We start from the raw sequence: 137,810 nt of genomic DNA on the forward strand, positions 1-137,810 counted from the left end.
GAAGCAGACGGGAATCCCCCATTAACTCCAGAGGCCAGAGGTTGTGTTTTGGCCTGGGACTTTGGGGGTTGGTGTTCTTCTCCTTCCTAGAAGCAACACTCCAGTTATATGTGATGCACACCATGTAGGACAGGCAGACCTGTACCCTCTGTGCTGGCCCCAAAGCCCACCTTTCTTGTCACCTCCTGCCCCATGCAGGGTTCTTGTGAAAGGAAGGGCTGGGCTGCCAGTGTGGGCACTGTGTCTCAGCCAGGCAGAGAGAGCCAGGTTGCTAAACGTGTCCTTGAGCAGCTTCCTGCTCATCTGCCCCAGCTCCTCATTAGCAAACCTGAACAAGCAGCCACAGCACCAGCAGCTCCTCCAGAGATGGGAAAGCCCTCTCAGAAGGGACAGCAGGAGCAGGCAGCAGCACCAGAGCAAATCCCTGGCATCATTCATTCATTCCTCAGCTTCTGCAAGCACCACATGAGGGCAGCTGCCCGATCCCTTCTCCTGTCCAGAGTGCCAACACATCCCTGGCAGGTGTCACCCCAGAAATGTGGCTTTGAGAGGCCGTGCCAGCCTGGAGAGCCAGGGTGCATGGGAAACCAGTGGCACAGCCCCAAAGCAGGGCACCCTGTCCCTCAGTGGCCACTGGTGGTCACAGGGACTCTGGCTCTGCAAGGCTAAAGGGAGGAGAGCAGGGGACCCTCGGGTGCTGATAAAACCTGACACACTGCCCTGACACACGGCCCTGACACGCAGCTGCTGACACTGCTCCCATGGCAGCACGTGCTGCCGTGCCAGGCTTGCTGCTCTGCCTCAGGGGCTGCAGCACAGGCACTGGGACAGCCTTTGGCTGCCAGCAGGGTCAGCTCTCATCCTGGTGGTCCCATAGTGCTGCAGCAGTTTCCACAGAAGGGGATTCTGCAGGCTCAGACGGCAATGACCAGCTTAATGGGTCTGGGTGCATTGGGGGCCTCTGGAGAATTAAAGGCTCTCACATCCACAGGATTATTCCCCAGCTACAGCACTCCAACAGCTCCTTCAGTGGGAGCAGCACCAAGAGCAGACGCCCCGAAGCTCCCGTTATGCAAGGCCACCACTGATGTCCCCAGGTGGTTCCAATGTCCACAGCTTCACACTGACAGGTGACAGATGTGGCAGCAGGCTGGGTGACCAGCCTCAAAGTGCCCATAGCAGCTCTGCCATGGTGTTCAGTGGCACCATCACCTCCCGAAGTGCCCTCGCCTGGCAGTGCCCAGAGCCCACCAGGATTACCTGCACAGCACCACCGGGTCCAGGCTCACTCCTGCACAAGGCACATTAATAGGATCACTCCAATTTACAGCTTATCCCAGATAAACCCACTGCCAGCCCCACACGCTGCAAGGACAAGGGCACCTGCTCCTCAGGGAGCAACTTTCTCCCTATCACAGCCATCCCTCGGCACCAAAAATCCTCCACTCACCCTGCAGAGGATGCCTGTTCCTTCAGGCCATGGTGCCCACGCCAGTGACCAGTCCAGCTGAAGCCCCAAGCACTTCACCAGCTCAGCACCGTTTCTATTTCCAGCAGCACTGTTGCCAGTCCCCACACCAGCACAGAGGAGGCAGAGCCCTGCTTCCAGCTCCCCTTCCTGCCTGGCACCGTCCAGCACAGCCAGGCCAGGTGGTGGTCACAGAAATGCCCTCAGGATGTGGGCCACCCCTGAGGGCCAGCCTGACATCCCCTGTCCCACCCCCAGCTCCACTGCTCCCTGCACCCCCTCTGCAGCTCCTAATGCCCTCCCAGCCTTGCTGCTTCCCGGCATCCCTCCACAGCCCCCATGGATCCTACCAACCCCAGGGCCCATCATCACACCAGCATTCCCCCCACCAGCCCCAGTGACCCCACAGCTGCAATGAGCTCAACACCCCATCAGCTCCAATATCCCCAGCATCTCCAAGCCCTACAAATCTTCAATATCCTTCCCAACCCTAATAACATCCAGAACCCTTGCCAAGGTCTACTGCCCTGCAGCACCCCCCAGCCCCACTGCCCTGCAGCATCCCCCCACACCATCAGCTCCCAGTATTCCTACTGCCCCCCTGAACTCTCGCACACTGATGAGCCTGGCATTCCTCCCCCAGCATCTCTCCAGCCCAAATAATCTCAGCATCCCCTGCAGCAACCCCAACATCCCCCGTGCCTTGATGCCACACCGCACCCCCACAGCCCCATTAACCCCCACCAGCCCTAATGAACCCCCAACCCTCAGCCCTAAAGAGCATCCCTCAGCCTTAAAGAGCCCAGCATGCGCCCCCACCCTCCTGCCCCCCAAGCCCGCAGCCCCATCATCTCCCCAGCAGCCCTGCTGCCCACTGACATCCCCCGAGCCCTGATGTGGTTCAGCAGCCCTGCAGCCGTACCCCCCTCCAGCAGTCCCGCTGCCCCTCTGCATCTCCCGGCGCTCACCCTACCCAATGTCCTGCGCTGCATCCTCAGCACCACCCTCCCGCCGGATCCCCAATGCTGCCCCGCACACCTCCGGCCCCAACCCTCCCAACCACCCCCCGAATCCTGCTGCCCCCCGCATCCTGCACCCCCAGCCCCACCGCTCCCCCATCGCACCGCGCACCCCCAGCGCCCCCGCCGCGGCTCCCCGCACAGGGCCGTGCCTGGGGGTGGAGAGGGGACCCGTCAAGAGCGGAGGGGAGGCCAAAACTTTTCCTTACCGCGGGCGGTTGGGGCGCGGCGCCGCTGCCTCCCCCGGCGAGGCTGCGCGGGAGCGGCGGGAGCGGCGGGAGCGGCGGGAGCGGCGGGAGCGGCGGGAGCGGCGGGAGCGGCGGGGGCGGGCGGGCGGGGGCCGGGATGGAGCCGCCTCCCGCCGCCTCCCGCCGCTTCCCGGGCGGAGCCGGTACAACCCGACAGGGGCCTACAGGAATGAAAAGAAGCCGAGAGAGGGTTTTTTGTTTTTTCGGTTTTTTTTTTTTTTCCCTCTCCCCCCCCCCCCTCAAATCGGGCAGGGAGAGCAGTTCTTTGTTCTGTAATCCCAGTAAAAGTGCCAGCCATTCGCCCCGCCGCTAATCCCAACCCCGCGCAACGGCCGCATCCATTGGCTGCCCTTTCCACACGGGATTAACCAGCCCGAAATCGGGGAGGGGGGGCCGTGAAGGCCGGGGGAGCTCTGGAAGTCCTTTCACGCCGCGCCGGGGACGCGCACAGACCGTACCGGGCCACGCGGGCGCGTCCCCGGCGCGGCCCCGGCGCGCCCCCGGCTCTGAGGTGCCGCGGGTGCGTGTCGCCACCTGTTGGTGCTGGCACGGCTGGGCTGGACCGGGTGTCGTGTGGATTGGCACCTCTTGGCACGGCTTGATCCGTGGGGACATGGCATGGTATAGAGTCACAGCACCGCATCATGGTTTGGGTTGGAAGGGACCTCAATGATCATCTTGTTGCAAGCTCCTTGCCATGGGCAGGGACACCTTCCACTGTCGCAGGTTGCTCCAAGCCCCGTCCAACTTGGCATTGAACACTTCTAGGGATGGGGCAGCCACAGCTGCTCTGGGCAACCTGAGCCAGCAAGAAATTCTTCCCTGCCCTCTGGCAGTGTGAAGCCATTCCCCTTTGTCCGTTCTCTCAAGCCCTTGTTCAAAATCCCTCTCCAGCTCTCATGGAGCCCCTTTAGGCACTGGAAGGGTCTCTAAGTTCTCTAGGATCTCCCCAGAGCCTTCTCTTCTCCAGGCTGAACAACCCCAGCTCTTCAGCTTGTTTTCATTAGCAGAGCTGCTTCAGAGACATGGCACAGTTCAGCTCAGCTCAGCCTGGCCCTGCACAGGTCGGTTCAGCACAGTCTGGCTCTGCAAGGCTCAGTTCAGCACAGTCTGGCCCTGCACAGCCCAGCTCAGCACAGCCTGGCCCTGCACAGCCCAGTTCAGCACAGTCTGGCCGTGCACAGCCCAGTTCAGCACAGCCTGGCCCTGCACAGCTCAGTTCAGCACAGTCTGGTCCTGCACAGCCCAGTTCAGCACAGTCTGGCCCTGTACAGCTCAGTTCAGCACAGTCTGGCCCTGCACAGCTCAGTTCAGCACAGTCTGGCCCTGCACAGCTCAGTTCAGCACAGTCTGGCCCTGCACAGCTCAGTTCAGCACAGTCTGGCCCTGCACAGCTCAGTTCAGCATGCCTTGGCTCAGCATAGCTTGGCACAGGGAGAGGAACCCACCAGGAGTGAGCAATGCTTCTCTGATTTCCTTGCTGCATGTTGACGAATGGCAAATTAAAATGAATGAAAAACTACTAAAAATAACTTGACACTATTTTAACCTCTGAAGTTTTAGAAGTACTTTTCCCTGGAAGTATGTGTTAGGCAGCTGCTCCATTATCTGCCCTCTCCAGGGCCATGGGGAGAAGAAAACATTTTAAGAGGAAACACTCTTTTTCCAGTTTCTGGAGGAGCATAGAAGGGGGTTTTTCTGTGCTGTTGAGCAACATGCAAGCACCCAGCACCTCATGTGTCACTCCCCATGTCATCAAGTCACAAACTCATTGCATTTGTAGCCATACCCACAAGAGCCCAGCAAATCCCAGTAGGTTTCCAGTAGAATATTCAGGGCAAGACAAATCCCACTGGGGTGGTCAGAGCTGGTCCCTAATTCATACCTGTGGTGCCTGGGACCATGAATGTGAGAACACACTTGCTGACAAATTAAACGACAGATCTTGCTGTGAAGAAAGAAATCAGGGCATCTTTTGGCTAATTAACTTTAAGCCAGCACCTCACCAGAAAAACAACCACCCAGCAAAATTAATTTAACTGGGTCACCAAGAACAGTATGTGGGAGCTGCCTGCACAGAACAGGCAGATTTCCATGTCCTGCTTTTGCTGGTGCCCTCCAACACTTTCCCCAGTATACTGCCTACCCAAGCCTGTGGCCCTGAGTGATGACATCTGCATAATTAATAAAAAGAGGGTGGAAAAAAAGTGTTCTTTGATGCAACATCCCTGTGCACGTCCCTTGCTCTGTGCCCTCAAAGCACTGTGGCCCCACAGTGCCCATGGCAGCAGAGGTTTGGGGAGCTTGGAGCTCCTGCCTGCAGCCACACTTGAGTCAGGGTAATGCCAGCATTTATAGGGAGCATTTACAGATCAGTCAAAGGAACATGATTGATGTCTCTATTGGGAGAATTTAGCATCCCCCAGCATGTGTTCAACTGCAAACAGGCTGCAAACAGGCTGCAGCAACACTTTTCAGATCCTTTGAAAGGGTGCTGCCCCTCAGACCTTGGCAAAGAGAGAGCCCAAGGTTCTTTGGCTAAAGACAAGCAGCTGGCTTGCTCTGACGTCCCAGGGAACCTTTTTGCCCTTTCCCTTCTTACAGCAGGGCTGGTCTCAAGTCTGGGACCCAAATGCTGAGCATTGGGATATGGCTCTGTAACATCTGGCTTTGGGGTCTCATTTTTCTCCTCACCATTGGAGACCATGAGCTGAAATGAGGTTGGAGACCCACAGGTACCACCCTTGGTCACCAGTGTATGAACAGGGAGCTCCATCTCTGTTCATACTCCTTCCTGAGCAGGGGTATGAGAGCTTGGGACAGGGAGAGGCCAAAATAATCCTGAAATTTAGAGAAGAAGCCTTGGAAGATGGTGGGAGGGAGAGCAGGGTCGTTTGAGGAGATCTTCTGGGGTTGTGGACTTCAGGGAGGAGGTGGGAGTACAAATCCTACACCTGGTGGGAGTACAAATGTTCCAGAGGTGTTCCACTGAAACTGAATCCACTCAGGTTAGCTCAGCCCCCCACACTCTGGGGATGCTCATGGTGAAAAGGAGACCTGGTCCAGCTGGGGGACAGATGCTGTGGCTCAAATGTACTTTTGCATCTCTTTCCCACCAAGGAAGAAACCTGTCACAACAGGGTAAAAGTGGGGGCAGGATGTTTTATTTGGGGGCCAAAAGAGCCCCACAAAGCCATCCAGTGTGAGAGGGACGGTTTAATCTCCTCTATCTCAGCAATAAAAGACTTCCTTGTCACAGTGCCAACAAAAGAAAAGGCAACATCACCAGGAAACAATCCTATCTGCAGAACTCTTTTTTTATATAATTTGTTAATTAATGACTGCTGGGCATCACAAGGATTGTTGTTTTCTCTGATATGCTGATTTCTTCTGTCTCGGTGGAATTGGAGATCACAAAAATAAAATTAAAAAAGGAGAAAAGCTGCTTCTTCAGAAGCAGGAACAGGGGAAAAGTTTTAGTAAAGTCAGGAGAAATTTAATTGAAAGAATAAGTCTATTTCTTCTTCCTGAAGGGGTATTGTGTTCTTTTGCTATAGCAAATTGCTGGTTAAAGCGACCAAGACAAAACAAAATGGTTTTTAAATTATAGATCAAAGAGCAGGAAGTTTCTGGAAGCCTACCCCCACCTCATCTTCCCAGGCAGGTCTCTGGTGAGCAGTGTGGCTGCAGGGGGCTGGCATCACCCAGCGTAGGGCTGGGAGATGCAAAAACCACATGAGGAAAAACCTAGAGGAGAAAATACTGGGATCTGCATAACTGGGTGGGAGGCATTGAGGTTTGTGGAGGGGGAAAGAGCTTCTCCAGCCATCGTTTTCACTTGGAAGAGCAAGATTTTGCACTCAGGAATTGACCACCAGGTTTGGGGCTGTATTTGTAACAATTCCATCCTGTCCCAAGCCAGGTCCTACAAGGAGAGCCATGCTTCAAGCAGCCCAGTGTAGAGTTAATTCTTTTGCAGGGTATATACTACTGAGTAAAAATCAGCAAGGATTCCCTGCAAAACCCAAGCTGATATTTGTAGGTCCCAAATATATTTGTAGAAAGACCAGGAAAATGATTATCCTCTCTCTATTCCCTGCCCACTGGGGCTCAGTGATGGCTTACACTATTTGCTCTGCCTTCCTGCACCTCACACACCTCATTGCCCACCAGGTGCCCACAGCCCTGCTGCTTTTTCAACCTGTACTGCTCAAAGGGTTTGCTACACTGCAACAACAAAAAGCCTTTTCTAGCTGTCTTGTGGTCCATTGAATTATTTCCATGCTATGGAGAGGCAGTGAAGTGCTACTGAACCAGAGCCTCTGTACAGTGTCCTGGAGAGCAGAGCAGGGAGATTTCCCCACTCTGATTTCCCCCATCCTTCTGACCCTCATGTCACCGGGCAGGAGTAAAGGGTCCTTGCCCAAGCTGATGCCACTGGGGTTGGTTTTGGCTCAGGGGATGGAGAATCCTGCACACACCCACCCAAGTACCAGCAAAATCCCAAGGGGACCCAACAACCCAGCCCTTGGTTCTGGGTTCCCCTCTGCAGACCTCAGGCATTGTAAAGGGACAGGTGAGGCCCAACTCATGGGAATCCCACTCTGCCAGGCATCAGGGTTATGCACACACCCTGTTTTGGCTGAGAGCATCACCTCCTCCTGACAGCAAGGGTCTAGGGGCTGTGCCTGCCTGCGCCCTGCCCAAGGTCAGGCTGTTCTTCATCCATTTTTAATCAAATCCGCAGCTGAGGTTACAGCCTCAGCCTTCGAAATCATTGCAGAATTTCGCAGTGTGGCTCCAGCTTTGCCTCTTGTCACCTTTCCCGTGGGACTGCAGCCCCAGCAAAGCTCCTTGCTCTCCCCTTCAAGGCTGCTTTCAGCCCTGGATTGCACCCCCCTGGCACTCTACCTGGCTAAGCCATCACACTGAAGGCCCACACCCCTTTCCATGCAGGGAATGAGCTAAGGGTGTCAGTTCTCTGCAGCCCTGGGGTGTTGGTGCTGGTGCCCCAGGGGTGCTGCTGGCCTGGCACAGCCCCCCAGATTGGGGCTCCCACCCACTGGTGCCCTTGGAGCGCTGATGCCAAGGGCAGGAGGCATTGACATTCCCCCAGGGTTCTCACAGTGCAAAAGTAAACTTAACGATGTTATCCACTGATGTGGTAATTAATACCCTGGATTCCTTTTATTGGAATGAGCAAGGGCCAGGACATGCTGGGGGTTTTAATTAAGAGATGGGCTGGAGAAGCACTTGCTCCCAGTTTTCCCTGGAAGGGGCTGTGCTGGGTGGGGGGTTGAGGTCTGGTGTGCATGGGGCGTCCAGTGCCCCATGTTGGGTGCCTCTGGAGTGGCCCCAGCCCTGCACCCTCCATACCAACCCATACACCTGCTCTACATCTATGTGCCATGCCAGACCCCACTGGGTCTTTTTTTTAAGTGAAATGCTCTCAAGATCTTTAAATATTAGGCACAAAATGTTTTCCCTGTGCTGTGCTGTGCTCTGCAGCACCCATCCAGGGCAGGGAGCAGGCAGGAACGCTCTGCTCGGCAGAACCAAGGATGCCAGGGTCGTTTTGCTCCAAAACTGCTGTATCTGTAGTTGATCCCGCTGCTATTTTTAATACAGATGCCTTATTGAGATTCAAATGAATGTTTCAAATCCTTGCTCCTTTGCATAATTCTTTTTAATTAACACTTCAAAGGTTTGAACACAAGATCCATACTATTTCCCTAACGAAGTTGACTGAGCCTCCTTTCCCCCTAAGCTTCCTCGACACATTTCTGAGGGAGAAAGTCAGGGTTGGGGCTCTCTCCTGTGTCCCCTCTGCAGGGGCATGATGGCATTTGGGACCAGCCCCTGCAGAAACAGGAGCTAAAGGAGTAGAGGGGATCAGTGGCTGCAGTGGCTGCCATCACTCACCCCTGCCACCAGCTTGACATACACTGGCAGCCTGAGCTTGGCACAGAAATCGTGGTGTTTGAAGTGAAAATGGTCAAGCTCACTGCTCCACCATGCCCTGCCCCAGCCCCAACTGCTGCTCTAAAACATTTTCACCCCACATCAAATAAATCTCCCCAAAAGGAGCATCCATCTCCAGGGTCACCATTTGGTCACATTTTCAACCATCCTGGCACTCAAAAGACCCAGAGGCACCTTTCTTGCTTCTTAAATTGTACTTTGAAAATAAAACCTGGCATTGTCATACAATTGCATTCACTAGGAAGAGCTGTAGCTTTTCCTCAGTTATCCCAAGAGCTGGGAATGATAAAAGGTCCCAAGTGTGTAACAGAGACATAGGCACAAAAGAAAGAGCCCAGGTTCCATTCCCACCTTTTCCCCCATTGCTGTACCCACAGGGTCTCCCTTTCTTGAGTGGGAGCATCCTCACTTTGCAGGATTGAGACTCCAAGGAACAGCATGGTTTAACACATAGGAAAATAAGCTTCAGCTTTAATTTCTGCAAGTGCAGAAATGATTAGACACAACAAATGGTATAATTAGCAGGATTTAATAAGAGACTGTCCCTGACATGCAAAGGAAGTGGGCCTTTGTTCATCTACAAAAGACATTAATTTGCAAATACTCTCAATAATAATTTTTTGTTATTTAGACTGATATTTTGAAAGTCTCGAATAAAATGAGAAATCTGGACTAAGCATTCCAGTTGCCTTTCCAAGTGCAGGAATCCAGCTTTGATGTTCTTCTTGATAACATCTTTTTAGAGCCTTGACTGCATCAAATTAAATTCTGATTACTCTGATAGTGCAATACAACTTCCAAATGTATTCAGGTAACTTTGTTCTGGAATGAAATAAGCTATTTTGACAAGGATGCTTGCTAGGCAGCAAAGAGATGGAGAGGAAAGAGCCCTGTCAAGGATGCAGCACATCCCCAGCCTCAATTTCAGCTCTGGGGCTGCTGGGCTGTGGTGCCCCAGCAAGCCAGGTCATTGGCACTGGGGGTTGTAGCAGGGAGGGGGGACACAGGCAGACTCTGCAAAAGACAAATTACACCTTTGGTGTTCACAAATCTCCCAGCACCAGAGCCCAGGGCTATTTGGCCCTTCCAGAGGGGACATCCCGAAGGGACATGCCCTCAGGTGATGCTCCTCAGAGCATGGACCATGGCTGGCCACAGGAAATGTGTTAGTCCAGGACAGACACATGCATGCAAAGATATCACCTCCACATGCAGAAAGGCCATTTCATGTCTCTTGCTTACCTCAGTCCTGGTAAACTCAGCCTTAAATCACTGGTCCAGCAGTGGGCACAGGCACAGCATCCCAAGGATGTCCAAGGTGCAGGCTGGATCCCTGTGCAATCCTCACCCAGTCCATTAGCAGTAGTGCTGCTCCCTGGCCCAAGCTTCACTCCATGGCTGGATGTTAGGATGAGAATAAAGTGCAAATATTATTGTTGGCAGAGATTATTAGCTCCCCCACTGTGATTTCGGCATCTTTAAACTTCATGTTTTATTAATCCTCACTATACAATTATCGGCATCAAAATGTGATGTCTGCAAACAAAGGGATGCACTGCAGCATTATCTCTGTAAAATGCAGGGCTTGGCCACTTGATTGTAAATATTAAGGCATTATATAGTGGGGTTACACAAAAGATGGAGCTGGAGCCACCTGCCATGAGCAGGGATGTGGTTCTGGTGGCCTTTGCTTCCTGCCCGTGCATATTCCCCCCAGGGGAGGGCTGACTCCATGGAAAACTCACTGTTTTCTTCCAGCTGTACTGGATAACACCTCCTGTCCCCAAAACCTGTCTTTTCAGATTGAGTGTTCCTGAAGGAGTTTTGGCTGCAAAAGGGGAATTTCTTGTTGACCTGGAAGCTGATGTGGAGACAGCTCAGCAGCTGCTGCTGGAGCTATCCCCTCCCTCAGCAGCCAATATGGGATGATGGAGTGGAGGGTCTCAAACCTCCTTGAAGCCACTGTTCAGGGATGGGCTTTGTCAAGATCTGATAAGTGCCAGATGCCTCTGCCCAAACTGAGCTGCAAATGAGACCATATGTGAAAGTCATGAATATTGATTTTATTTAACAATAATTGTGAGGTAAAGAAACAGAAAAGAGGGGAAGAAAAGAAAGGGGAGAGTGAGACATCAAGTGGAAGACAGTCACCACACATGGATCTTGCAGCATCTCTTGGTCCTTCTTCACCCTGGGCTTCACTGCCCATCTGCAGCACCTCATGTGACTGGGTAGCAGCCACCTCTGAAAAACAAAACAATGAATGTAACACCTTCATCAATCCCTGCCCTACACTAGCATTGCCTGAGCCCCGTGGACTTTCTGCAGCTGGAGATTGCTTCCAAGCAAACTTCAAATGAATTATTCTCCTTCCAGCTGCTGGAGGACAGTGAAACCCTTGGGAGCAGCCAGTGCCTTCAGCACCCACTGTAGAAATAAGCCACACAGTGCCCCAGGGACCAGCCATTTTTGCACAGATATTTTAGATGCTGAGACCTTGCACTGCACAGGGCGCAAAAACTGCTGGAGAAATGGAAAGTCTCAAGTTTTTTATTCTTGGCAGAAATTTCTGCCCATCTTGAAAAAAGAAAACAGGAGGATATCACAGATCACACACTGCACAGACCCTGTTACAGCTTTGGAATAAGGCTGCAGTGGCCAATTTTCAGGGTGTTATTGTTAGTCACATGTAAATTTCTTGGGGTCTCACTCTGGAATTAATCCATCACCTGCAAACCTCACCAGCTATTAGAAAATAGTTTAAAACGTCCAGGTAATTCTGATAATGGAGAATTTTATTTGAAGCCCAGAAAAAGGAGGAGCCAGGAAACAAGGAAGAAAGCATCCCAGTTTTTTCCCTATGTCCTCAGACAGCTGGCAGTGCATTTCTGTAAAGGATTTACAACCCATGGACACAAAAAACACAGCAGGAGGAGATGGGTGTTTTGTTGCTGTGTGAGTGCTGCTGAGCAAGAGCATGGGCCACAGACAGCGAAGCACATTCCCAACTGAGAGAGGCTTTAGCATGGAAAAATCACCAAGTGCCAACAGTGCTGCATATTTAATTCAGAGTAGTTCTACAGATCTTATAAAGACTCAGAAGTTATGACATGGGGTCCTACTCATGCTCTCAGCTGAGAGGCATTTTCCTGGCTGGCAAGAAGAAGGAGCTAGAACTAGCATGGGCTTCTGCCACTGCCTTTCCATGCCTGCACAGGAGCTTGAAGTGAAGGGAAAAATTCAAGCAAAGCCATCTTGGTCGTGTTTCTCAAGTCCTGACCCTGCAGCAGAAAGCCTGGAAGCTTCACGATCCCCCCTTCTGCTCTGCATTTTGGCATGGGAGGTGGAATTAACCCCATCAGAGATGGCATTCTGATTTCTTCACAACCTGAAACACCTCGTGGGGCAGGAGATATGCCAGGAAGGAATCCCACTCCTCTGGCCCCAAAGCAGAGGTGTTCCTGGGGATCTCAGCAGCCTGGCATTTAGGGAACACCGTGGCCTCTGCCCACAGAACCCTCACAGCCAGTGAGGGATGAGGGAATGGGATCCCAGCATTCAGCCAGTCTCACTTGCTGCAGTGTAACCATACCTGGATTGGGGTTTGTAACCTTGTCTTCAGCTGTATTTATATCAACACCATTATGTGTGACAGTCCCTCCATCTGTCATGCTACCATGATTGGTCACAGTGTCACCTGCTGTGTCTGATTGTGACTGTGTAAAGGGAAATGTATCTGTGAATGTACGTGTGTCACAAGGAAATTGTGATGAAAAGTCATTGATATGGAGCTGACTAAAAGCATTTTATTAATGACCAAATGATGATCTAATGGTAATTAATCAATGACTGAATGAAAATGAGAGAGTAATCAAATCGTGAGCAATCAAGAATTGAATATTTGTTATACAGGGATTTGACCATGGTTTGAAGATTACTTAAATGATAGTGTAGACAATGGTTTAAATTATTATTTATTTGAAAATTTAGACAATGATTTAGTGCTCAAACACTCTGCTACCTACTCCACTTGTCATAATTAAGCTGTAGCTGGTTATATAGAAGGTGCTGGCCCTGACAGCTGTGAAGGCTTGCTCTTGTGGTGAGACAGCCCTAGAGACTCTCTGGTTGCCAGATGCATGGAAAAAACCACAGGACATCACTGAGGAGCAGGGCCCTCCATCCCACCTCACCTCTGAATCCCAGTGGGTGTGGCAGATGCACAGCAGCCAAAGCTGGCCCAGCCAGAGCTCCCAGCACCTCCTCTGTCCCCTCCTGGGCTGCCCAGGTGGCCCAAAGGGAAGGCAGAGGGAAGGGCTGGCGTTGCAGCACCACCTGGGTTTGTCAAGGCTGGACTGGGCACGACCCAGCGCTAAGCCAGCCCTGCTGAGGGAGCACTCAGCACTGCCACGGTCTGCAGTGCTCTCTGGAGGAGATGTTCTCCATGCCTGGGCTTGGCAGCACCTTGGACGAGATGATCCACATTGCTCCAGGACTGGTAGCTGCACAGGGTACTCAGGTCTGCTGTGGAGGATGTCTGCATTGATCCCTTGCTTTGAGTGAGGAGACCAGACCTTGACCCTCAGGACTATGCCTGCCTGCCCAGGACAACAGGCACGGTGTCCTCCCTGCCCTGACAGGTGGGGAAATAAAGGCACAGAATAGACAGAGAGGGAGGAAAAAGAATATCACCAGTCTGTAGATCTTGTGTTGGTCCTGCCACATGGTGTGTCCAGATCTGGGGTTGGGAGACAAAGAAAAGACACAGAAGGAGAGGAAGGAGCAAGACAGGGTGGGGAGGGGGAAGGAGAGGAGATCCACTTCCTTTTATAATTCACCTGGGTGCAAACTAGATTTTTCACCTGTTTCGTTGGTGCATGCACAGCCATTCTCCAGGGAGTGACTTGGGGTGGGGACTGAGCATGACTATCAAGGCAGAGCAGGAAGCTGGCTCAGAACAGCGCTGCCCCACCTCTTCAGGAGCCTCACTTTCCATCAGAACTTTCCTGTTTTAACAAGAAATATTTGAGATAAAACATGTTCAGGCCTGGTTGTCCACATTGCATCCAGATAGTTCTGGAATATTTCCAGTGAGGGACACTCCACATCCTCTTCTGAGCAGCCTGTTCAGTGCTTGGTGGCTCACACAGTGAAGTTGTGCCTCATGTGCAGGTGTAACTTCATGTGCATTGCCCATTGCCTGTTTGCTTATTGCTCAGCACCACCGAGCAGAGGCACACTCCATTCATCCTCTTTCCTTATCAAGAAAAATTTGCTCAAGATGAATTTCCTCCTCACTAATTTTTTTTTATAGCGGCTGTTTTCCAATGCCATTTGTGATAAATTCCTGTTGTCAATTCACAGATTTCAGTGGAAGAGTCTATTTCACAGCAGTAAAGTAACTGAATTAAAACAGAAAGGAATGAAAAAAACCCAAAAGCTACCACTACTGCAGTAGTATGAGGTGCCCTCATGCAGTTTTGTTTCTAATATCAAATAGCTTTGAAAAAACTAATCTCAAAAGCTTTTAAAGTTTTTATAGAGGGGGAAAGGGCTTGCTTCTGACACCATTTCTTTATGTTTGCAAGTCAGACTAATTAAAGGCTACTCACAGAAGGGACAATTTCTTAAGGAACAAAAGGATGCAAACAGCAAGGAAAACATGAATGGGACTGCAGTGGGACAGGAATATTTGATACTGGGAAATACAAACATGTATATTCCTGACCCATGAAGCTTCAACACAAAGACAAAAAGGTGTATAGATTTTATTGCTAACATCTTTTGACAGATATTAGTTTTAACTGTCTGATATTAAATAGTATTAATTTTATACAGCTGGTGCACATGGATAACTTCTTACGCCTCAGTGTGCTTGGTGGAAATCACTTTGCACCCTGCAGAGAAGAAATAATGTCTTCTTTCTTAAAACAGACTGTGTCTGTGTTTACAGAGCTCCTAAAATTGGCATGAGGGTACTGTTGGTGCCCATGAAGATGCAGGGACAGACTAGGAAGGGGGTCAGAAATACCCCAGTGAGGGGCAGGTTCAGGTGGCTCCTTACACACAGGTGTGGGCCTGGGAGCTTGGATTGCTGAGGTCCCTCAGCATTTCTCTGGGGCTGTTGGTATGGGGGGCTTTGTTCTGGGGCCTCCTTGGAGAGATGTGGCAGAGCCCCCCTCATAGACAGGCTGTGTGTCCCTCACATGGAGGGATGCGGGAGACCCTTCCCTGGAGGCCCTGGGACACCCTGAGGGGCTGTGGGGACCCGCACACAGAAGGACATGGAGACCTCCCTATGGGGGTCGTGAGGACACCCATATAGAGTGTCCTCACCGGGGGCCGGGAACCCTCACATGGAGGGGTGTGTGGGACCCTTCATTACCCAGAGTAATGTGTGGGACCCTCCCTCACAATGGAGGGGTGTGTGGGACAGTCCCTCAGACAGAGTGATGTGTGGGACCCTCCTTCACACAGAGTGATGTGTGGGACCCTCCCTCACACATGGGGGTGTGTGGGACCCTCCATTACCCAGAGTGATGCGTGGGACCCTCCTTCACACGGAGGGGTGTGTGGGACCCCCCTCTCACAGAGGCTATGGAGAATCCCCCCAGGGGCCGGGAACCCTCACACGGAGAGGTACGTGGGACCCTCCCTCACCTGGAGGGTTGTGTGGGACTCTCCCTCACACAGAGGCTCTGGGGCGCCTCCCAGGCGGAGCTTTGCGGAGCGGGCCCGGCTGTGAGGGAGGCTCCGGCCGCGCGGGGGCGCTGCCCGCCCGTGTACTCCGGTTTCCCGGAGCGCGGCCATGGCGGGCGCGGCGCGGAGCGGGGGTAACGCCGTGTGCCGCTCCCGGGACCCCGCCGTGTACCGCTCCCGGGACCCCGTCCGCAACCTGCGTCTACGGTGAGCGCCTGCCCGGCCCCAGCCCGGCTTCGCCAGCCCGCACAGCCCTGACGCTCCGCTCCTTCCCCGCAGGGTCCGTATCCAGCGGGTCGCGCCCGCCGGGCCTCTCCTGCCGCGGGTGCCGCCGCTCGCCGGCCCCGAGCGGCCGGACCGGGCCGACGGCGCCGGCGATGCGGGAGCGGTGCCGCTGCGGGTGATCGCGGCCTCTCGCGCAGGCGCCCAGAGACCCCCGGAGGACGAGGAGGAGGAGGTGGAGGTGGGGTGGCAGGAGAAGCTCTTCAGCCAGGTGGGTGCACGGACAGGGGGGCGGGAGGGACTTCGCGGAACGGGTCAGATCGGACGGGATCATTGAAGTCATCCAGTCCGACTCCCCTGCTCAGGCAGGGACCCCACAGCACGCTGCTCAGGCTTGTGTCCTGAGCTGTGGCTTTTATATACCTCCCTGTAAGGGAGGCTCCACGCCCTCTCTGGGCAGCCTGGTCAGGGCTTGGTGATGGCACAGGGAAGAAGTTCTTCCTTGTGTTCAGGTGGAACTTTCTGGGCATCAGTTCCCGCCCGTTCCACTTGTCCCATTGCTGGTCCCCAAGGAGCAGAGCCTCATCCATGCTCTGACCCCTCCTTGCAGACACTGACAGGGATGAGATACCCTCTCAATGTCTCTTCTCGAGGCTGAACAGCCCCAGCTCCCTCAGCTTTTCATCGTAAGAAAGGTGTTCCTTGATGAGCTTTGTCACCCTCTGCTGAACCTGCTCCAGGAGCTCCATGTGTCTCCTGTCCTGCCCAGAACTGGACAGACTTGGGGGAGCTTCCTGACACCCCTTTTTGTGCGCCTCATTGTGGGGTTCCTTGTTTCAGGGTGAGGTACTGTGCCCAAAGCTTTCCAGGTGGGCATCAGGAATGCTGCTGCTGGCTGCCGCATGCCTGAGCAGTGTTGGAGCTGCTCTGGAGCTTGGGTTATTTGCTGGGATTCCCAAAGGGTCTTGTCTCTGGTGTGGCTTTGGAAAAAAGCTGGAAAATATTTGTGGCTTTGCCAAAGCTGGTGAAAGGCAGCTGTTTGTGCTTTACCTGTGGTGCTGTCAGTTTGAGGTGGATCTGTACCTGAATGAGTCAGCCTGCCAGACTCCCCTGGACTGGCAGTACCATGAGGAGATCCGGAAGCTGGAGAAGGCTGGAGGTCGGAAGAACTCTCGCATCTTCACCTACACCGACCACGACCGATTCACCAACCTGGAGGAGGTACCAGCTCTTACTCGGTGTCTGTCACAACTTCCAGTCCTATTGCAGAGGGAGCATTTCTTGGTTCTCAGCTGGGCAGATACCCTGAGTGCAGGAGAACACACTGCTGCAAAGCAATTTCCCCTGGTGCCCCAGACCTGGGGTGGGATGTCCTTGGTTCAGAGGGATGGTCAGGATAGCCAGAGGGACTTGGCTCTGTAGGAGCACTGCTCTATAGGAAGCTTGCTGGGTGGAGTGAGCTGTATTTTGTCACCAGAACAGTGAAGGAATTCTGCAGTCATTTAGCAAGTTGTCCTTGCACATGGTTGTGTGTTCCCTCCTCTATTGGGAAAGATGTCCAGTTCAGCTGGTTCCTGTCTGTTCTTCCAGCTCTGCCAGAAGGTAACTGACTTGGATCATGAAGAGCCATCGTATCTGGTCGAGAGGATGGCCAATGTGAGGAGGAGAAGACAGGACCGTAGGCCTGTGTAAGTTCAAAATTGGGCTTGAAACTTGTTCATGCAGGTTTCGTTGTGCCTGGTCCGTGGGAGCTGGTGATTTGTGCTGTGTCACACATGCATCACACTGTGACCCCTCGTCATGGTGGGTTTGAGGTGAGCTGTGACTGGTGCTGTTCTCTCGTTGACAGAGAAGCAAGTTCTCTGAAGTCAAAAATCATCACCTGGGAACCTTCAGAAGAATTTATAAAGAACAATCATGTAATTAACACACCTGTCCAGACCATGTACATCATGGGGGACTTGGGACCTTATGGGAAGTAAGTAAAATCCTGATCATGATTTTCCAGAAGAAAATCCATTTTTCCTCCTTACTCAAAACTGCTGTTTCTTTCATTAGTTAAGGGGGGAGAATTCCAAGAGCTCAGTTACATGGGCTGCAATTTCTTTCTCCCTCTTTCTTCACTTGGGAGGTAGCTGTGGGTACATCCAAAAGGCTTCTAAACCAATGTAGGAAAGTGTGCATGTGTTCCCTTCTGTACCCCCAAGTTCCTTTACCAGCTCTGGTGTTCCAGAGCAAGAGAGTGTCCATGTTCTCTGTTCAGACTGTGTTTTCCTGCTGTCCCCCTTCAGGCTTGGTCAGAGGGAGTACGAAAATGTGCTTTGCACAATCAAGGTGGATGGCAATGGGGTGATCACAGTGAAGCCTGACTTCACTGGCACCAAAGGAGCCTACAGGTGAGTTGGGCAGGGCTGGGACCTCTCCTGAGACTGGGGGCTGAAATGGCTGTTTCTTGGTCACCCTTCAGGCAGGGGATCAGCACTTAAATTGAGAAATATTTCATTTATTTCAAGGATTTCTAGGGAAATATTATTGTGTGCTTACGCTCAGTATCACTCTTGAGTGTGCTGTGTGGGGCTTTGGGGCAAACCTCTGGGGATGCAGGTTATCATGGAATGGTTTGGGTTGGATGGGGTCTCAAAGCCCATCTCATTCCACCCCCTGCCATGGGCAAGGACACCTTCCCTTAGCCCAGGCTGCTCCAAGCCCTGTCCAACCTGGCCTTGGGCATTTGCAAGGATGGGGCAGCCACAGCTGCTCTGTGCCAGGGCCTCCCCACCCACAGAGGGAAGAATTTCTTCCTAATACCCATCTAACCCTGCCCTCTGTCAGTTTGAAGCCATTCCCCCTTGTTCTATCACTGCATCCCTCGTAAAATTACATTATGCATGTGATGGATGCAAGCAACTCTTCCATTTTGAGGGAATGATGCCAGCAGGTACCTGGGAGTGAGGAGAGGGCTGTGAGTGCCCTTGTGTCACTGCACAGGCTGGGTAGAGGGGACACTGCTGGGTCAGGAGGGCCCCATTGATACCTGTGCCTATTCTCTGCATAATGGGGGAGTTTTTCCCATGTGTTTTGGGGCTCTGCAGGATCGAGGTGGATGGAGAGAAGCGGGAGGTGTGGGAATACACCATTGAGAATGCATCTGCCCAGGTGCAGCCAGAGGAGGAGGAGCGTGAGCAGCGTGTGTTCAGAGAGGTAAGTACTGCCCACGGAGCATATCCACTAGTTCTGACAAACAGAAGCAGCTCAGATCGTCATGGAGATGGAACTGCTGCTGCTCTGCACACCTGAAGGGACAAAAATGTCACTGCCCTGAGCCTCATCATCTCAGGGAGCTGAGGACTGCAGCAAATACTCTCTGCTTCATCCCTTAAAGAGACCTTGTCTGTGGTTGTCCTGCCTCTGGCTGCAGTGATTTGGGAGTGAGAACTGATGTAAGAGCCCACCCAACTCCATGCCTTCTGTCACCTGCCAGTGTTTTTCCTTCCCTTTTGAGCAGTGGGCAAACCCTTTCCTTAATCTTCCTCTTGCTGCCTGTATATTTATTAAATGATGTCTTGTTATCTGTAATGTCCCAGGATATTGGGATCCCGTTTCACATCTTGATTTTTCTGAATTGCCTTTTTGTCTCTTGACAGTTTATGAAAGTACTTTTTGCTTTAGATTTTTATTTGTGCATTTCTTTTCTGGTTTTGTGGTCACCAAGGAAATCATTATTTCACTACACTGATCTCTGCCTGGCCATTTCCTTGGAATAGTCTGTACTTGTATTTTTCAGATATCATTTAAGATCTGATTCTTCAGAGCTTCTTTTCCCTTAAAACTGACCTTGGAGAACCCAAGCTGAAGTTCTGTGCAGTGTTAGCAGTTATGCATCAGTGCTCTATTAGATATTTATATCTCCGTGTTTGTTGTAACAACCCCACATAAGCTAAGCCTGGTAATGACTTGAGTTTAAATGGTATACAGTTTAAGTTTTGCAGTACATAACAGCAGATATAATCAAAATGTCACTTTTGTTGTTGTTGTTGTTTTGTGTGTTCCCAGCTGTACGGGCGGCACAGGGATTACCTCAATGGGCTTGTGGGCTCAGACTTTGAAATGGTGAGTTCAGAAGCACTGCCAGGGACTGCAGCTCTGTTGTCTTTGGGGTCTGGTAACCTGGCTCACACAGTTTGCACTTGCAGCACAGTCTCCAAAGAATGTTTTGGTCTTTTGTGGCTTCAAGCAGAAAATTGGGTCAGAAGGGACAAGTGGCAGAGGATTTGGGGTCTGCAGAGATCCATCCTGCCTGTTCAGGTCCTGCTGGACACTGCAGTCTCTGTGAGGCTGTGTGCAGTGCCTCAAGGCCTGTGATTGTAGTACTTTGAGAAGGAAGGAGAGTTTGTGTCTTCAGGGACAGTGATTGCTGTTAACTTCTTCAGTGTCAAACAGCTCTTTGTGCATATAAACAGCCCCTCAGATTCTGACTCATGCAGTTTCCATTCTCACTGAATTATCTAAACTGCAATCTTTTTTTTGCTCAAATATTGCTGACAATACAGTGAATACAAATCAGTGAAATACACTACAAAACAGGGAAAGTTGTAATTTCCAGTGCTTTGATAGTGTCTCAGTGCTTCCCCCTGCTCTTGGTCAAATGCAGGAACATGACCGAAGCAGGACTGTGACTTCTGCAAGTGACTTCTCACTGTGTGTTTTATCAAGCTTGACATCTGTAAGAGATCTGTAAGAGACAGTAAATTCCTGTGGGGGGCTTTGGGGGGTTTGGTCTCTTTAGAGCCTCTTTCCAGAGGGACTGTTCACTTCTGGAAGGGATAGGACAAATCATGCCTCCTCCCTGGCCAGAGCAGTAAATCATTCATGTCCAAAAACCTGTGAAATACCTGTGTGAGGTGTGAGATGCTGTTGGGAAGGAATTGTTGAGGTTTCACCAGTGGTTGGTTAGCTCTTTATCTTGTTTATCTGCTAATTTTTCCAGCCTCTTCCTGGTACTCTGAGACTTTTCGTGAATGGAGAAATAGGTGAGTCCTTATTCTAAACAGTAATGTGGGTGTGCTAGGATGGCTGAGGGTGTGATCCAAGGATTTTGGGATCCCTACATTCAAGAGGTCCTAGAATCCTTTACTTCCTCCTTCTCCCTGTTTCCTGCAGACTAATCCCTTGAGAGGCATTTACAGGTTGGAGGTTACAAATGCTGTAGCTGTTCTAAGAAGGCATAGATCTCAAAAAAGGAGAGCAGATTGCTATAATATCTATTAATTTCCCAAAGAAACCAATTAAATGTGTGAACTCCCTCATCTGGTTAGTGAAACAGAGACAGGGCTAGTCTGGAGGAGGAATCTTCTCTGTGGGTTATCTCCTGTTACTTTGAAGGCTTTTCCCAGCTTCCAGCAGTAACTGATTTTCCTTGAGGTTATTGGTGGTGGCTCTCCCAAAAATCTACAGTGAATGTTGGAAGGATTTGTATGGAATCAAACAGCTGAAGTTCATTCTCTCTCCTCAGTTTCAGCTCAAGGCTATGAGTATGACAACCTTTATGTGCATTTCTTCCTGGAGCTGCCTGACCGTGAGTATTCACATTCCCAGCCACATCACAGCAGCTGAAGAGGTGAAACAGGCATCAGAGCAGCTCTGCTGGGAGTCAGCAAAAATTAATGTTGAGGCTGGGATCTAGTCAGAGATTCAGAGCTAAAATGGCAGAACTCAGCTCAGGCTGGGATGTAGAGGTGGTGGTGACCACTCTGTCCAAACTTCATTCCTTATCTTGCAGAGAACATTCCTTCCTTCATTCCTTATCTTCCTGTGCTCCCCACCTCAGTGATCTTGTCTGATTTCAGTGCTTGCCATCATGCTTTGTGCTGATATTAGCATATTAAATTTTGATGGATAAATAAGGCTCCCAGCACTTACATGCATGTCCTGCTGCATGTTTAATTCTCCTAAAGCTATGGCTCTGCCTCCCCTCTCTGGGTATATCTGTCAAGATCCACTTCTGCTATTCAGTACATTTAGATAAGGCTCTGCTTTTCTCTTCAACTGAGTTGGTAATTTTCGTGTTCAGGGTGTTCTAAAGAGCAGTGCCTGGAACAGGACAGGGAAAAGACATTTGAGGAACAGCTGAGAGAGCTGGGGGGGGCTCAGCCTGGAGAAGAGGAGGCTCAGGGGGGACCTTCTCACTCTACAACTCCCTGACAGGAGAGTGGAGCCAGCCACATGTTTGTTAGTGGGATATAATTGATCTTTTTGGGCAGCATCACCTGCTTTCTCCCGGACAAGTAACCAGGATAAGAGGAAACAGCCTCAAGTTGCACCAGGGGAGGTTCAGGCTGGACATGAGGAAGAATTTCTCTATGGAAAGGGTAGTCAGGCATTGGAAGGAGCTGCCCAGGGCAGTTCCATCCCTGGAGGTGTCCAAGGAATGAGTGGATGTGGCACTCAATGCTCTGGCCTGGTAGACAAGGTGGGGATCAGTCACAGGTTGGATTTGATGCTATTGGAGAGCTTCTCCAACCTTAATGATTCTGTGAATGTCAGAGTGGGTGACCTTACCTTTTACCCCAGTCATCAGGGACTGACATTCCCCTTTGAGCTGCTCTGGTTTGTGAGTTTGGCCTCACCCCAAGCCTTCACCTTCTCCTCTCCCTTGCAGAGTGGTCAAGCTCCCCGTTCCAGCAGCTCTCAGGAGTGACACAGACCTGTGCCACCAAGGCAGTGGGCTGGGTAAGGACACTTTCACACCTGCAGAGCAATTTGAACAGGCACTCTCTGGAGTGGAACATGTGTAACAAACTACAGATATATTCAGCAAATGTTCTGAGTTGGGGGGCTCCTTTCAAGACCAGAGCATGTTTGGGATTCTCTTTATTCTAATTATACTTGTCATTTTTTCAAGGGTCCAAATAATTTTTTTCACTGTCTCCAAATAAAACTGAACCAAATAAAACTACTCCCAAGCATTTTCTGGAATCCCACTTTTTTGTTAATTCTTGCACACTGATTGCCTTTGGAGCTTTGAGTTTTGTGTTCTCCAATGCTCTGAGTTAACCAAGCATTGTTCCATCTTGCCTGGGGCAGGAATGTGCAGAGACTCTACGTTGATTTTGAATTTTATCAGCTTTTTAATGTATTTTATATGTTTTCTACTACAAAAATAATTATACAACATTTTAGTAATACCATTGTTTGAGGTACTGTGCTTGGCTCAGCTCCTGTAAAGTTTGAGGCTGCCCTGTAGTTATGCAATTGACTGAGTTTGCATTTGAGGTGTGTCACTCCCCTTTTCCATGATTTTCAACATCCTGGCCATCAAGCATGGCACTAGGGAGTGTATGCAGCTCCATCCTGCAGTCACATGTTTGTTAGTGGGATGTAATTGATCTTTTTGGGCAACATCACCTGCTTTCTACCATTAGTTCCTTTCTCCCAGCTCTCTATGCCCTCTGCAGTGCTGATGATGAATTCTCCAGGAATCTGATCTCCTCCCTGTTCTTTCTCTAGGATAATGTGGCATACTTCTGCTACCCCTTCACTGTGGAGATGTTTTACACCCAAGAAGATGAAGGTGTGTTTCCTTGTTACTCTGAAATCCTTTGGTCCCACTGTAGCTGTCATGCTGTCTGTCCTGTTGGAGATGAAAGGATAGAGGGAGATGTTTCTGGTTCAACAAAAGTTCAGCCTGTCACCACACAGCCCCTGGACACATCCTGAGTTTGCCCAGGAATCCATTAGCATTTTTATGGATTCATTGATGTTGCCCTGTTCCTAGGCTGTAGGCAGCTTCATCCAGTTGGAAAACTGCTTGGATCTTGGTTTGTCTCTTTAAACCTGGAGTGCAGGGCTGTGGTGCTGTGCCTGCACAGAGCCCTGGGATGCTGCAGCTGGAGAACCAGGCAGCTTTTTTATACACAGCTAAAACTCTGTGCTGAGTCTTACATTTGTAGACGTGCTCAGTGACCTGTATAATCCCTAGATAGTTCATGTCACTTTGAAACTTCAGCTCTATTTTAAGCTGAGCTTCTGCCTGCTCCTGCTGCTTCTTCACCAATCCTATTGCTCTGTGGATGCAATTGCTGGGGACAGCACTGTGGCATGCCTTGCCACTTGAATCCAATGTACACTTTGGATCTGGGTATTCAACCAACACTAATGAATTTTCAGACTAGAAGAAACAAAATGAGTTTGTTTCATTGTGGAAAAAAAGAAATGCTTGGAGAGATGGAGGAGAATCTAAGTTAATATTCCCCCAATAACAGTGGGAAAGGTCAGAGATAAACAGGTTCTGCTGTTTGGCTTCAGATCATTCACAAAAGATTGTCTTGACTCTCAAAGATAATTGACAGCCCAGTCAAGAGTTGCTCTTAAAGAATTTTCCCTAATTTTTATCTTCAATACTTCTGTTTTCAGCCTCAAATCTGAGGGTTTGGCTTTTACAAGAGAAACTAATCAACCATAAATCTTTGTTAGTCATTGTAGAAGAAATACAGAAAGGACTGTGGTGGAAGGGTGCTGGAGTGTGTTCAGAGAGGGAGCAGAACTGGGGGAAGGGTCTGGAGCACAAGGAATAGCTGAGGGAGCTGGGCAGACTCAGCCTGAAGAAAAGGTGGCTTGAGGAGGATCTTTTCATTCGCTACAATTCCCTGACAGGAGGGTAGAGCCACCTGGGGGTTGGGCTCTACTCCCAGAGAGCAAGGGGCAGAGCAAGAGGAAACCTCAGGTTGCTCCAGGGGAGGTTCAGGCAGGACACTAGGAGGGATTTCTTCCCATAATGGGTGTCAGGCTCTAAAAGGGGCTGCTCAGGGAGGTGATGGAGTCCCTGTCTCTGGAGGTGTCCTAGGAACAACTGGAGGTGGCACTCAGTGCTCTTGTCTGAGTGACAAAGTGGGGATTGGTCACAGGTTGGGCTCAATGATTTTGGAGGTCTTTTCCAAGCTAAATGATTCTCTGACTCTTTGGCTTCCTACTAGTGGGGTTGGGCATTTAGCATTCTTTTTCTCACTGATAGTCTCCTTCCCAAAGCTGTGACCTGCTCCCCATCTTGCAGACAGTCTCCCTCAGTGGCCTGTTCTCTACTTTGAGGTCCTCTCCCTGGATTTCTGGCAGAGGTATCGTGTGGAAGGATATGGCTCCTTGGTGCTGCCAACATCTCCAGGTAACTTGAGATGGGACACTGTGTTAATTGTCTGGGAGAATGAGCTGAGTGCTTCCTCTTGGGGAGTGATTCAGTCCCAGGGACTTGGTGTACTCAAGGGAGCAGTCAGCTGTCTGGGGTGCAGCAAGGAAGGATGTGAGGCACATCTGGAGCTGCTGCCCTTCATCTTTGATACTGCCATCTCAACATCTGGTGTGATAAAGCTCTGGGGTGATGCTGTGCATCCACCTGCACAATGGCAGTAACCCTCTGTGTCCCACGTGGGATCTGGAGTGACCCCTGTGTGTTATGGGGAGATGCTGTTGGGCACAGGGTGCTTTCAGCACTGGCTGTGTGACTAGAATGGGCTGACTCAATGGGAACATGCTTTTAGAACATTTCTGATCCTGTGCAGTGTTTCCATTTCTAGACAGCTCTGGGTTGGCTCACCAGGTATCCAGCTGCCTTTGTGTCCTCTGTGACTGAATAAATCACAGGTCACAGCTGCTAAGCTGTCCTCTTGTCCTGGCCAGGTGTCCACATGCTCACCATCCCTACGTGGCGTCCCGTGGGTCTGGGACCTGTGGCTGAAATGAGGAGGTTTTTCATTGGGGGCTCTCCTGAGCTGGAGGACTTGACCTACATCCGGATACCATCGACCTTCAAGGTGGGCTCAGCTGTAGAGGAGCCTCTTGCCAGGGTGGTGCATTTTGTTCTTGTGTTCAGGTGTCCCATGGTCAGCCTGGACCAGATTTGAGCAAAGAAGAGTTGCTGGTCCTGTGCCTCTCACTAAAGAAATGTCTCTTCTGTGAGTCTTGTAATCCTGAACAGAGGAATGAGCAAACACTGAGGCAGAGCTGTGCCTTCTGAGGGGTGAGCAGCTTAGAGAAGTGGGGGAGCATGGGCCAAAGCCTTGGCTTGCCCTGCTTATACAGTGTTTGTCAGGTCAGCATTTGGTACCAGCTGTAGACTGCTCCTGGGTTTCTGTGAGGAATTTGGGCTGTGTTATGCCTGGAACAGCTTCCTGAAGCAAGAAGCTGATGGGTGTGAGGCAGGTAGAAGCTTCATGTTCTTGAGTAAGTTGCAGAGGTGGCTGCTCGTGAATGAGCAGGGTGATATTAGTGGCACCTTTATGTGGGAACAAGCCCTGAAGTGTGACAGTGGTCACAGGGGTTCTTGGATGAGGGAAGAGACGAAAATGTTGACTCCATGTTCGAAGGCTTGATTTATTATTTAATGATATATATATATTACATTATAACTATACTAAAAAGAAATGGAAGGAAAAGATTCACCTCTGAAGGCTAAAAATAGAATAGAAAAGAATGATAACAAAAGGCAGCTCACTCGGACTCTGTCTGAGATAGCTCGCCTTGTTTGGCCATTAATTATAAACATCTAAGATGGACCAATCAAAAATCCACCTGATGCATTCCACAGCAGCAGATAATAATTATTTACCTTTTGTTTCTGAGGCCTCAGCTTCTCAGAGTGAAAAAAAATCCTAAGAAAAGATTTCCACTAAAAGATGTCTACGACACTGAAGCAGTTGTTGAAACCCTGCCCCAGCACTGCACTGTCAGCTTGCATGTGTTTAGGTCCTGCCCTCAACACAGCCTGGAACTGTGTGCCCTTCTTTGCAGCCTTGCAGGGAAGGGAGGACTGAGCCCACAGGAGTTTGTGCTGTGGTGGAACAGGCTTGTTTTCACTCTGGGGTTGCTCTAACCTGTGCCATCTCTGCAGGGAAAGCGCTTGAGCCGCTTTGGTTTCCGGACAGAGACCACAGGGAGCGTCACCTTCCGCCTCTGCTGCCTGCAGCAGTCCAGGTGAGTGCAGCACAGGGAGTGTGAGCTCCATCAGCTCCATTAACTCCATCAGCTCCATCTCCTGTGCTGCTTTTGGCAGCCCTGAGCTGCTGGTGTGCTTCTGTGCAGAGCCTTCCTGGAGAACAGTGCCCTGAGACAGCGCATGCAGAGTGTCCTGGACCGACTGGGAGGCTTCAGCCAGCAGAGCTCTGTCTACAATGTTTTGGGTGAGGCCTTCAGTGTCATTGTGTCTTGGTGAGCTTTGGCTCCCTTTTTACAGAGTGGGCAGGGTATTTCAGGATAATCCATTACTGTGGGAGTGATAAAGTCCATGGCAGAGGTTTCTGAGCTGGAAACTTCAGGAGGCATCAGCTCTGAGCGGGCAGGAGGGATAACCACTGTGTGAGGGATAACCACTGTGTGATAACCACTGTGTGAGGGATAACCACTGTGTGATAACCACTGTGTGAGGGCACAGCCTGGACTGGGCAGAGCTGGTGGCACCAAGGCACAGGCTCTCTCTGATTCCAGTGTGTACAGAAATCAGAGAGCAGCAGGTGGAGCAGCACAGGTGCTTTGGTGGTGTAACCTATTCATAGAAAGTAGGATCCTGCAGCAGGAGAGATGATGTTCACTGAAAGGACACATCCCTCCCGTTCCCTGAGGCTGTCTCATGCATTGTGGCCTGCTGTCACCTCTGTGTTGCAGAGGCTTTCCAGCGGGCACGGCGCCGGATGCAGGAGGCACGGGAGAGCCTTCCCCAGGACCTCATCAGCACCTCTGCCTCTGCTCTGCCCCAGCCACTGGAGCCATGAGCCTCACCTCTGCTGCTGCTTGGAGCACCTGGCATCCTCCCTCCAGCACCAGCTCCCAGCCCTCAGCAGGAGTCCCAGTGCTGGTGCCTGGAAGCTTCAGAAGCCCTTCCTTTGTTGCTTTGCTTGGATAGGGGAGAGAGCTTCTAACACCTCCAGACCCAGAATCTGCATTTCCACAGGTATCTGTGGAAGGAGCCCTGTTTTTCAAGGCCCTTTGTTACCAGGCTCTAACATACAGCCAGTTTTTCACATTTCTTCTGAAATACTGGCATGGAACCTGTGAACCCTGTAACACCTTTTCAGGGATTGAAAAGGAAATAATGAGAAAAATTGTAAATTTAGTTTTCTTCTTAGAGAAGAGGGTGATGTTGAAGGCCAAGGCATGGATGCTTTTTGAGATTAATGGAATGACTAGATAACTTTTTGAGAAATGCTGATAATTGTTGTTAGCTGTTTTGTACTGGACAATCAATAGTAAAATTAATCCATCCACCTCTACCTTAAGACTGATTTATTCCTAGAGAGAGAGCTCTCTGCCACATGTAATACATGAAATTCAAGCAAAGGAGACAGATGGAGAACTGGACAAAAGGATTACATTCTGGATTTTCTTGTGTGCTCATAAGGTCTGGCTCTGTAGTGGTGAGCAGGAGGTTTCTTTGTTCAGGAACACAACTGAAAACACACCTTCCCCTTAGCTCACCACACAGCTTTGGGGGTTAGAAGGTTTGCAGACAGTGAGAGCAGTTGATAACATTTGCACAGCAGCTGAACTTTGAACTGTTCAAGCTGTTCATTTGAGGTTGATATTTGTTGGTGGTTCATTGTTGCATCTCTGATTGCAGAACACTGTGGTGCTTCCTGGGAAGGCTTGTGTTTACCCACTCCTTACCAGTTTCTTCTGTTATTTTCTCTTTTTCTTTCCCTTATTTTCATTTCTGTCTCAAGTTCAGAGGAACATAGCTCCCTGCAGACTGACAGTGCTGTGCTGGTTTGTGCACAAGCCATATTTCCATGTGTTTTCTGTTCCAAACAAAGAATGGGAAGAGAAATCTCAAGCTCAGACCATGCAGGTTTGAATGTGTCTGTGAATTTAGGATTCAGAGGCAGGATATGAAATATGAATTGGCCATCCTTCTTTTGCTCTGCATGTTCCTCCTTCACAGGGAGCATGAGACTCATGGTTGCAGCCACGTGTGTGGTTATTGGAACATCCCCTTATTTCCTGGTGCTCCATTATTTTCCTCACTCCCTTCTTGCCATTTTGAGGTTGTCCCAGTCTTCAGTGAGAAAACAAACTCCAAAAAGGAATCAGCATCTCTCAGAGTTTGTTCTTGCTTGACCTTTGCTGTAATTCCTAGATCTGTCTGGCAGCTTGAATCTATCTGGCAATTGCAATTATAAGTGGACTTTTGTTCACTTTTCTTGCCTGTTGCCCCTCATTTTGATGGAGGAGGCTGCCAGGATGTGTTGGATGATGCTGGCCTGTGCAGCAGAGCAGTGTCCTTGGCCTGGTGATGTGCCTGGTGCTGGTGTGAGCACTCTGCAGGTACCACATGTGGGGCTGGAACAGCAGAACTGATCTCTGTGTTCTGTCATGGTCTGTGATGGCTGACCCAGGAGGAAAAGCATTCAGTGAGTATGCAGCACTTCTTATCTCTTTATTTTAATCATTATTCACATTGTGGCCTTGTGTGTTTATCACACTCTTCTGGGTGTTTTTGTGGTGCTGATCACCAACAGCTGAACTGCATTTCTCTGAAATGCTTCTCAGGATGGAGTTAAAATGTTACAAGAGTAATTTTTTTATCAATAAAGTAACAAAACACCTTTTTAATCAAGATGATGCCAATGGCAGATCCTGTTAGAATGGAGTTTTCTGATGAGGTCAGGTTCCTGACTCATTGATCAATTATTATGGCAGGATTTAGTGTCCTGAGAGTGAGATGCACTAAGATGTACATAATTATATTACTTTGCTACTTAAAATTTTCCTCGTGAGTTTCTCTCTCCAGAGTTCTAAAATTCAAAATTACTAGAACCAAGCAAGCAATTCTTCCAAAATAAGAGACTGCAGTTCTTGATTGTCATGCTTGCAGCCTCCTTGGCCTGGCAGAATAAAGTGGTGCTGGTAAAAGCTGGTTTGAAGAGTCCCCTCAGCAAATGCCCTTTGAATTTGCACTTTTATAAATTAAACTAGCAAATTTCCATATACATGTACACATAGGAAAATGTCACTGATCTTTTAGTCACAGCTGGCATTTGTGCTCTGAGCCTGCCAAGGAATCTGGCTTGGAGAGGAGGGGTGCACAGCTGGAACTGGAGGTCACCAAATTGATTAGAGTGATGGATGGAACACCTCTCCTATGAGGAGAGGCTATGAGAATTGGGATTGTTCAGCCTGGAAAAGACAAGAGTTTTGTTTCTTTAATTGGTGTTACCTAATTGTGGCCTTCCAGTTCCTGAGTGGAGTGACAAGAAGATGGGGAGAAACCATTTACAAGGGCCTGGAATGACAGGACAAAGGGAAATGGCTTCCCACCAACAGAGGGCAGGGTTAGGTGGGATATTGGGAAGAAATTCTTCCCTGTGAGGGTGGGGAGACCCTGGCACAGGGTGCCCAGAGCAGCTGTGGCTGCCCCATCCCTGCAAGTGTCCAAGGACAGGTTGGACAGGACTTGGAGCAACCTGGTTTAGGGGAAGGTGTCCCTGCCATGGCAGGGGATTGGAGTGAAGTGAATTTTAGTATCTCTTCCAACCCAAACTGTTCCATGAATCTATGATTCTGTGACTGGAGTGGGGTTATGCATTTTCCAGGTGTGCATAGGGAGATTGAAGAGGAGATGGGCCCTGGGGACAGGCAGGAGGGGACACCAGTGTCCTCCCTGGAGTCATGAGGAGGTCACTGCTGGAACTGTCCCTACAGCTCTCACCAGAGGGGTGCCCATACAGGGAAACTCAACAGGAGAAGTGAAAGGAAGGACTGTTGTGGGGGCACAAGAGCTGGGGATGGGTGGGCACGAGTCAATGAGACAGGAGAGACCTCAACTGAAAGGGGATGGCAGGAGGAGCCTGCAGCAGGCACAGGCCAGGAATTGCTGCAGATTCTTGGGGGTCCCAGAGTGGGTCTGGCAGTGAGACTCGGGGGTCTGTGCATGGCTGGCAGCCCCCCAACTCTGGCTACACCAGCTGCAGCAGCATAGCTGGGTTCTCTGAGGCTTTGTCTGCTTCTTCCTTTGAGCAGACTGGAGCTAGGATGGGTTTTTGAGAGCCAACTGAACTTCCAGCTGAATGGGCATCTGTCCAAGGCTGAATCCAGCAGCCTCACCGGTGCTTTGGGCTGCTGGGGGCAGGACTCAGCCCAAATGCCCTCAGGGCCTTCCAGGGTTGAATTGAATGAGCTGTGCAAACAAAAGGGAATGGCAGGAATGGTAGCTTGGTGAAGGAAAAGGATGTGGGCAGTTCACAGAGCCTGGGTGATGCAAATCAACATCCATTAGAAATTCCAGTGTAAATGTAACAGGAAAAAAAAATCCTAGAGATGAGTCATTCACATGACTGGAACAGCTTCCCACCAAAGTCAGACTGCAGGAATGAGTTTTGGTCTCAGTGGAGGAAGGTTTGGGCTGTGAAAACTCAAATCTGGGGACTTGCCAGGAAATCTCAAATGGTGCATTAGGCTTGGCCCCATTCCAGCACTGGGGATGTGCACCAGGAGTTGCATCCTTCCTTTGTGAAGGACACTGGGATGTGGGGATGTGCACCAGGAGGGTGTTTGAGAAGGACACTGGGATGTGCACAAGGAATGTTGGAGAAGGCTGTTGGGGTGTGCACCAGGAGGGGATTTTGGGGACATCACTGGAATGTGCACCAAGAGGGGTGCTTGGGAAGGACCTGGGGTTGTGCATCAAGAGGGATGTTTGGGAAGGATGGTGGGATGTGCACCAAGATGAGGGGTTTGGGATGTGTGTAACTGCAGCAGGACCATGTGCTACAGAGATCTGTCCTGCCCCTGGCTGGTGTGGGGAGGGGAGGAGCATTTTATTTGCACCACAGGGTTTAAGTGGTCGTTATTAACTCCCTACTGGAGGTTGATTGTTGGATCAATATGTTTTAATTTTAGCCACGGGGTTGGAGTAGCAGAGGAAGGCTTCCAGCAGCAAAGGGAAGTTCTGGGCTGGTTTGCCTCTCACCCCCTGCTGCTGTTTTATTCATGCTCACTGTTCTCCCAAGGTGCAGCCCACGTTCTCTGCAGTTAATGCCAATATTTCAATGCACGGCAGAGTAAAGCTGACCTGAGCAAAATCCCACTTCATTGGATCAGTCAAGAAATAAATGTCCATGTGCCCTGGTCCTGCACTGAAATGATTGCTTTGGTTTGATTGAATATCCCTCATTGCTTTGGTTCGAGCAGGTTTTTAAGTGAACCCTAGTGCCGTGCAGGCTGGAGATGATTCCCTTTCTCTCTCCTCTGTCAAAATCATTTTCTAGAGTAACACAGAATATCAGAAGGGACTGACAGAATCAGACTTCTCTATAATTTATTCACAAGTTCTTGTACTAAAAATCATCTGACTTTCACAACAGTTGGCAGGATTTCTACAATGCGCGAAAGTGAAACTTGTCTTGGAGGTGTGTGATTCCAGGTTGTTTCAAGATTTCCAGATCTGAGATTGAGATAATCAGCTTTTGGGAAGGTGGGGAAGGTGAGCTTCCCATGGCTTAATGTGACCTTAGAAATCCAGAAAGGTCAGGCTGAACTATCAGGGTATAATGCACGAATTTCTTCAGGCAGTGTAACAGATGACAGATGCTCATCTGTGAAAAACCTGAGAAATGTTTTTCAACTTGTTCCTTACATAAAGGCAGAGAATACAGATCATCCCTATCACATGTTTTCTTTTTTCTGTAGGAAATTTTCCTGTGCAGGGCACTGGCAGTGGCAGCTTGCACCTGAGTGTGTTGTCAGGCTGCTGCTGGAGGCATGAGGAGGTGGAGGGAGCCTGTGATTCCTTTTAGGTGATTCTTGTTTCTCTGGGGTATTCCTGTCCCACTCTGCCACTCCCTGGGAAATCTTGTTCCGTCTGCTCATGTTCTTGTGAACGCCATGATGCTCTTACAGCTCTGGACATGGGATTGGGAATGAGAGATGAGACAAGCTGTAGAGAAGGGAATGTCCACTTTTCCTATTGCTGCTGGAAATAATGAGCCCTTATAATGTCTGATTTTTTTCCACCACAGATGTGTTCAAAAGGCTGAATTGCCTCTCCTTCTCCTTGGTCACCTCTCTTTTTCCTTTGTTTACCATGTCCTGTCCCATTTTGACTTTTTCAGCCACAGCGCATGGCTCTTCCCAATTTTCCACCCCCATCCAATGCCTTTCTGAGTGCCTTCCCTCAGCTTCTCCAAGTCATGGCACAGTTCCCCTTCCTCCCAACATCATCTCCCTGTTTGCTGAGTGGGGACAGGAGTCCTGTCCCTGGAAAGACCCTGGTGCAGCATCTTTCCATCCTTGGACAAATGAGATTGCAGCCTGTGCTAGCTGTCCAAAAGCAACTTTTAATGTCTGTTGGCATGGAGACAAGCATTTGAGCAATTGGCACTGACATACCTGCTTCTCTCAGGCAGGGAGAGGGAACCTCCAGCTGGATCTACTTGCGACTATGATCATATGGACCTTTCCCTGTGCTGTTCCTGCCCTCCCTGGCATCTCCCTGTGGGCATTGAGTGGGATGAGGGGTGAGTCTCCCTTGCAGGGAGGTGGTGTGGAGTGGCCCATCCACCTCATCCCTTCCTTGCCTCTCAGATCCTCCTAAGCCTCAGGACTTAGCCTGTGTTCTTGGCACAGAGAGTGCCTCCCTGGCTCCCTCAGCACTGATGTGCTCTGTGACTCTGGTCCTCCATGAACGGCTTTCCAGCCTAATCCTCGACAAATAACTTCCAGCAGCTCTTCCAGGATCTCTGTCTTTTCCCTCCAAAGTGAATAGTGTCGCTGAAGTGCCAGCAGTGACTGAAAATGAATGAATGAGCAGCTTCAGGTGGTTTCTGATTCACAGCCAAGCTGCAGCTCAGGGCTGCACTCTGGATTTCCATCACGTTCACACTGTCAGCTTCACCCTGAGCCCAGCACTTGCTTTTCTCTGTGCTTCTGTTGAGGATTTATTCTGCACCCCCTTGTGTGTGTCTGAACTCTTCCATTGGCAGTTGTGGTTCTGTCTCTCCTGATAGAAGTCCTTGAGGACAGGATTGATCTTGGATCTGCTGCAGCTGCACCAGCCATCCTCTGCAGACTCTGCTCAAAGCACCTCTGTAATTCCTCATGTGTCTTTGGGTTTCTGGGCTGCCTAAAAGGCTGCCTAAACACCTGAAAGTCCATCCATACACTGAGTGCAGCAGGCACAGGCACTGTTCCAGCGAGCTGTGCCTCTGGCTCCCTGGATTTGCAAGCCTCTGTTGCCTGTAGCACAAGTGAGGAGCTATGTAACCCTCTCCATGAGCCCCTGCATGTCCAGGACTCTTGGCAGACCTATCACCCCACAGCCATGTCTCAACTCTTTGGGTTAGATCCTGACACACAGAAGAGCCTTGCCTTGCAGAAGGCTGAGCTTGGAGAGCATGTGACACAAGGAGCCAGAGCACAGAGAGTGTAGGACGTTGGAACCATCTTGGGAACAGCCTCTTCCCTCCACAGGGTGCTGAGAGGTATCAGGGGAGGTGAAACCCCATGGTGGGCACTAGAGGGCTGCTCTGACACCAGACAAGGTCTTTCCCTTGCAGTATGATGGTGGCTTTGTACATCCTTCCATGAGTGAGACCATCCCTGGCACTGGAGTGATTCACAGCAACAAGGTCTGTGTCAGTAAATCAGTGCAGCACCAGCAGGAGAAATGCTGTGCCTTCACCTGAGCTGTGCCTTCATCTGAGCTGTGCCATCACCTGAGCTGTGCCCAGCACCTGAGCTGTGCCCAGCACCTAAACTGTGCCCAGTGCTGAAGTTCCACCACTGAGACCTCTCAGCACAATGGGATCCTGCTCCTGCACTCCCAGCTGAGGTGCCCACAGGTATCCCTTGACATCAGGGCTCTTTAAAGGCACCTGGATGGTGGTGACCAAAAATCCTGTTCCCTGTTCCACTTCTTGGCATGCACAGAGCTGGTTTTCATGCTAATACATGTATGGCTGGGAGCAGGAGTTTCAAATCTCTGGGAGGGAGATGGGCCCTTCCCCTGCAGGAAGCCTTGACCCTGATGGTTCAAGGTCTCCAGGAAAGCCCAAGGGCACAGACTTTATTATGGGGATGTTTTAAAGAAAACCCCAAGGACACAGAGTTTATTATGGGGATGTTTTAGATTTATAAAAGGGATGTTTTAGAGAGGAAGCAAAGGTGCTAAAGGGATGGATATGAGTAATTAGGGGAAGAACACACAAGGGATAATATGGGAATATTGGGGTGGCCCTGATGTAATCGGGTTGTGCTGGCCCAGGGGGATGAGCTCTTCCGGAGGAGCGGGAAGGGAGCCCTAACTCCGCCTCGGGGGTACCGGAGGTGCCGGGGGTGCTAGGGTTTCCGGGATACCGGGGGTACCGGGGCTACCGAGGGTACCGGGGTTACCGGGGGTGCTGGGGATACCGGAGATGCCGGGGTTACCGGGTGTACCGGAGGTGCCAGAGGTGCTGGGGGTGCCGGGGGTGTCGGTCGGGGTTACCGGGGGTACCCGGGGTACCGGAGAGCGACTCCGCAGGTTCTGCCTGGAGCCGCCAGGGGGCGCCGCGTCCCAGAGGCGCGCTCGGAGCCCGGGCCGGGTTCACCTTTGGGGGAGAGAGGGGCAGTGAGATTACCGGGGCTGTGAGGGCTAACCGGGGATGTGCGGCCTAACCGGGGCTGTGCGGGAAAAACGGGGCACTGAGGGGGAGCAGGGTTCTGTGGGGCGAGCGGGGCTGTGCGGGACAGTGCGGGGTGAATGGGGTAGAGTGGAGCTGTGCAAGGGGGGCCGTGCGTGGTTTGTGGGACAGTGCGCAGTGAGCGGGGCTGTGGGGGGTGAGCGGAGCCATGCGCGGTGAGTGAGGTGTTGTGTGGGGTGTTGTGTGGGGTGTGCGGGTCATGAGGCGTGAGTAGCGCTGTATGCAGGCTGAGCTGCGTTGGATTTGGCCGTAACACCCGCGGGGGAGACCGCAGCCTTTGCACAGGGTACCCCAGTACCCCGGCCCCGGGCACCCCAGGGATGCTGGACACTGCCGGACTGCAGGAACCGTGGCCCCGTGGCTGGATGCGATGGCTCCAGGACGTGCAGGAACCTGCAGGCCCCGGCTGTGGGAGATCCCGCAAACTGGCAATGTCTGTGTGAGCCCTGCTGGCACTTCTCTGCTCCCTGCGCGGCTGGTTTTGGGGTCCTCAGGGTGGACCCCCAACATGTCCTGCTTGTCCCCAGGCTGGGGGGCAGAGCCAGCCCCTCCTGTTGGTGCCACCAAACCTCGCTGTCTGCAGGAGCCCCAGCACCACTGCCACCGCCCCGGGGACACCCAGGGGTGACCCTGCTCTTGGGGCTGCCCTGCTGTGCATCCCTCCACACCCTTAAGAGCACGGCGATGTGATGTCCACAGGTATGACCTCCCCAGGTGTGATCCCTCCCGATGTTATCCCCAGATGTGACTGCCTCTTGTGCCCCCCCCCAAGTGTGACGTCCCTTGGGTGTAACCTGCAGCTGCGACCTTCTCGCGTGGACCCTTCCCAGCGAGACCCCCTCCCATAGACGAGACTCCCCCACGTCTGAGGTCCCCTGGGCGCGTGACCTGCAGCTGTGACACCTCATTTTCCCTCGGTCGCGACCCCCCCCCCCCTCGGTGACATCCCCTTGTCACAGCCGTGACCTTGCCATCTGTGCCATCCCCTCCTCCGGTGGGCTCCCCGCGATGTGAGACCCCGCATGCCGCCTCCCCTCAGTCTGAGATGTGAGAGTCCCTGTGCCAGGTCCCCCTGCCGGTCCCCCCCGCCATGGCCGGGTCCCCGCCGTGTCCCCCGCCCCTCTCCGCAGCGCCGCACGCATGCTCGGCGCCCGCCCCTCCCCGCGCTCTGCCCGTTCCCAGCGGCAGCGGGGCAAGGATGAAGGACCGGACCGGGGAGCTGCGCGCGGTGAGTGCGGGGCGCACCCGGGGCTCAGGGGGATGCGGGCAGCCCTCTGCCCCCATCGGGCACCGCCCGAAGCCGGCTGGGCCCCCCTCCCTGCGCGGGGGCCGCCCTGCCCTGAGCGGCGGCGGCGAGGGGGCTGGGCGGGGGCTGGCGGCAGGGGATGAGCCCCCCGGACACGGCCGGGATGTCGGGGTTAGGGGTGGGGGGGTTCCTCGGGCTGCGCCGTCCGCACGCCGCGCACCGCTGCGGTTCTGCCCGGCTTCGGGCGCTGCGAGCGGCGATCTGCGCGGTGCCGGGGCCGCGGCGGCGGAGCAGCATCGCCGCTGGGAGGAGCGGATACGGACGTGTGTTTGTAGCGGAGCGGGCGGGGGCTGCCCGCGGGGCCGTGCCGTGCCGTACTGTGCTCCCCGTGACCGTGCCGTGCCGTGCTCCCCGGGACCGTGCCGCGCCCGCTCCCCTCCCGTTTTGCGTGCTCATCCTCCGGCGCAGCCGCTGCGGCGGGGCCGGGGGGCGCCTGCACCGCGCTAACCCCGGCGCCGTGACCCGGCCTGGCGGGGAGGCCTCGGGCTCCGTGTGCGGCCGGGGCCGGCCCTGTGCCCCGCGGAGGCCCCGAGGTCCCCGAGCCCCCCGAGCCCGGGCCGCGGGCGGTGGGAGGCGGCGGCGGCGGCTGCGCGCACGGAGCATCGGTGGAAGGAGCCCCGGTGCCCCTGGTGCCCATACCCGGGCCCCTGCGGCACCCTCGGGGCTGCTGCCCACGCTGGGGCCGAGCCCTGGGCACAGCGGCAGTGGCCGGAGGGGCACAGCCCGAAATCCCGGGGTGCTGCTCCAGCCCTCGCCCGTACCACCCCCGGTCCTCCCGCTAGTGCTTTTTCTTGTTTGTATGGCTTTTTTCCTTTTTTTTTTTTTTTTTTTTTTTTGGTGGATTATTTTTTAAAATTACTTCACGGTTGGCGCTGCAGAGCTGCCTGGGATTGCAGGGGGTCTGTCCCGTGGGGAGGACTCTGCCATAGAGTGAGGGGCACTGCGCACCACCGTGGTGCCCAGTCTGGTCGGGCATCAGAGCTGCCACCAGCATCACTTGGCTGCGAGTTTGGTTTGGTCTGAAAAGCACCCGGAGGATGGGGCTGGGGTGATGCCAGCGAGGGGTTGAGCGGGTGATGGGCAGCTCTTGGGGCGATGGGCAGCTCTTGGGGTAGCTGGGCAGCTCTGAATGCCCAGGGCTCGCTGTGGGTGCTGTGGATTCTGGAGGAGGAAGAGGCTCCCCCAAGAGCTGCCTCCCCACTCTGCCTGGAAAACACCCAAACATGGGGCTCTGTCTCCACCACCAGCACAGGCTGTGAAATGGGATTGGAAAGCAGGCTTTTTAATAATAATAGTAAAAAGAAGCCTCATGAATGTCCTTTTGGCAGCCGTTGCTGGCTGAGAAGTGATGCCATGGAGTATTTTAAAATCTCTCTGTTCCTTTAAATATGCCTCAAGAAAAATAAAATGTGTTTTCGCCTCGCTCCTGCTGCTGCTCCTTATTCATCAGCCTCATGCTGAGGGTGCAGCATTCTTCCCGGGGACTCCTGGGGATGGAGCAATGCTTTTGAGCATCCAGTTACCCCGAATATGAGTGGGTGCCCCCTGGCAGCACTGCAGTGAGTGAGGCAGCGTGGATTTACACCCTTGGTGCTGGCAGACACCAGGGAGGAGCAAGATGCTGCAGTGGACACAGAGTCAGGAGTGTTTGAACTTGTATCCTCTCTGCTCTGCCTCATTAATAGCCTGGGTTGGTTCCTCCCATGTTAATACAGTGCTTAAATTCTGCCAGGGATGATAAAAAGGAAGGATTAATAAAAAAAGAGCTGGCATTGTTGGAGCAGAGGAGGGGATGCAGGGCGGTCACTGCTCTACAGAACAGCAACTCCATGTCTTAATGGGATTTTTAAAATGGTACTTGATATTCAAAATGCTAATCCCAGTTCTTTCCTGAGCCTCAGCTCTGGTTTGGATCAGACTTGCTGGAGCTTATTCAGTGCCCTTGTGGGAGTAGTGCCCCCAGATCTGCTCTGGAGCAGGGATAGGAAATTTAACTTAGATAAAACATGTGGAAGGAGAGCTGCTGAGGATGGGCTGTGCAGGATGCCTTGGATGAGGCTGAGCAAAGCTTTGTTTACAGCTGCTTCTGTGCAGGTGTCACAGCTCTGGCTGTCAGTGGTGTTTCCTGCCCATCTGGGGTGAATCTGGAGCTGGTCCCATTCCCCAGCACCCCCAGAAGCAGCCCTGGTGAGGTGGTGTGTACATGCAGGGCTGTGAGAGTCCTGTGGTGCTGCATCATGCCATAGGGCTGACAGCTCAGTCTGAGTGAGGCACTGGGATTTCCAGGATGTGACACAGGTCCAAATGGTAAAATAATTATGAATGGTGTTAGAGAGTGGGAGGAAGCAAGGGAGATGTGCCAGTGTTATAGGATCACAGAGTGGTTTATGTTGGAAGGAACCATCCAGTTCCAACCCCCAGCCATGGGCAGGGCCCATTTTTTGGGGTGCACTTACCCCCTGTGCCTGTTGTTCATCTCCACAGCTGTTTTGTGTGCATTTTTACAGTGATGTTTGTGTGTTTATGCCGTGCCACTGCCCTTCCCAGCTGGCTGAATCCTCACTCCTGACAGCCAAGTCCCTGCTCCCAGCACTGCCTCCTGCCAGTGGGAGCAGTGGGAGATGGGAGTTAAAAATAAAAGGGGAGAGGAAGCGAGGTGGGTTCCAGGTTGGGCTCTGTGGGTGCCCCCTGTCCCCTCCTGTGGCAGTGAAATCTGCAGCAGTGCCCCAGGACTCACAGCCTGACCTCTCTCCATCCCTTCCTCTTCATTCCATCCTGTTCCTACTGAGGCTTTCTCTCCTGGGGGCAGGAATGTGAAGTCGAGCACAGTTGCTGTTTGCAGAGGTCAGGTCTTGTGTGACTCCATCTTTTCCAGAACCCCCCGGCTGCAGAAGTCCCTACAGACCTTGCAGATGAATACATTCACTGGTTCAGATGCCATCTTCCTTTCCCTTGTTAACCCTTTTGAGCTCTTCTGTTCATCCAGAAGGGTCACACGTGAATAATTCAGCTGTCCTGTGTATAATTCAGCTGTCCTGTGTCCCTGCCATTGGGGAGTAGGGCTGTCACATGGCAGGTGGCAGCCGGTGGCTGTGTCCCCAGTTCTGCCTCGGCTTGAGGGCTTTAGCATCACTGAAATGCTGGATTTTGGGGTGGGGAGGAGCAGAGCTGCCCTGGCAGGTCACACATCATGGCTGCCCTTACAGCAGTCCTGATCCCACAAGCACTGAGGCAGGGAAGCTGCTGTGCCTGCTCCTGTGGGGTCCTGGAGCAGGAGGGTGAGATGCTGCTGGACCTTCACTGCTGGGGACAGCTGGGCAGCTGGGCAAGGAGGAAGGTGACAGAGTGATGTAGATGAGCTCTACATGCTCCTGTGTAGGGTGTTCCTACATGCTCCAGTGTGAGATGTTCTTGTGCCCCTTCATGGTCCTGTGTGTGGGATCTTCTTGTGTTCCTATGCGATCCTGTGTGTGTGTGAGATGTTCTTGTGTTCCTACAGGCTCCTCTGAGATGTTCTCATGTTCCTACATGCTTCTGTGTAGGATATTCTTGTGTTCCTACATGCTCCTGTGTGGGATCTTCTTGCATTCCTACATGCTCCTGTGTGAGATGTTCCTGTGTTCCTACATGCTCCTGTGGCATGCTCTTGTGTTCCTACATGCTCCTGTGTGGGATCTTCTTACATTCCTACATACTCCTGTGTGAGATGTTCCTACATCTCCTGCATGCTCCTGTGTGAAGTGTTGTGTTCCTACACGCTCCTGTGTGAGATGTTCTTGTCTTCCTGCATGCTCCAGTATGATCTTCTTGTGTTCCTACATGCTCCTGTGTGTGTGAGATGTTCTTGTGTTCCTACATGCTCCTGTGTGAGATATTCTTATGATCCCACATGTGGGATGTTCTTGTGCTCTTACATGCTCCTGTGAGATGTTCTTCTGCTCCTACATGCTCCTGTGTGGGATGTTCTTGTGTTCCCCAGCACTGAGGGGTCCTGGGTGTCCCCGTGCCACAGGGACACTGTTCTCACCAGTGGGTGCACACCATGGTAGGACAAGCTAAAAACTGGGAAAACCTTCTGTGCTTTAGACATGGCTGCAGGCAAAGCCCAGGCTCTAGGTCACTCTGGGTGGTGTATCTTGTCCCCAGCCTGGAGTGATGGACAGGGTTTGAGGGACAGACAGAGCTCAGAGGGGACACTGAGCCCCAGGGTCCCTTGGATGTGTTGGGGAGCTTCAGGTCTGGTACATGGGGGTTTGGTGGTCCCACTGAAATCAACTTAAACACAGAAATACTCTTGCCCCACTGAGACCTGCTGTCAGTCTGGGCACCAGAGAGTGATAAGGGTGATAAGAGTGCTGATAAGTGCAGCCAGATACATCAGCTGTGCCCTGGGTGTCTGAGAGGAGGGAGCCAAAAGGGCTCAGTCTCATTCCCACTGTTTTAATTCCAGTGTCTTTGTGTGTGAGCTGCTCGGAAGCTGTACAAATGTTTGTTTTGCCATGTATCTTGCCATTAACAAGATTTCTCAGGAAATATGCAAAATTATCACTACAGGCAGAACATGTACAGTAAGGCTCATTAAGCTAAGTACTGTGATAAATTGCTTCTTCCAGAAAATTATGTATATTAGCAAAAAAGGAGGAGAGTGAGCCCAGGTGGAAGGGCAGGAAGACAGAGTGTGTGGGATTGTGGTGGCTCCAGGTGACCTGAGCACACCTGCCTCAGGAGAGTGTCCTTGCACCATGGGATGATCCTGCAGGAGAGGTGGGGAGGGGAGGGCAAGCAGAGGACAGCAGGGGAAATGGAGATGGAGCAGTGCTGTGTCAGGAGCAGAGCAGGCACAGAGCCAGAGAGGCTCTTTGCTCAGGGAAAACGTGAAACCAGGCAACAGTGGAAGCACAAGGAGTAGAAAGTTTTGCTGAACTGAAAGAAGGGGAGAGGGCAGGGGGGAAATGTCACAGGCTACTTGTACCTCTGTACCTCTGCCTGTGCCCCTGCCTGCAGTGGCCAGAACCAGGGCTGCTCTTGGGAATGTGTGTCACAGACATCTTTTCATGAAAAATCCTTTCTTTAAGATTTTTCCTCCTGAGAAGCTGAGAGGCCTCAGGAACAAAATGTGAACAATGGTTATCTGCTGCTGTGGAATGCAACAGGTGCATCTGAGATTGGCCACGTAGGATCTTTGTAATTAATGGCCAATCGCAGTCAGCTGGCTTGGACACAGAGCCCGAGCCACAAACCTTTGTTATCATTCTTTCTTTTCTATTCTTAGCTAGCCTTCTGATGAGATCCTTTTCTTCTATTCTTTTAGGATAGTTTTATTGTAATATATATCATAAAATAATAAATCAAGCCTTCTGAAACATGGAGTCAAATCCTCGTCTCTTCCCTCATCCAAAAACCCCTGTGAACACTGTCACAGAATGTGGGCACTGCTTTTGCCCCCCAAATCAGGGAGCAGACTTATGGCTGTGAGCAGGGGACAGGCTGTGGCATTGGGTGTGTCATGGGCTCACAGAGTGGTTTGGCTTGGAGAGGACCTTCACCAACCATGTGGTACCATGAGCATGAACACCTTCACTAGACCAGATTGCTCTGAGCCTTCTTCCAGTCTGACCTTGAACACTTCCAGGGATGGGGCTGACACAGCAGACAGACTTCAGGATGCTCAGATCCCACATGAGAGATGTTCTGAAACACCTTTCACCCTTTTTCAGTGATACTCTGAGTATTTTCCATAGTGATGCAGCTGCTCTCCCCTTGCAGGAGTGGTGGAAGTAGTGAGTGCAGCCCAGGACATCTGCTGACCAAAAGCTTGAGGACATCCAGAGGAGATCAGGAAGTTCTTCTGCTCCAGCAGCCCTGGAGAGCTCAGGCTCAAGAAAAGATTCCCCTCAGTTGCCAAGGAACCTTCAAAAAACCATATCATCCAACCCTATTGCCCTGGGTTGGGATATCTTCCACTAGACCAGCTCCTGACTGGTGGTAGAATTCCAGATCTCTTGCCCAAATTGTGCTCATTTGCTCCTAGGCAAGCATGTTCTTTCTACAGGAGAAGGTTCCTCCTCCTTCCCCGGCATCCACAGGCCCCTCAGGATACAGCCCAGCACAGGGGACAGACCTGGCTGTGCAGCATCAAATATTGCTGCAGGGTAGGACTGAACTTTGTGTTAACAGTGCAGTTTTCCAGATTCTAGGGAATACTTGCAAACCCACGTTTCTTTTCATGGGAAATAACTAAAAATGAAGTTTTATGCTCACTGTTCTGTGGCCACTCCATGCTGCTGTACTTCTGCAGATGTGTGCTGCAGGTTTTCCAGTATGAGCTCTGCCTTTTTCTCTGCCATTTCTGGTCTTCCATCAGGTTCTGTCAGACCTTGGCTTTGTCTATGAAATGACTTTTTGGTTTTCCAGAAGACCTTTGCCTTTTGGGAAGATCAGTGGCTCACCTGGATGGTGCTGAGGTTCTTTTACAGGGTCTAGGTAAGAGCACCAAAGGAATGTCATTGAGCTTTCATGACCACGTGAGCAGCCTGGTTTGGTGAAGGTGTCCCTGCCCAGGCAGAGGGTTGGACTGGAGCATCCTTGAAGGTCCATTCCAGATCAGTATTCCATGAGTGCCTGTTTGTAGGTGAGATGGTGGGGTTTGCAGGGTAACCATTGTGTGGACTGTGTTGATCCCACAGCCACTGGAATTGTGGTGCTGTCCCTGTCACCTTCTCTGCCTGAGGCTTCCCTTATTTTTTCTCTGGCAGCTCTGGTCTGCACAGGAGCTGTAACCATGATGATGCCACTTAGAGGATGTTAAAAAATTAATTTCAGATTATTTAAGTCTGTTTTTAAGCAAATCATTCTCCAGCCATGACTGTAAATTTATAAAGTGCTGGCTGTAAAGTCTGGGTGCTTTTCCAGAAGGTGATAATGCTGTCCATGTTTCAGAGCTACAGGAGGAGGTCAGCGAGTTCAGAGTTCAGCTCATTGCCCTCTCCAGGACTGGTGTCACCTCTGGCACTTGCTCTTCAGAATTAAGGAGAATTTTACCTGATTGCTTTTAAAACTGAGCTTAAGAGTGATCATGGTTCTGATGAAAGGCTTGGACTTTATGCCAGAGGCTGGGAATTGTTTTGCAGGAATGCAAACAAGCACCTAAGGACAAAACTCTTGGAAGTCATGTTCTCCCTTGTGCTGCTAGTGCTGGAAATTGGAAACACCACCTGACTCATGCAGATGCTGCTGAATGCTGAAGTCATCTGTGCCTCAGACTTTTTTTCATTAAAAAAAAAAAAAGTTGTTACTGGGAAGGTATGGGCTGGTTTTGGTGAATATTAGAATTACAGAATTGTTTAGGTTAGAAAACTCCTCTAAGATCCAATGTTTCTCCAGCACTAACCCCAAGTCCCACAACTACACAGCTGTTAAATCCATTTAGGGATGATGATTCCACCCCTGCCCTGCAGCTGGGCTGGACAGCCCTTTCTTTCCATGGAGAAATTTTCCCCAGTATCCAACTGAATTTGCCCTGGCACAAGTTAAGGCTGTTTCCTCTTGTCCTGTCCCTTGTTCTCTGGGAGCAGAGCCTGACCCCCACCTGGTTCCATCCTCCTGCCAGGGCATTGTAGACAGTGAGGTCACCCCTGAGCCTCCTTTTCTCCAGGCTGAGCCCCCCCAGCTCCCTCAGCTGCTCCAGACTCTTCCCCAGCTCCATTCCTTTCCCTGGACATGCTCCAGCATCTCCATGACCACCTTGTTGTGAGGGGCCCGGAACTGACCCAAGATTTGTGGTGCCCCAGCAGTGTCCAGCATAGGGGACAATCCCTGCCCTGGTCCTGTGACACTTTATGTCTGATACAAGCCAAGTGCCACTGGCCTCTTGCCCACCTGGGCCTGTTGTCATCTTACTGCAGGGGTTCCATACTGCTGAATCCTTATCACAGAAGTTTCACACCTTCTTGGTAGTTCTTGTGGGCATCTCCTCAGAGCACTGACTCTTTCTTCCTCACAAAGCAGCCAACTGACTCCAGTTCCCTTTTCAACCAGCCACCCCACTCTTTTATAGCATCTTCGTCTCACTGGTTACAGCTGTGGCCTGTTAAAGTCAGGCCTGCCCCTAATCTTTGATAATTGGCCCAGCTGCAGCTCCTTAGGGGTGAGATTACTCTCTACACTATCTTTATTTTCTTATTTTCTACACTATCTTTATTTTCTTATATTCTATCCCCCAACATGGGCTATGTTCAGCTACTGCTGGCCAGCACCCCAGGGCCTTTCCCAGCTTTTCAGTGGCTCTGCCCCCAGCCTGGAGCACTCCATGGGGTTGTTGATACCCTAGTGTTGAATTTGGCCTCATTGAATGTCACAGAATTGGCCTTGGCCCATTGACTCAGCCTGTCTAGATCCCTCCTGCCCTCCAGCAGGTCAGCATCTCCCCCAGCTTGGTGTCTTCTGCTGAGGGTGCCTTGATCCCCTTGTCCATGTCATTGATGAGGGATTGGCCCCAGCCCTGATCCCTGGAGAGCACCACTGGTGGCAGGCTACCAGCTGGATTATTGCTGGAATAGGGCACAGCTGAGTTTGGGGCCTGTGTGCCATGGAATGGCCAATTTATCCTGGTGCACAGCTGTATTATATGGTCTGCAAAAAAGGCTGAGGTGGTTTAAGACATGGTTTTGGGTGGTTCAGCTCTTCAGGGCTCTCTCCTGGGAGCACACCCTCTGGCTGTGCTTATCCTTATCCTCAGCCTTGGCACCACCTCCCTGGAAACCTTCAGTGACAGGACTTCACCCCTGCTTGAAGGGCTTTTTTTGGCTGCTGGAGATGCCTAAAGCAAACCCTGAAGTGTGAGGAGCTCAGGGTGATGCCTCAGGTTTGAGCTTTTCTGTGTGGGTCTGGGCTTCATAATAGGGAATGGTGAGCTCTCTGCACAGAGCAGGGAGACAAAACAATTCCTGCTCTAGCTGGGGACCAAGGACAAATGATCCAGAACCTCAGACCCAGGAGCATAAATAAAGTGGGCTGAAGAGAGAAAAACAAGGAGGATGGGACTGGATGGGCTAAAGCTACAGTAAGCAAATGGACCAAAACTTATAAACGTGTGAGACCCCATGACCGGTTGTGCGTTTTGTGACCATTTTGGGTTGTGCTGCCGAAGCTGGATCCAATTGAGGCCTCTTCAGAAATCCCTACTTTATTCTTTGGCTCTGTGACATTTGAGTATCTGTACCTTCTCCTGTGTGTCCTTTGGGCTCTGTGAGATGCTGAGATGTCAGAGCTGCTGAGTTGTTGTGACCTTGTCCTTCCTTGCACAGCTGCATGCCAGAATGAGCTGCCCTGGCAGCTCTCAGTGTCATTGCCACTGGCCTTGGGGGTTTGGATATAGGGGACAAGGTGACTGCTGCTGGGTGTTGAACCCCTGTGTGTTGAGTTTGCAGGGTCCCCAGGACGAGGGAGGAATTGATGAATCTGACCCCATGTTCTTAGAAGGCTAATTTATTATTATATGATATGGTATTATATGATATGGTATTATATGATATGGTATTATATGATATGGTATTATACATTATATATTATATCATTTATATGATGTTTTATATATATTATGTAGTATATTATATATCATATACAATATATTATATAGAATATAATATATCATAGCATAATTATATCACACATTATATATACACGATATATTACAATATATATTATATATCATATTATATTATATAATATATCATATTTCCTATTATATTTTCTATTATATCATATATCATCTATTATATAATATATAATATAATTACTATATTATGTAATATCATATTATGTCATATGATATAACATCATATGTTCTATCATATATTTTGCTGTATCGAAACTATACTAAAGAACAGAGAAAGGATACCTCAGAAGGCATAACAAGAATGATAATGAAAACTTGTGGCTCTCCAGAGTCCTGACGCAGCTGGCTGTGATTGGTCATTAAGAAAAAAAAATTCACATATTGGATAAACAATCTCCAGCCACATTCCAAAGCAGCAAAACAGGAGAAGCAAAATCAGATCATTTCTTTTTTTCTCTGAGGCTTCTCAGCTTCCCAGGAGGAGAATCGTGGGCAAAGAGGATTTTTCAGAAAATATGACAGTGACACCCATGTGCCACTCTGTGTGGGGACACAATCCCAGCCATGACCCACAGCTGCTCAGAGGCAGCCCCAGGAGCAGCCCGTGCACCCTGCCATGGCACAAAAAGAACATAATTTCACAAAGCAAGCCAAGCCCAGATGGCTGGGATCTCTTCAGCCGGGCAGAGCAGCACGGAGGTGTTGGTAAATACAAACAAACAGATGCAGCCTGGGAGTGAAGGCGTGCAGCAGCCTCCTCATTCAGGGATGAGCCCTTTCTGTGCTTCACTGGGTGGTCCCTGGGAGGGGGGATGGCAGCTGGGCTGGCTTCTCCTGTCCCTGCTGCTTTTGTGAGTCCTGCTAGGGTGGGAGGCAGGCAAGGGCTCGCTGCCTCTTTGGACACAGATGTTTCCCAGGAAAATGTGCCAGCCCTTGGCAGAGGGCTGTGTTGGGTTCAGGTGTGCCCAGCAGGGACTGAGCCCCGTTGTTCCTCTGCCCTGCCTGCACCAGCTCCCTGGGCATGGTCAGACCCATCTGCACCCTGACAGGAGAGGACAGGAGCCTGGGGCTGTGTGTGTCACTGCTAGGGTGACAGAGAGCTGGTTGTGTGTGACGGTGTTTATAGGGCTCTTTGGATGAGGGAAGAGATGAGGATCTGACTGTATATTTTAGAAGGCTTGATTTATTGCTTTATGATATACATTACATTAAAACTAAGAATAGAATAGCAAAGAATGATAACAAAGGATTGTGGCTCAGACTCTCTGTCCAAGCCAGCTGACTGTGATTGACCATTAATTAAAAACAACCACATGAGACCAATCCCAGATGCACCTGTTGCATTCCACAGCAGCAGATAATCAATGTTTACATTTTGTTCCTGAGGCCTCCCAGCTTCTCAGGAGGAAAAATCCTAAGGAAAGGAATTTCCATAAAAGATGTCTGCCACAGTTGTGCCCCTCACAGCCCGCCCTGCCAGGAGAGGACAGGAACCTGGGGCTGTGTGTGTCACTGCTGGGGTCACAGAGAGCTGATTGTGCCCCTCACTGTCCACCCTGCCCCCTCTGCTGTTTGCAGGAGACCAAGCACCAATTCTTTTCAGGTGTTCTGTGCTCCTTTGCCTCTTTCAGAAAGTGCTTGGAGAGGGAATGGGCTGGAATGAATTTGTTAGCATGTGCTGGTTACAAAACCTCAAAATAGAGCCGGGATGCTCCAGGGCTCTGGATGTCTTCCCATCTGCTGCTCCTCTTTGTCAGGGATGGTATCACAGTTTGCTTCTGCCTTCACTTGGGATTTTGGCCCTTGTGGAGGGCACTGTGAAGCCTGTGAGGCTCCAAAAGCTGCTGGAGTGTGGGAATCCACAAAATCAGAGGGTTTTGGGAAAGCTGCAAGAGGCAGGCCTTAGAGACAGCAGAACTGTGGTTAGAGCTGAGCAGCAGCCGTGAGATTGGTCAGCAGAAAAAATATTTAAAAAGTAGAAAGCAAAGACAAATAGAACAATGGTCTGTGTATTAACACTTGTCTAGAATAACTCTCTAAGCTACAGAAAAGTTTATCTAGCAAGATATTAGGAAGTTTGAAGCTTAATAATGGAGCTCTGTGCATTGTGTTTAAGGCTCACAAGCAGGTATTGTATTCGAAATAAGCAAGCATTGTTTAACCAAAGGTACCTGTGCTTATAGTGCTTGGATAGAGCTATTGTCAATGTGCTTTTGCTTTGTGGGATTGTCAAAAAACTTTTAAAGTGAGTTGTAACACTGAGTTCTTTGTCTGCTGCCTGGGATGTGAGCTGCTGGCATCTTCCCATTGTCATAACCATGTTGTTGTCTTATATATCAAGAGTTCTATTATCATTATAGTGCAAGGATTCCACATCCTCAGAGTTGCATACCTTCTCAATGTTTCTCACAGTCATCTCCTCTAAGCACTGACTCCTCTTGGTCCTTGCAGCAGTCATCATCTGACTCCAGATCCCACCAATCCACTCTTTTGTACCACTTCTCTTATTGGCTACAGGTGTGGCCTGTTAAGATCAGGCCTGCTCCTAATCTTTAGTAATTGGTCCAGCTGCAACTCACTGGGGGATAAGATCACATTCTATGCCACCTTCATTTACCCATACTGTATCCCCCTACACCATGTAATGAGACTGATGCTGGAAAATCAAACAGCTCGAGGCAGTTCCCAGCAGTGCTGTCCCGTTGGTGATTTGTACACAGACCCCAGCTGGCAACACTGGAGGAGCTCTGGGTGCCCTGCTCTCCCCACCCAGCCCTGCTGCTCGGTGGCACTGAAGGGCAGCAGCCCCCAGAGCCATCCCAGCTGCCAGGTCAGGGCCCACATGGTGCCACTGCCCAGCCTCTGGTGGACTGGAGAAATAAACACCTTGCAAAAGAAGGGTTATCCTCATCCACCCTGTGTGGGGACGAAGCCTGCAAGCCCTGGGTCCTTGGTGCTGGCTGGCAGGGCCTGAGGCAGAGGTGAGGGGCACTGGGAGGATGCTGTGCCTGACATTGTGTTCCCAGGCTGTCACAGACATATTTTCATGAAAAATCCTTTCTTTAGAATTTTTCCTCCTGAGAGGCCTCAGGAACAAAATGTAAACATTGATTATCTGCTGCTGTGGAATGCAACAGGTTCATCTGTGATTGGTCTCATGTGGTTGTTTCTAATTAATGGCCAATCACAATTAGCTGGCTTGGACAGAGAGCCCAAGCCAAAAGCCTTTGTTATCTTTCTTTTTCTATTCTTAGCTAGCATGCTGATGAAATGCTTTTCTTCTTATAGTATAGTTTTAATATAATATGTATAATAAAATAATAAAAAATAATAAATCAAGCCTTCTGAAACATGGAGTCAGAGCCTCATCTCTTCCCTCATCTTAATGCCCCTGTGAACACGGTCACACCGGGCTAGGGAATTGTTTGCTGCTTGTGCTGAGCAGCACCTGCAGGTGGTTTTGACTGGGACAGGAGCTTTCCATGTGACTTGAGAAACCTGGGGTGCTCACAGCTGGGATGCATGAAGCCAAAACACTGTTATGTTTCCTTTCAAAACATGTTTCTTCTTTTTTTTTTTTTTTTTGTGTTTTTTTTTTTTTGTTTGTTTGTTTCTTTTTTGAAAGTTTTGGCCTCTTTGCTACTTTTGTATTAGAATTAATCATGGGGGGGACACCTCTTGGGGTAGAGCAGTGAGGGCCAGGGTGGAGGGAGCTGCAAGGAGCAGCTGATCCATCAGTGCTGCTCTGCCTGGCATCCCCTCTGGCTCCAGTCCAAGGCACCCATCAGTGGATGTGGCTGCTGTGTGTGGCCCAGGGCTGGGGTGGTGGGGTGGGATGGGATGCTGTGCCTGACACAGGGGTGAGGATGGCACTGAGGGTGTTCCCAGTGACGTGGCTTGCACAGATGGTGCCCTTCTCCAGCCCGGAGTGACAAGTGACATGTGCCCTCCTGACCAGCAGGCTCCATCTGTGTAATTTCCTCTTCATGGGGCTTCTGGCTGGGCTCTGTGCCACTCCCCCTGTCCAGTGCCTGCCCTAAATAACATCTCTGTGCCTGTCCATCAGCCTCTGTGCTCCCAGGAGTGCTGTACCCTCAAGCATGGGTGCCTCTGGCAAGGCTGTGTGTGGCTTGGGTCCCCTCCCTGCAGGGTTTCTGGGTATGGCAGGGTCCAGATAGGACCAGGCAGGGATGTGGCATCCTCTGTGCAATGAGGCAGGCCTGATTTGGATGTGAAAGGGACGAGCAAGAGGTGACAAGGACAATAACATCTTGGCAGGAACACTGCTCTCCTGCTGCTCTTCCTCTGCTGACAGTCACTGGCCTTCCTGGTTTCTGTGCAAGTCTTCATTTAAAATTAACAGTGGGAATACTCTGCTCACAGGCTTCAAAAAGGGGCTCAGAATTCTGGCAAATTGAGACCCTGACAGAATGATGGCAAAAAAAAAACAAAAACCACTGGATAGGCTTGTGGGGAGGTTGTGTTGAAGGTTTTTCTGTACAAGGCTGCAGGGGCTGGCTGGTGCTTCTCATCCAATTCCACCCACTGCCGTGGGCTGGGACACCTTTGACTGGTCCAGGCTGCTCCAAGCCCTGTCCAGCCTGGCTTTGGACACTTCCAGGGATGGGGAAACGACAGCTTCTCTGGGCACCCTGTGCCAGCCCCTTTTGGTCTGACATTTTTCCCCCATGTCCAGCCTGACTCCACCCTCAGTCCAACACCATTGTCCTGCTCTGGGACAGAGCTGGGGGCAGCTCCAGGGTGACTCAGAGCAGAGGGGGAACATCCTCTCGCTGTCCTTCTGTCCACACTGCTGAGGGTGAGCCCAGGAGACATTTGTCTTTCTGTGCTGCCAGTGCCCATGGCCAGGTCAAGCCCCATTTGTCACCCAGCAGAATCCCCTGATCCATCCTCCTTTCCTTTACTCCTTCCTGTGGATGCCCATCCTGTTGGGGGCATTGTGAGGTGGCAGGAGCTGCAGGCAGGACAGGTCCCCTCCATGTGGGGGTGGTGTGGATGTCCTTGTCCTTGTCCCTGATGTGGGGAGGCTTAGCAGGATGAGGGAAGAAAGATCCCCTGTCCTGTAAACACACATCCAGGATGTCACCCTGTTTTTTTAAGATTTTCTAAGCCTTCTGATGTTGACGTTCTTGTAGTGAACTTTCTCACACGCTTTCTGTAAATAACTCATTGTTTTGCATTCTTTTATGGAGGAAGAGAAGGTTGACGGACTGTTGGTCTGTCCAGTGTCATTGGAGAGGTGGCACTGTCACCCTCCAATCCACTGTCACTATTGGAAAACTATAATTGTTGGAGTCAGAAAATAAACTTCCCTTTTTTCTTCACCTCGAGAACAGCGGTGTGAGCTCGTGTTCTTTTGTGTCCTATAGCAACACCAGGGTGGTGTTTGCATTGGCAGGTGCATCTTCCATCACTCCCAGTGTGTCTCTCCAGGGGCTGTTGGCGTTTTCCAGCATCCTGGGGGTGTAGGTGGGGGTCTGTGTGTTACTGCCCATCCAGTGGGCTCTCAGTACCACCCACCAGAGTGTGTGATGCTGCAGAGCTGTTGGTGCTTAAAATCAAGCACAGCACCAACCTGGCAGGAATGTGTGATGTGTAAGTGGAATGTGAACACGGGTGGTACTTGTGTGTCTGTAGCAAAGCTCTGTCCATGCTTTCCTAGCTTTAGGACATGGTTTTTTGTGACCTCCTCGATGGTGAGCCCTCAAGCCATGTGCTGGGGGAATGCTTGGGGTGCTCTGGGAGCAATGGAGCACATGTGGGCATTGCTCTGGAAGCAGTTGTTGGCCCCAGGTGGAGCTGAGCTTACAGCCAGGCTTGGTGCTGGCTGAAGGGGTGGCACTGGGGCTGGGACAGTGACAGCTGTCACCGTGCTCAGATGGTTTGGAGCAAGGCTGGAGCAGTGGTGACACAGGCCAGGGGGAGGGACTGGGCTGCCTGGTGGCACTGGCACACAGGAAGGATTTAAAATGTGACCGACCATGTTCAGAGGGGTCTCAGGTTGAGGGAAGAGACGAGAATGTTGACTCCATGTTTGATTTAGGCTTGATTTATTATTTTATGATATATATTACATTAAAACTATACTAAAAGAATAGAAGAAAGAATTTCATCAGAAGGCTGGCTAAGAATAGAATAAGAAGGAATGATAACAAAGGCTTGTGGCTTGGACAGAGAGTCCCAGCCAGCTCACTGTGATTGGCCATTAATTAGAAACATCCAACATGGGCCAATCACAGATGCACCTGTTGCATTCCACAGCAGCAGATAACCATTGTTTACATTTTGTTCCTGAGGCCTCTCAGCTTCTCAGGAGGAAAAATCCAAAGGAAATGATTTTTCATAAAAGATGTCTGCGCCCGTGGCCAAACCCTGCCCCTGGTTCCAGGGAGGTGTGGGAGGGTTGGATGTGCTCCTGTACCCAGCTCTGCCCAAGCCTGAGCTGTGCTCTGGCTCTCCATGCTGCACTGACACTGCTGAAGGGAATGGGAGAGGCTGTGTGCACCTGCTGGGAGCAAACTGCAGAATTTTAGAAACAAAAAATTTCAGGGAAAAGCTGGCAGTGCGTGCTGCAGGGACTCTGCAGCCCCAGCCTGTCCCTGCACACAGTGGCACCAGGACAGTGACTGTCCCCTGGGCTGGGCACTGCGGAGGCACCTCAAACCATGGGGCAGGAAGGCATTGAGGGGCTGGAGCATGTCCAGAGAAGGGAACAGAGCTGGGGAAGGGTCTTGAGCACCAGGAGGGGCTGAGGGAGCTGGGGCAGCTCAGCCTGGAGAAAAGGCAGCTCACCTCTTCCTTGTCAGGGTGAGATTTTCACCAGAATTGGGGGAGCTCTCTGATCACAAAGGCTCTGGATAACTGTGAATGGGATAACTATGTGGGAGTGAGTTAACTGTTGTAGTAAGGTAGAAAAATTATAAAGAAAGGCTTCATAAAATTAAGCATTCTCTCCTAAAATCAGAGGCTGGCCTTGTCAGGCCCTTTGCAGGTTCCCATGTGAAAGCAATCCTGGTGCGAGCAGTTCATTAACATAACAATCTGTTCCTGGGTGAAAGACAACTTGTACCTGTATAAACTGTTTTTACACCTTAGATAGAAAAATGAAAAGTATCTCTCACAAACTTTCCCTGCATGTACACACTGAGAGTTTAAGTGACCAATCAATACAGGGTAACAACTTGTTACTGACCAGTAATTAATTAACAAGAAAGCTTCTGACCAATGGGAGTCCCACACGAGGTCTGTAAAACTGTATATAAAGGAGTTATGTGAATAAAGAATGTCCTTTTTCCACCATGAAGAAAATGGAGTCCATGTGATATATTCCATTAGTTACCCAGGCAAAAAGTGCCACAAGTGGTGGCAAGGCTGAAAGCTGAGGTCTGCAGATGATACCACCCAAATCAGTCACTGTAGGGTGGAAAGACAATTTTAGGGGGTGGGATGGATATTTCATCTGGCTTATTTCCATGCAAGAGGGCTCTCACTGGAGTCTGTAGTGGCTGTCTCTCTGCAGAGTGCAGAGGGGCCATGGGGTAGTGTGTAACTGCAATCATCATGAGATGAGCAGAGGCAGTCCTGTTTTAATAAATCTCCATTCTACTGGCTTCTTCTCTCTTGTAAAGATGGAGTGAGAGGAAACTTTCCCAACCTGTTAATTTTCCATTTCCCTCCGTCGTGTAGCTGCTTTGGATGATAATCTTTTAAATGTCTCCTTATGTGCAGGACTGTAATTTTTCCTTCCCTTGAGAGCTTGCAGCCCCCGCCTTGCTGGGACAGGAGGTGTTTTCATCTCTGGTGACAATGACACACATGCTTCTGCAGACAAGGACAACCCCTCATTTGCCTGCTGTGACTTTACTAGTTCTGCTGTCTTATCTGTTTGCTCCCACCTTTCCTGCACTCTGCAGCACTCCTTTTATTTCCCCATCACAGCATCCCTTGTGTTTACCATCATGGCATCCCTTATGTTCTCCTGACATGGCATTCCTCATGTTTTTTTCCCATTGCAGCATCTCTCACTTCCTAGTGCAACTTTCCTCGTGTTTCCCACTGCAGCTTCCCTCCTGCTTTCTCCCGTGGCAGCATTCCTTGTGTTTCCTGTGACAGCATCCCTCATGTTTCCCATGACAGCATCCCTCATGTTTTCCCATCATGGCATCGCCCAGGCTTTCTCCTGTGGCAGCATTCCTTGTGTTTCCCATGGCAGCATCCCTCGTGCTTTCCCATCACAGAATCCCTCTTGTTTTCCCAGTCCAATATTCCTTGTGCTTTCCCATGGCAACATCCCTCGTGTTTTCCCAGTCCAGCATTCCTTGTGTTTCCCATGGCAGCATCCCTCATGTTTTCCTATCACAGCATCCCTCGTGCTTTCCCATGGCAGCATTCCTCTTGTTTTCCTAGTCCAACATCCCTTGTGTTTTCCCATCACAGCATTCCTTGTGTTTCCCATCACAGCATCCCTCATGTTTTCCCAGTCCAGCATTCCTTATATTTCCCATCACAGCATCCCTTGTGCTTTCCTAGTCCAACATCCCTGGTGTTTTCCCATCACAGCATTCCTCGTGTTTCCTATCACAGCATCCCTCATGTTTTCCCAGTCCAGTACTCCTTATGCTTTCCCAGTCCAACATTCCTTGTGTTTCCCATGGCAGCATTCCTTGTGTTTTCCCATCACAGCATCCCTCTTGTTTTCTTATCACAGCATTCCTTGTGTTTTCCCAGTCCAGCATTCCTCGTGTTTCCTATCACAGCACCTCTCATGTTTTCCCAGTCCAGCATTCCTTGTGCTTTTCCAGTCCAACATTCCTTGTGTTTCCCATCACAGTATTCCCTGTGTTTCCCATCACAGCATCCCTTGTGTTTTCCCAGTCCAGCATTCCTTGTGCTTTCCCAGTCCAACATTCCCTGTGTTTCCCATGGCAGCATCCCTCATGTTTCCTCATGGCAGTATTCCTTCTGTTTCCCATCACAGCATTCCCTGTGTTTCCCAGTCCAGCATCCCTCATTTTTCCCATCATTTCCAGGCTTCATGCTTTCCCACCCCACCCTGGTGTTTCCCATGGTGGAATCTGTGGTGTTTCCCACTCCTGCTCCTTGCAGAGCTGCTGTGCTCACACAGGGTGCCCTGGGAGCTCCCCCTCCTTGGCTGTGGGGTGTCCCTGCTGTGTCCATGCTGTGCCATGGCTGCTGTGGTGTTTTGGCCATCCCTCCCTGCTGGATGTGGCTGTTCTCAGGTCTCACAGAGTCCTGGGGGTTTGGAGTGGCAGTGCCTGGGCTGTTCCCCACTCTGGCTGGTGTCTGCCCCAGCTCCTTGGAGCAGGTCAGCACAGGAGAAGGGGAAGGTTCCTCACAGGAGCTCTGAGATAGGGCTGGGAGCTCTGCAGGAAGCCCTGGTTGATGCCTCTCTCTCTGTGTTGTTGTTGCAGGCCAAGGACAGTGATGATGATGATGAAGTCACCGTCAGTGTGGACCGGGACCGTTTCATGGATGAGTTCTTTGAGCAGGTGAGAGCTTTGTTCCTCCAGGGTGGCTTTGAGGCTGCTTCAGACCTTTCTGCTGGCACCAGGGTGGGTTGTGGATGCTCCAGGCTCCCCGTGCCCACTGGGGATGGGGATGAAGGTCCTGGTGCTGCTCAGCTGATGCTCAGGGTTGTGCTGAGTGCTGAACATCCCTGCACACCTGAGGCTGTGCTGCCCTGTGGATGTTTCCCTGCTCCTCCAGAACCCAGGCCATGGGAGCAGGGAAGCCTCACACCCAGCTCTCAGGCCTTTCCCCAGAACACCTCTGCAGAGCAGAGCAGCAGTCTCTGCATGGATCATGGATTTAATTTTGTGCCTCCTGTTCCCAAACAAGAGGTTGTCTTCTGGCATGTGGGTGGCTGTAAGATCTGCTTGCTGATTTTTAGCACACCCTTAGCATGGCATGTGTGTGGGGGGTGTTAAAATGGATCTGTGCAGGCAATGGAGTGGGAACTGGGATAAATCTGATGTGCAGGTGGAGGAAGATGAGCAAAGGAGTGGTGTGAGCCCAAGGAGAAGGCTGGGTTAGAGGGTGAGCAGCCTGGCAGGTGGAGAACACAGGAGAGGTTTCCCCTCTTGGGCAATGCTGGTGTCTTGCTGTAGCACAGAAGGGCAGGGAAAATGCCAGAATGGATCTTTGGGAAAATGTGGAATGGGGGGTGAGGATAACTGGGCATTTCTGGAGCTTTTTATGGAGCAAGGAGCCATGGGAGACTGAGCCATCACCAGCCTGGCTTGTGCAGTCTCAGCAGTGCTTTGCCAGTGGCACAGAGTCTGGGAATCTGTACTGCTGATTTATATAAATCCCAGAAGTTTCTCAGTGTGTCACAAATGAGAAAATGCCAGAATGGATCTTTGGGAAAATGTGGCCTCCCTGGAATGGAGGGTGAGGATCAAATTGGGCATTTCTGGAGCTTTTTTATGGAGCAAGGAGCCATGGGGGACTGAGCCATCACCAGCCTGACTTGTGCAGTCTCAGCAGTTGCTTTGCCAGTGGCACAGAGTTGGGGATCAGTCTGCTGCTGATTTATATAAATTCCAGAAGTTTCCCAGTGTATCACAAAGAATCCAGGACATACAGTCTGTATTACACTGCTGTGACTCAGAGCTGGCTGGTGGGATGGAGAAGGGCTGATTCCATAGTTCCAAACTGGAAAATATTTATCCAGGAGGATGTTTGCTGTGGTTCAGACATGTCATGGCTGCTTTGGCATAGGGTATAATAATCCCTTCACTTTCCAAGAGTCCAGGTTCTGTCACAGACCACCTGTCTTGTTGTCTCACTTCACAGGTGGAAGAAATTCGAGGCTTCATTGATAAAATCTCGGAGAATGTGGAAGAAGTGAAAAGGAAGCACAGTGCCATTCTGGCTTCCCCCAACCCTGATGAAAGTGAGTGAGCTGTGAGCCCTGTGTGTCCTGTGTGCCCTGGTGGGTGGCTGGGGCCAGGCACAGTCCCCTGGGTCTGCAGGTGGTGCTGAGGGAGGGCTTGGGCTGGCTTGGTGACTGACTGGTGGCTTTGAGACCTGGAGAGGTGGTGAGAGCCCAATGAGGGGATTTCTGCAAGGCTGGGGCAGTGTGGAGGCTGGGAAGTGGCTGTTTCTGTGCTGGTTGTCTTGCCCTGGGCTGCCTGGGAAAGAGGAGTGGATCCTTATCCCAAGGAGTGGATAAAGCAGAACAGACCAAGTGTCACCTGCTTGGGCCCACAAATGTCACAGCTCCTCTTTGAGCCAGAGGTGGCAGCTGGGACCTTGCATCTCTGTCCTGGGGACAATTTATTGCTGGCTGTTCAAAGAGTCTATCCCTTCCCAACCTTTTCCTTCCAGAGAAACGGTTTGCTGCCAGGAGCTGGAGCTGGGGATTTCAGCACCCAAAGGGTGGCAGCATTTGGGTGTCTGGGGGATCTGGCAGAGCTAGAACTGTGCATGCTGTGTCCCCTGTGGTCCCCAGAGGAGCTGGCTGTGGGGTGGTGGGGTCAGCAGAGGCTTTCCAGCTCCAGTGTCTGCACAGCCCTTACTGTGGAATGGGTGGATCTGAGGGCTGAGCCCTGCAGGGTGTGTTGGAGCCTGCCCAGGCTCACCTGCTGAGAGACAGCCCTGGAGCAGCTCAGCAGCCCCAGGTTCCACCTTCAGGGTGACTCTGAGCCCAGGTGGGTCCCCTTTGCCCACACCATCACCATGCTGGTGTCACAAGGGTGTTGGATGCTGCAGGATGGCTCCAGGCCACTGGCACCCCTCATTTTGGCCAAGGTGTTGCTTCCATGGGCTGAGCACTGCTTGTGATCCCAGTTATAGAGGCTGAAAAGGTGAGACCAGGTCTCTCTCTGCTCATCTACCCTCTTCCCATGCATTTCTCACTTGCCCAGTGCAATTCCATGCCTGCTTGTGGAATTGTGCCTGGAGGTCCCAGGAGGGTGCCCACACACACATTGCCCTGCATCCATGTCAAATCAGTAGATTTTGTAATTACCTGAAAGGAATGGCTCTACTAAATTATCTCAGGCTCTTCTCTCCTGGCAGCTGCTCCTCAGCTAAAATTTCCTTGGCCAAGGCTGGAATTGAGGGATTTTCTCAAGGGAGTTCCCATGTCTCAGGTTATCACTCAATCACCCTCCAGGGTCTTGTGTTGTCACTGTGAGATGTTGCAGTGTTCCTGTCTGGGAGTGTTCAGAGAAAAGCTGCTGTGAGCCCCATGTGTCCTGTGGCCATGTGGCTTTCCTGGTGGGTGACTGGGACCAGGCACAATCCCCTGTGTCTGCAGGTGAAATGGCTGCTGCACAGGCATGGGGTCCACATGGGGCTGCAAAGGCCACTCATGGCCTGAAAGCACAAGAATATATTTAAAACTCTGAGATCTGCAGTGAACAAGATGTGCTGACATTCCCGTGACTTCCAGAAGCACGCGGGGCATTGGAAGTGCTCCTGGTTTTGTTTTACAGCATTCTTTTGCCTTGGTATTGTAGAGAATTCAGTTTGTTCATCAAGAATTGTTTGGACAGGAAGAGAGGAGCCACACATTGATCTGAAATCAGTGATTTGTGACATTGTGGTGTGCTCAGGAGATGTGGTAGGGCTCAGCAGTGGACAGAGTCAGAATCACAGAGTGCTTTGGGTTGGAAGGGACCTTCAGAAATCATCCATGGGCAGGGACACCTTAAATCTACACCAGTGAACCACTTGCTCCAAGTCCTGTCCAGTGTGCCTTTGAACACTTCCACATCTTCTCTGGGCAGCCTTTGCCAGCCCCTCATCACCCTCACAATGTGACATTCCTTCCCCATGTCTCATCTGACCCCACTGCCCCTTGTCCCAGCCCTTGGAACATTCTGGTGCTCACCTCTGCTCTGCCAGGGCATTGTCTGTGCTGGCAGCCTCACCCCCACCCTCCTGTGCTCGTGAACCCACAGAGAACCTGCTCATTAATGCACATTTGTAACCCAGGGCTGTGAATTTATTAAGATTAATTTGGAATTTCAGAAACAAGTTCCCATGAGGCATGGCAGGGGGATGGAGCCAAAGGACACTAAAATATAGGTTGTGAGAGGCTAATTCTGGGATGTGCTCTCTGGGGTTTGCTGTTAACAGGGCAGGGAGTGACACCTGGGATGGACATCAGGGCAAGATGTTGCTCCCTGCAGGGATTTGGGATGCTGGAACAGCACCCTGCTTATTCTTAGTGATCTCCAAGTACTTTAGCATCATGTGGAAGATGCAATGAGGGGAAATGTTCCTGCAGGAAATAAGAGAATGTCACGGACTTCTCATCCTTGTCTGGAGGCACATGTGCTGTGCAGCTCGGGTTGGTGTGGGTGTAGCTTCTCCATCAGAGATACAAACTCCTTCAACACCACCAGCAGGTCCCTCCTGGAGCTGGAGGACTTTGGGGTGGGGCTTTAGATGGAGCTGAGCTGGGCTGGTGGTCTGGGAGATGTTTGGACAGTGGTTGGGGTTGCTGTTGCAGGGATGGATGCACAGGTGTGTGGTGGCTGCTGGTGAGTAGGTGCATTCTCAGGGTCAGTGATGGCAGAGAGGGACTCTGTGACCATGTTCACAGGGGTCTGAGGATGAGGGAAGAGATGAGGATCTGACTCCATGTTTCAGAAGGCTTGATTTATTATTTTATGATATATATTACATTAAAACTATACTAAAAGAATAGAAGAAAGGATTTCATCAGAAGGCTAGCTAAGAATAGAATAGCAAAGAATAATAACAAAAGCTTCTGTGATTGGCCATTAATTAGAAACAGCCATGAGACCAATCACAGATGCACCTGTTGCATTCCACAGCAGCAGATAATTATTGTTTGCATTTTGTTCCTGAGGCCTCCCAGCTTCTCAGGAGGAAAAATCCTAAGGAAAGGATTTTTCATAAAAGATGTCTGTGACAGGACTCCATGGGCACAATACCACTGGAATCTGCTTTTTAGGTGGCTGTGCTCAGGCAGATGCAGCCCCTTGGTGTTCTTTGTTTGCAGGATCAGATGAGGTTCAGTGTCTGTGTGAGACCTGGATTTGTGTCTGTGTGAGACCTGGACCTGCCTGGCATGCGGAGGTGCAGGATCCATGGAGGGGCTCATCCCTCCCTTCTGCTGATCCATCTCCTGGCTGCACAGACTGCTTTTGGTTCTGCCTTGCCATTGCTGCCTGGGTTTATTTTGGAGCCCAGTGGGTGGGAGCTGGCTGGCTTTGCTGTGAGGCAGGGAGGTGACAGCCCAGCAGGTTCGTGGCTCCAGCAGGTTCAGTCTGGCTGAGGGGCACTGGAGGGTCCCCACACAGTGGGCAGCAGGGTCTTGGTGGGACTGGGTGGGCTTGGAAACCTGAGGGGCTGTGTTCCTCCTTGGGTTGGGGCCATCACACCAGGTTTAAGTCACAGCTCCTGGTAAACCCATTCCTAAAATCCTTCCCAGTGAGTGCTGCCGCTGTTGCTGCTCCTGGCACTGCCATCAGCTGCTCCTGCTTGGTCCTTTGTGCAGGCCACATCCCAGAGGAGGTGGCCAATGCCACAAATCACTGATTTCACATTAATGTGTGGCTCCACTCTTCCTGTCCAAACAATTCTTTATGAACAAACTGAATTCTCTACAATACCAAGGCAAAGGAATGCTGTAAAACAAAACCAGGAGCACTTCCAAGGTCCTGGATGCCTCTGGAAGTCTTGGGAATGTCAGCACATCTTGTTCACTGCAGATCTCAGAGTTTTAAATATATTCTTGTGCTTTCAGGCCATGAGTGGCCTTTGCAGCCCCATGTGGACCCCATGCCTGTGCAGCAGCCAGGAGCACAGCAGCAGGAACGCTGCAACATCTCACAAACCATCTCACAGCCAGCAAGCAATGAAATCACATTTGCTGTTTCCCTGGAGTGGTCAGGAGGGGTTCTGTGCCATTCCTGTTCTCTGAGCACGACATCCCTCCAGTGGCAGTGCTCCTGTGTCTCCAGCACTGGGTTATGTAACACAGCTGTCTGCTCCATGAATTGCCTCTGGGAACTGAATCTTCAGATCCCAACTTGTGTCTCTCAGCCTGTCAGCTCAGCCCTTCTCTGCAGGCTTTGGGAGGCCCAGGAAATATTTCAGACCTGGGAGCAGGTCCATTCCAGCACAGAAGGGGAGGTTCACTTCCATGGGGGCTTGACTTCCAGCTTCATCATTTTGGCTGTGCAGGCTCAGGGTGGTGGTGTGTGACACCAGGGCACAGGTGACTTTGTTCAGCCTTTCTGGCTGCTGGGAGCTCCTTGGAGAGTGGCCCCTGTTATTCCTAGCAGACCATTTTCTGGTGGAGAGATGTGTCAGGTAGGCAAGGAGACAAGCTGTGGCTGCTCACCTCTGTCTGATGCTGTTGAGGTGTGACAGTGTTCACAGGGGTCTCAGGATGAGGGAAGAGATGAGAATCTGACTCCATGTTTCAGAAGGTTTGATTTATTATTTTATGATATATATTATATTAAAACTATACTAAAAGAATAGAAGAAAGGATTTCATCAGAAGCCTGGCTAAGAATAGAAAAAGAATGATAACAAAGGCTCTGTCTCAGACTCTCTGTCCAATCCAGCTGACTGTGATTGGCCATTAATTAGAAACAACCACATGAGATGCCCCAGTCTGTGCTGGCACTGGGAATTGCCCTGATCCATTTGCAGGACTTTGCCCTTGGCCTGGTTGGCTGTCAGGTTGTGGATTGGCTTTGATGGACATTAAATTGTGAGGCCCAGGGAGGCTGGATGGTTCCCAGAGCTCCTGCAGTGGGGTTGAGGACACAGCAGTGCCCTGGTGATGTCCTGGTCCTCAGCAGGGTGGGCAGGGCATGGTGTGGCAGCAGAGCACAGCAGAGCAGGCACCCAAGGGACAGTGAGAGCAGGTGCCACCTGCCCTGTGGCTCTCAGCATCTCTGTGTCCTGCTTCCCCTCTCCAGGCAGTCCCAAGGGAGTGTTCTCAGCAGTCCTGGTGTGTGATGTAGGGACTGGAGGGGTGTTTGGGGCAGGGATGGGGGTTCCTTTGCCCACTGGGGGTGTCCAGGATCTCCCAAACTGTCTGCCACCCCTCACCTGTCCTGGCCATCCCCAGCAGTGTGGTGCTATGCCACCCCTTGCCCTTCTGGCAGTGCCTCACTGAGCTTGGGTTGCCTCAGGTGGCTTTGTCCTCTCCCTGTGTCACACAGATGCTTTGTCACCCTTACAGACACTGCTCCAGCTCCTTCTTGGAGGAGTTTTGTCTCTCCTGCCTGTAATCCTTGTTGAAGGGCCTCTCTAGGACATACCCTCCAGTGCTCTTCTCATTTCCAGCCTGAGTGTTTGCAATCGATTTACACACCAGTGTCAGCCCAGGAACAAGCACATTTGCTTAAGGAGCTCTTTGCCCTTCTGGCTTCATCCTGGCAGGTCACCACAGCAGCTCAGGTGTTTTGTGTGGGCTTTGCACAACCCCAGCCTTCCCAGGCCCCTGCACCTGCCCCAGCTCTCGTTTTAAAGAGATGGGTACCCCAGGGTATGAGGTCTCCAGGACTTTTGACCCAACTGCTGCTCAGTGTTTCTTGTGCTTTTCAGGCTGGATTTCCCTTCACTTACCCTGTGGGATCTGGGATCTGTCTTTGTGGGCTGGGGTTCCCTGTGTTTGGGGGTGGCTGCTGTGCTTGGGCAGCCTCAGGCAGTGTGTGTTTGAGGGACATGGGCACAGCGAGGGCTGGCAGGAATGGTGACTCAGCTGTGTGTCACCCTGTGGGCACAGCTGTCCTGGGAGTGACCAGTCAGCCCTCCCCATGGTCTGTGGGAACAGGCTGGCAAAGTGCCACCCTTCAGCCCTAAACCAGCCCCAGTTCCTCCTGGCACTGCCCAGTGGGCGCCATGGAGTGCAGGGAGAATGGGGGCGAGCATGGGCTGGGAAAATGCTCAGGGCAGGGTGCCAGGGGTGCCTGGGCTGTGAATTTAGGGATGCTCAGGCCTTTGGTGCCAGGGATGCTCATGCCATGGGGGTGCTAGGGGTGCCTGGGCTGTGAGTTTAGGGATGCTCTTGCCATGGGGGTGCCAGGGGTGCCTGGGCTGTGAATTTAGGGATGCTCTTGCCATGGGGGTGCCAGGGGTGCCTGGGCTGTGAGTTTAGGGATGCTCTTGCCTTGGGTGTGGGGATGCTCCTGCCATGGGTGCCAGGGATGCTCAGGCCACGGAAGCAGGAGTGCTCCTGCTGTTCCTCACCTTCCCTTTGCCACCACCTGCCTGAGGCTCCCACAGCCACGTCGTGCCCAATGTGGTGGCACCCACTGCCAGCCCCTGGGTGCTGCCCACAGAAACTGGACACATGGGCTGTTGGAAAAATCCCAGCTTTATAGAGATGGGGCAACTGAGAGGTGTTTTAAAAGATTTTATTCCATTATCAGTCTTGTTGAAGGGTGAGACATAAGAGATGTAAAACTCAACACTATTTTATCAGAAGCCACCCTATTTCCTGGTTACAATACCTTATAAATGTTTTCCAGCCTCTTAGCTTTTGCCACACAATGCTGCTAATTCTTCTAACACCAATCACCCATATTTTTACCCCATGTGGTCTTGCTACAATGGATCTTTCATAGTTCTAATTCTCTAAAATATCTAAAATATGTTCTTTTTTGCAAGGCCATAGTTTGAAACTTGCTGAAACTTGTTTCTAGTTCAGTCTCTCTCTAAACAATGTTATCTCTATTCCATGTCCTTCCTAAGCCAGCACTCTCAGTTGCCCTGTCTCTGTAAAGCTGGGATTTGTCCAGCAATGGAATTCCTGTGCAGTGAGGCTACCTGGGACATCTCTGTCCTCTCTTCCTGTGCCTCTGTGGCTTTTTCTTTTGTTTCCCCTGAATATTTTATCCCAGGTGATTTTCCCTTTTCCTGTGCAGTTCTCCTGCTCCATGATCATCAATATCCCTGATCACCAGCACCATTGATCCACCACACTGAGTGCAGTTAATATCAATTAACGGGAGTCTGATTCATGGCAACATGTTAAAAAATAATCAAAATCAGCTGTTCTGTAATTATTTAGGGTTTAATTTAGCCCAAAGTGATGCTGGCTGGGGCTGTGTACAAATCACGAACGGGATGGGGTGGCTGTGGAATGTGCCTTGAGCTGTTTGATTTTCCAGCATCAGTCTCAAAACATGGTTATGACAATGGGAAGTTGCCACCAGCTCACATCCCAGGCAGCAGACCAAGAACTCAATGTTCCAACTCACTTTATAAGTTTTTTGACCAACCACTCAAAGCAAAAGCACATTGACAGTAGTTCTGTCCAACCACTATAAGCACAGGTACCTTTGGTTAAACAATGCTTGCTTATTTTGAATACAATACCTGCTTCTATTAAAACACAATGCACAGAGCTCCATTATTAAGCATCAACCTTCCTAATATCTTGCTAGATAAACTTTTCTGTAGCTTAGAGAGTTATTCTAGACAAGTGTTAATACACAGACCATTGTTCTATTTGTCTTTGCTTTTCTACGGTTTAAATAATTTTTCTGCTGACCAATCTCATGGCTGCTGCTTAGCTCTAATCACAGTTCTGCTATCTCTGAGGCCTGCCTTCTACAGCTTTCCCTAAACCCTCTGAACCCTCTGATTTTGTGGATTCCCACACCAAAGGTTTAGTGGCACTCCTGGAACTTGCGCTGTTGCTGCTGCTGGAAAACTTTATCTCCTTTGGGCAGCACTGCCTGTTGCACCCCAGAGCCTGTGGTGTGATGGGCAGTGAGGAGGTGACCATGGAGCAGGAGCCCATCCTTAGTGTGCCTGAGCTGCAGCTGCTTCCATCTCAGTGCAGGGGGCACCTGTGGCTCCTTGGCTCAGTGTGACAGCAGCAGTGTCACAGTGCTCAGTCCCTGTTCTGTGTGCTGGGATGGAGAGGGAGCCCTGGAGGGGAGGGGACACAAGGCCATCACTGCCCTGAGCCTGTGGCACCCTTGTCTCTCTCTGCTGGTTCATGCTGTGTGTGTGTGTGAATTTGTAGGGGGATACAGTATGGGTAAATGAAGGTGGTATAGAATGTAATCTTATCCCTCAATGAGTTGCAGCTGAACCAATTACTAAAGATTAGGAGCAGGCCTGCTCTTAACAGGCCACACCTGTAGCAGATAAGAACGAGTGGTATAAAAGAGTGGATTGGTGGGATCTGCACTCAGATGGCTGTTGCAAGGACCAGGATCAGTCAGTGCTCTGAGGAGCTGCCTGTGAGAAACATTGAGGAGGTGTGATGCTCTGGTGACATGCAATCCTTGCACTGTAATGATAGTGGAACTATTGATATATAAGATGACAGAACTTTTGCTATATAAGACAACAACTTTGCCCCCACTCTCATGGTGGTTTCGAGCCCTGGCTGCTCCTTGAGCCCTGGCTGGGATCCCCATGGCTGGATGGGTGAGCTGAGCTGGCTGCTCAGGGAATCTCTTGGCCCTCTCCTGAGTCTTTGCATCCAGGGAGGAAAGAGAGAAAGGAGCCAAAATGTGGGGGGATATGGCAGCTGTGCCCCTTGCTGTCTGGACTGGCAGAGCTCAGCCCTCCCAGCCATCACTGGATGCATGGGCTGTGGTATGTGACGTCCTCAGGCTGTCCTTGCCTCTTCCTGCTGGATTTGGAGTGGTTCCCAGCTGTGTACCAAGGGGAGAAGAAGAGCCAGAGACCCCTGTGTAGCCCCCTGGAGCCCTGCTCTGGTGGGCAGTGGTGTTGTCCCCAGCAGGTGGGATGCTGGGTGGGATTGGTGGCATCAATGGCACAGTTTTGGGTGATGGTGTTTGCGGGGTCCCAGGATGAGGAAAGAGACAAGGATCTGACTCCATGTTTCAGAAGACTTGATTTATTATTTTGATATATATTATATTAAAACTATACTAAAAGAAAAAGGATTTCATCGACAGGCTAGCTAAGAATAGAAAAGGAAAGAATGATAACAAAGGTTTGTGGCTCCGACAGAGAGTCTGAGCCAGCTCACTGTGATTGGCCATTAATTGGAAACATCCAACATGGGCCAATCACAGATGCACCTGTTGCATTCCACAGCAGCAGATAACCATTGTTTACGTTTTGTTCCTGAGGCCTCTAAGCTTCTCAGGAGAAAAAATCCTAAGAGAAAGATTTTACATGAAAAGATGTCTGTGACACACTCTGGCTTCCTGGGGGCTGCCTGTGCCTGCAGAGAGGGGCAGGGACCCCCAGGGTGGGGAGGGTGCTCTGCAGCAAACCCCCTCCAGCCCCAGCAGTGTTCCTTTTGCAGCTGCTCCTGCTGAGTCCTTGTCTCGGTGCTGGCACTGGGATAATCCCTTCTCTGCAGAAATGGGTTTAGCAGGGCTGAGCTGAGCAAGCCCTAAATCCTTTTACTCTTTCCTGAGATTATTCTGACGTGTGGGAGAGTGCTGCTTTCTAGGCATGCTGAGAGCAGGAGCAGCAGGGTCTGCTCAGTGGAGCTGGGCAGCAGCACAGGCAGGAGGAGGAGGGTGGCCAGAAGACCTGGCATCTCTGGGACCCCAGCATCACCCATGTGGGTGCACCAGGAGCTCCTGCCATGGGCACATTCCAAGAACTGTTGGATGTTTCTGATTAATGGTCAATTTCAGCCTAGCTGGCTCTGACACAGAGCCACAAACCTTTGTTATCGTTCTTTTCTTTTTCTATTCTTAAGTAGCCTTCTGAGGAAATCTTTTCTTCCATTATTTTAGTATAGTTTTAATGTAATATATTTCATAAAATAATAAATCAGCCTTCTGAAACATGGAGTCAGATCCTCATCTCTTCCCTCATCCTGGGACCCCTGTGAACACTGTCACACTGGACAGGGCTGGAGCCTGCCAGAAATGGCTCCTCTGACCCCTTGGGTTGTGTTGTGTCTGGAAATGAGGGATGTCTGGACTGGTGTGGAGTCCTCTGGTGTGGGAGCTGCAGGTGCTGCAGTCAGTTTGGCTGCCCATGGTTTGCGAACATCAGCTGATGAGGAGAAACTGGAAGAGGAATGGAGGGATGGACAGCCAGGATAGCCAGTGGGACACTGGACACAGGTTGGATGGTGATGAGACCACCTCCAAGACACTCCTGGAGCCCTGAAAGTCCTGGGCAGCAGCCAGGTGAGCGCAGCCCTGACATCAGGGTGGCAGTGGGTGCTTGTCCCATCCCTGACTGAGCAGTGCAGAGCAGAACTCCTCACAAAACCAGCTCAGAGTGACCAGGGTCTGAGAGGGTCAGGCTGGGAATTGGCAGAACTGGTGAAATGAGCTGTTCTGCCTCAGCCCAGGGTAAACCTGGCACTGGGCACATCTGCCCTGCTGTCCCTGCCCTCCCCACCACTCTGTGAGCTGACTGGTTCCATCAGGAACTACAGGGCTGCAGCTGCTTTGAGCTCAGGCCAAACCAACAGTGCTTCTGGAGTGTTCCTGAGATACAAGGGACCTTTTTTCTGCTGAATAGTGACAAAACAAAGATACCTGCAATAGGATGTCCAGGCTGGTGGTGCTAGCTCATGGCATGGCTATGGTGCTGTGCAGCACGTGGTTCTGCATCCAGTGTTCTACCCAGTGCTAAAAACAGCACTGAGCCTGGAGAAAAAAGGCTCAGGAAGGGCCTTCTTGCTTTCTAAAGCTCCCTGAAAGGATGTGGCGAGATGGGAGAAAATTTATTCACAGAAATTGTGGTCAGGCAGTGGAGTAGGCTGTGAAGGGCAGTGGTGGAGTCACCATCCCTGGGGGGTTTAACAGATATGGGGATATGGTCAGTTGTGTCAATGCTGGGTTAGCTCCATGGTCTTGGAGGATTGCTCCAACCTAAATAATTCCATGATAATCCTGTTCCTTTTCAGAGGCAGTTCCCACAGTGCTGCTGTGTGTGTGACAGAATCCCTGCAGTAACCAAGTGTTTCACTGTCGTTCTAAATCCCTTCAGCTCTTGTTTTAGCAGAAAACATTCAGACAGCAAATATCTCCCATTTCCCCTTGAACTCCCCCCCCAAATCCCAGTATTTTACAGCCTCACAGCACCACCCACGTTGTGCATGAGGCTGCAGCCCACTCTCTCAGGGTCTGTGCCCACTGCCCCCTGCTCAGCCGTGGTTTGATGCGAGGGTGCCCCAGCGGCAAGGCTGCCGCGGCGTGGGTGCAGCACCAGCTGCACTCAGGGCTGGCAACAACCATCCCCTGCATCCCAGGAGGATGATTAATCACCGTGGGGGCACTGCTGCCCATTTGCTGTTACTGGAAACCCTGCAGAGAGCTGCTTGGAAGGGCTCTGCCTCCTGGAAGTGCCTGGGAGCTGCTGATCCGCAGCGGGTGCTGCTCGGGCAGCTGCCAGCCCAGGCTGAGCCTTCCTGCCTGCCCAGAGCCATCCAAGGGCTTGGAACCCCACTGGCAGAGCTGGCACACTGGTGTTCACCAACCTGGCCACCCACACACAAACACATGGCCTGGGCATCTGTGGGGCGTTCTTGGGTAGCACTTGGACGTCCTGTTTCTCTGAATTTTTCTCTGAATTTTTCTCTGAATTTTTCTCTGAATTTTTCTCTGAATTTTTCTCTGAATTTTTCTCTGAATTTTTCTCTGAATTACCAGGTTGGAAGAGACCTTCAAGATCATTGAGTCCAACCTCTAACACCTCTACTAAACCCTGCCACATCCAGGCTTTGTTGAACACACCCAGGGATGGTGACTTCAGCACCTCCCCAGGCAGAAGTTTCTGCTCAGTTTCTTGAGTTGGGCAGTGTTTGGTGTCATGAGCTGCCCAAAAGCTCAATCAGGACTTGGGATTTATTTTTGTTTTCCCTTGTAAGGCTCCTTTGCTGTCTCCTGGCTTGTCTCCATCCCCTCTGCCCAGCTTGAGCTGTTGGCAAAGGGACTGAGGGAGTGGGAGGATTAGGGGTTGGCTTCATGCATGTCCCACAGCCCAGAGCAGTGTCTGTGTCCTGGCTGCTTCCCCACCATGAATGTAAACACTCCCTAGCTTGCCTCAGGTCCTGGTGAGGCTGAGGCTGTTTGCTCAGAATTTGGGGTGAATTACAGCTTGTGTGGGTACTTTGAGGGTCTTGAATGGCAAGGGCTGGGGATGGTGTGAGTGGGCAGTGGTTCTGGATGTTAGGCCAGAGTTAGAGCTTCAGTCGACAAAAAGAGAGAGAATGCTCCAGCTGAGGCTCTCCATGAAGGCACAGCTTCCTTATGGACACACTGCCATGCTCTGGTGTGGCATCCTCCATGCCTGCAGGGGGACATCCTACCTCACCATGGTTTTCATCATGGGCTGCAGGAAAAGCTCTGCTCTGGTGCCTGAGCACCTCCAACCCCTCCTTCTGCCCTGGCCTCAGGGTCTGCAGGGCTTTTCCTCTCACATGTTCTCATTTCTTGCTCACAGCTGCTCTTGGACATTGTTTGTAGGCACTGTCACTGATGGGCTCAGCTTGGCCAGACTGTCCTGCAGCCCTTTGGCACTGGCTGTGCTCTAAATGAGCAGCTCCTGGTGAGGGTCTGCTCACAGAGAACACCCCTGCTGCAAGTGCCAGCAGCTCCCATAGCACTGGGTTTGGAAGTTCATTAATTCATGGCTTTTCAGAATGGTTTGGGTTGGAAGGGACTTAAGGGTTAATCTTGTTCCACCCCCTGCCATGGCAGGGACCCCTCCCACTGTCCCAGGCTGCTCCCAGCCCTGTCCAGCCTGGCCTTGGGCACTGCCAGAGATCCAGGGGCAGCCACAGCTGTGCCAGGGCCTCAGCACCCTCACTGGGAAGAATTTCTTCCTAATATGTAATCTAAATTTCTCCTCTTTTAGCTACCACAGGATGCCCTGCATTCCTCCATCCATCCTTCTGCATCCTTGCCTGTTCTGTCATACCTGCTGCAAAGTCTTTTATTGGCCAGAGTTGAAAAAAATGCTAGAAAATTAGGAAAGGGTTGAGTCAGCATCTGATGCTTTTGTTCTTGTTTCCCACAGCTTGAATCAATAAGTTGCAATGTGAAACTCTGAGCTCTGTTTCCAAGAATAAATGTCAGCCTTTTGGAACTGAAGGACTGTACAGAGGTCACTGATGTCCCAGATCTCTTTTGGCAAATGGGACTTCAGCTAGAAAGTCCTTCTCCATGGAGCTGCTGTCCGTCCATCCATCCATCCATCCATCCATCCATCCATCCATCCATCCATCCATCCATCCATCCATCCATCCATCCATCCATCCATCCATCCCTGTCTATCTCCTACTCTTTGCTGGCACCAGGGATTGTCCTGATCCAGGTCCATGACTTTGCCAGGTTGAACCTCACAGGGTTCCCATGGACCCACTGCTCCAGCCTGTCCAGGTGTAAATGATAGGTATGGAGAGCTGCTGGAAAGTGAAATATGGAAAAGTGCTGCCATTCCAATGGGAGACTGCTGCTTATGAGCTGGAGATCATTCAGTAGGAGAAAAAACACTCCCTGATGTGTCACTTGGCTTCTTCCCTGGCAGTTTGCTGCTGAATTATCAGTGCTGGGACCCCCTGCCTGTGGTGTGTGGGTGCTCACAGTGCATTGCAAATGCTCCATGAGCACAGGGTGGGATGGAGATGTGAGCCTGCAGCCCAGGGCTGCCCCAAAGGGATATTCTGGCCTGGGGATGGGGCTGGATTCATGGGGTGTTGTTGAGAAAGATGAAAGTTTGACAAGAAAGTCTCACAGATATGTATGCTTAGCAGAAAGATTTTTTAATGTAGAGTCTGAAGAAGGAATAGAGATGGAAGCAAGTTTTGATATAAAAGAATTGCTGAGCCAGTTTTACTGGATAACCAAGGAGGCAAAGGGTGTGTTAGTCAGAAGGGGTTTTTATGCCTTAGAGCAAAGGATAAACCCACCCCAAACAAGAAGATGTTTTTACCAAGCAGAAAGAGAGCACAGGCAAACAAGTCAGCAAATGTGGCAAGTAGAAAAAAGGTCTCAGAATTTTCCACTGCAAGAAAACTGAAAAACAACTTCTAGCTTAAACTGTAATGTACTGACTTTTAGTGATTGGAGAACAGTAACATGAATATGGTGATTACAGTAGTTATGATAGGCTGGAGATAAAAGCTAAGGTACAGATTGGTTCTGCTGTATTAAGATGCTCAGCAAAGAAAAGTCTATAATGCATTGTAACCAAAAGAAAAGTCTATAATGCATTTGTAACCTAAACTCAGGGTCTCCAGGCCTGCCTGCAGCTGGAGCTGACAGCTGTGGGCACAGCTCTGTCACCCACAACCCTGCACTGCTGTAACACCTTGGATCCAATAAACTGCATTTTGGAGACTGCCTGGAGTCCCACATCTCTCATTCAGGCTCTTACAGGGTGTGGTGATGCTGAATGATTTTTCTCACACCTGAGACCTTCTACCTAACACAGCTCGTGGATGCAATTCCTGCATCACTGGAGTGCTGGGCTGCCCTTTCAGGGACCTGTCATGTTGTTACCACGCTCCAGTTCCCCTCCAGTTGGTGATGGTGTGCTGTGTTTGGACCAGTCCCCTCTGGAGATGGTGACACGAGGACATGTGGGCTGGGGAGGTGTTACCAGAAATCCTGGCTTGTGACTGAGACAGGAGAGATGGGCTGGGGTTGATATTCCAGCCTCAGCAGCCTGAACAGGAGATGTTTACAGATGCTGGCTGATAGGGACAAAGAAATTAATCTGTCACTTGTGTTAGTGACAGGGACAGGCCATGGCTTAGCAGGGACCTTCTCACTCCCCACAATCCCTGACAGGAGGGGACAGCCAGGTGGGAGTTGGGCTGTGGGAGGACACAGTCTCAAACTACATCAGGGAAGGTATGGGTTGGATATTAGGAAAAGGGATAGGTTGGATATTAGGGAGAAATTTTTCACCAGAAGAATAATAAAGTACTGGAATGTTCTTCCCAGGGAGGTGGTAGAATCACCATCTCTGGATGTGTTTAAAAAAGACTGGACATGGCACTGGGTGCTATAGCCTGGGTGAGGTGTTAGGGCACAGGTTGGACTCTGTGGTGTTGGAGGTCTCTTCCAACCTCATCATGTGATCCTCTGATTGATTCTGTCATTCTGTGGGCTCTGCTCCCAGGGAACAAGGGACAGGACAAGAGGAAACAGCCTCAGGTTGCACCAGGGGATATTTAGGTTGGCTATTGAGGACAATGCCATCATGGAAAGGGTTGTCCAGCCTTGGCTGTGGCTGGGCAGGGCAGTGCTGGAGCTCCCATTCCTGGGTAGGTTTAACAGATGTGTGGATGTGGCACTTTTGTGTACATGGGTTGGTTGTGGTGCCCTTGGCAGTGCTCTGGAAAGGTTGGACTTCATCATCTCAGAGGGCTCTTCCAGCCTAATTGATTCTGTGATTGAGGAAATGGGATGAATTATTGATGTTTTGGGCATGATGGCTACAAAGGACCTGTCTGGGCAACACTAGAGCCAAACACTCTTGAAGGACAGTGTGGCTTGAAAAGGCCCTGTCACCTCCCTTGTGGTGACATGTCTCCTCCTGTGTCCCCAGAGCCCTTTCCTCTTATCCTGCCTCAGTCCCTGGGGTCTGTCAGGGAGAAATTTGTTTTTGAGAGCAAGCAACAAATCTTGAAATTATTTTTAATCTCAGCAGAGCCTGCTTAATAGGTTTAAGCATCTTATCTCTCAGCACTGTTAATGAGTTTCCAGGCCCCACAGAGGTGGAGCAGAACTGTGTTTTCCTAATCAAGTTATCAGTTTATTAGCAAAAATGCAAATAAAAGAGTTGCTTTGGATGCAACTAAAAAAAAGTGCTCTCTGGAGAAGCACTGAGCTTCATGGCATGGATAACAGGATCAAGGCAAGGGCAAAGAATTGTCCAGTAAAGAAGGTGAAAGGCAACTGGGATGTGGCCTCTCAGATGTCTGGGACTCTCTCACAGGAGATTTTTCTTCTTAGTCATATGAGGCTCTAAATGGTGGAAGCATTTATTGAGTCACTCCATGAATGTGGTAGAAGAGCTCACCAAGAGTTAATGGATGATTAATTAGCTTTGAGGTAAATAATTAATCAAGTGGTATAGAATCCAGCAGCTCGGGGCTTGGCTTGTGATCTGTAAATACTGATGTGTGTGCAGCTGACGACCATCCTGTGCAGATATTCTTCATAGCAGCCTCCTGTGAGCCACTTCCCTGTGCAGTTTTAATAAGGAGAGTGATCCATCATTGTTCTGGTGATTGCCAGGGTGCTCAGGCTGGAAGGAACCCTCAGGTAGCAGCACTTCAGGTACTGGAGAGAAATTCTTCTCTGTGAGGGTGGGCAGGCCCTGGCACAGGGTGCCCAGAGCAGCTGTGGCTGCCCCTGGATCCCTGGCAGTGCCCAAGGCCGGGCTGGACAGGGCAGAGGAAAAAGTTTCAAATCTGGTACCAGGTCAGATGGGGCTTGGAGCACCCTGGGACACTGGAAGGTGTTCCTGCCCTTGGCAGGAGTAGAACAAGAGGAGCTTTTGTGGTCCCTTCCAACCCAAACCACTCCAGGTCCATGATTGTGCTGATCTGTGAGATCTGATCTGTGAAATGCCCTTGGTGCTGTTTTGGTGGGCACCATCTCCAGGTCAGCCATTGAAGGTGTGTGTGCACACAAGGATGTTTGTGCCATCTCCCATAACCCAAGGGCTGCTTTTTTGGTTTCCTGTCACCTCCATGGTGCCAGTCTGAACCTGGTGGAAGCACCTTCCTCTTGGGTCTGGTCAAAAGTGCTGGGTATCACAGAATGATAATATCACAGAGTGGTTTGTGTTGGAAGGGACCTTAAAAGCTCCTCTTGCTCCACTCCTGCCATGGGCACCTTCCCCTATCCCAGGGTGCTCCAAGCCCCATCTGCTCTGCTTTAAAACCAGATTTGAATCTTTTTCCTCTGCCATTCAAACTGTAGCCATGAAGGGAGCAGCTTCAGGGGAAAGTTATGATGGAAAATAACCAAATCCTGACATTCCCACACACCAGAGTGAGCCTGTGCCAGTTCCAGCCTTTCTCTAGTGCCATGTCTGAAACCATCCCTCATTCCCTGCCTGTGGGCAATGGTTTGAACACTGACTTTCTATTGCAATGTGAGAGGTTTTTGAGTTGCAGCAATATTTCAAAACTTGCAATAATCAGTTGGATATTACAGGTGGACAGGTTGTGTCAAAGGGTTTCCAGTACCAAGTCTTTAGTTTTTTAAATTAAGGGTTGCCTTAAAAGATTGGTCATATAAAGGTTCAGGAGAATGTGGCAGTGTGTTTTTTGATTGCAATGCATTTCTAGCAGTCAGTTTTATAATCTTTCCTATTTTGTACAGTTACAGCATATTTTATTACTGATGGATTGTTCCTTTCCCCCCTGTGTTATTGGGTTTTGTCCTAGCTGTCCATCTCTCCAGAGTAGTCAGTTGGATATTACAGGTGGACAGGTTGTGTCAGAGGGTTTCCAGTACCAGCAATTATTGGTCTTTAGTCTCTTAAATTAAGGGTTGCCTTAAAAGATTGATAATACAAAGGCTCAGGAGAAGGAGGACCTTAACCTCAGGTGAAGAGCCCCTGGGTTCAAGAAGGAGCTGACCCTGAGGAGTCTCTGGAGCTCTGAGGGCAGCTGAGGCAGAATAGGTGAATTAGTATTTATCTAGAGCAAAAAGCAGAGATGAGAAGACAGTGCAGCTTGTATCTGTGGTTACTTCAGTTAGTCAGGGGATAGAAACCCACAGGTTTCTCCTAAAAAGTTTCTGAGTTGAAAGCAGAGCAGGGGCAGAGTGGCTGGACAGGGTTTTTCTGTGCTGCCTTTGCCTTGTTGAACACAAGCTGTGATGCTGCCTGCTCCTCTCAGCTGCAGGGAGCTGCTGTTCTCAGACTGACTGGTGTTCTCTTTGAAGCTTTTTGTTGAAGAAGCAATGCTGAAATTCCAAAGCTGTCTGTCAGCCAAAGCCCTGGTGCAGAACCACGGCTGGAGTGACCTCTGCCAGCCCTTTCTTTTCCTTTCCTGTTCTTTTTAGCCTGGTGGGAAGGCTTTGAGGAGAGGTGGCAATGTCAAGGCTTGAAAGGCTCCTGTTTCCATGGGAGGAGCAGCAGAGCCAGTCAGGTGCTCCCTCTGCTCTCTGAGGGCAGCAGAGCCTCCTCCTTGTGTGGCCGAGAACATTGTCCCCTCTGTACCCCTGCTTGGAAGGAGCACCAGTCTCCGTGTCCCTTCTTGTCACCCCACCCACTGTTTTGTGATGAAAAGAAATTCAAACCTCATGCTGATGCCTTGTCTTTGGGACCAGGTGAGCTCAGAGTCTCCTGTAAAAGCATCTCCTGTGCTGCTGTTGGAGGTGACTCTGCAGAGTGTTGGGTGATGATGTGGAGTGTGGGAGCACCAGGGGCAGGATGGTGAGGGTGGATGGAGAGCAGAGATCTCTGCAGCCAGGTCAGGAACTTGGGGTTTATTGCAAAGGGCCTGGGGGCAGGGCCCTGCTGGGAGCTGCCAAACACAGCTCAGAGCAGAAAAGAGAAAAGAAAGGGGTAGAGAGGGTGAGAGTGTAAGGGAGTAAAAAGGGTGAGAGAGTAAAAGGGTAAGAGAGCAAGGTTCCCGTTTTAATACCATAAATGTTCTGTGTTGAATATTCTCATTCTCACTAACCAATCTAGTACAAGACACAAATCCTATAGCATTTACATACAACCTATTAGAATCACTACATTACCATACTGTGTTACATTTTAAACCCTAAAAACTCCTCTTTGGGCCCCTTCTGCCAAGCTGTAGGGTCTGCTCTGACCCTTGGGCCTGTCTGCAAGCAGAGGGTGTGTGGCAGTGTTCACAGGGATTTTCAGACTGGGGAAGAGACAAGGATCTGACTCCATGTTTCAGAAGGCTTGATTTATTATTTTATATTATATATTACATTAAATCTATACTAAAAGAATAGAAGAAAAGGTTTCATCAGAAGCCTAGCCAAGAATAGAATAGCAAAGAATGATAACAAAGGTTTGTGGCCCAGGCTCTGTGTCCGAGCCAGCTGGGCTGAGATTGGCCATTAATTACAAACATCCAACATGGGCCAATCCCAGATGCACCTGTTGCATTCCACAGCAGCAAATAATCAATGTTTACATTTTGTTCCTGAGGCCTCACAGCTTCTCAGGAGGAAAAACTCCTAAGGAAAGGATTTTTCATAAAAGTTGTCTGTGACAAGGGTGTTGTTTCATCAAAAGGGGATTACCTTCAGTGGCCACACCATTGTTTTCCAGTTATTCAGTAACTGAGGTATCTCAAAGCTTGCTTTCATTTCAATCTCACTTATAGTTTCCATATTCTCAAAATCTTTTGCCAGACAATCATATTTATAAGGCTTTCCTGTTTCATCTTCCCTAACAGTGGAGTAACATTTTTTTTCCCATTGAGGGCTTAAAAGTTTTAAATAATGCTGATAAAAGCAGCATGTCCCTGTCTTTGACACCACTTCCTGATGAGGTTGGGTGTGTGAGAGGAGGTGGGATTTTTCTGTGCAGGTGTGGGCTTTAGGAGGATGCAGCTGAGTGACTCATGTGTGTTCAGCCCAAGTCAGAAAGTAGGACACGTTTATGCAAGGCATGTTAACATCTCTTAAAAAATGCCTCAGCTATAAGAAGTGCCTTATTCTTGGCATCCATCTGGGTTCTTGCAGAGACAGTGCTTAGAGTGGGTAATGGCACCATGTGTGGATTATATATCTCACCATGACCAAAAGGAATCTGGAGCTCCCAATCTGGAAGATAATTCTGTGCTCCTGAGACTACTGCAAGGGCTTATTAATAGCTGCTGGTGCTACAGGAAAGCAGCCTGGTGGGAAAGCAAGTTGGAGAATGTAGGCAGAGCATCACCCACCTTATTTTCTTCTGAATTTTAAGAAGATCCTGCTTAGTTCCTGCTGTTCCTTTTCTGCAGTGGTGGAGCCACAGCAAATGGAGCTGCTCTCCTGCTTTAGCTGGGGAAGGATGTGTAACATTTGCTCTTAATTGAAAAGAAAATGAAGTGACATTTCCACCCTTCGTCTCATTCTTTTTTTTTTTTTTTTGCCCTGTTGTTCAGTTTCACATGAAAGAAATGCTGATAAAAGGGCTTGTCAGTGTTTGCCTTTGCAGCTCCATCTCCAGCTCTGAGCAGGGAGCTGGACCCAGCCCCAAGACCCTGGGCAGCTTCTGCTCTCTCACTAGAGAAGCTCTGAGCTGCTTTTTCCAGCAGCCTGAAGTGAAGAAACTAGACATTAACTTTACTAATGAAGGGCTTCCCCTTGGGACCCGCCTCTGAACCCCCCACTGGTGGGAAGGTGGTCACTGATATGGATGGAGCAGCTGGGAATGATGTCCCATCAGCTGTGAGCAGCAGAAAAATGGAAAAAAAAATCAATATTTTTATGATTGAAGTAATTTTTCATGTGAAGAATCCATATTTTTGTGATGTAAAGAGGCTTTGCTGAGTCCCTGACCAGGTGTTCCTGCAGTGAGCTGCTCTGGCACCTCAGCTGTGGGGAATGCTGCTGCTGCCGCCTTGCTCCATCACCAGCAGGAGGACCATAACCCATGATCCCCCAGCACTGGTGTTCCTATTTCCAATTCCCAATGCAGTTGGAGACCAGCTTGGGGTCCCTGAAGGCACCAGGTTCTGGCTGCCCAGGTTGGTCTCAAGCACCACCTGGAGTTCTGTGCAGCAATTTTGGCTTGGTGGGACCTGGGACTTGGAAAACTTTCCCGTCCTTCTGTGTGCCTGGGGCTCCTCATGAACGTTGCAGGATGGATGGAAATTGAAAATCCCTTCCTGATTTGCACACGGGCTAATTGCACCCAGCAGGGCTGGAGAGGACAGCCCCACATGGCTGCCCCTGTGCCCTGAGCTGCTCTAGGATCAGTTCCTGGTGGGGAGATGTTCCTGGGGGTGAAATGTTCCTGGTGATGAGGTGTTCTTGGTGGGGAGATGTTTCTCCCTCCTTGGAGGGAGGTGTTCCTGGTGGTAAGGTGAGATGTTCCTGGTGGGGGGAGATGTTCCTGCTGCTGGGGAGATGTTCCTGGTGGTGGTGGGATGTTCCTGGTGGTGGGATGTTCCTGGTAATGGGGAGATGTTCCTGCTGGTGGGGAGATGTTCCTGCTGGGGTGGGATGTTCCTGGTGGTGGGGAGATGTTCCTGGTGGGGTGAGATGTTCTTGGTGGGGAGATGTTTCTGGCAGTGATGTGTTCCTGGTGGGGTGAGATGTTCCTGGCGGGCACATGTTCCTGCTGGTGAGCTGTGCTCTCTGACCTGCTCCTCCACAGGGAAATGTGGAGGGATCAAAGGCCTGGAGCCCCTCTGCTCTGGAGACAGGCTGGGAGAGCTGGGGGTGTTCAGCCTGGAGATGAGAAGGCTTTGGGGAGAACCTAGAGCCCCTTCCAGCCTAAAGGGGGCTTAAAAATAAAGAGGGAGAGTGACTTTTTACATGCAAATAGTGACAGAACAAGGGAGAACAGTTTTAATCTAAAGGAGGGGAGATCAGATTAGATTAGATTAGATGTTAGGAAGAAATTGTTGCCTGTGAGGGAGGTGAGGCCCTGGCAGAGGTTGCCCAGAGGATCTGTGGCTGTCCCTGGATCCCTGGAATTGTCCAGGGCCAGGCTGGGTGGGGCACCTTGGGATGGCACGAGGTGTCCCTGCCCTTGGCAGGGGTTGGACTGGATCCCTTTGAAGGCCCCTTCCATCCCAAACCCATCCCTGGTGCTGTGATTCCCTGAAGGGCTGTGCAGGCTCCTGGTGCTCTGCTGAGCTGCTCCTGCTCCCCTCTGCCTGGCCAGGCTGGGGTGTGCAGATCCTGCTGTGTCTGATGGCAGGGGGCTGGCAGGGCAGCTTTCCCTGTGTGGGGTGGTTCCATGGCCTCCTCCAGGACAGCTCTGGGGAGTTTCCTGGAGTTCAGCAAGCAAAGCCCCCCATTCACTCAGCAGCCTGTGTGGGCAGTGCAGGGCAGTGGGCTCCAAACATGGCTGCTGATGCTGCTCTGTCTGGGAGCCTTCTCCTGCATCCCCAGTGCCTCCCCCTGCCTCTGCTGCCTGTGTCAGAGCTCTGCCCTTGGCAGAGACCAAAATAGCTCCCACAGAGCTGCTGAAATGTCAGGAGGGAGCAGGCAGAGCTGGGCCACAGTGCTGCAATGTGTGCAGTGGGACACTGCCCTGTGCTCTGAGCGTGGGACACACACCCATGGCTGTGTTAAACCCATCAGTGGCTCCTGGGCAGCTGTGCCAGGACTTGACAGCATTTTAGGAACTAATATTCCCCAAAATCCAACCTAAATCTCCCCTGGTGCAGCTTAAGGCCATTTCCTCTTGTCCTGTCCCTTGTTCCCTGTGAGCACAGCCTGACTCTCACCTGGCTGCACCCTCCTGTCAGGGACTTGGAGAGAGCAGAAGGTCCCTCCTGACCCTCCTTTTCTCCAGGATAAGCCCCTCCAGCTCCCTCAGCCCCTCCTGGTGCTCCAGACCCTTCCCCATCTCTGGGTATGAAATGCCTAAAACTGCACTCAGGATTGGAGGGAATGGGGAAGGCAAATCCTGCAAAGGAAGGAATCTGGAGAATGAATTGGCAGAGGAGAGTGAATTGCAGAGTGTGAAGATGGAGCCATAATTAAAGGAGACAGACAGTAAGAGGATCCAGCATGAGAGGGGGGAGGAGGGTTTGGGGGAGCTGCAGGGGTTTGGGGCTGGGAGAGAGTGGGAGAGCTGAGGGGAGCACCAGGAGACAGCACACTGAAATATTGCCTGTGCTAGGGCTGGGCAGGGTGAGTGAGCCCTTGGCAGGTGTTCTGTGCAGTGCCAGCCCTGCATCCATCCTGTTCCCCCCTCCCATCCAGCCCAGGCCATCCTTGCATTGTTCTGAAGGAATTTGTAGCATTTCTGTTATTTTCTGTTCATTCCATTGTGTGATTTCATCTTTCTTGTTAAAGATGTGCTTGGGTTTTCTCCCTCCTCCCTCCCCCTGTCAGAGGTCACCTGGCCTGCAAGGATCAAGGACACTGAGAGAAAACTGGAGTGGGGAAGAGGGAAGAAAGCAAGGCTGGGTGGTGTGCTTGCTTTTGGGATTCCCTGTCCCCACATCTGCTGGATGAAGAAGATTTCCCTGCAGCGAATTCCAGAGATTTCCCTGCAGCGAATTCCAGAGATTTCCCTGCCTTGACTTCTTGAGATCTCCCTGCCTTGACTTCCTGAGATTTCCCTTGCAGTGAATCCCTGAGATTTCCCTTGCAGTGAATCCCTGAGATCTCCCTGCAGTGAATGGCTGAGATTTCCTTGCAGCAAATTCCTGAGATTTCCCTGCAGTGAATTCCTGAGATTCCCCTGCAGTGAATGGCTGAGTGCTGGGAGGAGGCACTGATGATGATGATGATGACACAGCAGTGACGGTGACACAGCAGTGACGCTGCGCTGCCGCCGGGCTGGGGAGGAGAGGGAGCTGCAGCGAGCGTGCCAGGGAGCACGTCGGCACTGCCAGGGACTGCTGGGCATTGCTGGGCACTGCCAGGGACTGCCGGGCAATGCTGGGCACTGCTGGGCACTGCCACGACTGTGGGGGGCAGTGCACATGGCTCACAGCTCCCACACCCCTCCAGAGCACTGGGAGCCCTGGCACGGGGCTCCCATGGCACACAGCTCCAGGTGCATGTGGCTCCCATGGCACACAGCTCCTCTGGCTCACAGCTCCCATGGCACACAGATTCCCATGGCTCACAGCTCCCATATGCCTGCAGAGCACTGGGAGCCCTGGCACAGGGCTCACATCGTGCACAGATTCCATGGCACAGGGCTCACATGGCACACAGCTCCTGTGGCATACAGCTCCCAGTGCATATGGCTCTGATTTCACACAGTTCCCATGGCACACAGCTTCTCTGGCTCACAGTTCCTGTGGCACACAGCTCCCACAGCTCACAGCTCCCATGGCACACAGCCCCTGTGGCACACGGCTCCCATGGCACACTGCTCCTGTGGCACAGACCTCCCACAGCACACAGTTCCCACACAGCTCCCACAGCTCACAAGCCCAATGTGGCATGTGACTCCCATGGCACACAGTTCCCATGGCACACGGCTCCTCTGGCACACAGTTCCTGTGACACACAGCTCTTGTGACACACAGCTCCTCTGGCACACAGCTCCCCATGCATGTGCTTTCATGGCACACAGCTCCCACAGCACACAGCTCCCATGGCACACAGTTTTGTGGCACACGGCTCCCAGTGCATATGGCTCCAATTTCACACATCTCCCATGGCACGCAGCTCCTCTGGCACGTATCTCCTGTGGCACACAGCTCCCATGGCACACAGCTCCCACAGCACATTACTGCCACAGCACACAGTTCCCACACAGCTCCCAAGGCAGACAGCTCTCAAACTGTTCATTTCCCACAGCACACAGCTCCTCCAGCACACAGCTCCCACAGCAGGCAGCTCCCCTGGCACACAGTTCCCATGGCACAGGGCTTCTGCAGCTCCCCTGGCACACAGCTTCCCTGGCACAGGGCTCTCATGGCACATAGATCCCCATGGCGTGCAGGTCCTCTAGCACACAGTTCCTGTGACACACAGCTCCCACAGCACACAATCCCACGTGGCATGTGGCTCCCATGGCACACAGCCCCTGTGGCACACAGCTCCCCTGGCACACAGGTCCCATGTCACGCAGCTCCTATGGCACACAGCCCCCGTGACCCACATGGCATGTGACCCCTATGGCTCACAGCCCCCAGGCAGCACCTGGAGGGTGCAGGGTGGATGGATGGGGAGGTTCTGGGCACAGCTCCGTGCTGGGGGGCCTGGTCAGAGCCTGCCCAACCTGCTGGGGGAGGGAGGTCCCCAGCCCATGGTAGGTGTGTTTCCCTGCTCCAGAGCTGCATCAGGAACAAGTTGTTTCTGATTTTGGTGAATTAACAAGCAAAAGATGGAGGCAGTGAGTCAGCCTTGGGGTGGGGATCATGGGAGAGGGCCCAGCACATGTAACTCACATGCAGGCTCAGAGCTGGCTCACTCCTGTGCTTGGAGCTGGGCGTACAGGTGGGGATGGATGCACCAAACCCTGCCTTGCTGCTGCCATTGGCTGCAAAAAATGTTGGGCTGGGCATCAGGAGGAGATGTTGTACCATGAGGGTGCTGAGGCCCTGGCACAGGGTGCCCGGAGCAGCTGTAGCTGCCCCATCCTTGGAAATGCTCCAGGCCAGGCTGGACAGGGCTTGGAGCAGCCTGGGACAGTGGAAGGTGTCCCTGCCATGGCAGGGGGTTGCAATGAGATGAGCTTTAAGGTCCCTTCCAGCCCACACCACCCTAAAAGTCCATGGCTCTATGAAAAGATCCCTGAACAAGTACCCAGCACTGTGAGGTGGATTTTTCTCCCTTTTTGACCTTTCCCTGAGAATAAGCCACAGGATCTCTCAAATTTACAGGGCAACCTGAGGGTTATACCTTCCTTCCAACTCAGAATTTTGGGCTATCCCATTTCCTTGAGTTAGTGGAGTCTGGAGAAGCTGCCAGACAAGCAATGTGCAGGGATGGTGGCTGCAGCTGACAGTGACTGCAGGTGACAGTGACTGCAGGATGTCCTTAAAGCCCTTCCCAGCTACTGTGACCTGCCTGTGTGTTGTCCTTGCTGAGACCTGACAATTTCAATCAAATAACAGTTCCCTGTACTTCAGTCAGTTTTTAAAAACATAAATAGTGCTCTTTTTTGTTTTGGGTTTTTTTTTAGTTGTTTTTTTTTAGGTTTTTTTTTTTTTTTTTTTTTTTTTAGGTGGGGTTTTTTGTTTGGTTCATTGTTTTCTTTTGGTTTGTGTCTTGTTTGTTAAGGAAAAAATCTGGATTCAGCACATTCAGGTGTCTGCATTCTTTGTGGGTGCATTTTGAGTCTTTATTTCACACTCAGTGCTTTGGGTACCAATTGCAGCATCTCAAGGGCATTCCCAGCTGAAGCTCTGGGAGGTAGGACTGCTTCTGGTCAGTTTTTTTCTGCCAGTGCTATAAAAAGTTTTCAGCCAGAGGTAATACTTGCTCTTTACAATGGAAATATGCAACTCTAAAAATAACCTCTCCACAATTCCCCAGCTGGCTTCCTTCCTGCACAAAGCCCTGTGTCTGTCTGTCCAAGTGGGCTCACTGAGGGTCACCTTGTGCAGGGGTGAGGGACATTCCTTCCTCCTGAGTCCCTCCATCAGGCCCTCCCTCCATCTCATCCTTTGGGATGTTCAGTCATGGGGCTCCTCATGGGCAGAGACCCACTCTCTCATCTGGAACAATTTAATCCAGCATTTGGGCTGAGTCTGATGTTGGGAAGAGCTGTGGGGTGTCCTAGGAGCTGGGGAGGGATGGGTGAAGGGCCTCAGGATACTGAAGTATGGGAATAATGCTGCCAAAAGCAGGAGAGCCTCAGGGAGGTGAACTCGGTCCAAAGCAAGGTCCTAATCTGGGCTGGGGCAATCCACAGGGCCAGGACAGACTGGGGGATGGATGGATGGATGGATGGATGGATGGATGGATGGATGGATGGATGGATGGATGGATGGATGGATGGATACATGGATACATGGATACAGAAAGGACTGGAGGATTCTGCTGGGTGACAAATGGGGTTTGAGCTATCCATGGGCACTGGCAGCCCAGGAAACCAAATGTCTCCTGGGCTCACCCTCAGCACTGAGGGCAGCAGGACAGGGAGGGGATGTTCCCCCTCTGCTCTGAGACACCCTGGAGCTGCTCCAGCTCTGGGGTCCCAGCACAGGACAATGGTGTTGAGCTGAAGGTGGAGTTAGTTTGGACATGGGGGAAAAATGTCAGACCAAGAGGGGCTGGCACAGGGTGCCCAGAGCAGCTGTGGTTTCCCCATCCCTGGAATGTTGAGGGCCACATTGGACCAGGCTTGGAGCAACCTGGTCCAGTGGAAGGTGTCCCTGCCCATGGCAGTGGGTTGGACTGGATGACCTTTGAAGGTCACTTCCAACCCAAACCACCCTGTGAGTCCATTGATCCTGTGATTAAAGCTTGGGATAAAAAGGAATTAAATTGTTCCAGACATCTCTGTTTACGAGACCAGTTCAAACCCTACAGAATTGCATTTGCTTGTCTGTGATCCCAAATTCAGCCTAGATTGTGCTCCTCAGACCTGGAAGAAACATTTGTTTGGATGAAGTGTGAAATATCTTTGTCACAGCCTGGGAGAAGGACCCTTCAAGGGCAGGACCCTTCAGTAGCAGGGTCACCCAATCATCTGGATGGTCCTGTCTTGCTCCTTGGTATCAAGTGCTCACAGAATAAATTTAAAGCACTTTATCCTCCCTGCAGGCCTCAGTGTTTCTTACCACTTCTCTGTGCCTCCTACTCCTGGAGTTTCACTTGCCATGGATTTACATTTGCCTGTGTTCTCCCATGGGTGGTGAGGGGGAGAATATTTTCCCACCTTCTCCCAGTGTCACAGAAACTGGAGCTGAGGGTCACAGGGAGCCAGAAAACCCACCAGCAGTGGCCTGGAGGACAAGCTGAAGTTTTCTTGAGATGCTTAAAGAAGAGCAGAACCTCTCAACTATTTTGGTGCATAAGTAAAGGGAAAATGGGAGAATAATGCAGAAAGGACACAAACATATGGGAGATACTTCCCTTTTTTTTTTTTGGGAAGTACATTATTTATCTTATGCTGAATAAATTCCAACATTCCAGCAGTAAATCAGTTTGTTGCTAAACAGTTGATACCAAAAATAGGCACTGCTGGATTCAGTCTGCCTGAAGGTATTGATTGGGAAGTTTTCCAGGAGCTGAGTAAGACGGTGCCTTTGCCATTAGTGTTGATTTCCAATAATTTCTGGCATTCCTAGTGGGCACTGGGAGCTTGGGAGGTAGATGAGCATTGATTCTAAAGAGAGAGGGAATGAGCTGGGTAATTATTGACTGATTAAACTGACCTTGCTTCTGAGTAAAACAATGGAGTATTCAAAGTAGGGTTCGATTGGGAGAACTAAGGAGGGTAAGACAATGAGTGTTGTAAAAACAGAGCTGAGGAGCTTTAGTTGGTACCTGTGCCCTCAGTGTGTGTGGGAGGGCTGGGGCAGATTTGGTCCATGTGAGCTCCAGCACTGCATCTCAAGGGCCCTGTGTCCATCCTGGAGCTGCCAGGGGTTTGTGTGTGGGAGAGTGGGAGCAGGCAGTGGAGGATTGGTTTCTGTAGTGCTGCCCTGGAGCTAACAGGATGAATGGAAGGAGAGCCATGGGCAAGGCAGAAGAAGGCCATGGGCAGGGAAGGAGTGTTTGCTCATCAGCCAGCTGATTGCTCCAGGAGAGCAGCTTTGGGATGATGCTGCAGGGCTGAGAGGCTCTGACAGATGGGCACATTTGCAGCATGTGGGAGCAGCCATCCACTGCCCTTTTCTTGCATGAATTTTGTTTTATTTTTTATTTTTTTGTTTATAATATTTTTATGTTTATTTTATTTTTGTTTTATTTTATTATTTATGTTTTATTTGGGTGCCCCTGCTGAGGGTGGAATGCAGGGGCTGAGCAGTTCTCTCCTGTCCCCCTCTGCCTGCTCCCCATTCTGTCATACCTGCTGCAAATGGTTGTGTTGGTCAGAGTTGAAAAAAATTCTAGAAAATTAGGAAGGGTTGAGTCAGCATCTGATGTTTTTGTTCTTGTTTCCCACAGCTTGAATCAATAAGTTGCAATGTGAAACTCTTGAGTTTTGTTTCCAAGAATAAATGTCAGCCTTTGGGAACTGAAGGACTGTACAGAGGTCACTGATGTCCCAGATCTCTTTTGGGAAATGGGACTTCAGCTAGAAAGTCCTTCTCCATGGAGCTGCTCTCCATCCATCCATCCATCCATCCATCCATCCATCCATCCATCCATCCATCCATCTCTCATCCATCATCCATCCATCTCTCATCCATCATCCATCCATCCGTCCATCCATCCACCCATTATCCATCCATCCACCCATTATCCATCCATCCATCCATCCATCCATCCATCCATCCATCCATCCCCTATCCATCATCCATCCATTCCCCAGTATGTGCTGGCCCTGGAGATTGTCCTGACTCAAGTGCAGAATCTTTCTAGCCAATCTCATCTCTGGTACCTCTTAAAACAGATTTCATTTGCATTGCTTTAAGGCCATGAAACACTATGGAAGATGTTTTTGCCAAATCTCTACAGTTCCTAGGAAGGATTCCTTATTATTTGCTCCCAGAGATCAGATCCTTGTGGGACTTTCAGCTCTGTGCTTCCTCTTTGCATTCACCTTTAAAAGATACCCAACATTTCATAAATGAAAGTTCCTAGATAAATAAGAAAGGTTTATTTTTTTTTAATTTTCTTCAAGGAACTGTTCCCAGAATCTTCTTTCATTTTTTATTGAAAGAGCTAAATCTTTGCCAGAAAGATCCTTCCATCTTTGCCAGGTAACTCAGCTGGGAATTAGCTTGGAATTGCACTTTTCTCGATGATGTTTGTTGGTTATTGTCAGTAAAGACTTGAAGGTTGCTGAGGTGAACTTTCTTAGTCCCAGCAAAGAGTCAAGGGCTGAGCACCTTGTAAGCAAAGTCACTGTCACCATGCTGTCCAGAGAGATAGAGTGACAGTACCTGTGGAGGGTGGAGGTCTGTGCCTGCCTGTTCCTGCCTGCTCTCTTGCCTGCTCCTGTCTGCTCCTTCCTGTGTGCCTGTTCCTCCCTTCTGCTTCTGCCTGTTCCTGCCTGCTTGCTCTTGATCCTGTCTGCTCCTTCCTGACTGCCTGCTCCTGCCTATTCCTGTCTGCTCCTGCCTATTCCTGCCTGCTCCTGCCTGCCCCTGCCTATTCCTGTCTGCTTCTGCCTATTCCTGCCTGCTCCTGCCTGTTCCTGCCTGCTCCTGCCTGCCCCTGCCTATTCCTGCCTGCTTCTGCCTATTCCTGCCTGCTCCTGCCTGTTCCTGCCTGCTCCTGCCTGACCCTGCCTATTCCTGCCTGCCCCTGCCTGTTCCTGCCTGCCCCTCCCTATTCCTGCCTGCTCCTGCCTATTCCTGCCTGTTCCTGCCTATTCCTGCCTGTTCCTGCCTGCTCCTGCCTATTCCTGCCTGCTCCTGCCTGCTCCTGCCTGTTCCTGCCTGCCCCTCCCTATTCCTGCCTGCTCCTGCCTATTCCTGCCTGTTCCTGCCTATTCCTGCCTGTTCCTGCCTGCTCCTGCCTGCTCCTGCCTGCCCCTGCCTATTCCTGCCTGCTCCTGCCTGTTCCTGCTTGTTCCTGCCTGCCCCTCCCTATTCCTGCCTGCTCCTGCCTATTCCTGCCTGCCCCTGCCTATTCCGGCCTGTTCTTGCCTGCTCCTGGCTATTCCTGCCTGCTGCTGCCTGCCCCTGCCTGCTCCTGACTGCCCCTGCCTATTCCTGCCTGCCCCTGCCTGCTCCTGCCAATTCCTGCCTGCTCCTGCCTGCTCCTGCTTGTTCCTGCCTGCCCCTCCCTATTCCTGCCTGCTCCTGCCTGCTCCTGCCAATTCCTGCCTGCTCCTGCCTATTCCGGCCTGCCCCTGCCTGCTCCTGCCTGCCCCTGCCTATTCCTGCCTGCTCCTGCCTATTCCTGCCTGCTCCTGCCTATTCCTGCCTGTTCCTGCCTGTTCCTGCCTTCCTGTTCCCTCCTGCCTGCAGTGTCACCAGCCTGGGCTGTGTGCTCTCTGTCAGACAGGGGCCTCATCAGCTGTTGGCAGAGGGAGGAGGAGGAGTCTGTGCCCCTGCCTGCACCCTGCACTGCCTGGGCTCCCTCCCAGGCAGGTCACAGCTGGCCCTGGGGCTCCTCAGGAGTCTAAGACTTGACCTTGGACCAAAGACTCCTTCTCCCTCCCAGCAGAGACTGGGGACACGTGGCCATGGGCATGGACATCTCTGCTCTCGCTGTGCTCGGTGCCAATGGGAATGGAGCAGACATCCCATGGGATGTGGGGAGCTTGGCTCCTGCTCTGGAACATCCCCTGTGCCCCCTCAGTGCCCCTCTGGCATGAAGGGATGCTGGCCCTGGCACAGCAGTGTTGTGGTACTCCAGCTTCCCGTGGCTGTGTGTGCCTGGCTGGGGATGGTTAAATAATCTCAGTGAGTCACTTAAACAGACACAGTGCATGTGAAAATAATTGTCTGGGCAGCCTGTGCCTGCCAGGCCGCCAAGTAATCCTCACACGGCCTGTGACTCAAATCCAGCCAGAAGGAGTGTTCTTCATGCTGCTCAGTTGGAAATGTTTGAGGGAAGGCACCCAGCCCTGTTCCCTGTCCCCTCTTCCACCTGTGGCCCTTGCTGGGTCCCTGAGTGGCCAGCACAGGCTGTGCTCTGCACTTGTCCTGTGTGTCCTCAGTGGGAGCTTCACAGCAGCGTGTCACAGCTCATAATGGACCTTCAAGACCATCTCATATCTCATCTCATCCTCCTGCCATGGGCAGGGACACCTTCCACTATCTCAGGTTGGTCAAGCCCTGTCCAACCTGGCCTTGGACGCTCCAGGGATCCAGGGGCAGCCACAGCTGCTCTGGGCACCCTGTGCCAGGGCCTCAGCACCCTCACAGGGAGAAATCTCTTCCCAATATCCCATCTATCCATGTCCTCTGGCAGTGGGAGCCATCCCCTGTGTCCTGTCCCTCCATCCCTTGTCCCCAGTCCCTCTCCAGCTCTCCTGGAGCCCCTTTAGGCACTGGAAGGGGCTCTGAGCTCTTCTCCAGGCTGAGCACCCCCAGCTCTCCCAGCCTGACTCCAGTGGGGGCTCCAGCCCTTGGGGCATCTCTGTGGCCTCCTCTACACTTGCTCCAGTAGCTCCACATCCTTCCTGGGCTTGGGACTCAGAGCTGGCAGCAGGTCTGCAGGTGAGGTCTCAGAGCAGAACAGAGGAGGGATCCCTCAGCCTGAGCTGACAGGAGAAGGGAAAGCACGTGGCATGAGTTAGGAGAAATTGTTCAGTAGAATTGAAGGTGGATGTGGGCGGGAAAGACCTTGGAGGCCCCTGGCCAGTCCCCTCCAGCCTTTACCCAGCCTTGTGCAGAACATCCATAAGGACAGACATCCACAGACATCCCACAGACATCCCTCGGCCTCTCTGCATCTGCTATTTGACCACCATCATGGATACTTTTCTTCTCAATATCTAATCTGCATTTTGCTTGCCCCAGCACTGCTTGTCCTCTTCCTGTGCACCCCCAACTTCAGTAGGAAGCTGAATGTCACCTGCAGGGACCAGCAGGACACCTGGCCCAGCTTCTCTCCACCCTCCTGCAGGGTGGTCTCACACAGCAGTAGGGACCCCTTTGGCTTTCCTCTGTCCAGGTGAACAATCCCAGCTCCCAGCCCATCCCTGTGCCCATGGCAGCCTCCTGTCTCCTCTTGTCTCCTGCTGTCTTCTGTTCTCCTGGTCCTTGTCTGCTTACCCAGCCTGGCTGGCTGCAGGGAGTTACTCAGCCCAGGCTGGTTTATTTCTTTATTAAGAAATAATTTTTAATTCCTTATTATTACAGTTTTTAATTTCTTATTATAACAGTTTTTTATTTCTATTACTTTCCTGTTATTGGAAATTTTTATATTTCCTATAAATTCTTTCAAGTAATTACTTCACATTACCATTTCTTGTAATTTCTTTATTTCTTATTATTACAAGTTTTTTTTTTAAGAATGGGAAAAAAAATTAGTCACTTAAATGAGAACTTAACCTGAAAATGTCCTATTTCTACCACTGCATTTGTGCCCTTCTACAGTAAATACCCTGGGGTGAAGGACTTCACAGATGTGTTCCTTCTCTCCTCTTCCCAGTAGTGCTGAAGCTTGTAGCTCAGGGATGGGGATGTTTATAGCTGCCAGAATGATAGGACCTTCCCCCAGAACATTCCCATCATCAGGATTTTCTAATTATGCCTATGACTGGCAGCTGGCATCAGAACCATTGACATGAGTCAGTCAATATGCCTCAGCTCTATTAAACTAAGTTTTATTTAATTAAGTCTTGATCTCATCAAAATCAAGAGGGAGTGTTGGGGTGGCAGCAGGGAGAGCTGCAGTGGCAGACCCCAGGGGGGTCCCACTGATCTGGGTTTGCTGTTCCAGGGGCTCTGGCAGTTCCTGAAGCACAGATTGCTGAGGGGCACAGCTGCAAATCCTGGCGGCTTTCAGGGCATGGGGAGGAACCTGGATGTGATCACAGGGTCACAGGGATTGAAGGGGATTTGAAAGGTTCCACTCCTGCCATGGCAGGGACACCTTCCACTGTCCCAGGCTGCTCCCAGCCCTGTCCAGCCTGTGCCAGGGCCTCAGCACCTTCATGGTCTGACATTTCCTCCCCATGTCTAACCTGACCTCATTCTTGTATTCTTGTTAAATTTAACACTTGTGTTGGGGCCCCAGAGCTGGAAGCAGCTGGAGGTCTCAGGATGTGAGGAGAGTCCAGCATGGAGCATGGGGTGGTGGAAGTGCTCCCAGTCTGGGAGTGGAAGTTTTTCCAGTTTGGATTTTGGGAGTTTCCCAGTCTGGATTGTGGGAGTGCTCCCAGTCTGAATTGGGGAAGTGATCTCAGTCTGGGGGTGGAAATTTTCCCAGTCTGGATGTGGGAGTGCTCCCAGTCTGGGAATTGGGAGTGTTTTTAGTCAGGGGTTGGAAATCCTTCCAGTTTGGGGAGTTCTGGAGTTCTCTGCTTTTAACCCCCTGCGTTCTCAGAGGTGTATCCATGTCCTCAGTGGCCACACCAGGTGCCAATATTCAAATTTCAGCACTGATTGGTTTGACCACAAGCTCCCAAAAAATTTACTTCCTTTTCAAACCAGGACAGGGGGTTGAAGGGCTCCCAGCTCTGGTCTCTACACTCTGCAGGGCAGCAGATTTCAGTGGTGGCTGCAGCACACCCATGTTTGCTCTTTGCTCTCTCCACAGAAACGAAAGAGGAGCTGGAGGAGCTGATGTCCGACATCAAGAAGACGGCGAACAAAGTGCGCTCCAAACTAAAGAGTGAGTGGTGACACACTAAACTAAACTAAACTAAACTAAACTAAACTGAACTAAACTAAACAGCCTGGCATGGAGCTGTGGGCTCTGCCTGGAGCACTCCTGTCCCAGGCTGGAAATCCTCCCAGGGGTCAGCATCACCTTTCCTCCCTGTTGTACCCTCCTGATGCTTTTGTTTGCCCTTTTTGTCCCCTTGTGCCTCATTCCCAGAATAGGATTGAGGGAATGGGGCCAGGAGCAGCTGGTGGGCTCTGAGTGAGTCCTGTGCCTCACCTCTGGCAGGGCTTGGAGCCTGGGCAAGCCCCAGCTTGGCCAAAGGTTCTGTTCAGGTCTGGGTGGGTGAGGAGGTGCTGCTGTGGGATGTGCTGCAGGATGTCACCCTAGGTTTCCACTACTGGAGGAGTCATTCAGACTCTGAGGTGTGAGAGCAAGGTGGCTGTCAACCCACTGATGGTCAGGGTTGTGCTGGAGCACTCAGACAACCCAGAATTCCAAGACTGGGCCCCAGGGGACTGAGGGAGTCCAAGAGGATGGCAGAATCTTGAGACAGGGGGCAGGTCACCCTGGCACCTTGGATTTGCCTGTGGTGGTATGGACATCTGTCTGGGGTTTGGTTTGCACTGGTGCAGGGGACCTGGCTGTGTCTGAGGGGTAGGAGAGGAGCTGGTGCTTCCCCCAAGGCAGCAGTGTCCTCACTAATCCCAGGTTTTGTGGGAGTCTGGCAGTCCTGGAGGACTCAGATATGCCCAGAGCCCTGTGTAAGGTCACCCCTGGTGTGGCCATGTCCCATGTGAGGGCCAGGAGACCTGTACCCCTTGTTCCCATGCTCCCTCTGTCCTCCTAACACATGATCTCACCTAGAGCCAGGAAGGAGAGCCAGGGATATCTTATCTAATCCAGAGTCCAAGGGATCCATTCCATGGCCCTGGACACACTGGGATCCCTGGTGATAGGATTTGGTCTTAAAAAAAAACAAAAATCCTTTTCCATAAGTGTGTTGTTCAGTGTTTTGTAAAGGACTTTGAGACCCTGAAGGATTGCAGGACAGGCTGCTTTTGCCTGCTCCCAGAAAAGCCTCTTTGCTGTCATGTTTACCTGGAGCAGCAGATGCCTGGTGCTTGTGCTGTGTCCCACATTGCCTCCTGGCCAGCATGATCAATGACAGAAAACAGTCAGGGCTGATCAAAAACAACAGCTGCTGACAACAAACTGACTTCTTCAGGCCAGACATTACTCATGCAGGGCATAATTCTGATTGCCAGCTTCTTGGGAAAATGGGATTTTATTAGTTATCAGAAATGCCCAGTGTGTGCCAATGCCATTCCATGGGAATGGGAGTGCTCTGTGTGGGTGTGCAGGAGGGACTGATGGAATGCACTGAGCTGTGCTGGGGGTGAGCCCTGCTGCAGGAGGAGCCTGCTCTGTGCTGGGCTTGAGGGACTGATCCAGGATGGGAAGTGCTGAGCTCTGAGAGCTCTGGGACACCAGTGTTGGGAATGGGGTCTTTAGCCAGACTCTGGAGATGCCACTAAGGCTGTTTGCCAAGAGGTTTATCAATGTGCCCACCCAGAGATGCCAAGATCTCGGAATCTTGCAGTTTATTGCAGCCCCAAAACACATGAAAAGTGTCTGTTTTGGCCCACACGTTTGAAGAATGAGTCAGAATTCTTCAGTTTTTGGTCTCAGAGTTGTTTGTTGTATCTTATCTATAAAAATTTTTACAATTACTTCCCAATACCTATCACCTATGTTAGACAGTGAGCTTCCACTCTAAACCAATCCCAAAGTGCCAGCATCACAGCAGAAGATGGAGGTAGAGAAGAAGAAGAAGAAGAAAGGCTGGACACACCCAAGTCCTTCCATCTTGTCCCCAAAACCCATATTCTAAAAACCCCAAAATCTACTTTTTCACCTAGTGATAATTTTATTATTATACTACTTAAACTTCTGTGGCTTTCAGGTCTTCATACAAAGCTGGTAATTTGCTCCATGGGTCACAATCAAACCCACAGGTGCTCTGGGCTGTGTACCAGGGTCTCTGAGCCCCCTGGCAGGGGTCCTGGCAACTCTGGACACCCAGAGGGATGCACTGAGCTCTGACATGCCACCAGCTCACATGGCTGGTTCAGGTGGAGATGTGTGTCCCTGCACACTGGCCAGCCTGCTGATTGGAGCTTTCTTCCAAGTTTTATAATCCCCTGAAACTAAATCTTTGAGTTATTATGTCCTGAGCTGGCCTTGAGGAGCAGCTCATAGAATCCTGGAATAATGGGATGGTTTGAGTTGGAAAAGGCCTTAAAGGAAATCCCATTTCACGCCCTGCCATGGGCAGGGACACCTCCCATTACTCCAGGCTGCTGCAAGCCCTGTCTAACCTGGCCTTGGGCACTGCCAGGGATGGGGCAGGATTGCTGGTCCTGCTCTGTGGCAGCCCTACAGTGTGACCATGTTCACAGGGATCTTGGGATGAGGGAAGAGATGAGGATCTGACTCCATGTTTCAGAAGGCTTGATTTATTATTTTATATATTACATTAAAACTATACTAAAAGAATAGAAGAAAGGATTTCATCAGAAGGCTAGCTAAGAATAGAAAAAGAATGATAAGAAAAGCTTGTGACTTGGACTCTCTCTCCAAGCCAGCTGACCGTGATTGGCCATTAATTACACACATCCAACATGGGCCAATCCCAGATGCACCTGTTGCATTCCACAGCAGCAGATAATCAATGTTTACATTTTGTTCCTGAGGCCTCACAGATTCTCAGGAGGAAAAAATCATAAGGAAAAGATTTTTCATAAAAGATGTCTGTGACACTGGAGCCCACAGCCCCATGGGACACGACCCTGCTCCTCCCTGCCATGGCCTCAGGCTTTGGGCACTGAGGATTTCATGTCAGTTAATGTTCCTCATTAAAGGGGCAGATCCCTGTGCTGCTCCATGGCTGCCCAGCACTCCTGCCAGCATGGTGGGTGCTCCTTGTGCCACTCCAGGCACATGGAGGAGCTGCTGGGTTTTGGTTCCCTGGAGGAGTTTTGAAGTTTGGTATTTTGCAGAGACACTTCAGCTCTGGATTTTCTCCTCCTGCCTCTCTGGTGGGAGCAGCTTTCCAATTTGTTTGAAGACTGGCAATCAGACCTAAGCACCACATTGATTTTATGTGGAAATCCTGGCTCAGCAGCCTGGGGGTGACAGTGCTGCCCTTTCAGCCCCAGATCACAGCCAGGGGCCAGGCACCAGGTGCTTTGCAGTCATGAACCAGGGCTTTGCTGCCAGGCTGAATGCTGGAGTCAAGGATTTGGGAATTGCCCAGTCCCAGCTGCTCCTTGATCCAGTGTTTCACAGTCCCTTTGCCAAGCAATCCCTTCTTCCTTTGGTTAAGCACTGGAGCTGGTGCTCTGGATGGTGGAGTCACCATCCCTGGAAGTGTTCCAAAGATGAGCACATGTGGCATTTGGCACAGTGGCTTCATGGGCTTGAGGTAATCAGTGGAAGGTTGGATTTGATGATCTTGGAGGTCTTTTACAGCCTGAATCATTCTGTGATTGTTCTCCAAAGAGCACAAACTATTGGAATATTTACCAATATAGCCAGACAGGACGTGCCTGAGCTTGTCTGAACCAAACAGTAGCACTATGGTGTTTCACCCCACAGACACTTTGGGCTGGCTGGGTGTGTGGTGTTTCACCCCACAGACACTTTGGGCTGGCTGGGTGCTGCAGCTGGGCCCGTGGGGACAAGTCCAGGCCTGCAGGAGCTCTGGTGGTGCTGGGATGGAGCTTCCCCCCATAACTGGGGCTGCTCCTCAGGTTTCCCTCTGGCAGAGAATCTTTAAGGGGATGGTGAAGGAAAGGAGTTGGTTCTGATGGAGGGTTTGGATCCAGAGCTTTATTCTGGCCCACAGCCTCTGAATGCAGCACCAGCTCCAACAGAACTCCCTGAGCCCGTGGTTGCTGCTCCTTTAACCCCGGGGAGAGGGGCAGGGAAGGGGCAGGGAGCCACCAAGCAGGGACAGGAGGGGAGGGACAAAGGGCCAAAGGACACCTGGATGGCCCAATGCCCCCCAGGGGTAGAGGGCATCCTTTGAATCTGCCAATCCTTTCTGGAATTCCAGGATTGACAGACAGTGCTGAGAGGGGTCAGGGTGTGGAAAGGAGAGGTGACTGATACACCTGGGAGGGAATTATCAGGGGAGGGACCCAAGGTTCTGAGGTAAACCCTGAAATCACACCCCAACAACGAACTAATGTGTCCTTGTGCCCTTCAGGCATCGAGCAGAGCATCGAACAAGAGGAGGGGCTGAACAGGTCATCGGCTGACCTGCGGATAAGGAAAACCCAGGTGAGCCTCTAAACAGGGAGCTGAGGGGCAGCTCAGGGGTCCCAGAAGTGCTGGGAGAGGAGGCCTGTGTAGGGAGATAGAATGTAAGAAAATAAAAATAGTGTAGAAAGTAATCTTACCCCTAAGGAGTTGCAGGTGGGCCAATTATCAAAGATTAGGAACAGCCTGACTTTAACAGGCCATGGCTGTAACCAATGAGAAAAAGATGCTATAAAAGAGTGGGGTGGCTGATTGGGAAGGGAACTGGAGTCAGTTGGCTGCTTTGTGAAAGAGTCAGTGCTCTGAGGTGCTGCCCATGAGAAACACCAAGATTATAAAAGAATAGAAGAGTTCTATTGAAATAATACATTAAAAAAGAGTAGAATATATAATTGATTCTATTGAAATGATATAAAATAATAGAGGGAAGGATTTCATCAGAAGGCTAGCAAGAGGAGGAAAGGAATGATAATAAAATCTTGTGACTGACCAAGTCTGAGACAGCTGGACTGTGATTGGCCATTGATTACAAACAACCATATAAGACCAATCACAGATGCACCTGTTGCATTCCACAGCAGCAGATAACCATTGTTTACATTTTGTTCCTGAGGCCTCCCAGCTTCTCAGGAGAAAAATCCTAAGGAAAGGATTTTTCATAGTACATGTCAGTGCCACTCTGAGCCTGCTGTCCCCTCGTGTGCCCCCAGCATTCCACGCTGTCCCGCAAGTTCGTGGAGGTGATGTCGGAGTACAACGCCACGCAGACCGACTACCGGGAGCGCTGCAAGGGCCGGATCCAGCGGCAGCTGGAGATCAGTGAGTAACCCACCCTGCCATGGGGCACTGCTGGGCTCTGTGGGCCATGTCCTCTACACTCCCCATGGAGCAGAGCTGCTCCTGTCTCGGTTTGGAAAGACAGGAGTCTGCTAAGGAAGGCAGGAGCCTCCCCTGAAATGGAGAATGTAAACCCTCCCCACCCTTCCCAATTGCTATAAATTTTAAATTAAGGGCTCTGAGGCAAAAATGGATACTGCAAATATGGGAGCAGGAAATAACAGTTCTTTAATAGGGAAGAAAATAAAAGGATAAAATAAACAATGCAGTACACTGGACCAACACTGCCAGAGTCAGAACCCAACCTGACACCCTGTGGGTCAGGGTGTTGGTGGCAGTCCCATTGGAATTGTGGCTGCAGCCCTCCTGCAGTGTCAGGGGTGGTTCTGCTGGAGCAGGGATCCTGTAGAGAAGGATGGATTCTTCCTCTGAAGATCCAGTGGGAGAAGAGGCAGCTGCTGTTCCTCTGGGGAATCCAGTGGAGAAGCCGTGCTGGTGTCTCAAAACCTCTGGATTATATCTGGGTAGGAATGCTTGGCTCCTCCCTCTGGGCTCACATCTCCCAATGGGATGCTGTAGTTCTTATCAGCCATGCAGTGACATTCAATAGCTGTTATCAGCAGGTGTCTCCCTGGAGGGAGAACTGGGTGTGATCACTCAGAGAGAGATAAGGCAAACTGCCCACTTGACAAAAGACACTTGCCATACAGATGGTAATAGGACAAGTCTTGCCATGCAATCTGGAACACTCCCACTGTCACTATAGGACACAAAAGAACACAAACACACACTGCTGCCCTCAAGGTGAAGAAGAATAGATAAGTTTATTTTCTGACTCCCAACATTTATAGTTTTCCAAAAGTGACAGTGGATTGGAGGGTGGCAGTGCCACCTCTCCAATAACACTCGACAAACCAACAATCCATCAAATTTCTCTTCCTCCATAAAAGGATGTAAAACAATAAGTTATTTACAGAAAGTGTATGAGAAAGTTTGTTACAAGAATGTCAACATCAGAAAGTTTAGAAAATCTTAAAAAATCAGGACGATGCCCCCACAGCTGGGCAGAGCTCCTGGGATGCACAGGAGCCCCTGGGAGCAGCTGGAACACGGCTCCTGTGGGGTGGGACCTTGAGTTCCTGTGGCAAATAACGTCCTAAAATGTAATTCCTGTGGCATCCAGCAAATTACATACCAAAATGCTGCAGAGAGAGCACAGGGATCACAAGGAGAGGGATTCCTTCTGTGTTTGCAGCTAATTTTTATTCAAAGAAGCTCACAGGATCTCCTGATTCCTGTGGGTGCTTGTCTTTCCTCAGGGTGCTCTTCTTCATGGATGAACTTGGCTAAACATGGACACAGGGAAGGGAATTCTTGGGATGGGAGCACTCCCTGCTCCTGATGGCCTCCCTTGCACAGGAGGAGCAGGAACCTCAGCAGCCATTGTGCTGTGGCCAAGGGGGGACATCAGGTGACACCTGTGAGGCTGTGGCACCTCACCCAGGTGGCACTGCTGTGGCACTGGGATCTCTGAGCCATCCAGAGCCCATCCCTTAGGAGCAGTCCAGTCCTGCCTCTCTATAAAGACATTCTCCTGATGGTCCTTCTGGGCAGCCAGTGGTACCTGGATGGTTTAGAGCAAAGAGGAACACATGTAATCGGGAATAATCAAGGGGGAAGGCAGGCCATGCAGAGATTAAAGGAGATTTTTGCAAATAATCTCAGTTTCAGGCATGTTGTGGGGTTTGTGCTCAGAATGGAAGGCTCTGAATTTAGTAATTTTCTTTTCCTAAGAACCAAATGGATGTTTTTTATCTCCTCCAGCAACATACTGTGAACAATGACAGGAGATCTGTGAGTGAACCTGGTGTCCTTGGTGGTCACCTGTGGGAATTATTCTGGGAATCTGGGTGCTGTGGGAATTTCTGTGGAGGGCTGGAAGGAGACACAGCTGTGCAAGCCTTAATCTTTGTTCAGATGAGTCTTTGTGATGCCTGATGCTCCCAGGGCTGCACGGGAAGGCTGACTGACACGGGGCTCAACAAGAGCTTGGCAGTTTGCTGTAAAGCAGGATGTGTCACTGCTCCAGCTGCCTGACTCATCCCTCAGCCACCATCACCCTGCAGTGACAGCTCAGGAGTGCCTTGTCATGTGAACAGCAATTGAAGGTATCCCTGTGCCTCCCTTTGAGAGAGGAGGCTTGGGAGGACTCAGCCTTGTCCTTGACTGGATGCAGGCCTGAAAGAAACCTCCCTCTTGTTTTTCTGCTGAATTTTGGGAGGGCTCTGCAGCTCTGCTTCAATCCTGGAGATATATTGTTGTTTGTTATGGTGTTCACAGGGGTTCCAGGCTGAGGGAAGAGATGAGGATCTGACTCCATGTTTCAGAAGGCTTGATTTATTATTTTATGGTATATATTACGTTAAAACTATACTAAAAGAATAGAAGAAAGGATTTCATCAGAAGGCTAGCTAAGAATACAATAGAAAAGAATGATAACCAAAGTTTGTGGCTTGGGCTCTGTCTGAGCCAGCTGACTGTGACTGGCCATTAATTAGAAACAACCACATGAGACCAATCCCAGATGCACCTGTTGCATTCCACAGCAGCAGATAATCATTGTTTACATTTTGTTCCTGAGGTCTCACAGTTTCTCAGGAGGAAAAATCCTAAGGAAAGGGTTTTTCATAAAAGATGTCTGCCACAGTTGTTCTTGTGTCTGCCCTGTCCATCCTGCCAGGCTGTCAGTGCCTGCCAGAGCCTGGGGGTGCAGGGACAGGGCAGCTCAGGAGCCCCCATGGAGCAGTGTGTGCTCTAGGAGAGATGTCCCTGTTCCTGACACCAAGGACTCCTGTTCCCTTCAGGATGGAGCTGTGGAGGAGTGTGGGTATAGATAAGTGCATTTCTCATTGCTGCAGAAGAGGTGCAGAGCTGGGCTGGGGAGGGACACAGCCCTGTGCACAGCCCTTTGCCACAGCTGGATTCCCCCATCAGGACAGTGGAAAAGATTTCCTGGCAAAAAGACTCACCCAAAGATGTTGCTATAGGACATGAAAGAACACAAGCGCACACTGCTGCTGTCAAGGTGAAGAAAAAGGAAAGTTTATTTTCTGACTCCAACATTTATACTTTTCCAAGAGTGACAGTGGATTGGAGGGTGACAGTGCCACCTCTCCAATGACACTGGACCACCAGTCCATCAAATTTCCTCCATAAAGGAATTCAAAACAATGAGTTATTTACAGAAAGTGTGTGAGAGAGTTTGCTACAAGAATGTCAACATCAGAAGGCTTAGAAAATCTTAAAAAACCAGGGCGACATCGAGGAACAGCTTATGGATGTTTCACCAGGAGTGCTGCCTGGGCAGGGGCTCTGCTTGGCCTGGGCTGTCCCAGGCAGGGCTGCAGCCCCAGCTGCTCCTGCACAGGCTCTGGGACAGAGCTCAGCTGGGATGTGCCTGCACACATCTCCACAACATCCTCAGCTCTCGTTTCCTGCTGAGGAGCCCAAAGATAGAAAGGGCTGGGAGCTCTGACAGCAAAGCCAGTAAATCACTTGGGTTTTGAGTGTGAGAGCAGGAACTTCTCAGGTGCTCTGGGCAGGCTCCCCAACACCAGCAAGTTTCTCCATCCTCACCACACCTGGCTCTGCAAGTAGCACAGTGGCAGAGTTGGTGATGTGGAGTCACTGCCCTGGGTGTAGCCACCCTCTGGGGCTCCCCACAGCCCCCTCAGGATCTGTTCCCTTCTCCTTGTGTGGGCACTGCTGTGTCTGTGCTGTATAACCATCAGCATCACCCTGCCCACCTAGAGCAGCTCTGAGGGCATGCAGTGTGCAGGGTTCTGTGGCTGAATCCTCATCCTGATACCAGCCTGGGCAGGGCCAGACTGAGCTGGGTGACAGCCAGGTGGGCCAGATTGTACCTGTCACCTCACACACAGCTGGGCAGGACAGCATTACCCATCTCTCCATGAATTTTATGGATTTGTGTCTGTAGTGTTGAAAAGCCAGCTCCAGGCTGGGGAAGGTGCCTTGTCCTCAGTGTGAGCCCCAGCTGTGGCTCTGCAGGTGCTTGTGCAGGGATGCTGGAGAGCCCAGCTGAGCCCTCATTTAGCCATGGACCATTGGACTCCTTCAGCCCTGAGCCGCTTCCCTATTTATAGACATCTGCATGCAGGGTTGGACAGACTGCCATCCAGTGTCTGCTGGGCTGTGGGACTGAGCTGTGGCACCAGAGGCTTCCCTGGGAGCTTCCCCCACACCCTGGCAGGGCTGCTCCTGCCCCATGCCCTGGGAAATGGTCACTGGGGATGGTCACTGTGTCCAGCTGGCCATTCCAGGGCCAAGGATGTGCCTTGAAGTCTCCTCAGTGGTTTCACATTCACCTGTCCCAGAGTTTGCAGTGACCTGGGCACTGTCTCTCTCTGTTCTCTCCCTGCCACCTTAGGGCTCACTTTGCTCCTCCATGCTCTGGGCTTTTTGTCTTGTTGAGGATCTGACTCCATGTTTCAGAAGGCTTGATTTATTATTTTATGATATATATTACATTGTAACTATACTAAAAGAATAGAAGAAAAGATTTCATCAGAAGGCTAGCTAAGAATAGGAATGATAACAAAGATTTGTGGCTCAGCTCTCTGTCTGAGCTGACTGTGATTGGCCATTAATTAGAAACATCCAACATGGGCCAATCACAGATGCACCTGTTGCATTCCACAGCAGCAGATAATCAATGTTTGCATTTTGTTCCTGAGGCCTCTCAGCTTTTCAGGAGGAAAAATCCTAAGGAAATGATTTTCCATGAAAGATGTCTGTGACAAGGCTGTGAGAGAGCAGCCCCCAAACTGCCCTGTGAGCTCCTGGGGCTGGAAGCTCTGCTCTGTTCCACTCGTGGGGGAATTCTCTTGGAGCCTGTGGGATCTGTGGTGGGTTCAGGGGGCTCTTGGCTGACCTGTGTTGTGTGGTTGCAGCTGGCAGGACCACCACCAGCGAGGAGCTGGAGGACATGCTGGAGAGCGGCAACCCGGCCATCTTCTCCTCTGGGGTAAGCTCTGAGCCAGCCCCAGCACCAGGGATGCTGCTGCATGTGCTGCCATGGGGGCCTCAGGGCAGAGAAATGAGCACAGCCCATGTGGGAGAGGCTGGGGGCTCAGGTGTGGCCTGAGGATCTGCTGGAGCTGTTTAAATCCCAGCACCTTGCTGCAAACCCCCTGGCTTGGGTCATTGGAGGGGCCCTGCAGCTCCTGCTCATCCCTCTCTTGGTGCCCCCAGCCCCAGATTGAGTTTTGGTGCTCAGACCCACTGGAGCTGGGTGTGAGCATGGTGCTCAGTGGCCTTGCTTTGTCTGCAGATCATCATGGACTCAAACATCACCAAGCAGGCTCTGAACGAGATTGAGACACGGCACAGCGAGATCATCAAGCTGGAGAACAGCATCCGAGAGCTGCACGACATGTTCATGGACATGGCCATGCTGGTGGAGAGCCAGGTGGGGAAAAGCTGCAGCCCAGGGCTCACCTGCAGGGGTTGGAGGGTGATGGGGGCTCCCTGTGGTGGGTGGGGAGGCTGGAGAACACTGCTCCCCTGCCTGGGTGGGTGCTGAGAGGAATAAACCACATCCAGGAGCAGCATGGCTCCCATGGGGCTGAGCTGGGCTCCCCAGGGCTGGGTGCTGTGTCTGTGGGGTGGGGGGCTCAGGGAGGGGCTCAGGAGGAGGGCAGGGGGTGGCTGCCATGCAGGGGGAGGTTCCTTCACCCTCCCTGGAGCACCAGGCCCAGCTGGGTGAGCTCAGGTGGCACCTGGGCTGTGCTGCCAGCCCCTGGCACCAATCCCTTGAGCCAGGCACGGGCTCCTGTGTCATTGCTCACCCCTCTTCTTGCCTGCCATGCTGCCATGGCCCGAGGAGACGTCAGTGGCAGGTAAAGGCCCCCTGGTGCTGCATGCTCTGCTCTGCATGGCTGCTCCTGCATGGCTGCTGCTTGCATGGCACTGGGATCGACACCAAGGGTCACCAGAGCACCGTGGTGTTGGTGGCCTTCCTGTCTGCAGCGGGGGACATATGTGGGGATCCATGATTCCATGCCTTGCTCTGAGGGCTGGACAGTGCCAGCACCCTTTTCCTGTGGGTGAGAGGGTGCCAGCACCCTTTTCCTGTGGGTGAGAGTGTGCCAGCACCCTTGTCCTGGGGGTGACACGGTGCCAGCACCCTTGTCCTGTGGGTGAGAAACTCAGAGCTGCTGGTACTGGGAATAGAAGGGCACTGGGCAGGCAGCAGGGCTGGCAGCTCTGCTCTGCCCTGGCATGGCACAGCTAGAAGGAAGCAGCAGCAGTTTTACACAAGACAGGGAGCAGCTGGTGGGGCTCAATGCTCAGCACCCCTGAGCCCCAAGGTTTGTCCTCCCTGTGCTCTCCAGCATTAGGGTGAGAAATGGGCATTGCAGAGCTGCTGGCTCATAGCCCATGGCTCTGTGGCCTCAGTTCCCCCCCTGTCATCCAGGAGGATGCAGGGCTTCAAACCTCCCACTCCTGCCAGCCCTGTCCAGCTTTCAGACGTGGCTGTTTGCCTGCCTGGTCAGGATGGGGCCAAAGGAGGTGAACAAGGCCGGAGGAGCTCACTCCAACCCATGTCACCACACCCAGAGGAGCCCCCAGCCCCAGCCTACCCCTGCAGCAGGGGCAGAGCAGGGCAGGGGTCCCTGGAGGGCTCTTCAGTCCTGGCTGGCCTTGCTGCAGACCCTGCTGCCCTCGGTGTGGTGCATGTGCGAAGGGAGCGGCGGTCCCTGGTCCCTGCTCGTGTGTGGTTTCCTGGGCATCCCCCATGGTGCTGCTGGCACTGTCCTTGCTCCGTGCCCTGCCTCCTGTTCCAGCAGCATATGGTGTGGTGCTGGTGTAGATACTGTTGGCTAGAGAGGGATACTGGGCAGAGGGACTGGGCTGGGAGCTCCCTTGTCCCTCACCCTTGCTCGTCTCCCTCCTGGGCTGTGCACAGCGATGCTCTGGGACGGGGCATGCAGTGCAGAGCAGGAAACGCGGTGCCCGCAGGCAGCTGATGGTTCTCTCTCCGTGCAGGGCTGCTGGGCAGGGCAGCGTCCCCCCGGAGGCAGGCAGCGGCAGAGCAGGAGGGAGCTGAGCTCTGCGCGGCCGGGCGGGCTGTGTCCCCCTGCAGGGAGAGATGATTGACCGCATCGAGTACAACGTGGAGCACTCGGTGGACTACGTGGAGAGGGCGGTGTCCGACACCAAAAAGGCCGTGAAGTACCAGAGCAAAGCCAGACGGGTGAGTCACTGAAAATGCAGTGTTAGAGTGGTCGGTGCTGCTGCCTGTCCCCTGTCCCCAGCAAGCCTCTCCTGTCCAAAGGCAGGGCTGAGTTAACGTTCAGGCAATGCAGTCAAACCTCCATTCAAGATAGATAGAGGCAAGAAAGGCTGTTGTGCAAGGGTTTATTTCAGCAGAGTAACACTGTCACTGAAGCACAAACCTGGGGAAGGAGGGAGAACCACGTGGAGCAGGCAGCTTATAAAGGGGAAGGGATGGGGGGACAGAGGGGCCTGGTCTCCAGGGGTACCAAGCCAGTGACAGGGGCAGGAGAAACCCAAGGAAGTTGTGACACCAAGTCCATGGGGAGACTGTTTTTCCCTTTGGGAGGGATGACTCTGTGATAAGTAGTTAATGTTTCCAGGCTGAGGGTTTGGGGATTGACCAAGGGGGGACAATTCATGGGATGCTACAAGTCGCAGCTCTGGCTGGGGCCCATCTGCCCCTGCCTGCGCTGCTGACACCTCCATCCCAGGCACAGCCCTGGCTGGCTCGGTGCCTGCCCCTGGCAGCCTGGCACACTCTGCAGGTGCCCAGCGACCTCATTGCCTCACACCACTGGGAGCAGCCAGCAGGTCCTGAGGGTTGCAGAGCTCCCAGCACAGACTGTGTGAAAGCTGACAGTGAGCCACAGGGCAGGGGTGCTGCCTGGGGGGAGGAAAAGGGACAAGGTGGACCCCTGGACCAGGCTGTTGTGGGGAGATAGAATGTAAGAAAATAGTGCAGAAAGTAATCTCATCTTTGAGGAGTTGCAGCTGTACTAATTACCAATTAGGAGCAAGCCTGCCCTTAGCAGGCCACAGCTGTGTCCAATGAAGATGAGTGCTGAAAGAGTGAGTTGTGCTGTGAAGAGAGTTAGAGTTTGTTAGCTGTGCTGTGAAGAAGAAAGAGTCAGTGCTGTGAAAAGCTGCCCATGAGAAATCACCAAGAAAATATGGAGCTTTTGCAATAAGATAGCAACATGCTGGGAGAGCCACAGCCTGTGCAAAATAAAAATAGGGAAAGGTCATGGTTTGGGTCAGAGTCTGAGCACAGTGCCAGCTGTCTGTCCTGCTCCTGTACCAGCTTGGGGACCTGGAGGCCAGCTCAGGGCAGAAGCAGGAGCAAGGGTGTCTCCCTGCCCAGGACTGCCAGAGCCCTTCTGGCTCCTGAGGTGCTGCTCAGAGCCCACCCTGGGCAAAAGGGAACAGGACAGACTGGAATTCTGATGTCCTGGGTTCACCACGGGCAAAGGGGAGCAGGACAGACTGGAATTCTGAGCTCCTGGGTCCACCACGGGCAAAGGGGAACGGGACAGACTGGAATTCTGAGCTCCTGGGTCCACCATGGGCAAAGGGGAACGGGACAGACTGGAATTCTGAGCTCCTGGGTCACCCTGCCCCAACACTCACCATCCCCTCTCCCCTCTCTCCCTGCTGCTGCTGCTGGGCCACCTGAGCAGAAGAAGATCATGATCATAATCTGCTGTGTGATCCTGGGCATCGTCATCGCCTCCACCTTCGGCGGCATTTTCGGCTAGGCTGCCCCGGGACTGTCAGTGTGCGATGGACGGAGCCGCGCGCGCCGCGGGGCTGCAGCCACCCGGAGCCCCCGCGCAGCCCCGGAGCCTCCCAGCAGCATTTCAGTTTCATGCATGGTTGTTTGTGACGCTGTGTGTGCGGTGCGGTGCGTCTGTGTGGAGGGAGCTCCGGCCCCGGGGCGGGCAGGGGCCGGCCCTGGTGATGGCTGCGAGGGGGACCCTGCTGGGGGGAACCCGAGCTCTCATCACTGCTGCAGGCTGGGGGGACGCTGGCACCGATGGGTGGGTGGGGGACTGTGCTGCTCATCCTGTCCTGGGCAGTGTGTGTGACAGGAGGGAGGGAGGGAGGGATGATGGGGTCGGGGTCCTCGGGAGTGTGGTGCCCAGTCAGCCTCCCCAGCTTGCCCATCACCTCCAGCTCTCATGTCTGTCGGCCGCATCTGTGCTTGCAAACACCTTCCCTCGGGCTGCTTCTCTCCGGGGCCCTTCCCCAGGGGTGTGCTCTGCCCAGCCCTGCCTGGCCAGTGACTGTGTCTGGCTCTGGGGCTCCATCCCTGCCACTCCTCCCCTCCCCACATGAGCCCTCGCCCCAGCAGGGTGCCAAAGGCTGGAGGAGCCTGATGGAGCAGTGTGGAATGAGGAGCTGCTGCCTGGGGCCAGGAATAGGACACATGGGGCCAGTGCTGCTCCTGGATGCTGGCCTGACAGGGCAGGGTGGCACAGAGAGTCCAAGGCCAGTGAATTTCCCTGGCTGCTCATCCTGCAGTGCTCTCAGCCCTGGCACATGATGCCCTGGCTGCTCTTGCCCATAGGCTGGACTCTGCCTGCCAGGCTTTGGGGCTGTTGCTGATACCCACAGCCCTGGCAGCACTCAGCTGCAAGCAGGGCTGCCCCAACCTTGCTTCTTCACACCCATGGCTGGGGGTTAGAAGCAGTTGGGCTCTCTCCTGTTGTGGTGCCAGGAGCAGCCCTTGCTGCATCCAGCCCCCTGCAAGCCAGGAGTGGCAGCCTCCCTGCTCCTGTCTCCAGTCTGGCTCTGAACAGGCCAGTGCCCCACTGCCTGTTTGCCACCTCCTGGCACTGTGCCCTCCTGCCCAGCCACCCAGTGAGGCTCCTGCTCAGTGGGAGCTGTGGCACAGCCTGGGTGCCCTGTGCCCTCTGCCATGCCCATGGCACAGCTGCAGCTGCTGTGGGGGTCTCACTGGCAGGTCAGGGGGGTCCAGTACTGCCATTGCCTGTTTGCCTCTGGCTAGGGCCAGGGCTCTGCCCTCACCTTCCTCTGCAGACCCCAGGGCTCTGGTGGCCTGTGCACATGCCAAAGCACCACAGGAGTCCCCACGTAGGACTCACTGCCACTCTGGGACAGGGGCTGGCTGTCAGGTGCTGGCAGCAGACAAGGGACACTTGATGGCAGCCAGTATTCCAGCCTGGGGCTGTGCCATCTCCCAGCCCCACCAGCACCAGGGCAGGGCTTGCTGCACAAGCTGGCAGGGTGCTGTGGCTCAGGCACTGGCTCTGTGTGTGCCCCTGGGTGCAGGGGAGAGGCAGAGGCCGCAGCCAGAGTGCTGCCTGCCCCAGGGCCAGCCCTGACACGGTTTCTCTGCCATTGTTACCCCACACAGCCCCTGCTGCTTGCAGCTCCCTTGGCAAGGGGGTCCAGCCTGGTTCCCCACACTGCCCAGTCCCAGCCCTCGGGGTGCAGCCATGGAACAGCCCTGGCCAGAGCCCCCTTCTCTCACAGTCCCACAGCACTGATGTGAGCTCCAGCACTGCAGCCTGCAGGCACTGAAGGGCTTGGGGCACCAGGACTGTGCAGGCAGGGCTGGGAGGCAGGCAGGGGCAGGGGCTCTGCTCCAGGGGAAAAAGGGAGTGGCCATGCTCCTGTCCCTCAGCAGCTCCCTGCCACTGCCCTCCGTGCTTGCTCTGCCAGGCCAGCCAGAGCTCCAGGGCCCCTCCAGGAAGCAATAACACTGGGCAGGCAGGAAAACCCTCCTCCCAGGCTGCTGCCCTGCAGCCATGCTCCTGCCCTGCAGCCATGCCAACTGCTAGCACAAGGTGACTTTTTTTTCTTCCAGGCAGCAGCTTTAGTGGCACAAGCTCACCTGACATCAGGGCTGTGGCACCCTGTCAAGGCACAAGGCCAGGAACTGCCTCAGGGGGGGTTCTTGGCCCTTGCTCCTTGTTGGCACCACCACTGCCAGCAGCCCCCACAGCAGCAGGAGCCAGATAGGGCCAGTCAGGGCTGTTGGCACTTTGCTGGGATCCTGTGGGCAGCAGCAGTGCTGGGCTCCAAGGGCAGGGAGACAAGGAGCCACTGCTGCCCCACAGGCAGGCTCACACTGTCCTCGCTGTGAGGGGAGGGTGTTTTGGTGCAATAATTACCCCTGCACTACGGGAAGCCCCATTGAGTTCCTTTTCACCTACCTGTCGTTGCATGTACAGACCAAATCACCAAAAGTGTGGTTGTGCTTTGGGAAGACGTTTCACCTTTTCTTTCCAGCCCCCACCCTGCACCCGCTCGTCCTTTGGGTTCCACCACCTCTGTTCCAGGTGCCACCTGCCCTCCCCACGCCGGGAGCGTGTTGATGCAGTATTCCATGAGCAGTGTGGGGCACGCACAGCTTGCACTCGAACTGGGGATTGGGGTTTTCTTTGGGTTTTTTCTTTTTTTTTTTTTTTTTGTAATTAATGTACTTGAAGGCTTTCCGAGACCCCCGTGGAGTTCTACTGTTGCTGTACTGTGAGCTAAGTGTCCTTGTTTTCTATGTGGATCTTGACCCTGGCTTGCTCTGTCTCACTGGGCTGGATGACACTGTATGTTGCCTCTCTTCTCCTTCTCTCTTTCCCTTCCTGCTAGCATTCCTTTCTTCTCCTGAGGCTTTGGGTGCAAAACAGCTTCCCATTTTGTGGAATTTTTATGTAGAATAAACATTTGTAACTGTAAAGCTTTGGGTGGCACCTCTCCTTGTTTCAGGGGAAAGAGGTGATGGAGGGGGTTCAGTCAGCCCCAGCACCTTGGAAGCATTAAAGCAAACAGAGTGGGCCTGGTGCCAAGCACCAACAGGAGTAAATGGGTAGTGGAGTAACACTTGAGTTAGGAGCAATTTCGTCCTTATGGAGCTACACCTTGGCAGTGTGGATCCTCTGCAGGCAGAGGGGAAGCTGGCAGGGAATGAGGTACCCTATTCCCACCTCAATATTCCCAGCACCAAGGGCAGGACGCAGGACACCAGCAAACACTTGCAACTCTTTGACTCTTTAGTGAGGAACTGGATATCACATCCTGGCTTACCTGGAGCTCAGCTGGCTCACTGCACTCAGGAAGGTGATGATGGCACTGTAGAGCACTGCCAGAGCACTGTCTGCACCTTCACCAGGGAAGCAGGGCTGGAAGCTTTGCTGTACGGCAGCACCTGAGCCAATCTGTACCTTTAAGAGCCACAGTGAGCAGTCCCAGCAAGTCCCCAGGCGTGGGGTGCCATCTGTGCCATCCACAGGAGGCTCTCTGGAGGCACCCCCGTGCCACCTTGCATGGCAGCAGTGTCCAGAGCAGCTCAGAAGCGAGGCCGGCGTTTCCGCCCGGTGTATTTGGTGTCTGCCCGCACCTCCCTGTGGGAACAGCAGGAACAGCTCAGCCCCAGCTCAGGGCACTGGGAGGGGAGGGCAGCAGGGCTGTGCCAGGAGGCTGTGCCAGGAGGCTGGGCAGTGCCAGCCTCTGAGCAGCACTCAGCTGGACTCACTTGCCCTGGCGCCGTCTGCGCTCCTTCTTCTCCAGGATCCAGTCCCGGCTTTTCTTCACAGACTTGCCCTTGACATTCCTGAACCGTGTCCTGGGGGGAGAGGGGACAGCAGCTGGAGAGGAACTGAGTGTGGGGACAGATTTCTCTGCCCCAGAGGACTGTCACCCAGTAGTGAGTTTCCCTCCCACCACCCTGGGCAAGAGGCTGAGCCAGCACAGGGGCAGGGGGCCAAACTCCAAACACTGCAGGAGGAGGAGGAGGCTGATTCCAGCTCAGAGCTGAGGGATCCTGACCCATGAACTCCCCCAGGCCACAGCCCATGTCACACCAGCACCATGCTGCTCCCTGGGGTCTCAGGGCATTACAGGCTCATGCACAACCACCTCCCCTTGTCTGCTCTACTCCAAGCAAGGCAGACAAACTCAGGCTTCCTCCAACGTTCCCAGCTCTGCTGCTGCCCTCCAAGACCTCACAGCCCTTTGAGTGAGCAGAGAACAGCAATGTAAGAGGCAGGAAAACATGACAGCCACAAGCTCCTGGCAGCCATGACAACTTTCCTCTGGTTTTTGTTCTGTCTCTCCCAACGGCTGCAAGAGGGGCTCGTCCCTGCACCACTGCTGTGGGAAGAGACAGGGCCAGCAGCAGAAACCCCTAGGCCACTACTAAGAGAAAAAAGGGAATGCCAGGACTCAGGCACAGCAGCCTGGTTCCATCATGAGCCCTGTAAACATTCCCTCTGCCATACCCTGGCATCAGCTAGAGAGCTGGACAGAAAGCACAGCTGGCTGACTGCTCAGATACAGCTCTAGGTAAGCACCAGAGCTCCAAGGAAGAGCCATGGGAAAGAACTCGTTTTGTTCCCCATGTCCCTTGGGAAGATAAAGGCATTCTCTCCTGGGCTGCTGTGAGTCCTCCCTGTCCTTCCCCTCCACTGTAGGAGTGTGGTTCCCAGTAAAGCTCAGCCCTGTCCTTCCCCTCCCCTTGCTTCTCCCCCAGCAGCAGTGTGGTCCCCAGCAAAGCTCAGCCCTCCAAGGCCCCCACTCTGCAGGGAGAACCTGCAGCCTCACCCCCAGGGTACCTCTCATTGGTGAACTTTGCCTGCTGTGGCTCTTCACTGGCACACTCGGTACCAAGGCCCTGGAAAGCAAAATTGGGAAGTTGTGTTCTCCTCTGGAGCAGGCACAGCCCTTCTAAAGTAAGGGGAATGCAGGGATCTGCAAGGGCAAGGACCAGAGGCACAAACTGGTCTTCCAGAAATTATGGCAAAAAAAGGCAGAACAGCTTTAAAGAGGGAAGGGTTAGATTGGATATGGGAAGAAATTCTCCCCTGTGAGGGTTGGCAGGCCCTGGCAAGGCTGCCCAGAGCAGCTGTGGCTGCACCATCCCTGGAAATGCCCAAGGCCAGGTTGGACAGGGCTTGGAGCAGCCTGGCACAGTGGAAGGTGTCCCTGCCATGGCAGGAGGTGGAACATGATGAGCTGGGAGGTCCCTTCCAACCCAAACCAGTCTGTGATGATGTGAGAGCAGGGCTTGGTGACTGCCAGGAAATGTATAAATGAAGTCACACCTGCACTCCCAGAGCTGTTTGGCTCCCACACTGCCCACAGCTCCTCCACATCACCCAGGGCAGCAGCTCTGCTGCCTCATGGAGGCCTCACCTTTGGTAATGTGCCAGATGTCCCAACAAAGAGACAGAGGAAGAACCTGAAAGAACAAGGAGCATGAACGTGGGATTCAGCATGTAAATCTCAGTCCCCAGGCAAGACTGAGATGGTTTATAACAGAGTCAGAGCTAGGTTTTAACCTCTGTCCATAAATGTAAAATGGGAGAGAGGATAGCTCAGGGAAAGGGAAAAACAAAAAGAAAATAAGATCACTGCCAAGCCCAGGTTTCACCCCAAACACAGAGAGAGATGCAGGACTCACTTCTTGGCTTTGGCACTGTTGGGGTAATCCACCACCATTCCCCCTGTGAATCCAGCTCTCATGGCCTGGGCAGTGATGAGCTCCAGCTGGGAAAAGCAGCAGGTGCAAAGTTAATGAGCAATCATCCCCCAGGAAAGGCCAAGAGCTCTGGGAGCACCACCCCAGGCTGGGCATTCCCAAGAGGGACTGCTCCTCCTCCTGCCAAGCTCTGCACCCATCCCCTGGTTCTGCACTCCCATCCACACACCAATTCCTTGCCACTTCAATTTTAAGGCTCAGCCCAAGACAATCTATGAAATATGCATTTCCTCGAGCCAGGTCTCATAAGCTTTTGGAGATTTATTTCACACCTAAGATAGCTCAGCTACCTTAGAAGGCATAAAAGAAGCAGGATGGCTTTTGTGGTAGTGCCTTTTAATAAAATGCAAAATAACAAAACTTTTTACAGAGAAAAACCGAGCTAGGTGCAAGAGGCCCTCCTGCCCCTGGTAAAACACCTCACAAAAGCAATTTCTTTATTCTCTTCTTTTTCTAGTAAATTGCTTAGACAGGACTTTTTGACTTTTGTCTAATTAGCTATTTTTGAGGTGAACTCTTTTAAGTCTTACGATTTTTTTTCCACTTAATTAAGAACAAAAACTTCTAAGCTTATTTCTTTTTAAAGGGACAAAAAAGTTTTGTCACTCTGTCAACAAAGAGCACATAAATCCATAAATCCTATAAATTCCTATAAATCTATGAAACAACAGAACCTGTACAAGGTATCCTCCTTACAGGTTATTTTTTTGGGCTCCTGAAGAGCTCTAGAAGTGGCAGGGGGGACAGAGACGGTGCCTTGATGAGAAAGAACAGGATGCAAACAGTAAATGATTTATTTCTCTGCCTGTAGCCCTACCTGCTCTGAGTTCTCGGGGTACAGCTGCAGCACAGCTCGGGATCCTCGGGCCTGCAGGAGACAGAGCAGTTCACACACCTGCCCCAGTGCAGGTGACCCCTCTGGGTCACCATCCCAGCCCCAAACATGAGCTCCCTCCTCCCCAAAACCTCCAGCACAAGGCTCCCAGGAGAGCTGCTCAGCCCACAGAGCCACTGAGGCTACCCCAGAATCATGAACTGCTAGGTTTGGAAAAGAAAAAAATCATCAAGTGCAACTTTGATGAGAAGCAGCACCAGGCAGGAAGGCAGTGGCTGCCTTCAGAGCAGCATTTACTTAAAACCACCTGACTTGAAGTATCTTGCTAAAAAGCAAAGCCATAAAAGCAGCAGAGCCTTGGCTGGTGGAGGGTGGTGTTGCAGACATCTTTTATGAAAAATTCTTTCCTTAGGATTTTTTCCTCCTGAGAAGCTGAGAGGCCTCAGGAACAAAATGTAAACATTGATTATCTGCTGCTGTGGAATGCAACAGGTGCATCTGTGATTGGCCTGTGTTGGTTGTTTGTAATTAATAATTATAATTAATGGCCAGTCACAGCCCAGCTAGCTCAGACTCTCTGTCTGAGCCACAAACCTTTGTTATTCATTCCTTTCTATTCTTAGCTTAGCCAGCCTTCTGAGATGAAACCTTCTATTCTTTTAGTATAGTTTTAATGCAATATATATCATAAAATAATAAATCAGCCTTCTGAAACATGGAGCCAGATCTCCATCTCTTCCCTCAACCTGAGACCCCTGTGAGCACAGCCAGAGGGTGGCACTTACCAGGGCAGTGTAGAGAGTGGAGAAGAACCTGTACAGGCGTTTGGGGGGGCTGTGGGACTTCTTGTCAGCATTACAGAGCCACTGCACTGCAGAAATACTGAGAGGGAAAAGGAGACCCTCAGGACAGAGTCATTGGTTCCTTCACAGAGCTTGTCACCTCTCTTTGAGCTGAATTCCTGCTCTAGGCATGTGCTGGGCCTCAGGGAAACCATTTCATTTCCTTTGTGTTGCTCTGCGTTCTGTTTTGCAGTTACACAAACCTCTCTGGAGACTCAAAAAACTTAACAAGGTGCACAAATTAAAGGACAAAAGCATCACCAAGCATCCCCTTTAGTCCAAATGCTCAAATCCTAGAATGACAGAATGGTTTGGGTTGGAAGAGACCTTAAAGCTCAGCTTGTTCCAGCCCTTGCCAGGGGCACAAACACCTCACAGTGTCCCAGGGTGCTCCAAGCTCTGTCCAGCCTGGCCTTGGACACTTCCAGGGATGGGACAGCACAGCTGCTCTGGGCAACCTGGAGGCCTCCCCACTCTCACAGGGAATAATTTATTCTCTGTATCTCACCTAAATGTTCCCCCTTTCAGCTTGAACCCATTACTCCTGCTCCAGTTATTACAGCTCCTGAGCAGCACTGCAGAGCTCAGCTGTGTCCCTTCCCCTTGCCTGGCCAAGCAGGTTTTCCCAAAGAGCAATTTAAACCAGAGCTTTTGGCTCAGCAAAGGACAGCCCTTGCTTCTTCCCAGCTGTTTTCTGAGCAGGTGAGTGCCTCTGTCCCCTTCATCCCAAAGCCAAGCACCAAACCTTGATCCAGGACCTGACTTCTCTAAGCTCTGCCCCTTTATACTCTGTTCTCCTCCTTGGAGCAGCTCTCACCCACCCTGACAATACCCCCAGCTTTACTTTCTTCCCTTCAAGAAAATTCCCAGCTCAACAGCACAAAAGGACAAGCATCCCCTGGGAGGCAGCTGTCACAAGCTGTTTGTACCACCCAGAGTTTTGGAGGTTTGTCCTGGAGTGATGGAGCCAAGGCTGACAGGGCCAGTCCCTCTCAGCTGTGATTCACCAGGGGTGCACCCTGGGGACTGAGCAGTTCTGGGGGTGTCAGGAGAGCTCAGCTCCAGGCACAGACTCACCTGATGCAGCCATCAAACATGCCAGGCCTGAAGGGAATGCCATGGCCCACATCTGCAAGGAGAAGGTCTCCTTCCACCTCCCTCTCCACGGCCACATCTGCACAGAACACAGCACAGCTCAGGCACTCAGCTCCCAGCCCTGGGGCCTCTGAGGGTCTCAGGGAGGTTGTGCTCACCCAGCATGGCAGGGCTGATGTCCATGCCAATCCAGTAGTGCCCTTCCTCAGAGATGTAATCCCCACTCAGCCCCGAGCCACAGCTAGAGGGAGGAAGGGGGAAGAGCTGAGCTCATGGGGCTGCTCTGAGGCTCTGCTGGCCACACACACCAACGCTACAGCAGCCTGTCCCTGTTCCCCAGCCCACAAAAGGCACTGGGACACCACCACCCCCCTGGCCCGGGCACCGCCACGGAACCGGGCAGAGCCCCGCTCACCCCACATCCAGCAGGAGGCACGCACGGTCCTCGGGCAGCCCCAGCAGCTCCACGGCCCGCTCCGACATCTGCGACTGGATCTCCACCACGCGGGAGCTGCGGCACGGCACGGTACGGCGTGAGCGACGGGCGGGCGGCACCCCCGGCACTGCGGGACCGGACCCGCACCGGACCCGCAGGGCCCGAGCACCCCTCGCCTCCCTCAGGGCCCGACCCTGCCCCTCACTCCTGGGCCCCCCGCCCTCACGGCAGGGCCCCCAGGGCTCCCGGCAGGGCCCAGGACCGACCCCCGCCCCCGGTGGGACCCCCGGTGCCCGCCCCATGGCGAGCGAGCTCCCCGCCCCACGACACCGCAGCGCCGGTCCCGCCGTACTTCTGGGTGTATTTCCGTGCCTCGGCCTCATCGTAGAACTGCAACGAGAGAGAGGCGGGCGCCGTGAGGCCTGGACCCCCAAGACCTGCCGGGTTCCCCCCCAGACGTGCCCCGTTCCCACAGACGGTCCCGGTTCCCCCCCCGACGTGTCCGGTTCCCCCCACAGGCGTGCCCGGTTCGCCCCCGGACATTCCCGGTCCCTCAGGGCCGCTCACCAGCTCGGGCGGCCCGCGGTGCTCGGGCCGGCGGCCGCTGCCCGCCATGCTGCCCTGCGTGACGTCACTGCCCGGCGGGCGCTGTGCCTGCCCACGTCACTCCCCCGCCGGTGACGCCACAGTCCCGCGCCGCGGCGCTGATGGCGGCGGGCGGGCGCTGAGGCCGCCATGGGCCCGGCGGCGCTCGGGCGGCTGCGGCCGCTCCTCCCCGCGGCCCCGCGGCCCGGCCGCGCCCCGCCGCCCTCCAGGGCCGCGCACACGGCCGGTGCCGGAGCCCCGCGGCCGCGCCGCGATCTCTACGAGGTGCTGGGAGTGCCGTCCACGGCCACGGCGGCGCAGATCAAGACGGCGTACTACGAGCAGTCCTTCCGCTACCACCCCGACCGCAACGCGGGCAGCGCCGCCGCGGCCGCTCGCTTCGCCGCCGTCAGCGAGGCCTACCGGGTGCTGGGCAGCGCCGCGCTCCGCCGCAAGTACGACCGCGGGCTGCTGAGCGCCGCCGAGCTGCGGGACGCGCCCCGGCCCTCGGGCCGCGCTCCGGCCGCCGCTGCTCCGCCACCGCCCCGCGCCCCCGCCGCCCGCCCCGGGCCCGGCCCGACCCCCTTCGACTTCGACGCCTTCTACCGAGCGCACTACGGCGAGCAGCTGCAGCGGGAGCAGATCCTGCGGGCGCGGCGGGAGCAGCTGCGGCTCCAGCGGGAGGAGAACGCGGCGCAGGGACGGCTCCGGGCCCTCTCGGATTTCTCCATCGGGCTCTTCTTCTTCCTGGGGGTTGCGCTCATCTACGGCCTCAAGTGACGGCGGGGCGGCCCCCGGGGTGTCCCCCCAGCTGGACGGGTTCGCTGGGGGTGTGCCCTGCACCGCCCCGCGTCTGCTGTTGGGCTGTGACATTGCACCCTGCCAGCGTGACCTTCAGGCACACAGTGCCCTGGCTGGCACAGTCTGTGCCCTCTGGATGCCTCTGGGGACACAGCCTGGGCCAGGCCACTCAGGGTGACCTTGCAGGAGCTCTTGATGGCCCCCTCAGCCAACAGCTCCTGCACAGCCCTGGACTCTGGACTGGGATGTGTCCCCTCCTTGGCACAGCTGTGTGCCTGCTGAGATTAAAGGCTGTCAGAGATGCTGTGTGCTGTGTGTGTTCGGCTGTGCCTCTGGTTCTTGCTGCTGTCACAGCTGCTGGTGCCACATCTCTGGAGCTCTCTCTGGGTGGTGTCCCAGCTGTACCACCCTGTGGGAATGGCAGGTCCAGGAGGCTGAGATCAGACCTGAAAAATGAAACCTGAGCCCGTGCCCTGGTCAGTGTGTGACACTGCCTGGAGCTGTGTGACAGCACTTTGGTGTCTGCAGTCCTCTGTCCTGTCTGGGGCCTGCCAGAGCTTCACAGCACCCCTCCCTGTGAGGATTTTGGCTGTGGTGCACCTGTGAGCACCCAGTGCTGTTCTCTGTGTCTTACACGTGTCTGAGCATCATTTGCACAAGAGTATTTGCCTATTTAAACAGTGAAGTGTTTCAAGAACTGAAGATTGTGTTTCTCAGAACCTTTTCTCCTTCCTTGGATGAAGGTTCACCTGTGCTATGCTGCTGCTGCCTGGAGGGAGAGAAGCTCCCTGGCCATGGCCTGAGTGTGCCAAGGACTGTGTGGGGCACTGGGTTTGCTGTCAGAGGGGTGAGTAGGAGCCTGAGCATTGTCCAGAGCCTGGGTTGTGTTTTGTCCCAGCACAGGAATGTCACAAGTGAATGAATGCCCTGTGTCTGCTCTGTGCATTTCTGTGATCCTGCTCAGAGCCTGGGGCAGGGCACAGCAGGGACACAGGGGTGAGATGCAGTGGGGAAAGAGGAAAAGAATTCTACACAGCCAGACAAGAAGAGTCTGAAACCAACCCAAAAGCTAAACCCAGTATTACTGCGACCTGTGTGGGTCGCAGTTGGTGAGAGAGAGACGGTGAATCTTGTATCTTGATCAGAAGGCTGAATTTATTAAGATATTATATAATACATTATAGGTATACTAAAAGAATATAGAGAGAGGTTTTTGCAGAGCAGCTAGCTAAGCTAAGAAGAGATAGAAAAGAACCCACAACAAAGTTGTGGCCAAGGACTCAGTCCCCTGGCTTGAACTGGTGATTGGCTCTTAATTATAAACATAGAAAATGAGCCAATCAAGGTGAATCCTGTTGCATTCCACAGCAGCTGATAATAATTGTTTACCTTCTCTTCGGGGGCCTCTGGCTCCCGAAGACACAGAAATATGAAAGAAAGGATTTCTGTGGAGAAATGTCTGCGACAACCCAGCACAATGGACATGGCACAGCAGGAAACAAACCCCAGGAGGCTGCAGCTGGAGGAACCAGGGGATGGGGAACAGCCTGGGGATGGGGAGCAGCCCCCCTGCACTCAGCATCCACTGTGTGACAGTGAGGAGAGGAGCAGGAGGGGCTGGGCTGGAACAGGCTGAGAGCTCAGGCCTCCTGCCACTCTCGGCAGGGAGGGCTGGTGGGATGGGGGAGGTGGGTGAGGGATGGCAAAGGGCACAGTGGCCCCTGAGGGGATGGGAAAGGCACATCTGATCCCTTGGGCTGGGATGGGAGAGGGATGAGATCCCACACAGGTTCAGGCTGATGAGAGCAGGGGCTGCCAAGCTGTGAGCAAGCCCAGCTTGGGCCCCCACAGGGTCTAACCCTCCATGGGGTGAGGGCTCTGCTGCTGGCACGAGGCACCTCTGGGCACCTTCCCCATGTGCAGGGCCCGACTGCTCCTTGGCCCCTCTCCTGCCTGTGCAGGATTGCTCTGGTTGCTCCCTGCCTGCTCTCAGCAGCTTGTGCCACCTCCAGCTGCTCACTAGAGCTCACTAGAGCTGGAGCTAAGCTCAGCCCAGGGGCAGAGTGAGCTTTGCAGGGTCCTCCCTGGGTGTCAGTTTGTCCCTTCACTGGGATCACAGCACTGGGATGTCACAGTGGGACACAGGAGCCTGCTGTGCCCTGCTAAAGGGAACTCTGGAGTTGGGGCTCTGGCACGTGCTGATGCATTTTCATGCTCATCTTCATCCTGTAAACAAATCACTGAAAAGATCAGAGGCAGCACTTTGGGCAGGATTTGGCAGGAAGCATTACTGTGCAGGCTGGAAATGCCAGCAGTGTCCATGGCCCTCCTCTGGCTCCCTCAAACAGGGGGTTGGAGTTCCTGCTGCTGGCTCCTCTCTTCCTCCTCAGGTCTCTGTGATGTATCTTGAAGAATAAAGACATCCAGCCATAAATTGGTGACAAAGTGACACATCTTCTTTGTGGTGGGCCTGGGTGGTGAATACTCCTTGCACTTGCTGGAAAGCAGGGGTGAGGGGCTGTGACCATGTTCACAGGGGTCTCAGGTTGAGGGGAGAGAAGAGGATCTGACTCCATGTTTCAGAAGGCTTGAGTTATTATTTTATTATATATATTACATTAAAACTATACAAAAAGAATAGAAGAAAAGGTTGCATCAGAAGGCTAGATAAGCTAAGAATAAAAAGGAAAGTGATAGCAAAGTCAGCTGTCCCAGACTCTCTGTCTGAGCCAGCTGACTGTGATTGGCCATTAATTAAAAACAACCAACCTGGGCCAATCACAGATGCACCTGTTGCATTCCACAGCAGCAGATAAACATTGCTTACATTTTGTTCCTGAGGCCTCCAGCTTCTCAGGAGGAAAAACTCCTAAGGGAAGGATTTTTAATGAAAGAGATGTCTGCAACAAGGGGCAGGCAGGTTTCACATCCTGACTTCAGCCAGTGAAGAAGAGGCCACGGAGGGGAGCTCTGTGTGCCTTGCTGGGCAGGGGGGCCCCTCTGGAGGTCTGTTCTGTGCTGCCTGGGTGACACCCAGGGGTGGCGGTGCCCTGGTGACATCCCCTGAGCTCTGGTGACGTTCCCTGAGCTCTGGTGACGTTCCCTGAGCTCTGCCCTCCCCCGCAGCCTGGACAGGAGGGTGCCCTGAGTTCTGCAGTGTCACCTTTGCCCTGTCAGGCCTGGCTGCTCCTCTGCTCTGGGAAGCATTTCAGCAGCTTGGGCACCAAGTGGCTGGAGCTGCTCCAAATGCCCAGCCTGCCTCCCAGCTCCCAGCATACCACTGTTCTGCCCATTTTTCTCCTTGTGTCAACAGTGTCGTGGTATTCTGGCTGTTCCCCAGTTGTTTCCTTGATGGAGCGGTGCCAGGAGAGCTGAGCACAGCCTGAGGGTGCCAGGGCTGTGAGCTGTACAGGGCTGGAAGATAAAGGACCGGATAAAGATGGAAGGAAGGATAAAGGAAGATAAGGCAGAGGATAAAGCTCAGTAATTCCCTGTGGCCTTTACATCTCAGCAGCCAGGATGGATCCCTGGGGACACTGACACACACAGGGTTGTTCCTGTGAGAACAGGAGCCCCTTCCTGCAGCTGGGGCAAGGCAGCCATCAGCAGGGTCATGGCAGGGGACAGCTGTGAACTGCCCCAGGTCCTTTTCCTGCCTTGGGGATGTGTCCAGTCCCTGCAGCACAGCTCAGGAGCGTACAGCAGCAGCAGCTGAGCTGTCCCCAGCCCCTCCTGGCCCAGGTGAGCTGGCAGTTTGAGCTGGGGACTTCACCATGAGCATCCCGAGGCCTTTGCTAGGAGGAGTGTGATGTTCACAGCAGGGATTTCTTCCTTCTCAGTCTCCAGCCCACTGGGGCCATTTTTACAGATATTCTAGCACATCCCACCCCTCATTTCCTCTCCCTGTGGCTCCATATTTCACTTTCCTGCAGGTGATGTATGTATCCATGCTGGATGCTTGTCCTTTGCTCTCTTGTCGTTTGCACCAGGTTGTGCCACCTGTGTGTCACCAAAAGGGTGACAGCTGTCCCATGGTGGGTTGCTGGTGGGGCCTCAGCCATCATCCCATGCCCTGCACTGCTCTGCCCTGCACCTTCACCCCCGGGCTTGTTTTGTGTTGCTCATTCCCACCCTTAAACCACTGACAGCAAAGGGAAGCACCAAAATCTGAGGAGTTAACAGATGGGAATTGGATGTGTGATAAGCTAAGGAAATCTTAGGCACCAGGGAAACTTAAACAAGCTGAGGGCCTCCAAGCTCAGTGCAGACCCCACTCCCCACCCCTACCCCAGCCCCTTTTCATGGGCTGACATCCCCACAACTGCAGGTTTGGGGTGCTGAGCTGCCCCCCTCAGCTGGTGGGGGCTGCAGCCTGGGAGTGTGGGGTCTCAGTGCCTCTTCTGGGCCTCCTCCTGGAGCTGGGCTGCTCTTTGGGAAGGAAGGGGTCAAACCTGGCTGCTGGCAGATTGTGAGGGGCAGGAGCAGGGAGCTGCAGGCTGGGGAGCAGCACTGAGGGGTGGCCTTCAGCCTCCTCCCCCCAAAAGGGGCTGTGAGGGGACAGCCCCTGGGACAGCCCCAGCCCCAGCTGTGTGGGCACAGCTCTGCAGCCCAGGGCTGCCTCTGGTGGCCCTGCCCTCCCAGGGAAGGGCTGCCACGGTTGGCAGCACCCGAGGAGGATGGGGGCAGTCCCCCTCCCTTCTGCAGCATCCCCTGAGGCCACTCCTTGGTTAATAGAGTTAATTGTTAATGGACAATTAACAGCCCCGTGCCTGCTCCAGGGGCCCCAGCTGGGGCACATTGGCACCCCCTTCCTGGCTGGTGCTAGCCCAGGTTTGTACCCCTTTGGCACCCCTTTGCCTGGGGCTCAGGGAGGAGTGGGGGACACCCCTCTTCTCCCAGCTGTTGTGGCTCTCCTGGGCTGGAGCCAGGGATGGGGGGCACCCCCAGCTCCCTGCCCAGCTCTGGCTGCACCCCAGCTGGCAGGGGGACTGGGCTGGGCCAGCAGCAATGAATGCAGGTGCACACCCAGTGCCAACCTCTCCTCGTCCCCTGGGTGAGCAGCAGCACCTTTACCCTCCTTGACTCCATCCTGCAGGGCAGGGACAGGCACAGGGCAGGCAGGAGGGGCAGAGGGGTCACCCTGTGCACTGCCAGCCCCTGCCTGTGAGCCGGTGTCCCTGCCTGCCCCGTGTCCCCAGTCCTGCTGGCCTGTGCAGGGCCTGGAGCTGTTGGTGCCAGAGGGCAGATGCCCCTCAATCCCAGGGGTACAGGGTGCACCCCCTGCCAGGATCACCCCTGGGGTGTCCAGCCACCCTCTGGGGCCAGCCCCAGACTGGACAGGACCAGCTGCAGGGTGCCAGGAGCCTCCCCAGGGCAGGGGCTCACCTGGCTCGGCGCCTTCCCAAAGTTTCCCAAGGTTCTTCCCCCCTGAAGTGGGGTGGTGGCCAGCCCAGCAGGACCATGGGGTTGCCAGGGCCTGCCCAGTGCTTCCTGAACTTCCTGGGGTGCTTCAGGGCTCCCATGGACTGACAGACAGACAGACAGACAGACAGACCATGGCAGCAGAGCTTTCCTTGGTGCTCAGGCTGTCACTTCAGTGCTGCAGCTCTCATGGACACACTCGCCTTACCCAGGCTGCAGGGGCAGCTCCTCACCCTGAGGGTTCCCACTCGTGGGGCCACTGGGGTGACTCAGGAGCTGCACAGGACCAGGGAAGTTTGTCCTGGAGCTGGTGACAGACCCACCCAGCCTGGGGCTGCCCAGCCCAGGGGCATCTTCTTGCCTGGGGAGATGCACTGGGGGGGGTCCTGGATAGGTTTTGGGTGGCTTTGCTGCTTGTGCACCATCTCCTGCCTCAGTGCTGTGCCTGGTCCCCCGTGGCAGGGCAGTGACAGTGACAGTGACAGCACTGCCAGGTGAGCACTGAGCCTGGCTGGTGAACAGCCTTGCACTGCCAGGCTGAGCCCAAAGTGGGACTCAGGAAAGCAGCAGGTGCTTTGTGAAACTCCAAATATTCCAGTGACCACCACCTCCTCACATGCCAATAAGGCACAGTGCTGGTCCCCTATTTATCCCAGTTTTAAACCTGCTTTAACTGCTAATACTGGAATATTGGCCATAAATGAGGGCTGATGTTTGGCATAAGGGCAGGTAGCCTCAGTGGGGGAGGCTGATCAGACCCTGCAAGCTAATGATCTGTATTTTGGGGTGGTTTGTGGCCTGAGCCAGGAGCTTCTGCTGCTTGGGATGATTTCCAATCTGTCTACAAAGCAGGGGCAAGATGCAGGCTGGGCAAGCCGTTGGGAAAGAGGAAAAGAATTCTACACAGCCAGACAAGAAGAGTCTGAAACCAACCCAAAAGCTAAACCCAGCACAATGGACATGGCACAGCAGGAAACAAACCCCAGGAGGCTGCAGCTGGAGGAACCAGGGGATGGGGAACAGCCTGGGGATGGGGAGCAGCCCCCCTGCACTCAGCATCCACTGTGTGACAGTGAGGAGAGGAGCAGGAGGGGCTGGGCTGGAACAGGCTGAGAGCTCAGGCCTCCTGCCACTCTCGGCAGGGAGGGCTGGTGGGATGGGGGAGGTGGGTGAGGGATGGCAAAGGACACAGTGGCCCCTGAGGGGATGGGAAAGGCACATCTGATCCCTTGGGCTGGGATGGGAGAGGGATGAGATCCCACACAGGTTCAGGCTGATGAGAGCAGGGGCTGCCGAGCTGTGACCAAGTGTCACTGACATATTTTATGAAAAATCCCTTTGACAAGATTTTTCTCCTGAGAAGCTGAGAGGCCTCAGAAATGAAATGTAAACATTGATTATCTGCTGCTGTGGAATGCAACAGGTGCATCTGTGATTAGTCTCATGTGGTTGTTTCTAATTATGGCCAATCACAGTCCACCTGTCTCAGACTCTGGTCAGTCACAAGATTTTATTATCAATCCATTCCTTTCCTTCCTTTGCTAGTCTTCTGATGAAATCCTTTCTTCTATTCTTTTAGTATCGTTTTAGCATATAATTTTCTTTTCATATAATAAATATAATAAAATAATAACTCAGCCTTCTGCAACATGGAGTCAAGGTTCTCATCTCTTCCCTTGTCCTGGGACCCCTGTGAACACCACCACAAGCAAGCCCAGCTGGCCATGGGGCAATAATCCTTCATGGGGTGAGGGCTTTGCTGCTGGCACGAGGCATCTCTGGGCACCTTCCTCACGTGCAGGGCCAAGCTGGCCCTTGGCCCCTCTCCTGAGGGAAACACACATATGGCAGGCTCTGCACCCCTTGCAGGAGCTCTCATTTTCCCCAGGACAGTGATGCCCTGAGCCAAGTGCCAAGGAAAGGTCTGGGGGCTCCTCAGGCTGGATGGCTCTCCTTGGCTGCCAGTCCCCTCCAAGCCTGGCAGGTGCCCCCTGGTAACCCTTCCCTGTCTCATCCTGCTGTTCACAGCCAGAGCAAAGGGCAGAGCACACACACACAGAGCATGGAAAGAGGCTTTATTCAGGAACCATGTGGCACACCCAGTGCTCCTGGGCCTTTTCCCTGCTATCCCTCCCAGCTAAGCCCACTGACACCCCTACAAGCCCCCCACCCCCAGTTCCTGTCCCATTCCTCCAGCAGATGCAGATGCAGAGCTCTCCCCAATGCAGAACCCCTGCCCCAACCCCGCACCTCCATCCCTGTATGAGCTCCCCCATGTGCCACCCCAGAGACCCCTCAGAGCTGTGCCTACAGCACCTCCCACCCCTCCCTTTCCTGCCCTGGGTGCTGCTGCCCGGCCCGGGAGGGGCAGGAGCGGGGCCATCCCCCCCTGCCCCATGCCCACCGTGCCCCGCTACCGGTGCGGCGGCTCCTGCTCCCGGGGCTGGGCGCTGGGCACGGGCACGGCTCCAGCGGGGCGCAGGGGAGAGCCCAGGCCGGGCACCTCGGAGCAGGGAGATGCTGGCTGCTGTGCCAGGGCTGGCAGATGGTGCTTGGGAGGCGCAGCGGGCACGGGGAAGGGCGCGGCAGCCTCCGAGGGGACGAGGACGGCGGGCACAAAGCCGTAGGACAGATCGAAGGGTTTGGGTGCTGCTCCGCTCTGCAAGGGGGCGAGGCGGGCTGGTGCCACGCTAGCTGGGGCACCTGGGCACCCCGCAGGGTCCTTCCTGCCCACCTGGTCCTTCTGCACCTGCTCCTTGTGCAGCAGCTCCTGCAGCTTCTCCAGCTGGGTCCGGCAGACGTGGGAGCGCGTGCGGCTCTGGCAGAAGGACTCCAGGAAGGCCTCGAGGGGCAGCTCCTGGGCCAGGAACTGCTTTATCTGGGCCTGTGGGATGGGCAGTGGGGCTAGAAGGAGCACCCCTCGGACCCTGGGGTCTTGACCCTGGCACATGGCAGGGGATGGAGAGCACCCCGTGGCCCTGGTAAGGAAGGGACAGCAGCACGGGGGTCTCAATAACTCACCTCTGACTCTGCTTCGGAGGCATCAAGCTTGGCTTGGAGCTGGCCCAGGGCACTCTGTGGACTCCACTTCTCCAGGTAAACATCTGTGTGGCACAAGGGGATGGGGCTGCCAACCTTCCCCTGGATATCCCTGCTGCTGGGGGTGCTGAATTTCCCATCCTCAAGCATCCACTGCCCCCCTCCTTGCACTGAAACCCCCCCAAAACACACCCCTGGAGCCACCTGCACACCACAGCTTCCATCCCACAGATTGCCCAGAGAGGCTGTGGATGCCTCATCCTTGTAATTGTTCAGGGCCACATTGGACTTGGAGCAACCTGCTTTGGGGAAGGTGTCCAGGCCCACAGCAGAGAATGGAATGAGGTGATCTTTAAAGTGCCTTCCAACCCAAATGATTCTGTGATTCCATGGCTGGTCCCAGCTAAGGATGTGCTGTGTCACAGGGAGCATCATCCCCCACCACTCCTGAACCATCTCCCTGGGGTAGGGTCAAGAATGCTGAGCCCACCCGGACTCTCCTATTAACAGGGGTTGCTGTGGATGTGCGTCAGCCCCGGGGCTGCTCCCCACTCACCCAGGCGCTGCTGCTTGTCCCAGCAGGCCTCTCGGATCTCCTGCAGCTCCTGGTACTTGATGGCCAGGGAAGCCTTCCCATCCTCCAGCCGCGGGCGCAGGGACAGATTCACCTTGGCCTGGGTGCAATTTGAAGCCAAACACATTTCCCGCTCCAGCTGGAGACTCTGGAACTGTGGGGATGGGATCGGGGCCGTGTGTGTCAGAAATGAGAGAAACGGGCAGAACCGGTGAGATCCAGCACCTTGCTGAGCGGGGGGCAGTGTCCATCCGGGGGTGAACCCCCTTTATCTGCACTGCCTCCATCCCTCTGCTTTGCCTGGTTAGGGGGTGAATCCCGGGGGAATGCAGCGGCTGCAGCCGGGCTACGCCACCTGGCTAAACCCGACCGCGGCAATCTCCGCAGGGAGAGCGCTCGGCAGAGGACACGGATGTCACGGCAGGGACACGCACCCTCCCCTGGCTGCGCACACCCCGCCCGCACTCGGGGCCACCCGGGGCAGGGGCTGGGATGGGGCCGGGAGCGATTCCACGATAACCTGAGCCCGATTCCGCAGCGCAGCCGGGAGGGCGCGGGGCTCATCCCGGCTGCGGGAAACGAGACCGGGCTGGAGGGCGGGCGGAGGGCCGGGGCCTCGGCACAGCTCGGGATGCGGGGACAGCGCACGGGGCTTGGTGGCCCTGGGTCGGCGGCCATGGGTTTGGTGGCCACAGTTTTGGTGGCCCTGGGTTTCGCACCGGGAGCCCCGCGCAGCCGCGGTCGGGCCGCCCGTGCGGAGGCTCCCCCGCCCCGCCGGTGGCTCTGCGGCTCCTCGGGAGCCCCCGGGACTGCGGGTGTCAGGATGAGGGCAGCGGGCGATGGGAACGGCGGGAGGCACCGGCCCCGCAGCGCCGGCTCCGGGCCGCGGGCGGCTCCGCCCTGCGCACCGGGACACCCCCGGCGGAGCGAGCGGCGCCCGGCTGGAGCCCGCCGGCGGCGGGACAGCGGCCCCCGGCCCCCCGGCCCCGGCCGTACCTTCCTGCAGAGGCGGGCGGCGCGCTGCAGCCGCGGCTCGTCCTGCAGCAGCGCCCGGAGCTGCGCCGTGCTCAGCGCCCCGAGGCGGCGCGGGGAGCCGGGCGGCGCCGCGGGCCGGGACATGGGCCGGGATCGGGATCGGCTCCGGCACCGGCACCGGGACCCCCGCCCCCGCCGCCGGCAGCCGAGCGCGCCGCCCCGCGCCCGCCGCCCCCGCCGGTCTTAAAGGAGCCGCAGCGGAGCGCGGAGAGATCCCGCACCGCTCCTGCACCGCAGCGATCCCGCACCGCACCTGCACCGCACTGCTCCTGTACCGCTCCCGCACCGCACCTGCACCGCACCGCCCCGGCCGGGGACACGGGCACTGTTCTCGCTCCGCGCACCCGCAACCCGAACCCTCTGTGAGCGCCCTGCTCCTCGCTGCACGGATCCTGCACCCCGCTCTGGGCACCCTGCTCCCGGCCGTGCACAACCTACACCCGCTGTGCGCACCTTCCACCCGCTGTGGGTACCCTGCTCCTCGCTGCAAGAATCCTGCTCCCCGCTCTGGGCAACCTTCACCCACGGTGGACAACCTGCACCCTGCTCTGGGCAACCTTTCCCCCCCTGTGAGCACCCTGCTCCCGCTGTGCACACCCTGCTCCCTGCTGTGGGCACCCTGCTCTCCACGGCAGGCACGGATCCTGCACCCTGCTCTGTGCACCCTGCACCCTCAGAGCACACCCTGTACTCCCCACTGTGAAAATGTCTGGTGAGACCAAGCCAGGATCACTGTCACCCAACTGTCACCCTCTGGGCACGTCCCACACACCCAGTCCCTCCTGCTGCCACCGTGGTTTCACTCCTCACACCCTGGGACAGCCTGATGCCCTGTTAGCCACTGGCTCTGGAGAGGTGGGAGCCGTGGGACACCCTGTCCCTGGGATACCCTGTCACCAGAGCATCCTGTCACCAGAGCCCCTGTCACTGGGACACCCTATCAGTGGGACACCCTATCCCTGTGGCACCCTGTCACCAGGACACCCTATCAGTGGGACACACTATCACCGAGACACCTTTGTCACTGGGGCACCCTGTCATTGGGACACCCTGTCAATGGGACACCCTGTTATTGGGACACTCTGTCACCAGGGCACCCTGTCATGGCACATCTGTGCAGTCCCTTTGTCCCCTGAGGAAGGCTGCCTAACTGGGACCAGGAACTGCTGCCACAGGGTCACTAAATGATGCAGGGATTCAGCAGCCTAGAAGAAAAATTCCAGGCCCCCTCTAACAGCCATGTCTCCTTGCTCTTCCAGCTTCTGACCCCAGCACAGGAGAGCTGCTCTTCCAGCCAACACAAATCCATGCTGGAGCTGCTCTGTGGATCCCCTCCCTGTGCTGTGCAGGTCACAGGGCCTTTATCACAGTGTAACTGGGTTTAATTTTCTTACATCTGTGAGAAACACTCAAGGCTTTCTCTCTGTCCAGGCTGAGTAACCTGGTTTAGTGGAAGGTGTCCCTAGCCATGGCAGGGGGTTTGGAATGAGATGGGTTTTAAGGTCCCTTCCAACCCCAAACCAGGCTGTGATTCTATGATAAGCCTCAAGACTCCAGTCCTGGCTCCTGACATGGGATTTCTTGGGTCTCAGGGGAGGAGATCAGAGGTACAGAACAGATGTCATTACTGAAGAATGAGCTCAAGCAAGCATGTTTATTGGATGCCTTATCAAACACGGAAGAAAGGCTCAGAGTACATGGAAATTTGGGGCATTGCTTTCTGTGAGTTCTGAAGACAGCAAGGAAACTCTGATGTAACTCCAGGGCTGTGTGTTTTCCTCCTGCAGGGAAGGTACATGTGGAATCCACAAATTTCATCAGTGTTTTTTCAATTCTTGATTATGACCATAATAACAAGGAATCATTGGCAAGCACAGGGGAATGGAGCTGAGCAGAGGGGAGTCTGCAGTTGGAGAGGGGGATTGTAAAGTGGCATTTCATTAAAGCCCTGCTACCCTTGTGCTCCTCGCTCTGCTCCAGAGAGGCTCACACTCTTTGGCCGTGCAGAGCCTTTGCAGTGTCCACTGTGGACAGGAGGAGGAGGAAGCACTAACAATAAGAAGCTGGTTTAATGAGGATTAGAGAGGATTTGCAGTTCCCCTTGCACAGGTTGCCCCATGTCAGACCCCCCTTGTAATTCAGCCTCACGGAGTAACAGGACGAGTACCACCACCCTCCCTCATAGCTGTAGGCACAGTTCTTACTGTAGGTGTCCTGGTCCTGGTCCTTTGTGGAGAATTTCATGTTGTCGTGCATGTTGTTGGGGTTGTCTGAGGTCATGGCGTCGCCGGCCGTGCCGTTGTAGGAGCCCAGCCGGAGGCGGTAGCCGTGCTCCTCGTCCTCCACGCTGAACAGGTTGTAGTCTGCGAAGCTGAGGTTGTCTGCAGAGTCCTGGATGACAAACCTCACCTGGTACACCTTCTGCTTGGCAATCTGGTGGATGTACTCGGTGCCCAGCCAGTACTCGGTGCGCACGTTGCCGAAGCCGAACTTGTAGGTGCTCCAGGCCTCGGCCCAGGTGACCGGGGTGTCCCTCTGGTTCCTCTGGATGACGGTCCAGCCCCCGTGGGTCACGTTCATCTCGCAGTACACCACCAGGTGGTGCAGCCCCTTGGGCTGGATGATGTACACTCCGCTGTGGCTTCCCCGGGGGATCTCGCTGCAGTCCTTGGGCCACCCTGAGGCTGCAAACAAGAGATGGTTATTGAATCCCCCTGAAAATGGGGCGTTCTTCAGTGTCTGAATCCTTTTGCACACACATTCCTAGGCTGTATTCCTGCCATGTGCTCACAGGAGTAAACCAAAATCTTGCATGATCAATGATTTGATAAACTCTTACATGATCAATGTAAGACTTTATCAAATCAGGGCAACCTGGGCGTGGGAGTAATGTGCTCTGACTCCAATGATTCAGAAGGCTGAGCAATTGCTTTATTAAGCTATATTATATTACACTATACTATGTTATTAAATATACCAATATTAGATTATTATATATATTATATATTATAATTATTATATCATAACATAAGAATTGTAATGTAATACATGACAATATATTATATTATGTTATGTTATATTATATTATATTATAATTGTTCTGGTTTGCAGCAATATATTACTATTATTGTAGTAATAATATAATATAATATAATAATATTATATTATAGTAATATTATATTATAGTAATATAATATTAATATATTATATTATATTATTACTATACTATTATATTACACTATACTATATAGTATAATATAGTAGTACTATACTCTACTTTAGTGTAGTATAGTACTACACTATACTATACTAAAGAAAAACCCATGACCCTTTCAGTTATGACACAGCTTTGATCCAATTGGTCTCACAGTCCAAACAACCATCAGCAAAGTCCAATAAACAAATCCCTTTTGGTGAACAATCTCCACAACACATCCCACATGTGCCAAACAACAGGAGCGGCAAGCAGGGATAAGGATTGTGTTAATTCCCTTCTCTCTCTCTGAGCTTTCTCACTGCCTTTCCCAGGAAAAATCCTGGGAGAGAGAATTATGTCTCTCTCTGTTCAAAGAGTTCGTGAATGCCACAAGAGTTGAGCTTCACATCTTCCTAAGAGAGGGTTCAAAGTGATGGGGACACACTGTGAAAACGTCTGGTGAGACCAAGCCAGGATCTCTGTCACCCAGGGACCCCATCCAGGCTGGGCTGAGCCTCGGGGATTTGCCTGTATCATGCAGATGATGCATCACCCCAGACAAATGCAAATCTGGGGCACAAAGTCACTTGCTGGTACAGCACAGAGGTTTAGTGCTCTGCCCCAGAGAGAGGGTGGCTGTGACATCCATGTCTCCAACAATTAAATCAGCCCTTGGGACCTCAACAGGGCAAAGCCATTGTTGCTCTCCAGCCTTACCCAGGTAGCTCTTTGGAGGCTTCCTGACTTGTTGGATTTGCTTATGGCCTTTCCATGCCCCAGAGTGTCTGCACCTCATACAACAAACAGCTGAATGCACCTACACACTGCTGGGAAGGAATTTGCTCCACTTCCAGTGCCTCTGTCACCAGCTGTCCCCACCCAGGCAGGACCTATCTTTGCCCTTCTGGGCAAATGTTGACCCAGCCAGCTCAGTGACTCTGTCACATCCAACTGTGTACTGAAAATAGGAAAGTGACTAATCACCACTTCCCAGTAATGAAGCATCACTTTCCAGTTTGCACCTTTATCTGGAAAATTTCCCATGCAAGAGCCCCTCATGAGGTACTGAGCCCAGGACACAGCTGCAGCAGAGTCCCCTGAGGTTGTCGCTGCAGCCCATGAGAAAATCCACATATTCCTGGCAGTGCAGGTGTAAGACATGGCAGAGTTGTCTGAGGGCTCTTGGTGAGCCCAGTGATGGTGGAACCCCCAGGAGAGGCAGAGACTCACCATGGCTCACTGGAGGGTGGTGGGCGATGTCCCTGGCCTGCCGGACGTGTCCATCACCATCACCTAAAGTAGCACAGGAGACAGGAGTGAGTGTGGAGGGGTTTGAGGGTCCCCAGGATGAGATGGGAATCTTGACTCCATGTTTCACAAGGCTGATTTATTATTTTATGACATATATTATATGAAAAGAAAATCATATACTAAAACTATACTAAGGAAAAGAGAAAGGAGACATCAGAAAGCTAGAAAAGAATGAATAATAAAATCTTGTGACTGACCAGAGTCCCCACACAGCTGGACCTGTGATTGGTCATCAAGTAAAAACAATTCACATGAGACCAATCAAAGATGCACCTGTTGGTGAACCATCTCCATTCCATAGCAGCAGATAATTATTGTTTACATTTATTTTCTGAGGCTTCTCAGCTTCTCAGGAGAAAAATCCTGGCAAAAGTATTTTTCAGAAAATATGTCAGTGACAGAGTGAGTGTGGGGAGTAGACATGTCAAAGGCCTGCTAGGAGAGCTCAGTCTTCTCCAGATGATATTTTTCTGTTACTGGTGTTAATTCCAAAGGAATTCACCAATTTCAGATATCAACAAGTTGGTAATTTGGGGGAATTTACATGGTGTTAGAGTGAGGCTGATGCTTTTTTGTGGAAAGGATTTGGGGATACTGTGCAGGGGAAAACCCCTAATGGTGGTGGCAGCACTGGGAAGGTGAGTGTCAGAGTGCAGCAGCTGCAGTTGGGACTTGGGAGGAAGAAGGATTAAAGAGAGGGGGAAGAAATGTGAGAGCAGACACAGGAAAACTGGCTCAGGTGCCAGGAGCTGGGAGAGGAGTCTGCTCAAAAGGGAATTTGAAGGATGTTGCTGGAAGAGAGGAAAACTTAGAATGAGTTAATGCAGAAATGTCTTTTGCAAGGACATCTCTGTATCCACTGATGGCTGTAAAACAGAAGGATCAGTCACAGGCTTATGGAATCACAAAAGCCACTCCTGTTCCCTCTCTACAATAGACAATTCACCCTGCAGCTGCTCAGGTGACATCCTCAGATACTGCTCCCTGCCTTCAGTCTCAGCTGGCACTGTCACCTCCTCCCTTGGGCAGTGTTTGACTTGAGCCTCTTGCACTCTGCATAAGCCCTGACACATTCTGCCTGCCAGACTTCTGACTTTCTCAATTTTGATATTGACTCTTTTTGACTCACTTTGACTCTCTTTCCAACCTGAGACTGTGTGGAGTGGGAAACACTCATGTGACATGGCCTGCAGGAGTTTCCTACCATGGCATTTACTACGGGCACATGGAGCTGTTCACTCCTGTTTGTGTTGAAAGGCATTAAATCTGCCTCTGCTCCCTTCTGCCTTCATACCCCATCCCTTTGTCAGCACTCTCCAAGTCAGCCTTTGGAATGCTGCCTGTCTCTCCTGGTTTGCATCCATGCTGTTGATGTTTTCAGAGCACACCACAGTGCTGTGGGTGAGAGATCACAAAATCAGAATATCCCAGGTAGGAAGGAAACCACAAGGGTCATCAGCTCCAACTCCCTGCACAGGACAACCCCACAATCACACCATGTTCCTGAGAGCACTGTGGAGCCCAGAGCACACATTCTTTCTCTACTCAGACTTGCAGTTCTTGCTGAACCCTTGTTCAGGCTCAGTGCTCCCTGTGCTGGCAGTTTCCTGACAGGTGATCTGAAACCAAACACTTGGACCTTGAGCTCCTCTGCCAAGCACATTTCCTCTTCCCTTGGAAGGGAATCAGCTCTTTCTCTCATGCCACATCCCACCCACAGCCCCTGTGTTTTCCCTGAGCATTTCCTCAAGGGCTCCTCACTGCTTCTAGTACCTGTAGGACACACTGTGCCATCACCTGGCTGATTGCCATGGGCCAGGGCCACTGCCCAAACTCTTTGTATTAACTTCATTTATTTCCTTTTATTAACTTCATTTATTTCCTCTTTGTATTGAGGTCTCCCTTGAATTCAGTTCTCCACTGATGATTTCCAGAGATGGGAGCTGTTCTCCCTGTCTTCAAAACACACTGGGACCATCTTTTACCCTTCTCCAAGGAAGAGCACATGGCCCACGAGACTCTGGGCATGGTCTTGCTGCCAATTTGTCCTTTCTGTTCTGTCCCTTATGGACAGAATAACTTCCTGCCATGCAGGAGATGAGACAGGCAGCAAGCAGAGGGGCACCCTAAGGTTACTCTTGCTCCAGTAGGACACTCTCAGATCAGTATTTAGTCCTTCCTTGGTGTGACAGAGGTGAGGGCAGGCTGGTGAGGATGTGGGCTCTGTAGGATCTGACTGATCAGGAGCTTGCTTGTCTCTCCCTGTTTCAGGGCCACACTTACCCAGTTGGGAGGGCTCTGGGGGAGCATTCATAATGTCATCCATGGTGCCATTGAGGAGGTACAAGTTCCTTATGTCAACATCAGGAAAAGATGCTGCCAGGGCCAGCAGGCAGGTCAAAAGCAGGAGACAAAGGCCCTGGGTAGCTGACATGGGAAGGGATTGGAAGAAAGAGATCAGAATTCTTCTATTGGAAAGCCACTAACCCCATTCAGAGTAAAAGAGGAAAATAAAACTCTGTGTAGAGATCCCTCAGAGCCATGAGCCCCATGCTGATGAGTTCATTTAGATGAGCTGTCCTGTACACATTAGCAGGAGTCACAGGAGTCATTAGTGGTGGTACCTGCTGTAGGGGTATTTGAGACCAAAGAAGTGCCAAAACCTTGTCCAAACCCAAAGTGTCCATAATCAGAAATCCCTATAAAAGTCAAGATTTGGGACTAAACATAACAAGCAGGGTGAACACAGAGGGAGGGATCCCCTTTTTGTCCAGCTCCCGTGACACAGAATTCACAGAATCCCTGGGTTGCAAGAGACCTTCAAGATCATCGAGTCCAACCCAGCCCCAACACCTCAACCCAACCCTGGCACCCAGTGCCACATCCAGGCTCTGTTAAACACACCCAGGGATGGGGACTCCAGCACCTCCCCAGGCAGCCATTCCAGAACTTTATCACCCTTTCTGTAAAAAAATTTTTCCTGATATCCATTCTATATTTCTCTTGGTGCAGCTCGAGGCTGTGTCCTCTGATTCTGTCAGTGCTGCCTGGAGAAAGAGCCCAGCCCCACCTGAGCACAGGCACCTTTCAGGGAGTTATAAAGTGACAAGGTCATCCCTGAGTCTCCTTTTCTCCATGCTGAGCACCCCCAGCTCCCTCAGGGGTTCCTCACAGGGTTTGTGTTCCCAGCCCCTCTCCAGCCTCATTGCCTCCTCTGGATGTGCTCCAGCCCCTCCATGTCCTTCCCAAGCTGAGGGGCCAGAGCTGGACACAGCACTCAGGTGTGCCCTCAGCAGTGGTTTGAGCTGGGGCTGCCCTGGGGCTGTGGGCAGCAGGACCCTGGGGTGGAACAAGCCCCAGGCAGGGCTCTGTGTGTGCCAGCAGCATGGCAAATGGAGGCAGCACAGCCCTCCAGGATCAGAGTGGTTTGGGGTAAATGATGCCCTTTCTGTGCTTATGTTGGTTGTGTGGCTGCTTCAAGGTTTCCACATGAGGACAGCTGCTCTGGTCTGGTCTGGTTCAGAGCACTAGGAAAAACCAGCACACTTTTGGCAGTATTCAAGCTAAGCAGAATAACAGAAAGTTTGTCCTGATTCCTAGAGTGGGACACTGTGGAGCTGCCTGCCCGTGGGGAATTCTGTTCCTGATGAGACACTCACAGCTCACCTGGCAGATTACCAATGTGAGCCCCTCAGTGTACAAAATCTAGCAGAACCAACACCTATTGCATTTCCCAGGGGTACCTGGGTTTGGCACCATTCTCTGGGATGCCTGAGGAGGAAAATGATCATGGATGGCAGCCTGGAACCACGGTGTGGAATCACAGCCACCCTAGAGACAAACAACCCATTCTGGGAATGCTGAGATGCCCCAACCTATCGTGCTGGTTACAGTTTTACAACAAGTCTTTTAAAAACTCTTCACTCCAACCGATTCATTTCTCAGTTCCTACTGAGACATTGCATATGTTGATATACTGTTGTATATCAACATTGGGTGTGTTGATATACTTGTGTTTAGGGACATGTTTAAAGGTATTTTTCCTTGAGGCCCCCAGGGAAGAAATGCTCCCTCCCCTGCCAGCCCTTCCCTGGGACTGGTCCTGAAAACTCTGCATAGGAAGGAGATGCAAAGGAGGATCAGTTTCTTGTGGGTGCTGTGCTGGGGACAGCAATGTGCTATTGAGCATCTGACCTCCAGATCTGGGTACCTGTTCAATATCACATTCAGCAGGAAAACCTAAAAAATCCCTTTTCTACTCTACAGTGTTTAACACTTTCTTTGGAGAACTGAAAATTGCAAAGAATGGTGAATACAAAACTTGTAAAATGGTCTGTGTGGTGCTCCAGGGCTACACTGGTACAACCTGGATACAGCAGAGCATGCAGGCTCAGCCCAGGGCAGAGCAGGCACAGACAAGGACTCAGTACCAGGATCAGAGTGGACAAACCCCACAGCAAAGTGCTGGGATACCCTGTGAGCTGCAGGCACACACTGAGGTCCCATCCCATCCCATCCCATCCCATCCCATCCCATCCCATCCCATCCCATCCCATCCCACCCCACACTCACCCATGCTGTCTCTGTGGGCACCTGTGGAGCTCAGAGCTGGGTGCTTTTGGCCTGGCTGCAGGGGTGTCCAGCCTGAAAGTTATAGGGTTGGGCAGGGGAGGGGGTGGAGGCAATGAGACCCAAACCTCAGCACTTGTCCCCTGCTTGGCAGCAGGACCAGGGCTCAGGGCTTATTTGCTCTCCACCATCAAGTGATCAGTCCTCAGGCACTGAAGTCACACAGGTGAAGAGCTTTCTCCAGGGGCAAAGCAAATAATTTGGTGGCAATAAGCAAATGCTTTGAAATGACCCCAATTCAGTGTGCAGTGTTTCCCCAGGGAATGACGTTCTTGGGGCATCTCCACAGGGCTCAACTGGTGAGCAAACACCCAGGTGACCTTCACCTCTGGATGGAAATCAAACACAGGCGTAAATCGCTCTCTTCAGAGCTGGCATTGAGCTCAGCAGCCCCTGGGAACCCCACAGACCCTTCAGGGAAGAGGCACTCCAGTGTTCTGGGAAACTGAGCCCTGAACTTCACAAAGCTCCACTCCAGTGCCTGCTGACACCCCTGCCCTGCCACTGCCACACTGCCCTTGTGCAACACCCGCTGTGCCCCCCTGGCACCAATCTCAAGGGGGTTCTGGGCATCATGAAGTGCCATTGATGTAAAATGGTCTCACTTGGAGCCCCTCTCTGCTCTAGGAGCACTCACACCATGGATGTGTACAGAAAATGCCAGACCTTTCTTTCAAATCTTTCTGGCTGCTGGGCTGCAGGAGCCCTCCTGACTGAGAACACTGCAGGCATCCATGCCAGGGAAAAGGGGAAGGAAGGGAAATTAGATTTTAAAAAATCTGCTTGAGTCTGTTCAAAGACAAAAAAAAAAAAAAAATAAATAAAAGGAAGAGAAGTTATGGGGCCTCCATTCCCTGACATTCACAACCGACCCTAAACAGCCCATTCAAGTTTGGCACTGAGGCCAAACCAGAGGCACCCAGAGATCCCCCTGTTTTTGGACACCCTGTGTCTCCAGTTCTCTGCAGACCCCCTCTCCAGCCCTCACATCTCAGTGCTGGGCCCCCACAGCCAGCCCAGCTGGGGGATTTGCCCTTTCAGGGTTAACAGCTGTCATGGCCCTCATGGCCTGTCACACCCAGGGCCTTCCCCTGGGCCTGTGAGGTTTAAACTCAGTTTAAACTCAGCCCCAGAGCTCCAGTCCTCATCTGAGCCACACTGGGGGCACAAAGGGGGACCTCAGTCCCCTCTCTGTCCACCTTTTCTGGATGGATCTCAGACTTACTCTGTGGGTGGTTTATTTCCTGGATGGACTGCTCCCATCTCTGCCATAGCACATTTCCAGCCCTGCCCTGTGTCCCTTCATCAAGGATCCTGGATCCAGCTGGGTTTGCCTCACATGGAGCCCATACTCAGCCCTTCCCACTGTGCTTGGACCTGGCAGGACAGACATCTCCTCCTCATCTCATATCTCATCTCATCTCATCTCATCTCATCTCATCTCATCTCATCTCATCTCATCTCACCTCACCTCACCTCACCTCACCTCACCTCACCTCATCTCATCCTCATGTCATCTCATCTCATCTATCATCTCCTCCTCCTCTCCTCCTTGGCTCCCAACCTCTCACCAAGCTGACAGAAGTGACGTTGAGGGGTTCAGATGGAACCTGACCACAGCAGCATGGATTCATTAAGGTTGGAAAAGACCTCTATGATCAGTAAGTCCAACTGTCAACCCAGCATTACTGTGTTCACCAACAAATCATGTCCTCAAGTGTCATATCCACATTTCTTTTAATGTTTCCAGGGATGGTGACTCTACCACTGTCCTGGGCAGCCTGTTCCAGCGCTTGACAACCTTCTCCATGAAGAAATTTTTCCAAATATCTAATCTAAAATTCCCCTGGTGCAGCTTGAGGAGTTGACTAATGACTATTGACTACAACTTGACTATTTTCTCTCTAAATAGAAAGACTATGACTCTTTCTATTATCTTGGAGATGTCTGGGTGCCACTGTCCATCAAGGCCTGCAAGTGGCACTGCTGGATTCCCACAGCATGGAAAGTTTGGTGGGAACCTCAGCTTGACCCTGGATTTCTCTGAGGAGCAGGTGTGAAGCTGTGCCATCAAAAAAAGTCTGATCAGAAACCAACACAGAAGAAGAAGGCAGAAGGGCCACATCTTTATCTTCTTAAATTTGACTTGAAAAGCTTATGGAGCTTCCTGGACCCTCTGGCAGAAAGAACAACCCTCCCAAAGCATTTGTCCAGAGAGGATTTTGATCCAGAAGACAGAGAAACTCCTGATCAACATTTCTGGGACTGAAGGTGGATCTGTAGGGACTCAACTGGCCAAAGACAGGGATTGGGAAGGAGAGTGCAAAGGGACCCACAGACCCCTGTTTGTGAACTGGAGCCCTGGCTCAGAGCATGGGGTGCAACTCTGGCTGCAGGACACTGGCTCCAGCCCCTGACTGATCCTAAACCTGCCAATGGAGAGTTGTGAGGGGGGACCTCTCTTGAGGACCTGTCCTCAGCTTTCCAAGGTCGTGCTTGGAACTGGTCACACAGACCTCTCCTCCTTTGCTGGTTTCTGTATATCCTTAAAAAGCTGGGTCTCTCCACTTCACTTTGATCACAGCCCTCTGGATTTGGCTCCAAGTGTGCAATTCACATGTAGTGTTTATGCAGGGACAGTCAATAACTGGAACTCCTCAGCATGGAGGGGTTGTTCTGCACTCTCTGGCTGGAAGCACACATGTCCCTCCCCTCAGCTGTGCCGTCATGGGATCTGGAAACTGCTCCAGCCACACTCTGCAAGTGCCTCCTTGTGCCTCTAGAAATGCTGAGTGTGAGCACACTGGGTGTGTGCAGTGCCTATAAAGGCAGCGTGGCCAGCTCTGATGGGAGGCTGCTCCATTGGCTCCTGCTCTGTGCTGGGTGTGTCATGATGGGTGAGTTTCCTGCTCAGCTCCACCTCACTGCAGTGTGGTGCTGGGCTCAAATGAGACCTCACGGGGTGAGTATGCAGGGAATGATGAGCAGGACAGCAGCTGTGAGTTTCCCTGGGAGCAGGAGGGCTGCCAGAGCAAAGCACCAAACATCACACATGCTTGGTGCCAGCCTGTACCTGCCCCAGGCTCCCTGTGCCAGGTGTTCCAACACCCTGCCAAGGAGGCTTAATGTGGAGAC

The 137,810-nt window shown here is 52.4% G+C and overlaps 7 protein-coding genes and 1 non-coding gene across 10 annotated transcripts in view; 4 read left to right on the top strand and 4 right to left on the bottom strand.

The window, feature by feature from the left end:
* Nucleotides 1-15,525: 15,525 nt before the first annotated feature.
* MKS1 (MKS transition zone complex subunit 1) lies at nt 15,526-27,976 on the top strand. The gene is made up of 17 exons (XM_059486914.1): nt 15,526-15,623; nt 15,696-15,909; nt 16,704-16,859; nt 17,229-17,326; nt 17,488-17,616; nt 17,930-18,034; nt 18,731-18,839; nt 19,692-19,748; nt 20,626-20,668; nt 21,151-21,213; nt 22,297-22,367; nt 23,145-23,208; nt 24,688-24,795; nt 25,308-25,441; nt 26,518-26,600; nt 26,709-26,806; nt 27,288-27,976. Exons 1-17 carry the CDS (start codon nt 15,526-15,528, stop codon nt 27,392-27,394), a joined length of 1,737 nt encoding a protein of 578 aa, XP_059342897.1. The 3' UTR covers nt 27,395-27,976.
* Nucleotides 27,977-36,465: 8,489 nt separating this feature from the next.
* Nucleotides 36,466-105,409, top strand: STX1A (syntaxin 1A). The gene is made up of 10 exons (XM_059486825.1): nt 36,466-36,524; nt 55,671-55,748; nt 57,055-57,154; nt 91,070-91,144; nt 95,409-95,482; nt 96,172-96,280; nt 101,269-101,342; nt 101,649-101,786; nt 103,464-103,574; nt 105,055-105,409. Exons 1-10 carry the CDS (start codon nt 36,495-36,497, stop codon nt 105,130-105,132), a joined length of 867 nt encoding a protein of 288 aa, XP_059342808.1. The 5' UTR covers nt 36,466-36,494; the 3' UTR covers nt 105,133-105,409.
* A 2,357-nt stretch (nt 105,410-107,766) lies between these two features.
* On the bottom strand, nt 107,767-114,717 carry BUD23 (BUD23 rRNA methyltransferase and ribosome maturation factor). The gene is made up of 12 exons (XM_059486827.1): nt 114,652-114,717; nt 114,437-114,474; nt 114,064-114,159; nt 113,807-113,889; nt 113,631-113,727; nt 112,497-112,593; nt 111,694-111,744; nt 110,799-110,884; nt 110,531-110,576; nt 109,951-110,009; nt 108,873-108,962; nt 107,767-108,741 (listed from the first exon to the last, which is right to left on the bottom strand). The coding sequence occupies exons 1-12, from the start codon at nt 114,697-114,699 to the stop codon at nt 108,687-108,689; spliced, it is 846 nt and encodes a 281-aa protein (XP_059342810.1). The 5' UTR covers nt 114,700-114,717; the 3' UTR covers nt 107,767-108,686.
* LOC132082836 (small Cajal body-specific RNA 20) lies at nt 109,371-109,503 on the bottom strand. The gene has a single exon (XR_009419882.1). It is a non-coding gene; the product is annotated as a small Cajal body-specific RNA 20 (non-coding RNA).
* A 102-nt stretch (nt 114,718-114,819) lies between the features above and the next one.
* Nucleotides 114,820-115,776, top strand: DNAJC30 (DnaJ heat shock protein family (Hsp40) member C30). Its single transcript, XM_059486829.1, has one exon. The coding sequence runs from the start codon at nt 114,820-114,822 to the stop codon at nt 115,447-115,449; it is 630 nt and encodes a 209-aa protein (XP_059342812.1). The 3' UTR covers nt 115,450-115,776.
* Nucleotides 115,777-123,156: 7,380 nt separating this feature from the next.
* VPS37D (VPS37D subunit of ESCRT-I) lies at nt 123,157-125,678 on the bottom strand. 3 transcript variants are annotated; one of them, XM_059487129.1, is made up of 5 exons: nt 125,501-125,661; nt 124,487-124,658; nt 123,913-123,995; nt 123,626-123,775; nt 123,157-123,550 (listed from the first exon to the last, which is right to left on the bottom strand). In XM_059487129.1, the coding sequence occupies exons 1-5, from the start codon at nt 125,621-125,623 to the stop codon at nt 123,305-123,307; spliced, it is 774 nt and encodes a 257-aa protein (XP_059343112.1). In that variant the 5' UTR covers nt 125,624-125,661; the 3' UTR covers nt 123,157-123,304. The 3 variants fall into 3 exon arrangements, with proteins under 3 accessions (XP_059343112.1, XP_059343111.1, XP_059343113.1); XM_059487128.1 differs by having other exon boundaries at nt 123,157-123,775; nt 124,487-124,604; nt 125,501-125,678; XM_059487130.1 differs by having other exon boundaries at nt 123,157-123,775; nt 125,501-125,676.
* A 1,496-nt stretch (nt 125,679-127,174) lies between these two features.
* On the bottom strand, nt 127,175-134,730 carry LOC132082796 (fibrinogen-like protein 1-like protein). The gene is made up of 4 exons (XM_059487223.1): nt 134,619-134,730; nt 132,330-132,473; nt 129,966-130,028; nt 127,175-128,223 (listed from the first exon to the last, which is right to left on the bottom strand). Exons 1-4 carry the CDS (start codon nt 134,620-134,622, stop codon nt 127,589-127,591), a joined length of 846 nt encoding a protein of 281 aa, XP_059343206.1. The 5' UTR covers nt 134,623-134,730; the 3' UTR covers nt 127,175-127,588.
* Nucleotides 134,731-137,494: 2,764 nt separating this feature from the next.
* The window catches only part of LOC132082523 (fibrinogen-like protein 1-like protein), a 3,458-nt gene continuing 3,142 nt past the window's right edge, over nt 137,495-137,810 (top strand). The window contains exon 1 of the mRNA XM_059486828.1: nt 137,495-137,572. Coding sequence (XP_059342811.1) covers nt 137,566-137,572 — 7 coding nt within the window. The 5' untranslated portion in view covers nt 137,495-137,565. The remainder of the gene's footprint in view (nt 137,573-137,810) is intronic.

The sequence above is a fragment of the Ammospiza nelsoni genome, chromosome 21 (genome assembly GCF_027579445.1).
Source record: "Ammospiza nelsoni isolate bAmmNel1 chromosome 21, bAmmNel1.pri, whole genome shotgun sequence".
Lineage (NCBI taxonomy): Eukaryota > Metazoa > Chordata > Aves > Passeriformes > Passerellidae > Ammospiza > Ammospiza nelsoni.

What these genes read in the sequence shown, in the direction of transcription:
- BUD23 (XM_059486827.1), bottom strand. Translation starts at nt 114,699, where the DNA reads ATGGCGGGCAGCGGCCGCCGGCCCGAGCACCGCGGGCCGCCCGAGCTG. An exon ending in ACCCCGAGAACTCAGAGCAG is followed by an intron (nt 110,885 to 111,693) that starts GTAGGGCTACAG and finishes TGCTTTTCCCAG; the next exon opens with CTGGAGCTCATCACTGCCCA. An exon ending in CATCTGGCACATTACCAAAG is followed by an intron (nt 110,010 to 110,530) that starts GTGAGGCCTCCA and finishes TTTGCTTTCCAG; the next exon opens with GGCCTTGGTACCGAGTGTGC.
- STX1A (XM_059486825.1), top strand. Translation starts at nt 36,495, where the DNA reads ATGAAGGACCGGACCGGGGAGCTGCGCGCG. An exon ending in GGACCGGGGAGCTGCGCGCG is followed by an intron (nt 36,525 to 55,670) that starts GTGAGTGCGGGG and finishes TTGTTGTTGCAG; the next exon opens with GCCAAGGACAGTGATGATGA. An exon ending in ACCAGAGCAAAGCCAGACGG is followed by an intron (nt 103,575 to 105,054) that starts GTGAGTCACTGA and finishes CCACCTGAGCAG; the next exon opens with AAGAAGATCATGATCATAAT.
- LOC132082796 (XM_059487223.1), bottom strand. An exon ending in CCCAGAGCCCTCCCAACTGG is followed by an intron (nt 130,029 to 132,329) that starts GTAAGTGTGGCC and finishes GTGCTACTTTAG; the next exon opens with GTGATGGTGATGGACACGTC. An exon ending in CCACCCTCCAGTGAGCCATG is followed by an intron (nt 128,224 to 129,965) that starts GTGAGTCTCTGC and finishes TCTTGTTTGCAG; the next exon opens with CCTCAGGGTGGCCCAAGGAC.
- MKS1 (XM_059486914.1), top strand. Translation starts at nt 15,526, where the DNA reads ATGGCGGGCGCGGCGCGGAGCGGGGGTAACGCCGTGTGCCGCTCCCGG. An exon ending in GATTCACCAACCTGGAGGAG is followed by an intron (nt 16,860 to 17,228) that starts GTACCAGCTCTT and finishes CTGTTCTTCCAG; the next exon opens with CTCTGCCAGAAGGTAACTGA. An exon ending in GGATACCATCGACCTTCAAG is followed by an intron (nt 25,442 to 26,517) that starts GTGGGCTCAGCT and finishes CCATCTCTGCAG; the next exon opens with GGAAAGCGCTTGAGCCGCTT.
- VPS37D (XM_059487130.1), bottom strand. Translation starts at nt 125,623, where the DNA reads ATGTCCCGGCCCGCGGCGCCGCCCGGCTCCCCGCGCCGCCTCGGGGCG. An exon ending in CCGCCCGCCTCTGCAGGAAG is followed by an intron (nt 124,659 to 125,500) that starts GTACGGCCGGGG and finishes CCATCCCCACAG; the next exon opens with TTCCAGAGTCTCCAGCTGGA. An exon ending in CCTCCGAAGCAGAGTCAGAG is followed by an intron (nt 123,776 to 123,912) that starts GTGAGTTATTGA and finishes CCCATCCCACAG; the next exon opens with GCCCAGATAAAGCAGTTCCT.
- DNAJC30 (XM_059486829.1), top strand. Translation starts at nt 114,820, where the DNA reads ATGGGCCCGGCGGCGCTCGGGCGGCTGCGGCCGCTCCTCCCCGCGGCC.